The sequence below is a fragment of the Salvelinus namaycush genome, chromosome 31 (assembly GCF_016432855.1).
Source record: "Salvelinus namaycush isolate Seneca chromosome 31, SaNama_1.0, whole genome shotgun sequence".
Lineage (NCBI taxonomy): Eukaryota > Metazoa > Chordata > Actinopteri > Salmoniformes > Salmonidae > Salvelinus > Salvelinus namaycush.
Window position 1 is genome coordinate 45,825,118 of NC_052337.1, and position 129,391 is coordinate 45,954,508.

At 46.9% G+C, this 129,391-nt stretch overlaps 10 non-coding genes and 5 pseudogenes across 10 annotated transcripts; all 15 read left to right on the forward strand.

Annotated features, from left to right (window-relative positions):
* Nucleotides 1–18,375: 18,375 nt before the first annotated feature.
* LOC120026515 lies at nt 18,376–18,551 on the forward strand (annotated as a pseudogene).
* A 317-nt stretch (nt 18,552–18,868) lies between these two features.
* Nucleotides 18,869–18,985, forward strand: LOC120026572. The gene has a single exon (XR_005473145.1). It is a non-coding gene; the product is annotated as a U5 spliceosomal RNA (small nuclear RNA).
* A 7,271-nt stretch (nt 18,986–26,256) lies between these two features.
* Nucleotides 26,257–26,426, forward strand: LOC120026517 (annotated as a pseudogene).
* Nucleotides 26,427–26,733: 307 nt separating this feature from the next.
* On the forward strand, nt 26,734–26,850 carry LOC120026577. Its single transcript, XR_005473150.1, has one exon. It is a non-coding gene; the product is annotated as a U5 spliceosomal RNA (small nuclear RNA).
* A 5,948-nt stretch (nt 26,851–32,798) lies between these two features.
* On the forward strand, nt 32,799–32,990 carry LOC120026518. The gene has a single exon (XR_005473096.1). It is a non-coding gene; the product is annotated as a U2 spliceosomal RNA (small nuclear RNA).
* Nucleotides 32,991–48,483: 15,493 nt separating this feature from the next.
* Nucleotides 48,484–48,664, forward strand: LOC120026654 (annotated as a pseudogene).
* Nucleotides 48,665–48,978: 314 nt separating this feature from the next.
* On the forward strand, nt 48,979–49,096 carry LOC120026575. The gene has a single exon (XR_005473148.1). It is a non-coding gene; the product is annotated as a U5 spliceosomal RNA (small nuclear RNA).
* A 7,315-nt stretch (nt 49,097–56,411) lies between these two features.
* Nucleotides 56,412–56,591, forward strand: LOC120026522 (annotated as a pseudogene).
* A 320-nt stretch (nt 56,592–56,911) lies between these two features.
* On the forward strand, nt 56,912–57,029 carry LOC120026525. Its single transcript, XR_005473101.1, has one exon. It is a non-coding gene; the product is annotated as a U5 spliceosomal RNA (small nuclear RNA).
* An 11,673-nt stretch (nt 57,030–68,702) lies between these two features.
* On the forward strand, nt 68,703–68,819 carry LOC120026581. The gene has a single exon (XR_005473154.1). It is a non-coding gene; the product is annotated as a U5 spliceosomal RNA (small nuclear RNA).
* Nucleotides 68,820–81,203: 12,384 nt separating this feature from the next.
* Nucleotides 81,204–81,387, forward strand: LOC120026640. The gene has a single exon (XR_005473209.1). It is a non-coding gene; the product is annotated as a U2 spliceosomal RNA (small nuclear RNA).
* Nucleotides 81,388–81,693: 306 nt separating this feature from the next.
* Nucleotides 81,694–81,810, forward strand: LOC120026573. The gene has a single exon (XR_005473146.1). It is a non-coding gene; the product is annotated as a U5 spliceosomal RNA (small nuclear RNA).
* A 12,400-nt stretch (nt 81,811–94,210) lies between these two features.
* On the forward strand, nt 94,211–94,362 carry LOC120026523 (annotated as a pseudogene).
* Nucleotides 94,363–94,653: 291 nt separating this feature from the next.
* On the forward strand, nt 94,654–94,770 carry LOC120026584. Its single transcript, XR_005473156.1, has one exon. It is a non-coding gene; the product is annotated as a U5 spliceosomal RNA (small nuclear RNA).
* A 6,183-nt stretch (nt 94,771–100,953) lies between these two features.
* On the forward strand, nt 100,954–101,139 carry LOC120026520. Its single transcript, XR_005473098.1, has one exon. It is a non-coding gene; the product is annotated as a U2 spliceosomal RNA (small nuclear RNA).
* Nucleotides 101,140–129,391: the final 28,252 nt, after the last annotated feature.

A 129,391-nucleotide genomic window follows, 5' to 3' on the forward strand; every position in this document is an offset into this window, starting at 1 on the left:
GTGAAGACTGTATATTATCAAATCAATTCTCCATGTGTAATTTAATTACGCAATTAAACTAATCATGTAACTTTAACGAGGAAGTTGGGGCACCACGGAAAAATGTTGTTTATAGAGTGTCAATTTCCCAAATATAACTCCCCAGATATTTTCATATCTTATCAAAACAGTCTCTTATTAAGGAATTTTATTACCTCTTCAGTGTCATTACTGAATGTTGCAAACTCTTGGATATCTGCACCAACCCTAGCATAGAATCATGAATCAGCAAAATATAAATTGGCTTAATTATTTATTTACCAACTAACTTAATCAATCAGAGAATTACATAAAACACACTCACAATTAGTTCATACATGGGTTACTTAACATGTTGTTGTCTCTCTCTGTTGTCGCCGGTTTATATGCTGGAGGGAGTCGACAGAAAAGTCTCTGGTTGCGTCCCTAGTGGATACGTCAGGCATACCCATGTCGTCACATAGAATAGATGTTTCGGCGGTTGTCGGTATTCTTTGTCCTAGGCTACATACATTTCCAGCTGCAGACTGAAAAGGCCTCGTATAAGATCTGCTCCTTCTGTGGCAATGTTTTAGAGTTTAACCATTTCTAGCCGTGTAACCAATGCTACACGTTGTATGGTCTTAGAAATTCAACCATTTGCAACCTTAGCTTACACCGTGGTCTGGTGTGAATTGCATCACGGGGGATTTTATACTTGGGTAGAAAAGGGGCTGTCTCATCATGTTTGTGCTCAACTGGAGGTGGCTATTGACTGTGCATAAGTTACCATAAAACAACCAATTCTGATTTAGAAGACTAAATCTCATTGTTAGCTTTTCAAAAGTATTTTTATACTTATTCATTCATCTTATACAACAGTCAGATGTAAAACTGACAGCTGGGAAATGTACACTTTAAGAGATACAGTTATGTGTGTTTCCTGTCCTTCATGAGATCACCAAATGAAACACACTCGACATGACTGTCCCTTAAGTGTCCACGGACCATTCCCATATTCTCAAAAAGATAAATATTGTTTAATTCTCCCATTTTGGGGATTAGGAGTTTTTTTAATTTACATTTGTTTCTACTTAAACTTGTATGTTGAATTCCCCATATTAATGTTGTTTTTAAGTTTTGGCTGACTTTGCTTAGCGGATCACCATCGCAAATTGAATTATGGGGCTAATTGTACACTCGCAAACTCGAAAGTACTATTGTAAGTGAAACTAGGCAAAAACAGAGGTGATTATGAAATTAAATATTTCGTCAGGACATGTATCATGCTGTGAATATCCCCAGAAGATGGTTTTTCTTGTATATTAACTAATTTCAAATGTAAGGCATTGATAGCATTCTATATTGGAAGTCTATAAATGTACAGTCGTGGCCAAAAGTTTTGAGAATGACACAAATATTAATTTCCACAAAGTTTGCTGCTTCACTGTCTTTAGATATTTTTGTCAGATGTTACTATGGAATACTGAAGTATAATTCAAGCATTTAACAAGCATTTCATAAGTGTCAAAGGCTTTTTTTGACAATTACATGAAGTTGATGCAGAGTCAATATTTTCAGTGTTGACCCTTCTTTTTCAAGACCTCTGCAATCCGCCCTGGCATGCTGTCAATTAACTTCTGGGCCACATCCTGACTGATGGCAGCCCATTCTTGCATAATCAATGCTTGGAGTTTGTCAGAAATTGTGGGGTTTTGTTTGTCCACCCGCATCTTGAGGATTGACCACAAGTTCTCAATGGGATTAAGGTCTGGGGAGTTTCCTGGCCATGGACCCAAAATATCGATGTTTTGTTCCCAGAGCCACTCAGTCATCACTTTTTCCTCATGGCAAGGTGCTCCATCATGCTGGAAAAGGCATTGTTCGTCACCAAACTGTTCCTGGGTGGTTGGGAGAAGTTGCTCTCGGAGGATGTGTTGGTACCATTCTTTATTCATGGCTGTGTTCTAAGGCAAAATTGTGAGTGAGCCCACTAGCTTGGCTGAGAAGCAACCCCACATGAATAGTCTCAGGATGCTTTACTGTTGGCATGACACAGGACTGATGGTAGCGCTCACCTTGTCTTCTCCGGACAAGCTTTTTTCCGGATGCCCCAAACAATCTGGAAGAGGATTCATCAGAGAAAATGACTTTACCCCCGTCCTCAGCAGTCCAATCCCTGTACCTTTTGCAGAATATCAGTCTGTCCCTGATGTTTTTCCTGGAGAGAAGTGGCTTCTTTGCTGCCCTTCTTGACAACAGGCCATCCTCCAAAAGTCTTCTCCTCACTGTGCGTGCAGATGCACTCACACCTGCCTGCTGCCATTCCTGAGCAAGCTCTAGATTGGTGGTGCCCCGATCCCGCAGCTGAATCAACTTTAGGAGACGGTCCTGCCGCTTGCTGGACTTTCTTGGGCGCCCTGAAGCCTTCTCCATAACAATTGAACCACTCTCCTTGAAGTTCTTGATGATCCGATAAATGGTTGATTTAGGTGCAATCTTACTGGCAGCAATATCCTTGCCTGTGAAGCCCTTTTTGTGCAAAGCAATGATGACGGCACGTGTTTCCTTGCAGGTAACCATGGCTGACAGAGGAAGAACAATGATTCCAAGCACCACCCTCCTTATGAAGCTTCCAGTCTGTTATTCGAACTCAATCAGCATGACAGAGTGATCTCCAGCCTTGTCCTCGTCAACACTCACACCTGTGTTAACGAGAGAATCACTGACATGATGTCAGCTGGTCCTTTTGTGGATTCAGTTCATTTGCATGGCAAAGAGGGACTTTATTTCATCTGATCACTCTTCATAACATTCTGGAGTATATGCAAATTGCCATCATACAAACTGAGGCAGCAGACTTTGTGAAAATTAATATTTGTGTCATTCACAAAACTTTTGGCCATGACTGTATTTACAAAAGTCAACATGGCTGCCTATTCAGATGCCCTAGAAAGGTTTTGTAAATACATAGAAGAGTAAGATTAGAGTAAAATATACATACTTGTAGCACATTCATATTGTACCATGTATTGTTAAATTCGTACATTTAAATTGCAGTAACTATTTAATAATTGAGCCTTGTTCTTCATCGGTTCATTAAAGAATAGGTCTTAGATTAAGTGGTGATCAACTGTAAAAGTGTCCTGGTGTTTTTCTTCTCACGCTCTCTGACTTTAAGGCTTAGTGCCAACTAGTTACGTTTAAATGGACACTACCACAGCATATAGGCAATGCAATATGTGTTGGTTGTATGTCCACTTTCAGTACAACATGAATACGTCTATTAACTGTCATTTATGTGTGTTCTGATAATCACTACCTCTGGTGTGTAGTATACAAAACATTAGGAACACCTCCCCAATATTAAGAACAGCCTCAATTCGTCAGGTATGGACTCTACAAGGTGTTGAAAGCGTTCCACAGAGATGTTGTCTCAAATGCTTCCCACAGTAGTCAAGTTATCTGGATGTCCTTTGGGTGGTGGACCATTTTTGATACACACGGGAAACTGTTGAGCGTTAAAAACCCAGTAGCGTTGCAGTTCTTGACACAATGACCCAGATGCACCTGGCTCCTACTACTTTCTATGCTGATGGTTGGAGGTCCAATACAAAATATTTACTTCAACTTGAGGTTCTGCTGAACATTAACTGTATGAAATGGAATGAAGTGGATGATATAAGGGTGATGTTCAGCAGTCCTTTTGGTGTTTCTTTTAATAGAGAAACCCTTAAACTATTGTAGTGATATGGCAGGGTTCATGTTTTCATTTGTGTGCCTTTGAACTTTTTCTCTTACATTACTGATATCGAATAACGTGTTCCATCATGACCTGTTACATGACTTTTACCACTTGATCCAGTTGTTTATGCAAAATAGCTATTTGTATATAAACAGTGTAACTTGAAAACATGCATTAGTAAAGAAATAATAATTGATTCGCTATACTTAGTCTAGGTAGTAATTAATGGCGTCTCTTTACTGTGCACAACGACCAATTATTATAAAAATGGTTTGATACGAAAAATGAATAAAAGTAATATCCAATTGGTAGTTAGTCTTTTCCCATCGCTGCAACTCCCCTACGAACTTGGAAAAGGCAAAGGTCGAGAGCCATGCGTCCTCTAAAACACAACCCTGCCAAGCCACACTGCTTCTTCACACAGAAGCCAGCCGCACCAATGTGTTGGAGGAAACTGGCAACCGCACAGTGCATCAGTTATCTGGAGTAAGGATTAGAGTAAGGATACAGATCCTGCCCTGTGATGATGAAGTTGCAGAGTAAGACAGTGTGTGGGACCAAAAATGTTATGATGAGCAGAAACAGCCAGGGCAGGGCTAACATGGGTACGCTGACCCCAAAAAGGAAACTCTTAACCATAAGTAAGTACACTGTGGCCATACACATAAGGGAGAGGGATACAGGAACTAACCCCTCCACTTTATTCTGGGCAGATGCACCAAACAGTACCAGCCCCAGGATTGTGTACAACACCCCTGTGCTGATCGGGAGCAGCTGAAACATGAGGAAGCAAACAGTGGCCACACTCTTCTCAAATTAACGGGTTGACAGACATCAGCGGCATTGATGTGTTGTGCTCTAACTTGCTGCTGTAGCCTACTGGCACCATCTGTTACGTCATTAACATTAGCTACAAGTTGTAGCAAGCCAGATAACGTTACAACAGTCACTCGTTAGGAGTAAAACTCTTGAACCTCTGAACCACAGTTGTGGAAAAAACGATTCAAAGATTAAGGCAGAGACTATTTACTTACTGACTTTATTGTCCCCATGGGGAAATGTTGTTGCAGTGTCATGTACACGTTTAAAGTGGCGTTTAAATACAAAACAAAATTTACAACACAACTTTCATACCAATTAAACATTAATAAAAAAATGATTAGCCTGCTGGCCTTACTGATTCAATAGGAACATCAGCCCGAGCTATTTAGGAGGGATATCACACCTGGCACAAATGATTGTCTAGTTCTGTTTTTCTTGCTGAGGGGTGCCCTATACCTGTGCCCAGAGGGGAGTAGTTCAAAGTCCGGGTACATTGGGTTGCTTGGGTCTAAAATGATTTTGTGAGACTTGCGGACATTTGTGGCCTGCTGGAGGTCATTTTGCAGGGCTCTGGCAGTGCTCCTCCTTGCACAAAGGCGGAGGTAGCGGTCCTGCTGCTGGGTTGTTGCCCTCCTACGGCCTCCTCCACGTCTCCTGATGTACTGGCCTGTCTCCTGGTAGCGCCTCCATGCTCTGGACACTAACGCTGACAGACACAGCAAACCTTCTTGCCACAGCTCGCATTGATGTGCCATCCTGGATGAGCTGCACTACCTGAGACACTTGTGTGGGTTGTAGACTCCGTCTCATGCTACCACTAGAGTGAAAGCACCGCCAGCATTCAAAAGTGACCAAAACTTCAGCCAGGAAGCATAGGAACTGAGAAGTGGTCTGTGGTCACCACCTGCAGAACCACTCCTTTTTTGGGGGTGTCTTGCTAATTGCCTATAATTTCCACCTTTTGTCTATTCCATTTGCACAACAGCATGTGAAATTTATTGTCAATCAGTGTTGCTTCCTAAGTGGACAGTTTGATTTCACAGAAGTGTGATTGACTTGGAGTTACATTGTGTTGTTTAAGTGTTCCCTTTATTTTTTTGAGCAGTGTACCTTATTTACATAATGATTCTTCCCCTTTGCAATGAGTCTCAAATTGAGCTCAGGTGCATCCTGTTTCCATTGATCATCCTAGAGCTGTTTCTACAACTTCATTGGAGTACAGCTATGGTAAATTCAATTGATTTGACATGATTTGGAAAGGCACACACCTGTCTATATAAGGTCCCACAGTTGACAGTGCATGCCAGAGCAAAAACCAAGCCAAATCAAATCAAATTTTATTTCTCACATGCCCCGAATACAACAGCTGTGGACCTTACCGTGAAGGTCTTACTTACAAGCCCTTAACCAACAATGCAGGTCAAGAAATAGAGTTAAGAAAAGTTTTAATAAACTAAAGTCAATTTTTTTTATTAAATCCATAAGTAACACAAGACAATTACATAACAATAACGAGGCTATATACATGGGGTACCGGTACCGAGTCAATGTGCAGGGGTACAGGTTAGTTGAGGTCATTTGTAAAGTGACTTAGCATTTATAATTAACAGTGAATAGCAGCAGTGTAAAAACACTGGGGGGGTGGGGGCTCTTTGACTATTTTTTGGCCCTTCCTGTGACAACGCTTAGTATATAGGTCCTTGATGTCAGGAAGCTTTGCCCCAGTAATGTACTGGGCCGTACGCACTACCCTCTGTAGCGCCTTATGGCCAGATGCCCAGCAGTTGCCGTACCAGGCGGTTATACAACCTCTCAGGATGCTCTCGATGGTGCAGCTGTAGAACTTTTTGAGGATCTGGGGATCCATGCTAAATATTGTCAGTCTCCTGAGGGGGAAAGGTTTTGTCGTGCCCTCTTCACAACTGTGTTGGTGTGTTTCGACCATGATAGTTTGTTGGTGATGTGGACACCAAGGAACTTGGAACTCTCGACTCGCTCCACTTCAGCCTTGTCGATGTTAATGGGGGCCTGTTCGGCCCTCCTTTTCCTAAAGTCCATGATCAGCCGCTTTGTCTTGCTCACATTGAGGGAGAGGTTGTTGTCATCAGGCCAGGAAGTCCTGAGGCATGGTTCCAGGGCTCAGGTCCTCTGGGAGGGGAGGGAGAGGGAGAGAGAGAGAGAGAATTACAGGGTGCATGAGACAGGAGAAATACTCCAGATATAATAGATTGACCCTAGCCCTCTGACACAAACTTTTGCAGCATAAATACTGGAGGCTGAGATACGAGGGGTAGGGAGACACTGTGGCCATGTCCTATGATTCCCCCGGACAGGGCCTATGATTCCCCCGGACAGGGCCTATGATGTAGTGGACCCTACCAGAAAACATTTAGTTACTTTTTGCATTTATTATGCTTTAAGTCTTACATATACACAAGAACAACACATTTCTAAATGTTGGTGAAAGTTGGCCATTAGCTAACCACAACTTTCCTGTCAAAGACATTCATGAACTACAACTTGACGATCTGACAGTGTGGGGTAGAGAAATTCCAACTAACGGGTGAAAAATTCACCAGGTTCTTTCTGTGTATATGCAGAACAGTATACAAATACACTAATAATACATCCAGTCTCTGGTTATTGGTGATACTTTCCATTCTGCCCTATTGTGACCTTTGACCCCTTGCAAAGGGCCTTAAATTTCCACATTCTGGATGACATCCTGCTGAACTTTCATTGTTTGATCTAGCGTGTGAAAAAAAATGTCCCTCTCACTTGTCCCATGTGGGCTGACCTACGGTGCAGTTAGATGGAAAGGTGCTACTTGATGTAGACATGACATGTGATTTGGGATGAGGGGAAATGACAATTGAAATTGCTAATTTATTCTGCACATTGCTATATTTGTTCATGTAGACATTGAATATGTTTCGTTTCATATGTGGGTGATGCATTTCATTTGTAGTCTTTCTTAATTTGTCCTTTTGAAATATATTTAACATAATTTGGTGGGATGTGTAACGGCTTTCATAATCTTCCTCCTCCTCGGTCGAGGAGAAGGAGTAGGGATCGGACCAAAACGCAGCGTTGTATGCAGACATAATGAATTTATTTAAACAAGACGAAAACACGAAGAACACTTGAATAGATTACAAAACGACGTAGACAGACCTGAACATGAGAACTTACAATATAACACGAAGAACGCACGAACAGGAACAGACTAACCAAACGAACGAAAACGAAACAGTCCCGTGTGGTGCGACAGACACAGACACAGGAACAACCACCCACAAACAAACAGTGAAAACAGCCTACCTTAATATGGTTCTCAATCAGAGGAAACGTAAAACACCTGTCCCTGATTGAGAACCATATCAGGCCAATAGACAATGAACCTAAACATAGAAACACATAACATAGAATGCCCACCCCAACTCACGCCCTGACCAACTAAACACATACAAAACCAAGGAAAACAGGTCAGGGACGTGACAGGATGTCTGTAAGAAATCACTTATGATGATCAATATTTCAATTTAGTGTAATGACATCAAACACTCACTTCTCCTGAAGGGCGTACATAATATGATTCACTATTCGCCATAAATTTAAAAGCATTAGATTGGCGTATGCATGGCCCAAAAGGAGTTTCCACCATATTTCCTGTTCATGCAGAGAATTGAAAGGGGGCACTTTGGGAGAACTGAGATGTTTGATACAAATTACTGAGCTCCTTCCTCCCTCCTTCCTCCCTCCTTCAAGTAATCATTGCTTAGACAGGAATGGGCAGGTGAAACCAAGGGCTCCACTACATGGCATTAACCTGTCTAGTCATTTCTAATCAGTGATTACTCCTTAGGAGGACAAAAGGAGGGATATATGTAAAGATTGAGCGAGCCACTACTGTCAGCTACACAACCCAATCCTGTTATTTGCATATAATATACTTTTGACCTCTCACCTGTATATTGTCTGTAACCATTCCACAGATATCTTGTACAGTGGAAACACTTGAGCCTCTGCCTCGTCCACATCAGCAATAACTCATCACTCCTACTCCAGATAAATTCATTAGCATGAAGTTTGATACCCATATGACCCCACTCAACCCCAGGGGCCAAGTGTTAACATTCCATCTAACCTGGGGCCTTACGTATCAACTGTCTCAGAGTAGGAGTGTTCCTCTCGGATCAGTTTTGCAGTTTACAACAAGAATAAGATTATAAACACATCCTAGATCAACAATTACTGTGAGATGATTTGTGGATGAAGTCCCAGGTCCCCCTCTGTCCATGTTATGTTGTTCATTTGGATCTTAACATGGCTTTTGGGGGCCCTAACCAATATTTGGTTTGGGGGCTGCCCACCTCGCTGGCAAAACGTTGTAGTGCCCTCCCCCCTCTTGATGGTGGAGAGAAATTGAAATTGTTGAATTATTTACATTGTGGCCATTTTGCCATTGTGCAGGGAAAGGTTTAGCAATTTTGAATACATTTCATGCAATTAGACTCATTTTGCCATGGAGCAGAGAAAAAGTGCAGTATTACAGTGAATTTGCTGCAATTCTACACATTTTGCCAAGATTTATGCAATGTTAACCATGTCTGAGTGAGAGTGACTAACACAATCATTGGGGGCCTCCTGGAGGTCAGGGCCCTTGGGCACATGCCCCTGCGTGCCCAGTCGGTATCGTGCCATTATTACAAGAAGTTTAGATAACTGGCTAGACTAACTTACCAACCTACATTTTTGTAGCTGACATGGCTAATTGTGACTCGGTGACTGGCAATATTTGTTATGATATTTACTATATACATTTTTAGGATTGTGTGTTTTGTATTGTTAGGTATTACTGCATTGTTGGAGCTAGAAACCAACATTTTGCTGCCCGTACGATAACATATGTGTATGTGACAAACTTTTATTTGCTAACCAACTGCTGATGCACAACCAAATCTCTAAATTTCACCTTGTGTATTTTACTATTGTAGCACAACAGTAAGTGACCGCTGTTAAAAAATAAATAATAATGATAATAATGGTCGGTGGCCTCCTAGCTACTGCTTATGTGGATTATGCCTGCAGCCCACTGTGGTTATGCGTCATAGCGCAATTCCATCCTCACTGGAAGTAATCATTGCTTAGACATGATTGGGCAAGTCATGTATTTAGAAATGATCATTGATTACAGGGGGGATATGGTTAAAAAAAATACTATTGTAATTCACTTTCAATCCATGTTCATTACATTCAATGTCAAATTCTGTATACTGATTATTTCCATTTAAAAAGAAGTAACTGATGTAGAATGTAGCAGGTCTCAATTTAATTCTGAATGGACCCCAATCTAGCTTGGAAAACTATTTGAAGCACTAGGGGACATTTCTCCATATAGTTAGCCTGTAACTGTCTGGAAAACTTGTCCTATGTGTCATCTCCATACTAATCAGAATGCCAAAAAGAAAGAGGGCGCCAACTTTTGATGACATTGCCTCAGTTGTTAAAAGGCTAGGCCTCTCACCAGACGAAGTTAGAGCAGCGTGCTACCATCAGGAAAATGATTATTTTCTGTGCTGGTCATTGAACTGGAAAGGTCTAACACCCTCAGCTATTATCAGAATTAAAGCAAATGCAGATATCCCTATCTGTAACGGCAGTCCTCCTCCTCTTCAACCGAAGAGGAGGAGTAGTGATTGAACCAAGGCGCAGCTTTGTGAAATGACATGATTTAATAAAGACACGACGAAACAACTAAGACATAAACCGAACTAGACTTGAATTAACTAACAAATAACAAAACGAATGTGTAGACAAACCTAGACATACGAACTTACAATAAAACACGAAGAACGCACGAACAGGGAAAAATAGACTACACAAAAATGACGATGTACAAACATACCGAACAGTCCCGTATGGTGCGACAAACACTGACACAGGAGACAACCACCCACAACGAACACTGTGAAACAACCTACCTAAATATGACTCTCAATTAGAGGACAACGCAAAACACCTGCCTCTAATTAAGAGCCATACCAGGCAACCCTTAAACCAACATAGAAACAGAAAACATAGAATGCCCACCCAAACTCACGTCCTGACCAACTAACACATACAACAAACTAACAGAAATAGGTCAGGAACGTGACATAACCCCCCCCTTAAGGTGCGAACTCCGGGCGCACCAGCACCAAGTTTAGGGGAGGGTCTGGGTGGGCATCTGACCACGGTGGTGGCTCAGGCTCTGGGCGAGGTCCCCACCCCACCATAGTCAATCCCAGCTCGCTAATCCCCCTCAGAATGACCACCCCTCTATTCCACCCACCTAATATATGCAACACAAAATAAAGGGACAGCTCCGGGACAAGGTAGCTCAGGACATAGAGGTAGGTGAGAATAGAGAGGTAGCTCAGGATAGAGGGGCAACTCCGGACTGAAAGGCAGCTCCGGACAGAGAGACAGCTCTGGACTGAGGGGCAGTTCTGGATTACTGGCAGCTCCGGACTGGCTGACGGCTCTGGACGCTCATGGCTGGCTGACGGCTCTGGACGCTCATGACTGGAGGGCAGCTCATGACTGGAGGGCAGCTCATGACTGGAGGGCAGCTCATGACTGGAGGGCAGCTCATGACTGGAAGGCAGCTCATGACTGGAAGGCAGCTCATGACTGGCTGACGGCTCTGGCAGATCCTGTCTGGTTGGCGGCTCTGGCAGATCCTGTCTGGTTGGCGGCTCTGGCAGATCCTGTCTGGTTGGCGGCTCTGGCAGATCCTGTCTGGTTGGCGGCTCTGGCAGATCCTGTCTGGTTGGCGGCTCTGGCAGATCCTGTCTGGTTGGCGGCTCTGGCAGATCCTGTCTGGTTGGCGGCTCTGGCAGATCCTGTCTGGTTGGCGGCTCTGGCAGATCCTGTCTGGTTGGCGGCTCTGGCAGATCCTGTCTGGTTGGCGGCTCTGGCAGATCCTGACTGACGACTGGCTCTAGCGGCTCCTGACTGACTATCGGCTCTGACGGCTCGGGACAGACGGGCGGCTCTAATGGCTCGGGACAGACGGATGGCTCAGACGGCGCTGGGGAGACGGATGGCTCAGACGGCGCTTGGGAGACGGATGGCTCAGACGGCGCTGGGGAGACGGATGGCTCAGACGGCGCTGGGGAGACGGATGGCTCAGACGGCGCTGAGGAGACGGATGGCTCAGAGGAGACGGATGGCTCAGACTGATCCTGTCTAGCGGAAGGCTTTGGCTGCTCCTGTCTGGTGGAAGGCTCTAGCGGCTCCTGTCTGGCGGAAGGCTCTGTAGGCTCATGGCAGACGGGCGGCTTTGCAGGCTCAATACAGACGAGCAGTTCATGCGGCGCTTGGCAGACGGACAGTTCAGGCGCCATTGGGCAGACGGCAGACTCTGGCCGGCTGAGACGCACTGTAGGCCTGGTGCGTGGTGCCGGAACTGGAGGCACCGGACTGGAGACACGCACTTCAAGCCTAGTGCGGGGAGCAGGGACAGGGCACACTGAATTCTCAAAGCGCACTATAGGCCTAGTGCGTGGTACCGGCACTGGTGGTACCAGGCTAAGGGCACGCACCTCAGGACGAGTACGGGGAGAAGGAACAGTGTGTACAGGGCTCTGGAGACGCACAGGTGGCTTAGTGCGTGGTGCCGGAACTGGAGGCACCGGACTGGAGACACGCACCATAGGGAGAGTGCGTGGAGGAGGAACAGGTGGTACTGGGCTGGGGCGGGGAGGTAGCGCCGGAAATACCGGACCGTGCAGGCGTACTGGCTCCCTTGAGCACCGAGCCTGCCCAACCTTACCTGGTTGAATGCTCCCCGTCGCCCGCCCAGTGCGAGGAGGTGGAATAACCCGCACCGGGCTATGTAGGCGAACCGGGGACACCATGCGTAAGGCTGGTACCATGTAAGCCGGCCCAAGGAGACGTACTGGTGGCCAGATATGTAGAGCCGGCTTCATGGCACTTGGCTCAATGCTCAATCTAGCCCTACCAGTGCGGGGAGGTGGAATAACCCGCACTGGGCTATGCACACGTACAGGAGACACCGTGCGCTCTACTGCGTAACACGGTGTCTGCCCGTACTCCCGCTCTCCACGGTTAGCCTGGTAAGTGGGCGCAGGTCTCCTACCTGCCCTTGGCCCACTACCTCTTAGCCCCCCCCCCAATAAATTTTTGGGTAGTACTCACGGGCTTTTCGGGCTTCCGTGCTAGACGTGTCCCCTCATATCTGCAGTTTTGGGCTTGATTCTCCGGTCTCCAGCCTTGCTTCCTAGCTGCCTCCTCATATCGCCGCCTCTCTGCTTTCGCTGCCTCCAGCTCAGCTTTGGGGCGGCGATATTCTCCTGGCTGCGCCCAGGGTCCTTTGCCTTCTAGGTCTTCCTCCCATGTCCATTTCTCCAAATAATTAAGCCTCTCCTGTTGCGTGTTCCACTGCTCGAACTTATGCTGCTTGGTTCTAGATTGGTGGGTGGTTCTGTAACGGCAGTCCTCCTCCTCTTCAACCGAAGAGGAGGAGTAGTGATTGAACCAAGGCGCAGCTTTGTGAAATGACATGATTTAATAAAGACACGACGAAACAACTAAGACAGAAACCGAACTAGACTTGAATTAACTAACAAAATAACAAAACGAATGTGTAGACAAACCTAGACATACGAACTTACAATAAAACACGAAGAACGCACGAACAGGGAAAAATAGACTACACAAAAATGACGATGTACAAACATACCGAACAGTCCCGTATGGTGCGACAAACACTGACACAGGAGACAACCACCCACAACGAACACTGTGAAACAACCTACCTAAATATGACTCTCAATTAGAGGACAACGCAAAACACCTGCCTCTAATTAAGAGCCATACCAGGCAACCCTTAAACCAACATAGAAACAGAAAACATAGAATGCCCACCCAAACTCACGTCCTGACCAACTAACACATACAACAAACTAACAGAAATAGGTCAGGAACGTGACACTATCTATCCTCATTGAATTCTGTCTTGACAGTCTACTTCAGTGCAGACCCCTCAGATCCACAAAAGGCCTGTAAGTTACATTCAAATTCAACCACATAACAGTACTTATATTATTTATTGATACACAATTCAAGGCCAAAATGACCAAAGCAGTGTTGAATTCATTCTTTACTGTTAACAGCCAATCATTGTGAGCTATGGGCAGGACCAAACATCTGGGGATGGATGGAGCGTCAATCCAGAGCCTCTCAGCCAGGTCAGACATCTCTGCTGTTCCCATATAGAAAGTTATTCAAAAGCAGGTGTAGTGAATCAAGCATCTTGGGGTTACCTGAAATAGGTCAAAGTATATATTTTAAATGTTCTAATTTATTTAATCTTTATTTAACTAGGCAAGATGAACTCAACAACATCGACAGACACAAGTTACCTGCTATATTTGGGAAACAGGATTAACACAGAGAGAACTTGGCAAAATGCATGTTTCTGTAATAAGAGTAGGTATATACAGTATCATCGGTAACAATTGTGTACAAGCCACCTAGCTAAAAAAAATACTGGGGCTAGCGGTCATTAGTTACATTTCAACCACAGCGATTCCCTAATTGAGGCGCAACAGAGTTCACCGGCAAATGCAGGAACACCGGAAATAATAACTAAACCAACGAACGAGAAATGGTGGAGGCTACCAGAACGAAGAGAGACATTTTTCCGAATAAACGTGGTGAGTGAAAAACGTAATTACATAGCTTACATAGCTCACTCCCTACCCGGTATGTCATTCTACTGTTATACGACTGTATGCGTTGTTTGTTGGCAACCTTGATATTTACGAAGTTTTTGGAACGGATTCCTGTTGAAACGTTCCTAAAATTATACCCACCCGGACAAGTTCCCCAAATAGACTCTGGCTTTGGATCAGGTTTGAATTCCCCCCGCTAATGGTCCTTGCTAGGTTTGGGGGGGGGGGGAAGCTGATCCTAGATCTGTATCTAGGGGAAACTTCGCCCCAGCACATGCAAAGAGAGATGGGTGAAGGGGAGGAGAGAGAGCGTCGCTCTCAGGATTGACAGATCATGTACAAAATCTACCAGTAAGATTTTCAGAATATATTATATTACCTTTAGCAGATCTAATGTCTTCATTGGCTCCATTTCATTAGTCTTGTTGATTGATTGCTGATATCTAGTTTCACAGAAAAGATGGTGTTGATGAAGAGCATCCATCCCCGTTTGTAAAACATTCATAGACATATAGTTCATACTGGTGGTCCTACCCATCACCCACTTCACTCCATTAACCCTAAACTTGCTGCTCACATGGTGGTTTGTCTAAATGTATTTGACTTTAGGTTAGGTAAGGTTAAGAAGGTAAAGATTGTGTTTGGCTGTGTCGGGAGCACTAGTGGCAATGCTGCCTCACCCAGATCACACATTGCCCTATATAAGTATATATTGTAGCAAGCTTAACCCAACACTTACCACCTTCTGATCTCTTGGGGTAATGGATAAGGTGTTGGCTTGCTCGTCACTGGACCGGGGTTTGAGTCCCAGTTGGAGCTACCCCCAAATTTGTTACATTGGTATCAGAAGTGGGATAGTGCCTGTGAAGCCATCAAAGATGTGTGTACACGTGAGAGACTTGCTATAAAGAAGTGTGGGGGCATGCTCTCCCCAAGGAAGGAGGTAATGTAGCAACCTTAATCCAACACCGAGCGACCTCATTGAAAGGTTTGGACATCTTGGCGTAGCACTTAAGGTGTTGGCTTGACAGTTGATGGACCCAGGTTCAAAACCTGTTTGGGGCGACCGCCTGAATTCACTAAAATATATTTGTTTGCCTACGGGCAGGGAGACCTGGGTTTGAGACAAAAGGGGCAAAAACACTACATTGGTGGTAGTAGAATTGTGCTTTGGGAGAGGTGTGCATATTTCATCGGCAGGATCTGTACCCGGGCCTCCCATGGGAATAACCAGTGTCTTGACCATTAGACCAAGATGTAATGCCCTCTTGAGCTGAGGGTGACACTGATTTTAAACTTACAGGCAGGACTACCTCATTACCAGGTCATGAGACACGCACATGGGATAGTGTAAAGGGAACTTTGCCTAGGACGCCCATGCCAGGTCGCAGTTATAAATGAGAACTTGTTGTCAACCAGCCTACCTGGTTAAATAAAGGTGAAATAAAATAAAAAAGTGTTAGAAGGTGGAGAATTAGTCCAGTAACTGAAAGGTCACTGGTTTGAGTCCTGAGTCAGGCAACAAAACGTGGGATTTGATCTGAACTGGCAGATCTGTGACCAAACCCTTCAGAAAAACAGATTCCCTTTGTTCCCCGTAACATGGACTTATAAAGTTGTACTGGCGCCAGAGAAGGATGGCTGACGTTTTATTGGCTCTTAACCAAACATGCTATTTTGTTAGTTTTTTTTCGCATTGTTTGAAACTTATTCTGTACATAATGTTGCTGCTACCGTCTCTTATGACCGAAAAGAGCTTCTGGACATCAGAACAGCGATTACCCACCTTGAATTGGACAAAGATTTTTTCTGTAATGAGTCAGACGAGAGGGATTTACTCCAGACACCTGAACAGGCCCTCATCCTTGTCATTCGTAGGAAAAAAATATGTACATTTCGCAGAAGGAGATCGGGGTGCCTTGTGAGGATCAGGCGACGAGTGGATAATCTGCCTTTGCCATCCGTACTGTTAGCCAACGTACAATAGCTGGAAAATAAATGGGACGAACTAAAAGCACATATATCCTACCAACGGGACCTTAAAAACTGTAATATCTTATGCTTCACAGTCGTGGCTGAACGACGTCATTAATAACATACAGCTGGCGAGTTATACACTATCGGCAGGATAGAACAGCAGCTGGTGCACTATATCCAAGGAAGTCTCAAGGTTTTGCTTGCCTGAGCTAGAGTATCTCATGATAAGCTGCAGACCACACTATCTACCTAGAAAGTTTTCATCTATATTTTTCATAGCTGTCTACACACCACCACAGACCGATGCTGGCACTAAGACCGCACTCAATGAGCTGTATACCGCCATAAGCAAACAGGAAAACGCTCATCCAGAGGCGGCGCTCCTAGTGGCCGGGACAGTAATGGAGGGAAACTTAAATCAGTTTGACCTAATTTCAACCAGCATGTTAAATGTGCAACCAGAGGGGGAAAAAAAATGAACTCTAGACCACCTTTACTCCACACACAGAGATGCGTACAAAGCTCTCCCTTGCCCTCCATTTGGCAAATCTGACCATAATTCTATCCTCCTGATTCCTGCTTACAAGAAAGAATTCAAGCAGGAAGCATCAGTGACTCAGTCTATAAAAAAAGTGGTCAGATGAAGCAGATGCTAAACTACAGAACTGTTTTGCTTGCACAGACTGGAATATGTTCCTGGGATTCTTCCGATGGCATTGAGAAGTACCCCACATCAATCACTGGCTTCATCAATATGTGGATCAATGACGTCGTCCCCACAGTGACTATACGTATATACCCCAACCAGAAGCCATGGATTACAGGCAACATCCGCACAGAGCTAAAGGGTAGAGCTTCCGCTTTCAAGGAGCGGGACTCTAACACGGAAGCTTATAAGAAATCCCGCTATGCCCTCTGACGAACCATCAAACAGGCAAAGTGTCAATACAGGACTAAGATCGAATCGTACTACACCGGCTCCTTCGCTCGTCGGATGTGGCAGGGCTTGCAAACTATTACAGACTACAAAAGGGAAGCACAGCCGAGAGCTGCCCAGTGACACGAGCCTACCAGGCATGCTAAATAACTTTTATGCTCGCTTCAAGGCAAGTAACACTGAAACATGCATGAGAGCATCAGCTGTTCCGGATGACTGTGTGATCATGCTCTCTGCAGCCGATGTAAGACCTTTAAACAGGTCAACATTCATAAGGCCGCAGGGCCAGATAGATTACCAGGCCGTGGACTCCGAGCATGCTCTGACCAACCGGCAATCGTCTTCACTGACATTTTCAACCTCTCCCTGTCAGAGTCTGTAATACCAACATGTTTCAAGCAGACCACCATAGTTCCTGTGCCCAAGAACACTAAGGTAACCTGCCTAAATGACTACCGACCCGTAGCACTCACATCTGTAGCCATGAAGTGCTTTGAAAGGCTGGCCATGGCTCACATCAACACCATTATCCCAGAAACCCTAGACCCACTCAATATGCATACCGCCCCAACAGATCCACAGATGATGCAATCTCTATTGCACTCCACACTGCCCTTTCACACATGGACAAAAGAAGCACCTATGTGAGAATGCTATTCATTGACTACATCTCAGCGTTTAACACCATAGTGCCCTCAAAGCTCATCACTAAGCTAAGGACCCTGGGACTAAACACCTCCCTCTGCAACTGGATCCTGGACCTCCTGACGGGCCGCCCCCAGGTGGTAAGGGTAGGTAACAACACATCCGCCACGCTGATCCTCACACGGGGGCACCTCTAGGGTGCATGCTCAGTCCCCTCCTGTACCCCCTGTTCACTCATGACTGCACGGCAAGGCACGGCTCCAGGCACGGACAGGTGGAAGGGAGGTTTAGGGCTGGGGTAAAGAATATGAGTTAAGGGAAAAGATTAGGGACGGGGAGACAGGGAAAGGTAGGGTAGTAGAAAGGTATTTTGTAGAGATGAAGGGGAGGGAAGATGCTCCCCTGAGTTTTTGGTTTTGGGTTTTTCATTTGTTTTGAATTGAAAAATGCCTAGTTTTGAGTTTGTTGATATTGTAAGTTGTTTATTTGGAATGGCATTGAAAATAATAAAAACATTTATAATAAAAAAAAATCTGTTCTTATCAGTTTAATATCTGATACGTCCCCCATCGGGGGACTACATATTAAATGGATTTTTCAAACAGGGAGCCGGAAATGAGGCTTGCTCCGTCCGCTCCACGCATCGACCCGGTATTGCAGTACCTCCGGGAACGGTGCAACACATTTCTCCCATTGTCAAGGAAAAAAATACACAAAGCTATGTAAACAGCTAGCAGCAGCAGAAGGAAAGAAAAAAGAAGAAACATCCAAAGTGAAAGTAGGGCGAAGCACTCTTCATGGGTTCCCCCGTTTCCTGCCATTTTACTTAAAAAACAAAAAAACGTTGGACAGGATAGTGAGTGAGTGAGTGTCTGTCTGTCTGTGTGTGACTTTTTACCCACAGCCCTCGAAAAGTTGGCAGAGTGGGTTCGGTGACCACCCGCGAGATCCCGGCCTAGAGTGCACAGAGTGTGTCTCGGGCCCCGACCTCTGACTTCCATACGACTCTGGTTTCTCTTCATTACGCACAAGCCTTTCGCCTTTTACTAAAGACTTCCGTGGAGAGGAACACTCACGAGTTCAACGTATTTTTGGAAGGGCTTTGCTTCTGGCAGAGCCTGGTATATCTTGTTTCAAGAGAAATTGACAGAGATGACGCTGCCGAGACTTTTTGCTCAGGCGTTTGACTTCAATCGGACCGACCGGTGTATTTTTCCACTCAAAGTAGTCGCTCTGGCAATTTAGTTCAAGCCCGACGACGACTGGTGTATTTGCCGGGCTTTGAACAAATAGTTGTCGCACTAGGCGTAAAGAGCTGGCGACTTAAAAAAAAAAACACCCGCCTGTCGCCAGGGAAACGTTGGGTGGGGTGGAGCCAACTTTTGCCAAACCGCTGAGATCTGCCGAGACCCCCGGGTGCCCGGCGGGTGCAGGGGTCCATTTGTGGGTTATCGCTTCTCGGCCTTTTGGCTCAGATCAAGCTTGGTACCGAGGTGCCCCAGAGCTCGCTGAGTCAGAAGGTCGTTGAGAGTTTTTTGGAATTTTTCTGAAAATTTCTTAAAACAAATTTAAACTACAGCCATACAGATATGGCGGGTAGTGGGAACACAGGGTCTGTTCCGAGGGCCGGACTAAAGAACACCATACGTTTTGCATGGAAGTAGGAAGGAGAAGTAAGGATGCCGAGGGACACCTTTGCGAGGACCGTGTTGATGGGGGCGCTATCTCTGAAGGTCCCAGATGTGATGTGCCTGCAGGGGAACTCAATGGAGGAGGCATACGATGTAACTTTCTACACGGAAAGTAAGAGAGATGGGATAATGGAGAAGGTAAAGGAGGCAAAGGGGGAAAGACCTTTGTCCTCTTTCAACATCGTGTGCCTGGCAAGAAGGAATTTCAGAACAATAAATATACATATGTATAATCCACACGTGACGGATATGGCTGTGGCGGCATTTTTGGGTTGCTACTGCGATGTAACATCGGAAGCCAGGTAGGTAAAGGGCTCGCTGGGCTTCTGGAATGGCCGCCGCCAGTTCCAGTTGCTCCTAAGGGAAGATCCGGGTGGTTTTGAGGGCTTTTTGCATCCCCCTGCAGTGTTTTCTTTAGGGTCGGATAGAGGCATGCTGTTCTATGCACGTCAGCCACCTTTCTGCAGGAAATGCAGGGAGTACGGGCATGGAACAGCCTCATGTGGGCTGGTAAAATGCAGGGTTTGCATGTCGGAGGAACATGAGGCCAAACATTATACGGCACCAAAAGAATGTCATGGGTGTGGCAGTAAGCAGCATCTGTTTCGCGAGTGCCCGGCGAGGCAACAAACGTATGCGGCAGCGGCTGCTGGGGGAAGGATGGCAGGAGGAAAGGGTGTGGAGGAGAAGAGAAGGCCAGGAGAAGGGGACCTAGGTCACAGGCCGGAAGATGGTGAGTGGGGAACCGGAGAAGCATCCCGGTCCTTGCCAGATCCAAACGTCGGGGGTAAGGTCGTTTTGGAGGAGAGGGCCTCGGTGGAGTTGGTGGTCCCGGAGACCCAGATGTCAACAGGAGAGGTGGGTAGAGCAACGGGAGAGTTGGGCTCATCCCTCGACGAAGTCTACATAGATGAAGAGGCCTTCGGGGCCCTCGTGGGGGAGATGAGGGAGGAGCTCCAGGTCTCACAAACGAGGACGGCGGAATGGGGGTCCATCTCGCCCTTGCCTGCCACTCCAAGAACAAAGAGGCATGCCTCCACAGCCCATCAGGCCCTGCAGGAGTCAGGGTTGTTTTTGGACTCGGGTGAGGCCCGGAGGAAGAAAAAGAAGAAGAGGCTTTCCCTCGAGACGGGAGAGGGCCAGAGTGGGCTGGGAGGGGAGGGGATGGGTGGGGGCGTGAGAGCGATTGGGGACAGAGCCACAGAGATGGCCCCCCTGTTAACGAAGGTCTCATCTCTCCCACTCATCCCAATGGACATAGACCTGGTGACCCCTGCGCTGTGTATGCCCGATGGAGATGGGGTGTCTCAGGCTTTTTCTGGGACGCCGGGACCCCCCATCCACAACCCCAACCCCTTCCCTGCATCTTGGGTTTCTCAGAAGGGGGATGCAGTGGATGGGGAGGCCCCAGAGGTAGCGGGTCAAGAGCCCTTGTCCGTGGATATACGAGGGGCTGGGGAGCTGGTCAGTACTGCCGAGGTGTCTCCCCTGTCCTCGCAGGGTCCATCTCTCCCGCTCTTACAGATGGACAAGAACCTGTCGTCCCCGGTCGTCCCCGGGGCTGTTTTTGCCAGATGGGGATGGGGTGTCTCAGGCTAGTTCTGGGACGCCGGGACCCCCCATCCCCAACCCCTTCCCAGTGTCTTGGGCTTCTCAGGAGGGCAGTATGGAGGGTGGGAAGGTTGGGGGGGCCTCGGAGGCTGCTGGTCCAGCGTCCAAGTTCGATGAGGACCTTTACCCACCGGACGGAGTGACTTGTTGACTTTTCTTTTTAAGTGTGCAACCATGGCAAACATTCAAATAATGACTATGAATGTTAGGGGTCTAAGGAACACTGTAAAGAGAACTGCTGTTTTTAGTTGTTTATCAAACATATGTTTTACCTTTTGTTTCTTGCAGGAGGTACATTTAAGGGATGGGGGGATGTAGAGCAGTTTAAAAAAGAGTGGGTAAAAGGGAAGTCGGTGTGGAGTGTGGGGGGTGTCCACTCATCAGGGGTTGGGATTTTGTTTGGGACATGGGAGGTGAGGGTGGAAGGTACGTACGTTGCGATGCAGGGGAGGGTTTTGGGGGTGGACATAGCGTTAGGGGATTTTAGACTTAGGATCAGAGGGGATACGGGCCACAGACGGGGCCAGAGAGAAGGGATATGGTGGAGAGTCTGGCACCTCTGTGTGCCACAAACAGAGTTTTGATAGTGGGAGGTGGTTTTAACGTAGATTTAGGAGGGGTGGGGGATAGTAGCGTGGGGGCCATCACCGGACTTATGGCAAGCCATGGTCTGGTGGATGGAGGCCTTAACACTACCCCGGCGCTGGCGTAACTCCCGGGGGGGTCGAGCAGAGGCTGGACTATGTATTTCTACCCAAATCCTTGGGGCTTTTGTCTGGGCGTCTGCTGCCTGTGTTTTTCTCGGATCACGACGGGGTTCTCCTTCGGGTCAAGGCGCCTGTCTGCCTTTTCGGTAGGGGGTACTGGAAGCTCGACCAGGATATCCTGGAGGAGCGGGCTTTTGTCAATGCTTTCTCTGTTTTTTTTCGGGGGCTTGAAGGTCTCCGGCCAATGTGCGGAGGGGTTTTGGAATGGTGGGAGGTAGTTAAGGTAAGAATTAGGGTATTTATTATTGGTATTTGTAAGAGGAAGGGGAGAGAGGGGAGGTGGAGCAGCTCCAACGTTTACTCGATCTCGAGTACGAGGCTGGTAACCTCGGTACTTCGATGGACGTTGAGCGCGCTACCAGCCTCAAGGCTCAGCTCAGGGAGGTGCACGAGTGGAAGGCCCGTGCTTTCCTGCAGCGTGCACACTGAGTTTATAGAGCAGAATGAGACCTGCTCTGCAGTGTTCTTCAAATCAGTTAGGGAAAAGCAGGTAAGACAGTTTTTTTATGGGGTGAGAGATGGACAGGGTAGGGTAGTTAGGGAGCCGGAGCAGATGGTCAGGGTGGCAACTGACCATTTCCGGGGGGTTTTCCAGGAGAGGGTAGTAGAAGAAGAGCAGGGTACCGTGTTCTTAGAACACTTGTCCTGGCGTGTGCCAGAGGACATTAGTAAGGCGATGGAAGCCCCGATAACACTAGAGGAGGTGGAGAGCGCCCTCAAGAGGATGGGGAAAGGGAAGGTGCATGGGATGGATGGGCTGCCGATTGAGTTTTACCTCAAATTTTGGGGTATGCTTGGACCGGTGGTCCTCGAAGTCCTGACGGCCGTTCTCGAGACTGGAGTCCCGGGCAGGTCAATGGCCATTGGCGTGCTGTCCCTCCGTTACAAGAAAGGAGACGCCACCGACCTTAGCAACTGGGGGCCGTTGACCATGCTGTGCGTAGATTATAAGATACTAGCTAAGGTCATGGCAGACCGTTTGCGCACAGCCCTTCCCTACGTTGTCCATGAGGATCAAACGTGTGGGGTGGAAGGCCGTTCCATTAGGTGGAACCGCCAACTGATCAGGGACTCCATCGCCTGGGTTGAGGATAGAAGTCTACCTCTGATGGTAGCGGCGCTTGATCAGGCCAAGGCTTTTGATCGCGTCAGCAGGGTTTTTCTTTTCAGTGTTAACTTCTTGTCAATATGGGGGCGCTGTTTTCACTTTGTAAAAATTCGTTCCCAAATTAAACTGCCTCGTACTCAATTCTTGCTCGTACAATATGCATATTATTATTACTATTGGATAGAAAACACTCTCTAGTTTCTAAAACCGTTTGAATTATATCTGTGAGTAAAACAGAACTCAAGTTGCAGCAAACTTCCTGTGAGGAAGTGAGAAATCTGAAATCGGGCACTCTGTTCCAGGGTCAGTGTATTAATTTGCATGTAATCTGTGGGTCGACATGCACTGCATACGATTTCCCCTAGATGTCAGTAAGCAGTGAGAATTGGAATGGGGTTGCTTTGTAGATCTGAGGCCGTATGAACGGGGGGTGCAGTCTTTTCAACGTTCGTCATGACGCGAGACAGACCTCAGGATGGCATTCTGAAAAGCTCTCGTTATAGGCGTTAGATATATCCGGCTCTGATTTTATTCGATATAGGTGTTAAAAACATCATAATGTAGTTATTTTAAACCGAGTTATATCAGTTTATATCAGTATATTGCGATTTTCAGAATTTTCTTTGTGCTGCGTTATGAAGAGTTGGACACGTCTGCGCCACATAGCTAATGTTTGCTGCTAATTCCAAAGTTGAAGACGACAATCTACAACCGAGCAACGATGATTCTGGACAAAGGACAACTTGCACAAGATTCTGATGGAAGCTCATCAAATAGTAAGAACTATTTATGCTGTTAATTCGTATTTCTGTTGAAAAATGTTAAACTATAATTCCGCCATTAATTTCGGCACGGTCTCGCTGTAACGCACGCTGTATGTCGTAGTAACGTTAATTTTAAAAATCTAACAGCGGTTGCATTAAGAACTAATGTATCTTTAATTTGCTGTCCAACCTGTATTTTTTAGTCAAGTTTATGATTAGTTATTGATTAGATTAGGTGCCTCTTCCAAGATTTCTCCCGACATTTTGTTTGTCTACCATTCACATTGTATAACCACGATTTGTGCCGCTAAATATGCACATTTTCGAACAAACTCTATATGTATTGTGTAATATGATGTTATAGGACTGTCATCTGAAGAAGTTTGAGAAGGTTAGTGAAAAAATTAATATCTTTTGCTGGTTTATTCGCTAACGCTAACGTTATGTTGAATGAATGGGGCTGTGTGGTAGGCTATTGTAGTAAGCTAATATAATGCTATATTGTGTTTTCGCTGTAAAACACTTAAAATTTTTTATTATATGATATCCCTGTCGCTTTAGGCTAGGCTATGCTAGTCAGCTTTTTTGATGGGGGGATCCCGGATCCGGGGTTGTGACTCGTTAGAGGTTGGTTAGGGTTTAGTGATCGCTTTACAAAGTGGATCAAGATTTTGTATGTGGGAGCGGGGTGCCGGGTGAGCATAAACAGCCATCTGGGTGACGTGTTTGACCTCTCCTCAGGGGTCAGGCAGGGATGCCCGCTCTCGGCACTCCTTTTCGTGCTCTATATGGAGCCCCTGGCGGCTGCTATTAGGGCTGACGCAGGGGTGGAGGGCTTGCTGGTCCCTGGGAGCGGCGGTTTGCGTGTTAAGGTGACACAGTACGCCGATGACACCACCTTGCTTTTGTGCAAGGACTCGTGCCTAATAAGGTCTCTGGGCATAATTGGAGACTTTACCCGCGCGTCGGGACCGGTCCTTAACCTCGCCAAGTCATCTGTTAAGTATTTCGGCAGATGGTGGGGTAGGACGGACGTGCCCGGAGGACTATCTCTCTGTAATGGGGCCCTGAGGATTCTTGGGGTCCATTTTGAGACCTCCGGCTCCGCGACACTGAACTGGAACACGAGAGTTGCTGTGGTACAGAGGAAGCTGGCAATGTGGAAGGCCAGATCCTTGTCTTTCTTGGGCAAGGTCCTGGTCCTGAAGGTGGATGTACTGCCTTCCCTTCTGTACTTGGCATACATCTATCCATTGCCAGCGAGCATGAGGAGGGGGCTAGTAAGGCTCGTGTTTCAGTTCATGTGGGGGGGGGCAGGTATGAGTATGTCGCCAGGGCATGCTCTCAACCATCGGGGAGGGGAGGGGAGGGGAGTTCCACACTTCCCACTCAAGCTGGACTCGATTTTTGTTTCGTTTTTGTTGAATGAGCTCGCAAATCCAGTGATTCATTCCTGCGGGTGTTCTTCTCGTACCAGGCGAGAAGCATAATGGTGTGGTCCAACACGGGTCCTCGGGCTGAACAGCTGCCGTGGCACTTCAGCCATGCGGCGAAGTGGCTGCGCGCGCATCCCGAGGTTGAAGTCGCCCGAGTAGGTTTGGACCACAGACACCTGTACGAGGAGGTCAGATGGACCGTTTGTGCGCCCCCTGTGGTGGGTACCCCTGCTGTGGTCTGGGAGAACATACAGGCGAGGGGCCTAGACAATCGTCTTAAGGATCTAAATTGGTTAAGCCTCCACAAGTGCTTGCCGGTACGATCCATCATGTACCGGCATAGCTTGGCACGGTCCCCCCAGTGCCCGAGACCAACTTGTGGTGGGGAGGAGACAATACACCACATGTACTGGGACTGTGCTTTCGCATGAGTAGTGTGGGGCCGGGGCTCAGGGGTTGCTAGGGAGAGTGAAGGGGGGTTTTGATTTGACATGGGCGAGGGTGGAGAGAGGGGTAGGGAGAGCAGAGGGGTTTAGGTAGGGACCGTTTTCTGTCGTGGCTGATTATCAGTCAGTTTTTAAGAAAGGGTTGTGGGATGCCAGGCAGGGGCTGGTTAAGTCGGGGGCAGACTGGGGGGTGGAGGGAATAGTGAGGAGAGTGGAGGGAGATTTGAGGGGGAGGACAAGGAGGGAGGAGAGGAAGTGGGGCCAACATGCCGCCTTAGAGCGGTGGAAAGGGGGGTTGGGGCTGGTCAGGTAGATAAGGTTTAGAAGGTAGGTTCGTAGGTTTTATGGGTTGTGGAATGCTTATGTTTATTGAGTGTTTGTGTTTTATGTTTGTTTGCTGCAGCACCCTGAAAAATTGGGGGCGGGCGTTGGTTGCCCATCTCTAACCAGAGAGAAAGGGTTTCAGGGTTTTTTGAAAACCGATGGGTGGTTTTTTGTTGCAAGTTTTGTTTGGATATGGGCATCTAATATGTTAAAAGAAGTGTGAATTGTTGAAAAGTTAGAATAAAAGCTTTGAATCATCATCTGTTCTTATCAGTTTAATATCTGATACGTCCCCAATCGGGGGACTACATACTAAATTGATTTTTCGAACAGGGAGTCGGAAATGGGGCTTGCTCCGTCCGCTCCACGCATCGACCCGGTATTGCAATACCTCCGGGAACGGTGCAACACATTTCTCCCGTTGTCAAGGAAAAAAATACACAAGCTATGTAAACAGCTAGCAGCATCAGAAGGAAAGAAAAAAGAAGAAACATCCAAAGTGAAAGTAGGGCGAAGCGCTCTTCATGGGTTCCCCCGTTTCCCGCCATTTTACTAAAAAAAACGTTGGCCAGGATAGTGAGTGAGTGAGTGAGTGTGTGTCTGTCTGTCTGTCTGTGACTTTTTACCCACAGCCCTCGAAAAGTTGGCAGACTGGGTTCGGCGAGATCCCGGCCTAGAGTGCACAGAGTGTGTCTCGGGCCCCGACCTCTGACTTCCATACGATTCTGGTTTCTCTTCATTACGCACAAGCCTTTCGCCTTTTACTAAAGACTTCCGTGGAGAGGAACACTCACGAGTTCAACGTATTTTTGGAAGGGCTTTGCTTCTGGCAGAGCCCGGTATATCTTGTTTCAAGAGAAATTGACAGAGATGACGCCGCCGAGACTTTTTGCTCATGCGTTTGACTTCAATCGGGCCGGTGTATTTTTCCACTCAAAGTAGTCGCTCGGGCAATTGAGTTCAAGCCCGACGACGACTGGTGTATTTGCCGGGCTTTGATCAAATAGTCGTCGCACTAGGCGTAAAGAGCTGGCGACTTTTTAAAAAAACCGCCAGGGAAACGTTGGGTGGGGAGGAGCCAACTTTTGCCAAACCGCTGAAGTCTGCCGAGACCCCCGGGTGCCCGGCGGGTGCAGGGGTCCATTTGTGGGTTATCGCTTCTCGGCCTTTTGGCTCAGATCAAGCTCGGTACTGTGGTGCCTCAAAGCTCGCTGGGTCAAGGGTCGAAGGCCGGAGGGCGTAAAGGGCAGTTTTCTTTCTTTTTTTAGGAAAAGTTTGGAATCTGCAGGTTCTCTCAGTGAGGATTTGGCCAACACTAACGGTGGAGCTGGGTCGGTCCCTAGGACTGGACTTAAAAATACGATTCATTTTGCTTGGAAGGAGGATGAGGGCCGGATGCCGAGGGACACCTTCGCAAGAACCGTGCTGATGGGGGCCCTAAAACTTCGAGTACAAGAGGTGATGTGTCTACAGGGAAATGCAATGGAGGAAGCGTACGATGTGACCTTCCACACTGAATTAATGTGCTATTCGACGATTGACCGAGCTAAGGCTGTGGCTGGGGAGAGGCCGCTGTCTTTCTTCAACGTGACGTGCCTAGCGAAGACGAACTTCAGGGTAATCAACGTACATATGTACAACCCCCATGTGGCAGATATCGCCATAAGGGATTACCTGAGTCGTTTCTGTGAAGTAACATCAGGGGCAAGGTATGTAAAGGATTCCCTGGGGTTCTGGAATGGCCGACGTCAATACCAGGTGCTCCTTAGGCCGGATAAGGGAGGTTTTGATGGTTTCCTCCAACCCCCGGCAAGTTTCTCGCTGGGTTCGGATAGAGGGATGCTGTTTTACACCCGCCAAGCTCCGTACTGCAAAAAATGCAGAGAATATGGGCATGTTACAGCTGCCTGCAGTGCACATAAGTGCTGTTTTTGCCAATCCGTGGACCACGAGGGCAAGAATTGCACAGCGCCAAAAGAGTGCCATGGGTGTGGTAGCAGACAACACCTGTACAGGGAGTGCCCGGGGAGGCAAGGCTCGTACGCGGCAGCAGCAGCCGGGGGAAGGATGACAGGAGGAAAAGGCATGGAGGAGAAGGGAAGGGCAGGAGAAGGTGGCCTAGGCCACAGTCGAGAAGAGGAAGCGAGGAGGAGGGCGAGGGGAGAAAAGGATGAGCCACCCTTGTCCTTGCCAGCGCCATAAGTCGGGGGTCAGCCTGATGTGGAAGAGAGGGCCTCGGCGGTTTGGGGTGGTCCCGGAGTCCCAGATGGCAGAGGGTACATCACCCAACAGCCAGCTGCAGGTAGAGGATGGGGGAGCGACGGGTGAGATGGGCCCGTCCCTTGATGCAGTCTTCATAGACAAGGAGGCATTCGGGGCCCTCGTGGGGGAGATGAGGGAGATGGTGGACGAGCTCCAGATCTCGCAGACAAGGACGGAGGAATGGAGGTCCGTCTCGCCCTTACCGGCCACCCCAAGACAAAAGAGGGTAGCCTCTACAGCTAAGAAGACCCTGGAGGAAACAGGGGAGCCTTCTGACTTCGGGGAAGCACGGCGGAGGAAGAAGAAGAAGAGGATCTCCATCGAGCTGGGAGAGGGGAAGAGCGGGATGGAAGAAAGTGCCACTGAGGTGGTCCCACCGTCGTCGACAGGCTCATCCATCCAACTCATCCAGAAGGATGTAGACCTGGAGACCAATGTGCTGGTGAAGCCTGCTGGAGATGGGGTGTCTCAGGAAATTTCTGGGACTCCGGGACCCCCCATCCCCAACCCTTTCCCCTTGTCTTGGGTTTCCCAGGGGGGAGGGGTGTGGGTGGGGCGACCTCGGAGAGTGAGGGTCAAGAGCCCTCGTACATGGGTGTACAAGTGTTAGGGGGGATGATCAGTGACGCCAAGGGGGATCCCCTGTCGTCACAGGACTCAGTTCTCCCGCTTCTCACTATGGAGGTGATCCAGTCGTCCCCTGCACTGTTTCTGCCATCAGGGGATGGGGTGTCTCAGGCTATTTCTGGGACGCCGGGACCCCCCATCCCCAACCCCTTCCCCGTGTCTTGGGGTTCTCAGGGTGGGGATACGGGGAGTGGGAGAGTTGGGGGAGCCTCCGAAGCTGCTGGAGTAGGATCCCTGTCCGATGAGGACCTGTACACACCGGACAGAGTAAGTGCATGATTTCTGTATAAGGATGTTTTTTTTTTCTTTTAGTTTGGGTAAATGGCGAACATTAAAATAATGACAATGAATGTTCGCGGTCTAAGGGACCCTATAAAAAGAAGGGCCGTTTTTAGTTGTTTGTCCAACATAGGTTTTACTTTTTGTTTTTTGCAGGAGGTGCATTTGAGAGATGGGGGGGATGTGGAGCGTTTAAAAAAAGGGAAGTCAGTGTGGAGTGTGGGGGGAGTCCACTCAGCAGGGGTTGGGATTTTGTTTGGCCCAAGGGAGGTGAAGGTAGAGGGAACACACGTAGCGATGCAGGGGAGGGTTTTGGGGGTAGACGTAGTATTAGGGGATTTTAGACTAAGGGTTATAGGGGTATACGGGCCACAGACAGTGCCAGAGAGAAGGGAGATGGTGGAGCTTCTGGCACCTCTGTGTACCACAAACAGGGTTTTGGTAGTGGGAGGGGATTTTAATGTAGATTGACGGGTAGCAGATGGTAGTGTAGGGGCCATCACCGGACTTATGGCAAGCCATGGTCTGGTGGATGGCGGCCTTAACACTGCTCCGGCGCTGGCGGGCCCCACGTGGCGTAACTCCTGGGGGGTTGTGCGGAGGCTGGACTACGTTTTTCTACCCAAATCCCTGGGGCTTTTGTCTGGGCGTTTGCTGCCTGTGTTTTTCTCAGATCACGACGGGGGTCAAAGCGCCTGTCTGCCTTTTCGGTAGGGGGTACTGGAACCTCGACCGGGATATCCTGGAGGAGCGAGTTTGTCAACACTTTCTGTTTTTTTTTCGGGGGCTTAAGGGTCTCCGACCTATGTGGGGAGGGGTGTTATAGTGGTGGGAGATAGCCAAAGTCAGGATTAGGGTTTTTATTAGTGGTTTTTGTAACAGGAAGGTGAGAGAAGGGAGGTGGAGCAGCTCCAACGTTTACTTGAGCTCGAGTACGAGGCTGGCAACCTCGGAAGCTCGATGGACGTTGAGCGTACCACCAGCCTCAAGGCTCAACTCAGGGAGGTGCATGAGAGGAAGGTCTGTGCTTTCCTGCAGCGTGCACACTGAGTTCATAGAGCAGAATGAGACCTGCTCTGCAGTGTTTTTTAAATTAGTTAGTGAAAAGCAGGCAAGACAGTTTTTTTATGGGGTGAGGGATAGACAGGGTAGGATAGTCAGGGAGCCGGCGCAGATGGTCAGGGTGGCAACTGACCATTTCCGGGGGGGTTTCCAGGATAGGGTAGTAGAGGAAGAGCAGGGTACCATGTTCTTAGAACACTTGTCCCGGCGTGTGCCAGAGGACATTAGAAAGGCGATGGAGGCCCCGATAACACTAGAGGAGGTGGAGAACGCCCTCAAGAGGATGGGGAAAGGGAAGGTGCCTGGAATGGATGGTCCTGACGGCCGTTCTCGAGACTGGAGTCCCGGGCAGGTCAATGGCTGTAGGCGTGCTGTCCCTCCTCTACAAGAAGGGAGACACCGCCGACCTTAGCAACTGGCGGCCTTTGACCATGCTGTGCGTAGATTATAAGATAGTAGATAAGGTCATGGCAGACCGTTTGCGCACAGCCCTTCCCTACGTTGTCCATGAGGATCAAACGTGTGGGGTGGAAGGCCGTTTCATTAGGTGGAACCTCCAACTGATCAGGGACCATCGCCTGGGTTGAGGATAGAAGACTACCTTTAATGGTAGCGGCGCTTGACTAGGCAAAGGCTTTTGATCGCGTCAGTAGGGCTTTTCTTTTCAGAGTGTTAGGTAGGTTAGGGTTTAGCGATCGCTTTATAAAGTGGATCGAGATTTTGTATGTGGGAGCGGGGTGGGCATTAACAGCCATCTGGGTGACGTGTTTGGCCTCTCTTCAGGGGTCAGGCAGGGATGCCCGCTCTCGGCACTCCTTTTCGTGCTCTATATGGAGCCCCTGGCGGCTGCCATTAGGGCTGACGTAGGGGTGGAGGGTTTGCTGGTCCCTGGGAGCGACGGTTTGCGTGTTAAGGTGACACAGTACGCCGATGACACCACCTTGCTTTTGTGCAAGGACTCGTGCCTGCTAAGGTCTCTGGCCATAATTGGAGACTTTACCCGCGCGTCGGGAGCAGTCCTTAACAGATGACTTGGCGAGGTTAAGTATTTCGGCAGATGGCAGGACGGACGTGCCCGGAGGGCTATCTCTCTGTAATGGGGCCCTGAGGATTCTTGGGGTCCACTTTGAGACCTTCGGCTGCGCGACACTGAACTGGAACATGAGGGTTGCTGTGGTTCAGAGGAAGCTGGCAATGTGGAATGCCAGATCCTTGTCTTTCTTGGGCAAGGTCCTGGTCCTGAAGGTGGATGTACTGCCATCCCTTCTGTACTTGGCATACATCTATCCATTGCCAGCGAGCATGAGGAGGGGGCTAGTAAGGCTCGTGTTTCAGGTATGAGTATGTCGCCAGGGCTCGCATGCTCTCAACCATCGGGGAGGGTGGGAGGGGAGTTCCACACTTCCCACTCAAGCTGGACTCGATTTTTGTTTTGTTTTTGTTGAATGAGCTCGCTAATCTGGTGATTCATCCCTCCGGTTACTTCCGGCGGGTGTTTTTCTCGTACCAGGCGATGAGCGTAATGGTGTGGTCCAACACGGGTCCTCGGGCTGAACAGCTGCCGTGGCACTTCAGCCATGCGGCGAAGTGGCTGCGCGCGCATCCCGAGGTTGAAGTCGCCCGAGTAGGTTTGGATCACGGACACCTGTACGAGGAGGTTAGACGGAGCGTTTGTGCGGCCCCTGTGGTGGGGACCCCTGCTGTGGTCTGGGAAAACATACAGGTGCGGGGCTTGGACAATCGCCTCAAGGATCTAAACTGGTTAAGCCTCCACAAGTACTTGCCGGTAAGATCCATCATGTACCGGCATAGCTTGGCTCGATCCCCTCAGTGTCCGAGACCAACTTGCGTTGGGGAGGAGACGACACGTCACATGTACTGGTACTGTGCCTTCACTGGAGTAATGTGGGCCAGGGCACAGTGTTTACTAGGTAGAGTTAAGGGGGATTTTGTTTTAACATGGGCTAGGGTGGAGAGAGGAATAGGGAGAGCAGGAGGGGTAAGTAGGGACCGTTTATTGTTGTGGCTGATCATCAGCCTTTTTAAACAAGGGCTGTAGGATGCCAGGCAAGTCGGGGGCAAACTGTGGGGTGGAGGGAATAGTGAGGAGAGTGGAGGGAGATTTGAGAGGGAGGATAAGGAGGGAGGAGAGGAAGTGGGGCCACCATGCCGCCCTAGAGCGGTGGAAAGGGGGGCTAGGGCGGGTCAGATAGGTGAGTCCTAGAAGTTAGGTTTGGTAGGCTGTTGTGGGATTTTGATGTTTTATGTTTATTGATGTATTGTGGTTTTTGTTCGCTGCGGTCCCCTGCAAAAGAATGACGGTCATGCGCATGTTGAACACCAATACCCTGTGTTTATGAGCCATAAAAAATGATGTTTCCATGTACCATAAACTGTCAGTCGGTTGGAAAAATGTTTTTGACGTGCTGATTTTTCAACTGTGAAATAGATTATGGTGTATGTGATGATGTGGTGTGTACAACGTTTTGAAAACCAGTGGCTTGTTTGTTATGAAAATGGTTTGTATGGGTATGTTATAAATGTGTGAATTGTTCACCGTTTGAATGTATGAAAGGAAGAATAAAAACTTTGAATCTGTTCTTATCAGTTTAATATCTGATACGTCCCCCATCGGGGGACTACATATTAAATTGATTTTTCGAACAGGGAGTCGGAAATGGGGCTTGCTCCGTCCGCTCCACGCGTCGACCCGGTATTGCAGTACCTCCGGGAACAGTGCAACACATGTCTCCCGTTGTCAAGGAAATAAAATACACAAAGCTATGTAAACAGCTGGCGGCAGAAGAAAAGGAAAGAAAAAAGAAGAAACATCCAAAGTGAAAGTAGGGCGAAGCGCTCTTCATGGGTTCCCCCGTTTCCCGCCATTTTACAAAAAACATTTGTGGCCTGCTGGAGGTCATTTTGCAGGGCTCTGGCAGTGCTACTCCTTGCACAAAGGCGGAGGTAGCGGTCCTGCTGCTGGGTTGTTGCCCTCCTACGGCCTCCTCCACGTCTCCTGATGTACTGGCCTGTCTCCTGGTAGCGCCTCCATGCTCTGGACACTACGCTGACAGACACAGCAAACCTTTTTGCCACAGCTCGCATTGATGTGCCCTCCTGGATGAGCTGCACTACCTGAGCCACTTGTGTGGGTTGTAGACTCCGTCTCATGCTACCACTAGAGTGAAAGCACCGCCAGCATTCAAAAGTGACCAAAACATCAGCCAGGAAGCATAGGAACTGAGAAGTGGTGTGTGGTCACCACCTGCAGAACCATTCCTTTTTTGGGGGTGTCTTACTAATTGCCTATAATTTCCACCTTTTGTCTATTCCATTTGCACAACAGCATGTGAAATTGATTGTCAATCAGTGTTGCTTCCTAAGTGGACAGTTTGATTTCACAGAAGTGTGATTGACTTGGAGTTACATTGTGTTGTTTAAGTGTTCCCTTTATTTTTTTGAGCAGTGTATTTAATGTGTATAGCCCTGAAAGCCTATGCAAGTACCAGTGCATATCTATGGGCCTTTTGGCATTTGGGAAATTACGACCTTGTTTAGGGATAGGTCGTTTGGCATTTGTGGAAGTGCCATTCTGGCATGTGTCATCTGAGCCTGTGGCCTCCAAGGGCAGTGCACTATGAATTGAAACCCAGTCATAGTGCCTCTTTTCAGGCATAACAAGTAATGTCTAAAGCCCTAAAAGGAATATGAAAGTAGCAGGGCAAACCTCTGTTTTGAGTGGATTTTGGTCCCTGTCATGTCAACATATGTGCCTCTGTATGAGAGGCCTTTTTTGCTCCAAAGGGCATAAAATTACTAACTGTATCCCATTCAGAGTGACTATTTTCAGGCATAACAAGTCATGTCTATAGCCCTAAAAAGAATATGAAAGTAGCAGGGCAGAGCTATGGGCCTTGGGCATGGCTGGTTAACAGGCCTGGGGGGAAAAAAATCCGAGCACCCCACAGGGGTCTCGAACTCCGATGGCACGTCTAGCGCTCTACACTCTGGGCCAACCACACTTATGTGAGTATAGAGGCAACGAGGTGAGCTTTATCTTTCAATTTCCCTCCAGTCCAATTAACTATGACACAGCCCCGCCCATGCCACGCCTGTATCCACACCTGGTGATAATTAGGACCTTGTTTAGGGGAAGGTTAATTTGGTGGAAGCAAACAAACATACATGCAGGAAGGCAGGAGAGAGAAGCAAGCTATGAACAGCAAACGGAAACGACATGACTGTGGACTTTGTACCAAGACGCATATCACGCGGATAGACAAACATTTAAAGACTGTCCATTGACTTAAGCCCAAAACTTTAGAATGGAATCATGCTGTGCAATGTAGCCGGATTTCGACTGAGATACAGCAGCCCTACTCAGGGAAGTGTATGGAGCCTAACAACAGCGTTGGAAGTGAGTTGTCCGCAGAGCAGCAGCTGAGTGGCGAGAGTGAGCAGGCGGCGGTGCAGTCAACCAGTCATATCGGTGGTGAACTATGCTCGGAACCGAGGGAGCAATGCTGCGTCGTGTCGCCTTCCACCGAGAGCGATAAGGACGGCGGTGTGTCGTCCAGAATTGAAGGTTGAAGCAATGCCATTTTGAATGAATATGATACCTATATTAAGGGTATTAACCCTTCAGTTAAAAGAATTGACAATAGTCGCACCAGTCTGTCCCGAGTACGGGAATTCCTCCGCATTATGTCAGAGGGAAAATCCGATGAAGGACTGTGTTTTCTGGACAACTACATGCGTGTGTATGAGTGGTATCGGACATGTGAAGGCCGTGGTTTGGCACCATCCACGTTAAAAATATATACGATCAGATGTTCGAAGTTTCCTGAATTATCTTATTCAGTTCCGGCCGAATAGTCTGCAAGCTAAAGTCAGTGTAATTCGAAAATTGTTACTCTGCTTAGCAAAGAGACAGGGATTCTAGGCAGAGCCAGGCAACGCACATGGCACAATTTCGCAGACTTGCGGAGTTAAAACGATTTGTGGAGCTAAGTAATGAATCTATTCCTTCTGTTCTCAGTAGGCTGGAAGTCCGAGCCACCTCCTCTGACAGACGTAGGTTTGCGGCTCTCATGTCCAGCCGGTTGGCAATTTTTAATGGCACTCGACGATCCCCAGTCACCATGTTCAGTGAGAGTGATTTCACTGAAATAACCCCGGAAAGTGGGGTTTCAGATGTGCGTTGCAAGCCACAAAACTAACTACAGCTTCGGGGAGTGCAGAATTGTTCTGAGGAGGAATACACTTGGCTTCAACGATTCCATCAGATCAGGCCTCATCTGAGTGGAATGACCCCAGATACAACACTCTTCTTTTTCACATCCTGCGGTAAACCATACGGTAATCTCTGTGATTATGTGGGTCAGATATTTGCAGAGTTTGGCATTGGAAGGAAAGTGACATTTGGTACAATTCGACGAAGCATTGCAACATTAAACTTTAATCATGGGTCGCTTACAGACCGTGGAACTGTGGCTGACCATATGTGTCACTCTCTGGAAACGCAGGCACGTTACTACCGTTACCATAATTTGCCTCGTAACGCCAGCCAGGCTTGGATACTAATTGAGGGACAAATAAATCCATGATTCACTGTTAAATAAATAACATTTATTTGAAATTCACCCTTGTCTTTGTGTATCAATTTTTTTATGAGAAGTTTGTACTTAGAATAATTTAAAACATATGCATCTGGTAACCCAAAAATAAAACCAGGTGCACGGAGTGGGCACTGTCACTTTTTCGACCAATTTCTGAAATATTAAAATAATGATTAAAAATACTTCCCGAGGGGCTAGAGGTCCCTCTCTCGTGAGAGAGTAAAAAAGTAAAAAAAGTTTGCATCCATAGGAATCTATTGGACTGGCAATTCCCACTTTCTTCCCAAAATTTAAAACGTTTTATTGAAAAACGGTTTTAATGAGAAATGCTCATATGTGTGCCCTTTCGTGCAAAAAAAAACCTAATCCAGATTGGAATTGTACTTTTTGAGTTATTAATGGTTTAATATATTTAGTGTCCATAAACCTTTGTCCTCAAATTCGGAGCGCATTGAAATCTAGCGATTGACACGACTTTTGTCGATAATTCAGCCTGTCCAGGGATGACACACTCCCTGGTGGGTGGACCAGACATGTACCGGCGCGATATCAGAAACCTGGTTTTTGACAACAAGAGTTCCATGTCCTAGAGAGACGGGGGTGGTGCCAAACTGCTCTGCCCGATTATAAAATGAGAAACGGACACTTTTGAGGGATATGAGCTCCTCGGAACCATGGACCTTTTCCCGCAAGCGACCGATTTAGGGTGTTTTCCCAACCCTTTGGTGCCCGATTTGTCCTAACTTTTGATCCAAGTGTCCCAGCTTGGTGGTGGGAGGATATTGAGCTCTGTCCTAGCTATCACCTTGTGGGTTTGGGTCATCAATGACCATGGTTTCCTGTCCTATGAAGGTGTCCAACCCTTCGGCGACCTATTGGTGGTTGTTTAGCCCCGGTAAGGGCTGACTCTCCAGTCCTGTCTCTATCTTAGTTCACGTTGGGTCTCCATGGTTCTCTGTTGTCCAGCGAGTTAAAGTTCTTCTGACCGATTTGCATTCGTCTTCCACCTGGGAGGGCCCCTGTCGGCCGGCCTCTGGCCGGTGTTCAGACGGTGTGTTCCTCCTGCCCCATGTGGATTTGCCTCTATCGGGGGAGCCCCTTTCGGAGACGGTTTACCCCCTATTTCGATCCGCTCCAGCCGCGCCCTGTCCGTGCGAGATCCAGCCGACCTGTCTGACCTAGTGGCCCTACATTGGTGTTCCGGTGCGGGGAGTGACACACCCAGGCAGTGATGCATAAGGTGATGGTCATCCCGCAACGCACCTGCGCCAGAGACACAATTTCTCAAACCCTGTCTTCACAAATACCTTCCCATACTGACCCAAGTGGTCTGGTTATGGTTGTGGTTCCGCTGGTTCAGTTGGTGGCGTTCCGAATTAACCCTCCGGCTAGACAAGAGACCTCTCGAGCGGCGCCCCGGCACCTGTGGCTCCGGCCATGGGCAGTTCAGGGCCTCCCGCTGGGCGCACGGTGGATTGCACCAGGGCCTCCTCCCTGGTTGTTCTTTGCTTAGTGCGCCCAGGTACAACATCTAAGTTGTGAGTGGCTACCTGGTTGATCCTGCCAGTAGCATATGCTTCTCTCAAAGATTAAGCCATGCAAGTCTAAGTACACACGGCCGGTACAGTGAAACTGCAATTGGCTCAATAAATCAGTTATCTGCCCTATCGTAGTCGGGTTTGGATGGTTTAGTTATTGTTCAGATATTCGAATCAACTAGCCCTGAAAATGGATGGCGCTGGAGCGTCGGGCCCATACCCGGCAATGAGAGCCTCGAGGGCTATGCCGCGACGAGTAGGAGGGCCGCCGCGGTGAGCACGGAAGCCTAGGGCGCGGGCCTAAGTGGAGAAGGGTTCCATGTGAACAGCAGTTGAACATGGGTCAGTCGGTCCTAAGAGATGGGCGAACGCCGTTCGGAAGGGAGGGGCGATGGCCTCCGTCGCCCCCGGCCGATCGAAAGGGAGTCGGGTTCAGATCCCCGAATGGCGGAGATGGGCGCCGAGAGGCGTCCAGTGCGGTAACGTGACCGATCCCGGAGAAGCTGGCGGGAGACCCGGGGAGAGTTCTCTTTTCTTTGTGAAGGGCAGGGCGCCCTGGAATGGGTTCGCCCCGAGAGGGGCCCAAGCCCTGGCAAGCGTTGCGGTTCCGGCGGCGTCCAGGGAGCTCTCGCTGGCCCTTGAAAATCCGGGGGAGAGGGTGTAAATCTCGCGCCGGGCCGTACCCATATCCGCAGCAGGTCTCCAAGGTGAACAGCCTTTGGCATGTTAGAACAATGTATGAAAGGGAAGAGGAAGGGGCACTCGACAGACAGCGAGAGGGGGGAGGGGGTGGACAAGCGAGCGATGGGGGTGGGAGAAACCTCGGTGTCCTCGCTGGTTTCCCCAGCCTCTCAACAACTGGTGGATTATGATGCACCAAACAAGGGTGAGGAGGGGTCGCAGTTCCTGATTGGGGACAGATTCCCCTGTTCTCTACCCAACCAGCTACGGGGCTGGGGAAGTGGAGGAGTGTGGGGGTCAACCCAGGATGCAGGGCACTCCGGTGCCAAACACCATTCCTGCATCCTGGATTGGCGAGATGGAGGAAGACGGGGGACGTCGGGAGAAGAGATGGCGTCCCCGCCCGTGGAGATGGAGCAGGGGAGCATCAGGTGAGCCTCCTGTTTTTGTTTTCAGTTGGGCTTAGTATTTGAGTGATGGTATTTCGTTTGGTTTTATTTAAAAAAAATTCAAGATGTCTGATTACTTTTGTTAGTTTAAATGTAAGAGGGTTAAGGAATTTTGTTAAGAGGAGGGCGGTTTTTAGTTATTTAGAAGGAGTGATTTTTGTTTTTTTACAAGAGGTTCACCTGAGGGATGGTGGGGATATTTGTAAGTTTAAGAGGGAGTGGGACAAGGGAGAATCTTTTTGGGGTATAGGAGGGGTGCACTCAACAGGGGTAGGGATCTTGTTTGGGAATAGGGAGGTTAAAGTAGAGAGCACTTTTGTTGTAATACAGGGGAGAGTTTTGGGGGTAGGTGTCACATATAGGGATATTAGATATAGGTTATTTGGGGTGTATGGGCCACAGGTGGCGGCAGACAGGAGGGAGATGGTGGACTGTCTGGCGCCCCTGTGTGTAACAAATAGGCACTTGGTGATAGGAGGGGATTTTAATATAGATTTAGGGGTAGGAGGGGATAGTAGTGTAAGCGCCATCACCGGGCTAATGGCTTACCATGGTCGGGTTGATGGTGGCCTGCACACTACTCCGACAATGGCCGGTCCTACATGGCGCAACTCCAGGGGGGTTGCGCGGAGGCTCGACTACATTTTTGTATCCAGGTCTTTGGGTCAGTTGACTGGACGGCTGTTGCCTGTTTTCTTTTCAGATCACGACGGGGTGCTCCTGCAGGTGGGGTCGCCAGTCTGCCCCTTCGGTAGGGGTACTGGAAATTAGATTGGGATCTACTAGATGAGCAAGTTTTTGTCAATGGCGTTACAGGGGTGTTTCGGGGGCTTGAAGGCCTCCGGCCCATGTGTGAGGGGGTGTTAGAGTGGTGGGATATAGTAAAGGTAAGGATTAGGGCCTTTATTATAGGATATAATAAGAGGGAAAAAAGGGAGGAAAGGAGGGAGGTGGATCATATCCAAAGGTTGCTCGAACTCGAGTACGAGGCAGGCAACCTCGGCGGGTCGATTGACTGGGAGAGATCCACAGCCCTGAAGGCGCAGCTCAGGGAGCTGCAGGAGCAGAAGGCTCGAGCTTTCCTGGAGCGTGCACATAGTGGCTTTTTAAAACACAACGAGACTTGTTCCGCCATGTTCTTTAAGTCGGTTAGGAGCAGACAGAGTAGGAAGGTAATGTATGGGGTTAGGGAAGAAAATGAGAGTAGTGAGTAAACCAGAGGATATGGTCAGGGGGACAACTGACCATTTCCGAGGGTTATTTAAGGAAAGGGATGAAGATTTAGAGCAGGGAAATGTGTTTTTAGAACACCTGTCCCGGAGATTGCCGGAGGACGTTAGAGAAGCGATGGAGGCTCAGATCTCCCTCGAAGAGGTTGAGAGCGCCCTCAGGAGGATCGGAAAAGGGAAGGTGCCTGGGATGGATGGGCTACCGGCCGAGTTTTACCTCAAGTTTTGGGGTATACTTGGACCGGTGGTACTAGAAGTCTTGAAGGCCATCCTCGAGACAGGTCACACACTAAGTCTTCCGTCAAGTTGAGGATTCTCGGGGTCCATTTTGAGACCTCCGGCTCAGCGACACTGAACTGGAATATGGGTATCGCAGAGGTACAGAGGAAGCTAGCGATGTGGAGGGCTAGGTCTTTGTCCTTTATAGGCAAGGTCCTGGTTCTCAAGGTGGATGTATTGCCGTCTCTTTTGTATTTGGCGTACATCTACCCATTGCCGGCTTGTCTGAGGAGGCCTCTAGTGAGGCTTGTGTTTCAGTTCATGTGGGGTGGCAGGTACGAGTGGGTCGCCAGGGCACGCATGCTCTGTCCCATCGGGAAGGGAGGTACCACATCTCCCCCTCAAGCTGGACGCAATTTTTGTTTCTTTCTTGTTGGCGGAGCTTGCTCATCCAGTGATACACCCGTCCGGGTACCTCCTGCGGGTGTTCTTCTCGTACCAGGCGAGAAGCGTAATGGTGTGGTCTAACACGGGTCCTCGGACGGAACAGCTGCCGTGGCACTTTGGCCATGCGGCCAAGTGGCTGCGTGCGCACCCCGAGGTTGAAGTTGCCCGAGTAGGTTTAGATCACAGGCACCTGTACGAGGAGGTTAGTAGGGCAGGGAGTCCGGCGCCTGTAGTGGGTATCTCGGCAGTGGTCTGGGAGGGAGTGCAGGCGCGGGGCCTGGACAACAGGCTCAAGGACCTGAATTGGTTGAGCCTTCACAAGTGCTTGCCGGTACGTTCCATCATGTACCGGCCTAGTTTGGCGCAATCCCCCACCTGTCCAAGATCCTCTTGTGGCAGGGAGGAGACTGTGCGCCATGCCTTTTGGGACTGTGCCTTTGCCGGAGTAGTATGGGCTAGGGCATGGGTGCTGATAGGAATGGTAAGAGGGGATTTTGTGTTAACGTGGGCAAGGTTAGAGAGAGGTGTCGGGAGAGCGAGGGGAACGGATAGGGATAGGTTTCTGCTCTGGCTTCTCATGAGTCTCTTTAAACAGGCGGGTGCAGGGGTCAATTTGTGGGTTATCGCTTCTCGGCCTTTTGGCTAAGATCAGGTTGGGTACCGAGATGCCATAACACTCTTAATTAAAAGCCGATGGCCGGAGGGCAGGATCAACAGTCAGCCAGAGGGGCTGGACTGCGCAATACGTTGCAGTTCGTTTGGAAGAACAAGGGCAAGCAAATTGGGAATAGAGAATGGTACATCAGGATGGTGATCATTGAAGGGTTAAAGGTGGACCCAGGGCACGTTTACTGCTTGCAGCGGAACATGGCGGCGGAGGGCTACGACCTGTCTCTAAATAGTGAGAACTTGTACAGGCGGTGTATGGACACCTGCAAAGAGAAGGCAGCCAGTGAGCCGTTCTCAAACTTCCAGGTCCTCCCCTTGTGCCGGTTGGATTTAAAGATCATCACCGTGCACATTTACAACCCCTACGTGGGGGATGACAGCATCGGCGCTTTCCTAGGCCGGTTTGGGAAAGTGAGTCCCAGGGTGCGGTACCTACGGGACGGGTATGGAATCTGGTCAGGGAGGAGACAGTACCGTGTCGCGCTCTACAGGGATCCGGAAGGAGTCGATAAGTTGGTTCACCGACCAGCCTATTTCTCCATTGGAGCAGACCGGGGGTACCTGTTTTATTCAGGCCAACCAAGTTTTTGTAGACACTGCCGTAGCTTCGGTCATTTGGCCACGGGGTGCAACCTGCTGAAGTGCAGAAACCAGGTCACGGGGCAGCCAACTGCAGGGAGGCTCGAATCTGCAGTGACTGCGGGAAGCAGGGCCACTTGTTTAAAGACTGTCCAAATAGACAACGGACCTATGCAGAGGCAGCCGGCGATGGCCCCGAGGAAGGTGCTGCGGGATCTCCCCTCCGGCCAATAGAGGTTCTTGAGGAAATTCGAGCGGCGGCAGCGGAGGTGGCGAAAGCCCCAGGGGAAAGTGCAGGAAAGGAGGTCCGTCCGAAGGGGACTGAGGAGGAGCTGCTGACGGGAGCTTGGGAGGATAGTCTGCTGAGTGAGATGTCAGACGATTTGGCTACCCGAACCCCTATGCGGAAGATGAGGTCGTCTTTGGCTGGCGGGTCGACTGGATCGGCATCTTCAGACAATGGAGAGTCCAGGAAGGTGTACAAGGGGAAAAGAAAGAAGAGGAGGAGGGTCACTGACCGGGTGGTGGTGGAAAAGCAACCTCCAACCGGTTTACAGTGCTGAACCCTGATACCGGGGATGAAGGGTCAGATGTGGGGGCTGAGAACCAGGATCCAGTTGTTTTGAAGGTTCCTGCATCGGCGGCCTCTGAAGCCTCGTGGGGGGGTCTGAGGAGCAGGTCCATGGGCCCTGTTTGGTTCCTGCGCTTCCTGGAACAGGCACCTCGGAGATGGACACCAATCCTGAGGAGGCTTCAATGGACTGTGCACAGGTACTGTCCGGGGGAGACCACTCTTCCAGTCCTGGGGAAGCATCGCACCCCATCGCACTCCTCTGGGGTGGGGATTTTGTTTGGGGATAGGGACTTTTGTGTGGTGGGTTCCTTTTCTGTCATAGAGGGGAGAATTTTAGTGGTTGATGCAGACTGAAGTTTCGTTTTATTAACATTTATGCACCTGCTGAACCTCGAGGTAGCAAATATATTTTTTGGGCTCTGCCAGATGTTTGCGTTACTAACTGAACTGTGGTTTTGGGCGGGGATTTCAATGTCTCTTTTGAAGGCACTGGGGACTTTAGCCTACCCTATTTGGTTTCTGTGGTTAAAGATTTTTCTTTTAGGGACTCTTTCAGAGTCTGTGACCCCAATGGGGAGGGTATGACATGGGCAAACTCAAGCGGTTCCCGTAGTCGTATAGATTTTATCTTTTTACCTGTATCTGTGCCAATCTCGCAAGTCACTGTGTCTCCGGTCTGGTTTTCTGACCATTGCCAAGTCCAGGTAGTGTTCTCGGTAGACGTGCCGATATTTGGCAGAGGTTTTTGGAAATTAAACTCCAGAATTTTGGCGGATCTTTCTTTTAGGGAGGCTTTTAATTCACATTATGAGATATGGGGGGACCTCAAGCCTTTTTTTGGTTCCCTAGTTGAATGGTGGGAGTGCGTAAAAGCGCAATGTGCGCACCCTGACCATTTCACACTGTGTCGCTAAGGCCCGAGCAGATAGGGAGGGTTTTCAGCAGCTTCAGGGGGAGCTGACTGTCTTGGTTTCAGCTGAGAATAAGGGTGAGGGGAGGGATGTGGAGGGGATGGAGGTTTTAACAAGTAAGTTGGGGCTGTATTTTCAGGGGAAGGCCAGGGACTTTCTCTTTAGGTGTCAAAGAGACAAGTTCGAGTTTGGTGAGGCTAGCAGCTCATATTTTTTAAACAGGTTAAAGCTGCCCGTGCCAAAGCAGTTATTGCTCAGCTGCGAACAGAAGCGGGAGGGATGGTTTCTGACCCAAAGGGGATGGTGGAAGCAGCGTCCTCTTTCTACCAAGAATCATTCAGGGAGAAGGACATAGATGGTTCGAAAGAGCGTGTTTTTGGAGGGATTTTGAGGAAAAAGGTTCCCCCAGAGGCAGCCTCTGATCTCGACCACCCTTTCGAGCTTGCGGAGGTTGAGGCTGCTTTGCGGGGTTTACCAAGCAACAAGGTGCCAGGTTACGATGGGCTTCCTCGGGAGTTTTATGTTACCTTTTGGGAGATTTTGGGCAAAGATTTTCTTTCGGTAATTAAAGCGGTGTATGATTCAGGGCTCCTGGGGTCTTCAATGAGGGAGGGGGTCTTGACGCTGCTCTTCAAGAAAGGGGAAAGGGATAACCTGGGGAATTACAGGCCCATTACGCTATTGTGTGCAGACTATAAGGTGGTAGCCCGGTGTCCTAGCGGGCCGCCTAAGGAAGGTTCTGCCCCATGTCATACATGAGGACCAGACCTGTGGGGTGGAGGGGAGGTCCATACATTGGAACCTGAGTTGGGTGAGAGACTGTATTGCTTGGGCCCAGGACAGAGGGGTGCACCTCATGTTGGTGGGCTTAGACATGGAAAAAGCTTTTGATAAGGTGCACCATGGGTTCCTTGTTTCAGTTTTGGAAAGGATGGGTTTTGGGGCTGGGTTCTTGAGGTGGGTGGGGTTTCTATATACTGCAGTGGGAAGTAGGGTTTTAGTAAATGGGCATGTAGGGGAGGTGGTTACTCAGCAGACTGGGGTACGTCAAGGCTGCCCTTTGTCTCCACTGCTCTTTGTGTTGTACATGGAGCCTCTGGCAGCAGCTTTCCGGGCAGACGCAAGTATTGTGGGCCTCCGGCCCCCTGGCGGGGGCTCTTCAGAGATCAAGATCTCCCAGTATACGGATGACATGACTCTGTTTCTGACATCCGAGGGGAGTGTCGCAAGGGCGGTGGAGGTCCTGGGGGAGTTCGGACAGGCATCCGGGGCTAGGGTCAACCTGGGGAAATCCTCAGTTAAGTTTTTTGGACCGTGGGCTGGGAGAGAGGGAGGCCTCAGTGGCCTCCCGCTCTGCTCGGGGCCTATGAGGGTCCTGGGAGTGGATTTTGAAGTGACAGGTAGCGAGGGCATCAACTGGAGACAGAGGATCGCGTAAGTACGCACCAGGGTGGGCCTGTGGACAGCTCGTAGGCTCTCTATGAGTGGACGGGTTCTGGTCATTAAAGCAGACATTCTTCCGTCCTTGGTTAATTTGGCCTATGTTTTTCCTTTGCCTCCTCGTTACAGGAAGGATTTAGTGCGAACCATTTTTTATTTTGTTTGGGAGGGCTATGAGTATGTAAAAAGGGACTGGATGGTGCAATCAGTGGAGGAGGGAGGAAGGGGAGTTCCTGACCTCCCTCTGAAGGACACTATTTTCTTTTTTTCAATATGTAAAAGTCTGGTTAACCCTTGCAACCATGGTTTCAAGGCTTTTGGTTTGTTTTGGCTATCTTTCCCTCTGCGAAAGTTGGTAGCCTGGGACAACTCCCGACCTAAGGCGGAAACCCTCCCGTCTCATTTCCAACATGCAGTGAAGTGGAGCAGAAGGCACACAGTGCCAGGAGGGTCTGCTCTGCATGGACCACAGAGCTTTATACAGAACCTTGGTGGCTAAGCGGGGTCCTGTCGGTGTCTATGGGGTGGGGCCGGTGGTGTGGCAGGCGATTCAGCAGAAGGGTCTCTCTAACAGGTTGAAGGATCTAAATTGGTTGTGTTTACATGGGCGTCTGCCAGTTAGGGAGGTCCTTTACAGGCACGGCCTGTCAAAGGTCAAGGTATGCCCAAGGGAGGGGTGTGAAGGCGAGGAGACGCTCCGTCACACTTTTTGGGAGTGCTCCTTTGCCAAGAGGGTTTGAGGGGGATTTGTGCTCTTTCTTCCAGGTGCTGGGGATTCTATCTTTTGATGCAGTTATGTTGGGGCGGGGTTTGGGGATCAGGAGCGGGAGGTGATGCTTTTTAATTTGGCTCCTGATTTCCTTGGGGAAGTCGGCTCTGTGGAATTCAAGGGTGGTTTTGGTTAAATCCAATGTGGACTGGGGAGTGGGTGGAGTGGTTAGTAGGGTTAGAGCTGATCTGAGAAAAAGGTTTGATTTCGATGTGGACAAATACGGCTTCCATGCCTCTAAGGAACGCTGGAAGTACCTTTATGAGTAAGAGGCCTTGTTGCAGTGGTTGGGCCAAAGTGTAATTTCTGTTTGTTTGTGTTGTTATTTCCATGTCTCGGTTTTTGTTAGCCGGGTCTTGAAATGTCCAGTATTTTGGAAAATGTGAAGTGTTTAAAAGGAATGGTTTGGTTTAATTATTATTATTTATTTTTTTTAATTAAAAAAATCTGGATGGCTGTGCGCTTTACAGTTTTTTTGGATTGCTTACACACTAAAATTAAAAGTAGTACACTATTAGCAAAACCTTTCACTCAAGAAGCAAAACATCAGCCCATATTTGCACAACTATAAGCACATTGTCAACTTCACACTTGTTGCAAAACACTAAACACACTTAACATACATTACACACAAAAATCTATCATGAAGTCACGTCCTTGCAATACCAAAGCACTGACTGTCAAATTACCACACCGTCCATCCAATTGGTTCAACACAGTCATCAGGTGTGCAAACACTCGTTTGCTTAATTGTAGACACACCAATCAGGTGTATAAGCACTATAAAAAGCAGCAGGTGAGTTCATCGGTCTTCAAGCACAATGGAAAGAGTCAGAGAAAGAGTAAGACGAGGACGAGGAGAACGAGGAGAACGAGGAGGAGGACGAAGACAAGAAGGTGCTCAAAGAGGACCGAATCTGACAAATGAGATCCGCGCAACACTGGTTGACCACGTTGTCAACCACGGCCTGACGCTGAGGGAGGCTGGACTGCGAGTACAGCCAAATCTAAGCCAATATACAGTGGCAAGTGTGATGAGAACATTGACTGGAAAATAGGTATTGTAAAAATATCATCATATCAAAAACATCTGCACGGTTTCAGTAACTGCTTACAGGACTGTATTCTATGCACTTCTGTTACCTTTTCCTGTGAAATTACTGTACTATTGTATACTGTTTTTTTTTTCTACATAGGATTGAAGGTCAGGGACGACAAGGGGGAAGGCCTCCGATGCTCACAGAACAGCAAGAGAGGGAGATAGCATTGTTGGCCAAAACCATGTTTACTATAACACTCAAGCAGCTCCAAGCTAACATTGTCAATAACCACGCCATTTTCAACATCAACACTGGCACGCATCCTAAAAAAAAAACATGTTCAAATGAAGCAAATTTATCGAGTGCCTTTCGAGCGCAATTCCAAAAGGGTGAAACGACTGCGGCAGAGGTATGTATTCACTTTAGCAGTGTGATCTTGCATACTGTCTCAATCTTTTACTGTACTGTAATATGTATACTAGATCTACACTGAACTACACAACTTTGCCTGACACTGTTTTTCAGAGAGTTTTACGAATGGATGGAGAGGAGATCCAGCATGAGTTCATTTACGTAGATGAGGCTGGGTTCAACCTGACGAGAACACGAAGAAACATCATTGGCCACAGGGCTATAGTCAATGTCCCAGGGCAACGTGGGGGTAATCTAACACTCTGTGCAGCCATTACACAGAATGGGGTCCTCCACCGCCATGCCCATATGGGCCCTTACAACACAGCACTCATACTTACATTCTTGGACCAATTTCACAACATAACAGCAGCAAATCAAATCGATCATATGCAATACATTGTTGTCTGGGACAATGTGTCTTTCCACCGCTCTGCTCTGGTTCAGAACTGGTTTCAGCAACATCCACATTTCACCGTCCTATATCTTCCACCATACTCTCCATTCCTCAACCCTATAGAAGAGTTTTTCTCGGCATGGCGGTGGAAGGTATATGATCTCCGTCTCCAGGCTGAGGTACCCCTCATCCAAGCCATGGAAGAGGCCTGTGACCAGATGGAGGTAGCAGCAATGCAAGGATGGATTCGTCATTCAAGACGTTTCTTTCCAAGGTGTCTTGCTAATGACAACATTGCCTGCGATGTTGATGAAATTCTCTGGCCAGATCCAGCGAGGCAAAGAAACAATGTCTAGTTATTTTTTTTAATGTCAAGTGACGTTTGGTTACAGTATTATGAATCTCCATGTTAACATTTTGGGCGTGTTGAGAAATAAATGAGTTTCTTCAGTCTGCAACATTGGTCTTGTGTAGTGTTTGGTGAATTTACATTATATTTGTACTTTGTTGATAGTAGCCTACTCTAATCATAGGGAAGTAGAAGTGCTAAAAGTGTTTTAGGTTTATCACAGCAGAGTGTAACTCGTGCAAACAGAGTATAGTAATGTGAAACGTGTGTGTTTCATATGGTAACAAAGTGTGGTTTTTAAAAAGAAGTGTATAGTTTTTACAAGTGTTTAATTTTGCAAAGGATCTGTAGTGTTTTGCTAATTGGGTGTGGTTGTGCTAATTGTGTGTAGTGTTTTGAAAACACGGGCCCTGTTTTGAAAATCGTGCTTAAGCAATCAAAAAAAACTGTAAATAGGTTGGCCGTAAAGGAGAGGATGTATAGGCACAACTGTGCAGTGAACGCAGAGTGCCCCAGGTGCAAAAAAAGTGAAACAGTAATGCATGTATTCTGGGAGTGTGGTTTTGCAAGAGTTTTCTGGGGAAAGTGCGCACCCGTTATTAACATGGTCTGCAACAAGATTGTTTTGAATGGTAAGAATATAGTGTATGGAGAGGAGATCCGAACAGTTTAGAGCCGTGTGGCATATTATTAGTTTGGGGAAGCTGGTACTGTGGGAAAAAAGGAATGTTTGTATTAAAAAGGAGAAAGACAAAACGGTACCAGCAGATGCCTTCTATTTGTTTGTATGGAAGTTAAGAAATGTGATTGAAATGGACAAATACGTGCACGGGGAAGACGTTTGTAAGGGAATTTGGGGAAGTGTAAAACTTGTATAAAAATGGAAAAGTGTTGATGGAAAAAGAATGTCACAGTAAATTGTAAATTTTTGTAATAATACAAAATAAATCTGTTCTTATCAGTTTAATATCTGATACGTCCCCCATCGGGGGACTACATATTAAATGGATTTTTCGAACAGGGAGTCGGAAATGGGGCTTGCTCTGTCCGCTCCACGCATCGACCCGGTATTGCAGTACCTCCGGGAACGGTGCAACACATTTCTCCCGTTGTCAAGGAAAAAAAGACAAAGCTATCTAAACAGCTAGCTAGCAGCAGAAGGAAAGGAAAAAGAAGAAACATCCAAAGTGAAAGTAGGGCGAGGCGCTCTTCGTGGGTTCCCCCGTTTCCCGCCATTTTACTTAAAAAAAAATTGTTGGCCAGGATAGTGAGTGAGTGAGTAAATGAGTGTCTGTCTGACTTTTTACCCACACACAGCCCTCGAGAAGTTGGCAGAGTGGGTTGGGTGACCACCCGCGAGATCCCGGCCTAGAGTGCACAGAGTGTGTCTCGGGCCCCGACCTCTGACTTCCATACGACTCTGGTTTCTATTCATTACGCACAAGCCTTTCGCCTTTTACTAAAGACTTCCGTGGAGAGGAACACTCACGAGTTCAAAAGTATTTTTGGAAGGGCTTTGCTTCTGGCAGAGCCCGGTATATCTTGTTTCAAGAGAAAGTGACAGATGATGACGCCGCCGCCGCAGAGACTTTTTGCTCATGCGTTTGACTTAGAATCGGACCGGTGTATTTTTCCACTCAAAGTAGTCGTTAAGGGCAATTGAGTTCAAGCCCGACGACTGGCGTATTTGCCGGGCTTTGAACAAATAGTCGTCGCACTAGGCGTAAAGAGCTAGTGACTTAAAGACGCATTGGCGACTTTAAAAAAAAAACACCCACCTGCCTGTCTGTCTGTCGCCAGGGAAAGGTTGGGTGGGTGGGGAGGAGGAGCCACCTTTTTGCCAAACCGCCAAGGTCTGCCGAGACCCCCGGGTGCCCGGCGGGTGCAGGGGTCCATTTGTGGGTTATCGCTTCTCGGCCTTTTGGCTCAGATCAAGCTTGGTACCAAGGTGCCCCAGAGCTCGCTAAGTCGAAAGGTCGGAGATAGGAGGGCGATAAAGTATTTTTTTTCTGGAAAACGTTTTTTCCTTAAATCCGGTTTACACTTTTCTTTGGCTTCTGCAAGAAGAGAGCTTTTTTGGACAAGATGACACAGAACAATACAAGCAGATCGGTTCCTGGGATGGGATTAGCGAATACCATCAGATTTGCATGGACGGACAAGGAGGTGGAGCCATGGGGGAGAGAGACGTTTGGTAGGACCATCCTGATGGGGACCCTAAGGTTAGGAGTGAAGGATGTCCTATGCTTACAGGGTAATCCGATGGAGAGGGCCTATGATGTCACGTTTCACACGGAGGCCAAGCATGATGAGATGATTAAAAAGGCGAGGGAAGCTGAAGGAGTAAAACCCCTCTGCAACTATGAGGTAACAAGCCTGGCGAGAAATAACTTTAGGGTGGTGACTGTCAACATTTATAATCCTCATGTCAAGGATGAGGAGGTGAGGGCATTTCTTGGGAGGTATATGGACATGGTATCCTCGGCCAGGCTCCTCAGGGACTCCCTGGGGTTCTGGAATGGGAGGAGAGGATTCCAGGCCCTTCTCAGGGAGGACCCAAAGGGGCAGGGTGGTTACCTCCATCCTCCTGCAATGTTCTCCCTGGGGGCTGACAGGGGGACGTTGTTTTACGCACGTCAGCCCCGATTTGCAGGCGATGTATGGCCTATGGCCACATCCTCGCCTCGTGCAGCACAAGAAAGTGCAGATTTTGTGGATCTACAGAGCACGAGGCGAAGGATTGTGACGAGCCTAAGGCGTGCCACGGGTGTGGCTCGTCAGCACACCTGTGGCGGGAGTGCCCGGCTCGTCAGGGTTCACACGCGTCTGCAGCTGGGGGGGGAGCAAGAGCGGGGGATGGGGGAAGAAGAGGAGGGGAAGGAAGGCCGTCCCATTACCCAAGCACGGGGCCCGAGGGGAAGGCCGCAAGGAAGGAGGAGGAGAAAGGAGCGGCAGCAGGAGGAGAGGCTGAAACGGAAGGCACGGGAGTAGGAGAACCGGGAAGAAAGGAGGGAAAAGTGGCGGAAGAAGGCAAGAGAGTGGAGGACCATGAGAGAAAAGCAAGCGAAGGAGGTGTGGAGGAGAAGGTGGAAGGGCCAGTGGAAGGGCCAGTGGAGGGGGGGGGGAGTGGGGGAAAGTGCTCTGGTGGAAGAGATGAGGGGTATGGTGGAGGAGCTGGCGGGGAGGGAGGGTGGTATATCTCCCCTGCCGCCATCGCCAAAGAAGAGAGGGAAGAGGAAGGTGCGAGTGGTCGACAGTGAGACGGAGGGGGTGGCCAAGAGACCGATGGCGGAGGGAGAAACCTCTGGGTTGCCGCTGGTTTCCCCAGGCCCTCAACTACTGGTGGGTGGGGAACCACCTAACAAGGCCCAGGACTGGGTCGAGGAGGAGGAGGTGGGGAGTTTTTTGTTTGGGGACTCACCCTCCCCGATTCTCTTCCAAACCAGCTACAGCGCTGGGGAGGGGGAGGAGGGTGGGGGTAGACCCAGGATGCAGGGCACCCCGTGCCAAACACTATTCCTGCATCCTGGGTTGCTGAGATGGGAGGAAGAGGGGACATGGAGCAGGGGAGCATCGGGTGAGTCTCCTGTTTTGTTTTTCTGTTTTGTGTTTAGTAGTTGTGTGAAGGTTTGTTTTTTGTGTTAGTTTTAATTCTATAATGGGGTCTAATTTTACTTTTGTTAGTTTAAATGTAAGGGGTTTAAGGGATTTTGTTAAGAGGAGGGCGGTATTTCGTTTTTTGGAGGGTGTGGGGGTTGATTTTTGTTTTTTTTACAGGAGGTTCACCTGAGGGATGGAGGGGATGTGTGTAGATTTAGGAGGGAGTGGGATAAGGGAGAATCATTTTGGGGTATAGGAGGGGTGTACGTCACGATAAGGGATTGTAAGTTTAGATTAGTGGTGGTGTACGGGCCACAGGTGGCGGCAGACAGGAGGGAGATGGTGGACTGTCTGGCGCCCCTGTGTGTCACAAATAGGCAATTAGTGATAGGTGGGGATTTTAATATAGATTTAGGGGTAGGGGGGGGATAGTAGTGCAGGCGCTATCACCGGGCTAATGGCTTGCCATGGTCTGGTTGATGGTGGCCTACACACTGCTCCGACAATGGCCGGTCCTACATGGCGCAACTCCAGGGGGATTGCGCGGAGGCTCAACTATATTTTTGTATCCAGGTCTTTGGGTCAGTTGTCTGGGCGGCTGGTGCCTGTTTTCTTTACAGATCACGACGGGGTGCTCATGCAGTTAGATCGGGATGTGCTGGAGGAGCAAGCTTTCGTTGACGCCTTTTTTGGTTTATTTTGGGGGCTTGAAGGCCTCCGGTCCATGTGCGAGGGGGTGTTGGAGTGGTGGGATTTAGTCAAGGTAAGGATTAGGGTATTGTAGGAGGAAAAAAAGGGAGGAAAGGAGGGAGGTGGATCGTATCCAAAGGTTAATAGAACTCGAGTACGAGGCAGGCAACCTCGGCGGGTCGATCGACTGGGAGAGATCCGCAGCCCTGAAGGCGCAGCTCAGGGAGCTGCAGGAGCGGAAGGCTCGTGCTTTCCTGGAGCGTGCGCATAATGGCTTTCTAGAACATAATGAGACTTGTTCCGCTATGTTCTTTAAGTCAGTTAGGACCAGACAGAGTAGGAAGGTAATGCACGGTGTTAGGGAAGAGAATGGGAGTATAATTAGAAAACCGGAGGAAATGGTCAGGGTGACAACTGACCATTTTCGAGGTTTATTTAAGGAAAAGGAAATAGATGTAGAGCAAGGAAATGTGTTTTTAGAACACTTGTCCCGGCGATTGCCGGAGGACATTAGACGTGATGGAGGCTCAGATCTCCCTAGAAGAGGTTGAGTGTGCTCTTAGGAGGATGGGAAAAGGGAAGGGGCCTGGGATGGATGGGCTGACGGCTGAGTTTTACCTCACGTTTTGGGGTATACTTGGACCGGTGGTCCTCGAAGTCTTGAAGGCCATCCTTGAGACGGGGGTCCCTGGGGGATCAATGGCGGTTGGTGTGCTGTCACTTCTTTATAAGAAGGGGGAAGCAACTGACCTTGGCAACTGGCGGCCGTTGACCATGCTGTGCGTAGATTACAAGCTACTTGCAAAGGTTTTAGCAGACCGGTTGCGCACAGCCCTTCCCTACGTCGTCCATGAGGATCAGACGTGCGGGGTAGAGGGACGCTCTATTAGATGGAACCTACAGTTGATCAGGGACTCCATCGCGTGGGTAGAAGATAGAGGTCTGCCATTAATGGTAGCAGTGCTAAATCAGGCGAAAGCCTTTGATCGCGTGAATAGATCTTTTCTATTCAGGGTGTTAGGTAGATTAGGATTTGGGGAGAAGTTTATAGGATGGATCCGTACTTTATATGTCGGAGCGGGGTGCCGAGTTAGCGTAAACAGTCACATGGGTGACGTTTTTGACCTCTCGTCAGGGGTCAGGCAGGGGTGCCAGCTCTCGGCTCTCCTCTTCGTACTGTACATGGAGCCTCTGGGGGATACCATTAGGGCAGACACAGGGGTGGAGGGCTTGTTGATCCCTGGAAGCGGTGGTTTGCGCGTCAAGATGACATAGTACGCTGATGACACTTCCTTGCTGCTTTGCAAGGACTCGTGCCTGACGAGGTCCCTTGCCATTATTGGGGACTTCACCCGAGCGTCGGGAGCGGTTCTGAATCACGCAAAGTCTTCCGTCAGGTGACCGGAAACATGACTGAATACAAACAGTGTAGCTATTCTCTCCGCAAGGCAATCAAACTAGCTAAGTCCCAGTACAGAGACAAAGTAGAGTCGCAATTCAACAGCTCAGACACAAGAGGTATGTGGCAGGGTCTACAGTCAATCACGGATTACAAAAAGAAAACCAGCCCCGTCGCGGACCAGGATGTCTTGCTCCCAGACAGGCTTAATAACTTTTTTGCTCGCTTTGAGGACAATACAGTGCCACTGACACGGCCCGCTACCAAAACCTGCGGGCTCTCCTTCACTGCAGCCGAGGTGAGTCAAACATTTAAACGTGTTAACCCTCGCAAGGCTGCAGGCCCAGACGGCATTCCCAGCCGCATCCTCAGAGCATGCGCAGACCAGCTGGCTGGTGTGTTTACGGACATATTCAATCAATCCTTATCCCAGTCTGCTGTTCCCACATGCTTCAAGAGGGCAACCATTGTTCCTGTTCCCAAGAAAGCTAAGGTAACTGAGCTAAACGACTACCGCCCCGTAGCACTCACTTCCGTCATCATGAAGTGCTTTGAGAGACTAGTCAAGGACCATATCACCTCCACCCTACCGGACACCCTAGACCCACTCCAATTTGCTTACCGACCCAATAGGTCCACAGACGACGCAATCGCAACCACACTGCACACTGCCCTAACCCATCTGGACAAGAGGAATACCTATGTGAGAATGCTGTTCATCGACTACAGCTCAGCATTTAACACCATAGTACCCTCCAAACTCGTCATCAAGCTCGAGACCCTGGGTCTCGACCCCGCCCTGTGCAACTGGGTCCTGGACTTCCTGACGGGCCGCCCCCAGGTGGTGAGGGTAGGTAACATCTCCACCCCGCTGATCCTCAACACTGGGGCCCCACAAGGGTGCGTTCTGAGCCCTCTCCTGTACTCCCTGTTCACCCACGACTGCGTGGCCATGCACGCCTCCAACTCAATCATCAAGTTTGCGGATGACACTACAGTGGTAGGCTTGATTACCAACAACGACGAGACGGCCTACAGGGAGGAGGTGAGGGCCCTCGGAGTGTGGTGTCAGGAAAATAACCTCACACTCAACGTCAACAAAACAAAGGAGATGATTGTGGACTTCAGGAAACAGCAGAGGGAGCACCCCCCTATCCACATCGACGGGTCAGTAGTGGAGAAGGTGCAAAGTTAAGTTCCTCGGTGTACACATCACGGACAAACTGAATTGGTCCACCCACACAGACAGCGTTGTGAAGAAGGCGCAGCAGCGACTCTTCAACCTCAGGAGAAAATGTGGGGTCCATTTGTGGGTTATCGCTTCTCGGCCTTTTGGCTCAGATCAAGCTTGGTACCGAGGTGCCCCAGAGCTCGCTGAGTCGAAAGGTCGAAGTAGGAAGGCGATAAGGTGTAGGTTGGTTTTGTTGCAAATTGATTATTTAAAAGATAAATTGGGGAATTTAATTTTGAAAAAGAGCTAATTGAGAGTGCCTCTTTCCTAGAAGAGATGGCTAGGAATGCAACAACTAAGTCGGTCCCGGCGGCCGGACTTGCCAATACGATACGGTTTGCATGGAAGGAGAAGGAGTTGGAGCCGTTGACAAGGGAGCAGTTTGGAAGGAAGATATTGTTGGGAGAGTTGAAGTTGGTGGTGGAGGAGGTGTTTTGCCTACAGGAGAACCCCTTGGAAGGGGCTTTTGATGTGACATTGCATACAGAGGAGAAATATGAAGGAGTAATGAGAAGGGTGAGAGAATTGGAGAAGGTGAGGCCTATGGGTTACTATGAAGTAACAGGTCTGGGGAAGAGTAATTTCCGGGTGGTGACAATTATAATGTTTAACCCCCACGTTAAAGACGATGAGGTGAGGGGCTTTCTGGGGAGATATATGGACAATGTATCCTCAGCGAGGCTCCTCAGGGACTCAATGGGGTTCTGGACTGGGAAGAGAGGTTTTCAGGCCCTCCTCAGGGAGGACCCAAAGGGGCAGGGTGGATACCTCCATCCTCCGGCGATGTTCTCCCTGGGGGCTGACAGGGGGACGTTGTATTATGCACGTCAGCCCCCGTATTGCAGGCGTTGTATGGCCTACGGCCATACCTTAGCCTCGTGCAGCGAAAGGAAGTGCAGGTACTGTGGGTCGGGTGAGCACGAGGCGAGGGAGTGTGTCGAGCCGAGGGCTTGTCATGGGTGTGGATTGTTGACACACCTGTGGCGGGATTGCCCGGTTCGGCACAGGTCATACGCGTCTGCAGCTGGGGGGGGGGGAGCGAGAGCGGGGGATGGGGGAAGAAGAGGAAGAGAAGAACCGGGTGGCACAGGTGGGAAGAATGCACCAAAGGAAGGAGAGAGAGAAGAAGAGAAAGAGGAGGAGAGGTAGCCGGGACAGAAGGAGAGGTAGCCGGGACAGAAGGAGAGTTGATCGAGATGGAAGGAGAGGTGGCCGGGACAGAAGGAGAGGTGGTCGAGATGGAAGGAGAGGTGGTGGAGGAGGAGGTGAGAGTGGAGAGACCAGACAGGACAGCAGTGGAGAAGAAGGATATGGAGAAGGTTTTGGAGGTGGGACCAAGTAAAGACCTCCTCGAAAAGTTGGCAGCAAAGGTGAAGGAGCGAGGGCCGGTGAAGGACTGGGAGGCAAGTGATGAATGTGGTGAAGGATTTGGTAAAGGGGATGAGGGAGAAGGAGTTGTCCGGTGAGCAGGATAGTGGAGGGGAGAAAATTAACCCCTTGGTGCCTCTGTGCAAGAAGCCAAAGAAAAAGGCGGAACGTTTGGACAGCGGGAGGAGGAGAAGTGGTAGGAAGGGAGGGGGGCAGAGAGGGGGGAGGGGTAGCAGGGCCTTCGTGGGCTGCCTCTTCTTCTTTTACACCCCTGGAGGAGCTGGACCTCCCGGTCATGGCACTGGGTTGGGCGATGGAGGGAGGGACGGGCTATCTGTTTGGGGACGTGGGGTCACCGGTCAGTGGTCCGGATGAGGGCGGGGAAATGGATTTGAGTGTGGGGAAGGTGCAAGGAGATGGCCCTGGCCCTGAGTGACATTTTTTGATGTGTATGATGGGTAGTTGGGAGAGGAGAAGGGGAGGGAAGATGCTCCCCTGATTATTTTTGGTTTTGGCTATTGGTTACTAGTTTGTGAGATGGATTTCTGTTGGTTAGAATGATATATTTTGAATTTTTAAATTTATGTAAGTTTGGAAATATTGTGTTGGTTTTGAATGTAATAAATATATTTTATACAAAAATCTGGATTTTTCAAACAGGGAGTCGGAAATGGGGCTTGCTCCGTCCGCTCCACGCATCGACCCGGTATTGCAGTACCTCCGGGAACAGTGCAACACATTTCTCCCGTTGTCAAGGACAAAAAACAACACACAAAGCTATCTAAACAGCTAGCTAGCAGCAGAAAGAAAGAAAGGAAAAAGAAGAATCCTCCAAAGTGAAAGTAGGGCGAAGCGCTTTTCGTGGGTTCCCCCGTTTCCCGCCATTTTACTTAAAAAAAACAAACGTTGGCCAGGATAGTGATTGAGTGAGTGAGTGTCTGTGTGACTTTTTACCCACACACAGCCCTCAAAAAGTTGGCAGAGTGGGTTGGGTGACCACCCGCGAGATCCCGGCCTAGAGTGCACAGTGTGTCTCGGAACCCGACCTCTGACTTCCATACGACTCTGGTTTCTCTTCATTACGCACAAGCCTTTCGCCTTTTACTAAAGACTTCCGTGGAGAGGAACACTCACGAGTTCAAAAGTATTTTTGGAAGGGCTTTGCTTCTGGCAGAGCCCGGTATATCTTGTTTCAAGAGAAAGTGACAGATGATGACGCCGCCGCCGCAGAGACTTTTTGCTCATGCGTTTGACTTAGAATCGGACCGGTGTATTTTTCCACTCAAAGTAGTCGTTAAGGGCAATTGAGTTCAAGCCCGACGACTGGCGTATTTGCCGGGCTTTGAACAAATAGTCGTCGCACTAGGCGTAAAGAGCTAGTGACTTAAAGACGCATTGGCGACTTTAAAAAAACAACACCCGCCTGTCTGTCTGTCTGTCTGTCGCCAGGGAAAGGTTGGGTGGGTGGGGAGGAGGAGCCACCTTTTGCCAAACCGCCAAAGTCTGCCGAGACCCCCGGGTGCCCGGCGGGTGCAGGGGTCCATTTGTGGGTTATCGCTTCTCGGCCTTTTGGCTCAGTTCAAGCTTGGTACCGAGGTGCCCCAAAGTCCGCTGAGTCAGGAGGTCAAAGGCAGGCAGGAGGGACGAACTTTTAAAGGATTTGACGGTTTATTTAACTTCTTAGGGCTGCAAGCCCGATGCCGGTACAACATTCGGGGAAATTTCATAATGACTAACTAAAATACAACGTCGTAACATGAAACATTCTTGAAAATGCAAGTGTCTTACATGCTTCAAAAGATTAGAATCTTTTTTAATCAAACTACGTTTTCCGATTTAAAATAGCTATTACAGAGAACAAATGCCATGCTTTTGTTTGAGAAGAGCGATCAACAACAAACATTTTCCGCCATGACACGTGACAAATTCACATCTGAAGGTAAAATTATGACATACATTCTGATATCTTGTTCTTATTTCTCTTCCCGAGGGTCCCAGTGATCAAACAAAGTGCCGTTTTCTTTGATAAAATCCATTTTTGTAGTCTAAAACGAAACATTTAGGATAACGTTTGCCTCCCGATTTCCATCTCTATCAACTTTTTACGGCGCATTCGACGCAATTACATACAGTAAACAATCGTTTATCTAGTCATGGTTGGTTTCATTGTAATCCTCTGGATGTTTGCAACCCAGCCAGACGTAACTGTTTTTTTTGCGGTGAGTATTGACCGAAGTGAGCTGATTTGACGACAACAAGCAATGACATGTTTGCGCACCAGTAATACTGGCGAAGCGTCGTTGATTGACTATTTCTGCCCAATGACCACAGATCTTCTTGAAATCTATCTGGCTAGATAGCCAATGAGTTGAGGTAAATGCCAGTATGTGATGTTATGGGTTGGACCACCATCCCTTGTTTGTGAAGGCATGCGCAACACGCGTTCTTTCGCCATCGACCATCGGACTAGTTGTACCACAGTTCATTACGCACGGAATTGTTTGGAAAGTTTTGAAAGTAGTTTTTTGTAAAGTGTTATTTGTAAGATTTCATTGTAGACATCATGGCGAATAAATCTGGAAAAGCTAAATCGAAGTCTAAATATACAGATTTGCACCAGATTATAGACGAGATTGATAGAGAAAGTGAGACGGAATTTTTGTTTGATGAATCTGTGAGTGAATACAGTTATGATTCCAACATTGAGGAGCTTTTTCTGCAAGGACAGGACGCAATTCTCGACCGGTAAGTGCTAATGCCGTTGTTTGAAATATAAATATTATTATTTCGTTATTTTATTTTTTTTTGCAATTTGCAATGAAATGTGTGATGAAATGTGTAAAGTACACATTGGCTATACATAGTGTATGTATGTATGCATATATATATATATATTCCATGTCAGATATATATATTTTCCATTTTTTATTCAAATGGAATAAAAGAGACACACATGGGCACATAAGCCACGTGTGTGTGTGTGTTTGTATGTATGTGTGTGTATATGTATGTATGTGTGTATGTATATATATATATATATATGCCATGTCAGATATATATATTTTCCATTTTTTATTCAAATGGAATGGAATAAAACAGAAAACACATGGCCACTGCGCCTGCTACTCCTCTCCATTTCCATATGAAATAGCAATTGGGTGCTGTTGGGGGGAGGGCAGGCCCAAAACAATGGCCGCAGTTGAATGGAACAGCACTTCACCTTAGTGAAGTATTCTATACAATACATATCTGTTTATTTCATGTGATGATAAAAGGCTCATAACATTAAAAAAAATATTTGTATTGTTTCTTTCACAGTGATAGCGGCTCCGACTGGGAGCCTCCGGTGCCAAGGTGCCCATCCCCCACTGAAGCGGGTTCATCCAGCCGGACTCCTGCTGTCTCTGGCTCCACACCTACCCCCGCCCGGCCATCTAGAGGTGGGAAGAGGGTAACAAAGAAGCGGAGGAAGGGAAGTGTGGAACCTGCTGGTAGAGGGGCAATGGCACTCTGTGCTGGAGGAAGATGTGGAGCCCCGTGCTCCAATTTTCAGACCTAAAAGGCAACCGGGACCCCAACTGGATATAACATCGAAGTATAGCCCGATGCAACTTTTCCAACTGTTTTTCACCCCGGCAGTTGTTGATTCCCTTGTTTGCAATACTAACAAGTATGGGGCTAGGAAGCAAGCAGGAAAGAAACAGGCATGGAAGCCCATTTCCATGTCAGACATTTTCTGCTACCTTTCACTGGTAATTTACATGGGGCTGGTGAAATTCAAAACCCTAAAGGATTACTGGAAAACAACCGAACTCTATCAACTGCCTTTCCTTTAAATATCTCACGGGCGCTGCACATCAGTGACCCAGAAGTTGATGAGGAGAATGACAGGAGGAGAGGCACCGCACGGTTTGACAGGCTCTGCAAAGTCAAACCTCTCTACCACAGCATGGTTGAGGCTTGCAAGACCCATTTTCAGCCCGCACAGAACTTGTCCATAGATGAAAGGATGGTAGCCTCAAAGGCCAGAATTGGCCTAAAACAATACATGCGTAACAAGCCAACTAAGTGGGGTTACAAGCTGTTTGTTTTGGCTGATTCTGTGTGTGCATACACATGCACTTTTTTTGTCTATGAGGGGAAGAACACTTGTGCGACTGGTAAGGGACTTAGCTATGACTCTGTGATGGCATTATTGGATTTCCAACTGCTGGGGAAGGGTTACAAACTCTTTGTGGACAACTTTTACACAAGCCCTACCCTGTTTGCAGAACTGAGGAAGCTGGAGGTGTGGGCTTGTGGCACTATTCGGACCAACAGAGTGGGCTTTCCAAAGACAAAGGTAAATGACATGCCTAAGCAGGCTGAGCGGGGTACCATGCGATGGATCCGTGAAGATGGCCTGCTGTTTGTGAAGTGGATGGACACTAGATAAGTGGTGATGTGCTCCACTATTCACAAGTCCTTCAATGGCGACCATGTCATTAGGCGTGTAAAAGATGCTTTGGGTGCATGGACCAACAAAAATGTCCCCATTCCTACAGCCATCAAGGACTACAACAAGAGCATGGGAGGTGTAGACCTATCAGACGCACTGATAGGGTACTACAATGTTCTACACAAAACAAAGAAGTGGTACAAGACATTGTTTTACCACTTCATTGACATTGCTGTGGTGAATTCCTTCATCCTGCAGAAGGAAATGGCGAAGAGCTGTGGACAGCCCCCCATCACACAGCTAGCCTTCAGGGAGCTGCTCATCCGGGAGCTTGCTGCCTATCGCACAAAGTCCACTGCATCACGCTCTGCCCCCTCTACCTCTGCCCCCTCTACCTCTGCCCCCTCTACCCCTGCCTCCAGTGGTGTTCATATGCCACAGTTCATTACTGCAGGCATGACTGTGCCTCATGGCCAAAAGGCCACAGCATTTAGGCGTCGTTGTGTTCTGTGTCACATGAAGTCCCCCATCATCTGCACCACGTGTTCAGTTTGTCTCTGCTTTACCTCAGAAAGAGACTGCTATGGGACATTGCACAGGCAGCAAAATATTGTGTAGAGGACCTCTAAAGGCTCTACCCCTGTTTTTTTGTTTGTTTTTTTTCTAATATTTTTTTAAACATTTTAATAATTTTTTTTGTGTGTTAGAATTGCTTTTTGATATGTTGTATATAGTTATTTGCACTGTTGTATATAGTTAAAGGTCATTTCACCAATTCGGCCACTTGGGTACATTTGGGCAACTTGTGTGGGACACCTGGGTGACTTCATGCATCTCACCCATTCCTGAAGTTATCAGTCTAAAACTTTGCACAACTACAGTTGCCCTCTTGTGTTGTCCATCTAAATTGTCCCCAGCATCCTATCTGACTGTTTGGCTATTCCAGTACATGTGAAAGATGATGCTACAACAATAAAAAACAGAAAACGTATGTTTATTTCCTTGTATTTTCTTCTACCAGATCTATTGTGTTATATTCTCCTACATTCAATTAACATTTCCACAAACTTCAGAATGTTTCCTTTCAAATGATACCAAGAATATACATATCCTTGCTTCTGGAGCTGAGCTACAGGCAGTTAGATTAGTGTATGTCTTCAGGCGGAAATTGAGAACAAGGGTTGCAGCCATAAAAGGTTAACCTTTTTCCTTTTTTTCATTGGCTTCTGTCAAAGGGAGCTTTTTTTGGAAGAATGGAGCAGCAGAAAAACAGGGCAGTTCCTGCTATCGGTTTAGCGAATACCGTAAGGTTTTCGTGGAAGGACAAGGACAAGGAGCCGTGGGGGAGAGAGAATTTTGGAAGGAACATCCTGATGGGGTACCTAAAACTGCAGGTCAAGGATGTACTATGCCTACAAGGGAACCCATTGGAGAAGGCTTTCGACGTGACGTTCCACATGGAGGAGAGACACGATGGTATCATGAAGAAGGTGAGGGCAGAGAAAGGTGAAGGACCTCTGTGCCATTACGAGGTGACCAGTCTGGCAAGGAACAATTTCAGGGTGGTCACCGTCAACATGTACAATCCGCACGTTAAGGATGAGGAGGTGAGGGCCTTTCTGGGGAGATACGTGGACAACGTCTCCTCAGCGAGGTACCTCAGGGACTCCCTGGGTTTCTGGAACGGTAGGAGAGGGTTCCAGGTGCTACTCAGGGAGGACCCGAAGGGTTTGGGTGGCTACCTCCATCCTCCGGTGATGTTCTCCCTGGGGGCTGACAGGGGGACATTATTTTATGCCCGTCAGCCTCTGTTCTGTAGGCGTTGTATGGCCTACGGACATATACTGGCCTCGTGCAATACCCGAAAGTGCAGGTTCTGTGGGTCGGGAAAGCACGAGGCCAAGGATTGTGACGAGCCCAAGGCTTGCCATGGGTGTGGATTGTCAACACACCTGTGGCGTGATTGCCCGGCTCGTCAAGAGGATGGAAGGAAGAAGGCTACGAAAGGAGAGAGGAGAAGAGAAGAGAAGGTGAAGGAGGTGGAAGGTGCGGAGGCGGAAGGAGGTGACGGAGCGAAGAAGAAGGAGGCGGGGACAGTGGAGAAAGAGGAGGTGGAGGGCGGAACGGTGAAGGAGTGGGGGAGCGCCCTGGTGGAAGAGATGAGGGAGATGGTGGAGGGGCTGGTGGGGATGGGGGACGATGTCACCCCTTTCCCGCCATCTCCGAAGAGGAGAGCGAGCTTGGAGGACAGTGAGGGGAGGGAGGGGAAGGCTAAGCGAGGGATGGGGGAGAGAAGAGGATTTTCTATGGTCTCGCTGTTTTCCTCAGCCCCTAATAATTTGGTGGAGGGTATTTCACAGGGTGAGGATCGGGGTTGTCTATCTGAGGGGGGATCTCAACTCCTGTTTGGGGAGATGGGTCCCCTACTCTCAGCCCAGAGGCCTACAGGGAGGGAGGGTTGGAGGGTGTTGGTGGGGAACCCAGGATGCAGGGCACTCCAATGCCTAACACCATGCCTGCATCCTGGATTGGAGTGATGGAGGACGGGGGGACGTCAGGAGAGGAGAGGACGTCACTGCCGGATGAAATGGAGCAGGGGAGCATCGGGTGAGTCTCCTGTTTTTTGTTGGTTTGAGTTTATTTGTTGAGGGTTTGTTTTTTAATTATTATTAATGAATATTTCTGTTAAGTTGTTTAGTTTTGTCACGAATCCCGCTTCCTGAGTCTGGGTTTGCCTGTGTGTCTGTCCTGGAGTGTGTTTCAGGTGTCCTGGAACGCACCCTGTCTGGTTGCCGGGCGAATTAGCTCATTGGGAGATTGATTTCACCCGCACCTGTTTCCCGTCAGTAATCTGCACACCTGTCCTGATCATCATCTCTACCCTTCAAAAGCTCTGACCTGACTTCCATTCCCTGCCGGATCGTTAGCCATGAACAGTATGTTGTGCCTGAGTACCAGACTCCAGTTGGATAGAATTTGTTTTGTTGTTTTCATTTACGTATTGCTTGCCTTGAACTTACCTCCGTTTGTTTTGTCTTCAGTTACTCACCTGGATCATTCACTCCATTCCCGCCTGGTTGACAGAGGATTCTGCTACTACATTGGATTCACCTATTTCCTCTCATCTACTCACCACCGCTGCCCGCTACGCCATCTGGATATATCTACCTTTTCACATTTCACTGTAAATAAATACTCACCTTCTTCCTACGCTCCTTGTCCTGGTCTGCTTCTGGGTTCGATCTTGAAAGATCGTGACAGAACGATCCGGCCAGTAATGAACCCAGTGGACCTGGACTCCGTTTGCCATGCCATTACCCTGCAGGAGAAGAAATTGGGACAACACAATACGGCGCTACAGGAGATAGCGAGTTCGATCCAGAATTTATCTGCTAGCTTGACACAAGTCCAGGATCAGCTCAGTTTGCAGGTGATTCATTCACTACCGGTTTCACCCATCTCACCTGCCGTGTCTGAAGCGGTTCCATTTCGTGAACCCAAGGTACCGACGCCTGATAAATATGAAGGGGATTTGGGAAAATGCCGTTCGTTTCTTATGCAGTGTGGGTTAGTGTTTGATCTACAGCCCCATTCTTACGCCACTGACAAGGCTAGGATAGCCTTGGTTATTGAACTGTTGCGTGGAAGAGCTCTGGAATGGGCTTCAGCCGTTTGGGAACGACAGGGAACCTGCACGGCTTCATATCAGGAGTTCACGGGAGAGATGAGGAAGCTTTTTGATCATCCAGTCCGAGGTAAGGACGCAGCTAAACGTTTGTTCTCTCTTCGCCAAGGAGATCGCAGTGTGGCAGATTTTATGATTGAGTTCAGGACATTGGCTGTGGAGAGTGGTTGGAATGAGGAGTCACTACAAGCGGTTTTTTACAAGGGGTTGTCAGATGAACTTAAGGATGAGCTGATTTCTTATCCAGAGCCTAGTGACTTAGACAGCTTGGTCGCTTTATCTATTCGGGTTGATAATAGAGTCCGAGAGAGAAGGAGGGAGAAGCAGTGGGGTCTATCCAATCAATCTGTAACTCGGTTACCATTCGGTTCAGGAGGTGAACCAGGACGTATTGATCGTTATTCTCCACACGGGATTAGTGGAGGAGTCTTGCCACCAGATTCTGAACCAATGCAAGTGGGGCGACACGGGCTAACTAAGGAGGAGCGCCAACGTAGACGTGAGACCAATAGCTCTTTCTACTGTGGTAGATCGGGACATTACAACTCCGCTTGTCCACAGCGCCCGTTAAACTGCCCGGCTCGCTAAATTTGGGAGGAATTTTAGCGAGCCAGTTTCAATCTCTCAAGGATCTTGTCAGACCCCGTTTTCCTGCGACCCTTATGAATAAGGATCAGAGTTTTGACCTGAACGCTTTTATCGATTCAGGTGCCGATGGCAACTTTATGGATGCCGACTTGGTGGAACAGCTGGGGCTTTCCAAGGAGCAATTGCCGGAAGCCATTGAAGCAACCACTCTGAACGGCAGTAGTCTGGCACGGATCACTATGAGGACTGAACCGGTTAAGATGTTGGTGTCGGGAAATCATTCAGAGTTTCTCTTTCTTCATTTTGTCCTCGCCCCATGTTCCTCTGGTTCTTGGTTACCCCTGGCTGAAGGAACACAATCCCTCGTTTGATTGGGTGACAGGGAAGGTAACTAGTTGGAACATTGAGTGTCATGCTAACTGCCTTAGGACTGCCTGTTCTCCTGCTGTTTCCAGTCAGGTCAGTGACTCTGCTCCTCCTGATTTGTCCCTGGTTCCAGAAACATATCACGAGTTGGGTGAGGTATTCAGTAAACAGAAGGCTCTGTCTCTTCCTCCCCACCGACCTTATGATTGTGCGATTAATCTGTTTCCTGGATCTGCCTTTCCCAAGGGACGGTTATACAGTATCTCTCGACCGGAACGTGAGGCCTTGGAGACCTACATCAAGGAGTCTCTAGCTACAGGTCTCATTCGGCCATCGTCATCACCTTTGGGAGCAGGATTTTTTTTTGTGAGCAAGAAGGATGGTTCTCTTCGACCGTGTATTGATTATCGGGGTTTGAATGAGATTACGGTTAAGAACAAGTATCCCCTGCCCTTGATGAGCTCGGCTTTCGATTCCTTACAGGGTGCTACGGTTTTTACGAAGCTTGATTTACGTAATGCTTATCATTTGGTTCGGATCAAGGAGGGGGACGAGTGGTTGACTGGGTTCAATACTCCGATGGGACATTTTGAGTACCAGGTGATGCCGTTTGGACTGACCAACGCTCCGGCGGTGTTCCAAAGTATGGTGAATGACGTTTTGAGAGATATGATTGGTATTTTTGTGTTCGTTTACCTGGATGATATCCTCATCTTCTCAAAGGAGCTTTCTAGCCACGTTCTGCATGTCAAGCAGGTCCTGCAGCGGTTATTGGAGAACCGTCTGTTCGTGAAGGCGGAGAAGTGTGACTTTCACGCCCATACAACGTCCTTCCTCGGGTACATCATATCCAGGGGAGAGATCAAGATGGACCAAGAGAAGGTTCGGGCGGTTCGGGATTGGGTCCAGCCCGGTACAAGATTGCAGCTCCAGAGATTCCTGGGGTTTGCGAATTTTTATCGGAGGTTTATCCGTGACTACAGCCGGGTGGCTGCACCTTTAACTGCCCTGACGTCTTGCACCAGAAAGTTCTGTTGGACTCCTGAGGCAGACCGAGCATTTCTGGACTTGAAGAGCCGATTCACCAACGCCCCGATTCTCTCTCAACCTGACACTTCCCGTCAGTTCGTTGTGGAAGTGGATGCTTCTGATGTGGGTGTGGGCGCCATCCTGTCCCAGCGTAGCTCCACTGACGGTAAACTCCATCCCTGCGCTTTCTACTCTGGTCGTCTTTCTCCAGCTGAAAGAAACTACGATGTGGGTAACCGGGAGCTTCTCGCTGTGAAGCTTGCCTTGGAGGAGTGGCGGCACTGGTTGGAGGGAGCGGAGCAACCGTTTGTGGTCTGGACTGACCACAAGAATCTGGCTTACGTACAATCGGCTAAACGTCTCAACGCCCGTCAGGCTAGGTGGGCCTTGTTTTTTGGACGTTTCAATTTTTCCCTGACGTTCCGACCTGGGTCTAAGAACGGGAAGGCGGACGCCCTGTCCCGGATGTTCTCTAAGACGGAGGAGAGTGGGGTCAAGACTGAGACGATTCTTCCCCAGAATGTTGTCGTGGGAGCCGTTACATGGAGGATAGAGGAGGATGTGATGGCGGCCTTTCGGACGCAGCCCGGCCCCGGTAACGGTCCACCCGGTCGGTTGTTCGTACCCGAGTCGGTCCGTTCTGCTGTCCTTCAGTGGTCCCACGCCAGCAAGATAGCTTGTCACCCTGGCGTTGCTCGGACTATGGCACTACTGCGCAGACGTTTTTGGTGGCCTGCCATGGGAGAAGATACCCGGAGGTTTGTTGCCGCATGTCCTGTTTGTGCCCAGAACAAGAGTACCAATCGGCCCAGCTCTGGGCTTCTTCACCCCCTACCTATTCCTCGGTGACCTTGGTCGCATCTGGCCCTGGATTTTGTCACGGGATTGCCCCCTTCTGTTGGGAACACGGTCATTCTGACCATTGTGGACAGATTCAGCAAGTTTGCTCATTTTGTTCCTCTCTGCAAGCTTCCATCGGCTACGGAGACGTCCGAGATCCTGGTCAGGGAGGTTTTCAGGGTTCACGGATTGCCCAGTGACATTGTGTCTGACCGTGGTCCTCAGTTTACCTCTGCTGTCTGGAAATCCTTCTGTTTGGCCATTGGAGCTACAGTCAGTCTCACTTCTGGATTTCACCCACAATCTAATGGTCAAGCGGAGAGAGCCAACCAGAAGATGGAGTCCACGCTGCGTTGTCTTGTCTCCTCTGATCCCACCTCTTGGTCATCTCAATTACCCTGGGTTGAGTATGCCCATAATACCCTTCCTTCATCTGCCACTGGGATGTCCCCCTTCCAATGCCTTTACGGATACCAACCTCCTTTGTTTCCTTCTCAGGAGAGGGATCTCTCGGTTCCCTCTGTCCAGACCCATATTCGTCGTTGCCACCGGACCTGGCATCGGGCCAGGAAGGCTCTCCTTAGAGTTTCTGACCGGTATCAGATACAGGCGAACCGTCACCGTATTCCTGCCCCAGCTTATACGGTTGGAGATAAGGTTTGGTTGGCTACACGGGATCTTCCTCTACGGACGGAGTCAAGGAAGTTGTCACCTAAGTTCATTGGTCCGTTTGTAGTGGAGAGAATCATAAATCCTGTGGTGGTTCGACTCAAGTTGCCTGCAACACTTAGAGTGCATCCCACTTCTCCTGTCTCAAGCCGGTTCACCTCAGTCCTCTGTTGCCTCCTCCTCCTCGTCCTCCTCCTCCTCGGATGATCGGAGGTGGTCCTGTCTACACGGTGCGCCGCATCATGGACTCCAGACGGCGGGGTCGAGGGTACCAGTTTCTAGTGGACTGGGAAGGATATGGTCCAGAGGAGAGGAGTTGGATTCCTCGGCGACAGATTCTGGATGACGACCTGATTCGTGACTTCTACCGCCTCCATCCTGGCGCTCCAGGTAGTCCGCCCGGTGGCGTTCGTCGGAGGGGGGGTACTGTCACGAATCCCGCTTCCTGAGTCTGGGTTTGCCTGTGTGTCTGTCCTGGAGTGCGTTTCAGGTGTCCTGGAACGCACCCTGTCTGGTTGCCGGGCGAATTAGCTCATTGGGAGATTGATTTCACCCGCACCTGTTTCCCGTCAGTAATCTGCACACCTGTCCTGATCATCATCTCTACCCTTCAAAAGCTCTGACCTGACTTCCATTCCCTGCCGGATCGTTAGCCATGAACAGTATGTTGTGCCTGAGTACCAGACTCCAGTTGGATAGAATTTGTTTTGTTGTTTTCATTTACGTATTGCTTGCCTTGAACTTACCTCCGTTTGTTTTGTCTTCAGTTACTCACCTGGATCATTCACTCCATTCCCGCCTGGTTGACAGAGGATTCTGCTACTACATTGGATTCACCTATTTCCTCTCATCTACTCACCACCGCTGCCCGCTACGCCATCTGGATATATCTACCTTTTCACATTTCACTGTAAATAAATACTCACCTTCTTCCTACGCTCCTTGTCCTGGTCTGCTTCTGGGTTCGATCTTGAAAGATCGTGACAAGTTTAAATGTAAGGGGTTTGAGGGATTATGTTAAGAGGAGGGCGGTTTTTTGGAGGGAGTGGGTTTTGATGTTTGTTTTTTACAGGAGGTTCACCTGAGGGATGGTGGGGATGTGTGTAGATTTAACTTCTTCTGGCTGCAAGCCCGAAGCCGGGCACAATATGACAACAGCCACTTCAAGTGCAGGGCGCGAAATTCAAAATATATTTTTTAGAAATATATAACTTTCACACATTAACAAGTCGGGCCTGTCTCTGGTTTCTCTTCATTACGCACAAGCCTTTCGCCTTTTACTAAAAACGTCCGTGGAGAGGAACACTCACGAGTTCAACGTATTTTTGGAAGGGCTCTGCTTCTGGCAGAGCCCGCTTTATCTTGTTTCAAGAGAAAGTGACAGAGATGATGACGACGCCGCCGCCGCAGAGACTTTTTGCTCATGCGTTTGACTTAGAATCGGACCGGTGTATTTTTCCACTCAAAGTAGTCGCTAAGGGCAATTGAGTTCAAGCCCGACGACTGGCGTATTTGCCGGGCTTTGAACAAATAGTCGTCGCACTAGGCGTAAAGAGCTAGTGACTTAACCTGTTTGGCGTGCAAGCCCGACGTCGGTACACTTATGACAACAGCCAGCTCAAAGTGCAGGGCGCGGAATTCAAAATATATATTTTTTAAATATTTAACTTTCACACATTAACAAGTCCAATACAGCATATGAAAGGTACACATCTTGTGAATCAAGCCAACATGTCCGATTTTTAAAATGTTTTACAGGGAAGACACAATATGTAAATCTATTAGCTAACCACGTTAGCAAAAGACACCACTTTTCTTACTCCATCAGTAGCTATCACAAATTCGACCAAATAAAGATATAAATAGCCACTAACCAAGAAACAACTTCATCAGATGACAGTCTGATAGCATATGTTTTGTTAGAAAAATGTGCATATTTCAGGTATAAATCATAGTTTACATTGCAGCTACAATCAGAAATTGCACCGAAAGCAGCCATAATATTTACAGACACCAACGTCAAATACCTAATTACTCATCATAAAACATTTCTGAAAAATACATAGTGTACAGCAATTGAAAGATAGGCATCTTGTGATTCCAGACAATATTTCCGATTTATCAAGTGTTTTACAGCGAAAACACAATAGAGCGTTATATTAGCGTACCACAATAGCCAAAAACACAAGCAATTTCCCATTAGCAAAAGTTAGCGATCGTAACAAACAAGCAAAAGATATAATTTTTGACTAACCTTGATTTTCTTCATCAGATGACAGTCCTATAACATCAGGTTATACATACACTTATGTTTTGTTCGAAAATGTGCATATTTAGAGCTGAAATCAGTGGTTACACATTGTGCTAACGTAGCATCTTTTTCCCACAACGTCTAAACAGCAACGATATTTTTCTGACACGTTTTCTGACACACATATTCTGACCAAATAGCTATTCATAAACATAAGTAAAAAATACATGTTGTACAGGAAATGATAGATCCATTAGTTCTTAATGAAATCGCAGTGTTAGAATTCTAAAAAATAACTTCATTACGAAATCCAGCTTCGGTATAGCTGAGTACCCCAAAGTTGGGCGCCCACGACTAATTCACATGCACGACAGATATATGAATTAGCATCATAAAATGTTTCTTACTTTTGGTGATCTTCCGTCAGAATGTTGGACAAGGTGTCCTTTGTCAAGAACAGTCGTTGTTTGGATTCAGAACGTTAATTTTCCCTCTCGATTTAGCACGCACACTTGCCAAGTGGCACAAAGCTCTCCAAGTCAACAAACGGAAGAGAACGGAACACGGCAAAACTCCCGAAAAATTGTCAATAATCTGATGAAACTATATTGAAAAAAACATACTTTACGATGATATGGTCACATGTATCAAATAAAATCATAGCCGGAGATATTAGTCGTCCATAACGACAGCTAAACAGAAGGCAAATCCATGTCCCCTTTCGCGTGCTCCAGAAACAGGAAATGGACGGTCACGTCATACAAAGAGCTTTAATTCCACCTCAGACCAAGATAAACACGAAATTTCTTCTCTCACCGCCTCTTGACAACCAGGGGAAGGTGTATGAAGTGTACGTAGACTCTTACGTATCATGCCCATGTATAGGCAGGAAGTTGAACAGAGCATCGATTTCTGACATTCCACTTCCTGGTCAGGAAATGTGCTGCAGAATGAGTTCTGTTTCACTCAGAGAAATAATTCAAACGGTTTTAAAAACTAGAGTGTTTTCTATCCAATAGTAATAATAGTATGCATATTGTACGAGCAAGAATTGAGTACGAGGGCGTTTGAAATGGGCACCATTTAACTGGCTACTCAATACTGCCCCTTGCAGCCATAAGAAGTTAAAGACGCATTGGCGACTTTAAAAAAAAAACACCCACCTGTCTGTCTGTCTGTCGCCAGGGAAAGGTTGGGTGGGTGGGGAGGAGGGGGAGCCACCTTTTGCCAAACCGCCAAAGTCTGACGAGACCCCCGGGTGCCCGGCGGGTGCAGGGGTCCATTTGTGGGTTATCGCTTCTCGGCCTTTTGGCTAAAATCAAGTGTGTGGCATGACCGCAGTTTGATCAGCGAAAGGAAAGAGAAGGTGATGGCGATGGGAGACTTTACGTCGGCCCCTGCGGCGCGACTTTTGAACACAATCCGGTTTGTCGGGAAAGAAATGGACGGAATGCAGTTCGTTATGGGAAGAAGAAGTTTTGCAAAGGAAGTCATCTTTGAATTTCTGGGAGTGACGACGGAACGAGTCTACTGCTACAGGGATTTTCCTGCACGGAATGCTTTCGAGGTCACCTTCACGGGGGATTACCTGTGTCAAGAAGCTTGGAACAAGTGCCTGGAACACAAAGACGAAACACCGATCTCCAACTTCAATGTGGAGCCTCTGTTCGCAAGTCGGGTAAGGACCATAACAGTCTGCATGCAAAATCCGTATGTGAAAGAGCAGGATATTCGATCCTTCCTAGGTAAATACTGTGATGTATTGGGGGTTGGAACAAAATAAATGGCTTATGACGGTATGTGGAATGGGAATAGAAAATACGCTGTCCGATTTAGAACACGGGCGGGAGGAATTGAACATCCCCCAGCGTCCTTCTACATTGGCGTTGTAAAGGGGTACCTTTACTTCTATGGACAGCCCAAAACATGTAGAAGATGCGGAGAAGAGGGCCACATTGCAGCGCTGTGCCCGAACACATTCTGTAGAAACTGTTTGGAGACGGGTCATCTGGCAAGGGATTGTAAAAAACCCAAATCGTGTAATCTGTGTGATTCAATTGAGCACATGTTCAAAGACTGCCCTGACAGACACAAAACCTACGCGGAATCACTGCGAAACATCGAGGTGGTATTGGACGAGATCTCGAGAGACCTTCCCCCCCGCACCGGAGAACCTCCCGAGGCCTCTTCCGGAGGCTTCTCCGAGAATGGCCCCGGGTGATGTGGCGGAGCCCTACGTTTTGGAGAATCCGGTGGCAGGAACTTCAGCTCAACCAGAACAGGTGGCAACAGAGGAGTCGTCACAGGGGATAATAATATCAGATACCCCGGTGGAGAGGAGAGAACAGTGGGGTGAAACAGAAGAGGATAAAGAGATGGATTGGACCGAGGGGAAGAGAACAGCAAAAAGTTAAGTACCAGGGGAGAGGCCGGACAAAGAGGCAAAAAACAAATAATAGAGACATCCAACAGGTTCAACGTTCTGGAGAACAAGGAGCCGGGAGAGCAAGGAGCTCCAGGTTCTGAGTCGCCCTCAGCGGGAGAGCCTCCACCAGTGCCGTTGGTTGTACCATCAGAGGAGGATAGCGAGGGCTGCGGGGATTCCCAGCCAGAATTCGTGAGTGGCTCTATGGTGGAAAGCTTGAGGTCAACAACAATGTTTCTGACCAAGGGGCAAAGAGACGGAACATAAAAGAAAACGATGTTTAATGTCCTGTTAGTTAATGCCAGGGGATTGAGACACTGTCAAGAGGACATTTTAGTTTTTTTCCTTAAAGGCACTGGACTTCCAAGTGTGCTTCCTTCAGGAGTGTCACCTAAAGAACGCAGAGGACATCAAAAGGTTCAGCAAGGAATGGAAGGCAGGTGCTTCAGTATGGAGCATAGGCAACGTGCACTCAGACGGGGTAGGGATAATACACTGCTCAAAAAAATAAAGGGAACACTTAAACAACACAATGTAACTCCAAGTCAATCACACTTCTGTGAAATCAAACTGTCCACTTAGGAAGCAACACTGATTGACATTTAATTTCACATGCTGTTGTGCAAATGGAATAGACAACAGGTGGAAATTATAGGCAATTAGCAAGACACCCCCAATAATGAAGTGGTTCTGCAGGTGGTGACCACAGACCACTTCTCAGTTCCTATGCTTCCTGGCTGATGTTTTGGTCACTTTTGAATGCTGGCGGTGCTTTCACTCTAGTGGTAGCATGAGACGGAGTCTACAACCCACACAAGTGGCTCAGGTAGTGCAGCTCATCCAGGATGGCACATCAATGCGAGCTGTGGCAAGAAGGTTTGCTGTGTCTGTCCGCGTAGTGTCCAGAGCATGGAGGCGCTACCAGGAGACAGGCCAGTACATCAGGAGACGTGGAGGAGGCCGTAGGAGGGCAACAACCCAGCAGCAGGACCGCTACCTCCGCCTTTGTGCAAGGAGTAGCACTGCCAGAGCCCTGCAAAATGACCTCCAGCAGGCCACAAATGTGCATGTGTCTGCTCAAACAGTCAGAAACAGACTCCATGAGGGTGGTATGAGGGCCCGACGTCCACAGGTGGGGGTTGTGCTTACAGCCCAACACCGTGCAGGACGTTTGGCATTTGCCAGAGAACACCAAGATTGGCAAATTCGCCACTGGCGCCCTGTAACAGGCCTCCTTCATTCACAGATGAAAGCAGTTTCACACTGAGCACATGTGACAGACGTGACAGTCTGGACGCCGTGGAGAACGTTCTGCTGCCTGCAACATCCTCCAGCATGACCGGTTTGGCAGTGGGTCAGTCATGGTGTGGGGTGGCATTTCTTTGGGGGGCCGCACAGCCCTCCATGGGCTCGCCAGAGGTAGCCTGACTGCCATTAGGTACCGAGATGAGATCCTCAGACCCCTTGTGAGACCATATGCTGGTGCGGTTGGCCCTGGGTTCCTCCTAATGCAAGACAATGCTAGACCTCATGTGGCTGGAGTGTGTCAGCAGTTCCTGCAAGAGGAAGGCATTGATGCTATGGACTGGCCCGCCCGTTCCCCAGACCTGAATCCAATTGAGCACATCTGGGACATCATGTCTCGCTCCATCCACCAACGCCACGTTGCACCACAGACTGTCCAGGAGTTGGCGGATGCTTTAGTCCAGGTCTGGGAGGAGATCCCTCAAGAGACCATCCGCCACCTCATCAGGAGCATGCCCAGGCGTTGTAGGGAGGTCATACAGGCACGTGGAGGCCACACGCACTACTGCGCCTCATTTTGACTTGTTTTAAGGACATTACATCAAAGTTGGATCAGCCTGTAGTGTGGTTTTCCACTTTAATTTTGAGTGTGACTCCAAATCCAGACCTCCATGGGTTGATAAATTTGATTTCCATTGATAATTTTTGTGGGATTTTGTTGTCAGCACATTCAACTATGTAAAGAAAAAAGTATTTAATAAGAATAGTTAATTCATTCAGATCTAGGATGTGTTATTTTAGTGTTCCCTTTATTTTTTTGAGCAGTGTATTTAAGGATACTGGGTTTGTAATTGAGGAAATAATTATTATTCCAGGGAGGCTCGTATACGTAGATGGCAGGCTGAACAACAACAAGCTGCGCCTAGTAAACGTGTTATGCTCCTGCAGTAAAAGGGGAAAGGCGAGACTTCTTTAATTAAAAACACACCTGAATGGTGGGAGACGGTAAAAATCAAAATAAAGTATTTTTGTCAAATTTATAGCAAAAGGAAAAAACAGGAAGAAAGGCATCTTGAGAAAGAACTGCAAGACAAATTACAGGCCATACATTCTGAAATAAATGAGGGTAAGCAGGTGTGTGGGGAGGAATACAGAAACATCCAAAAGAAAATAGAACACAACATTGAAACAAAGGTCAAGAACTTTACGTTTTTGGCCAAAATAACAGAAAAAGAACAAGATGAAAAATGTTCAACGTTTTTTTTCCAGAGTATTAAAGAAAAACAAAGAAAGTCTGTAATTACCAAATTAGAAACAGGAGGGGGAAAGTTACAAAAAACGAAGATTTAATGACGCACGCTCAGGAATTCTACCAAGCTTTGTTTAAGAATGGAGGAATTATTAAATAGTATAAGCAAAAAACTAAACAATGAAGAAAGGACACATTTAGAAAGGGAGGTATCCAAAAAGGAAATAGAGGCAATGAAATCTCTGAAGGCCGATAAAACACCTGGGAGTGATGGATTACCAAAATAATTTTATTGTTGTTTCTGGGGTATCCTAGGTGAGGATTTACTGGAGGTGTACAAAGAGATCTTGGTCGAGGGGATGATGCCGGAATCTATGAGGTCCGGCGTAATAAGCTTAATTTACAAGAAGGGAGAAAAAGAGCTTTTAAAAAATTGGAGGCCCATTACCTTGCTAAATGTGGACAATAACATTTTTGGGAAATTAACAACAAATAGGCTGAAAGAGGTGATGCCTAGCCTGGTTAATGAGGACCAGACATGCGGGGTTATGAATGGGTCTGCAACATACAACCTACAGTTAACCAGAGATGTGATCGTTTGGGCCAAGGACAGAAACCTACCGTTGTGTGTGTTGAATGTCGATCAGGAGAAGGCGTTCGACAGGGTCAGTGATGACTTCCTGTTCTCAATTCTAGAAATAATTAATTGTGGTACGACTTTGATTAATTGGGTTAAGACAATGTACAATAAGGCATACAGTAGAGTACAAATCAACGGGTTTCTCAGCAAACCGGTACTACAAGAAGGTGGGGTGAGACAGGGGTGCCCATTGTCACCACTACTGTACGTGTTATTTGCTGAACCGCTAGCGAATTTGATGAGGAATGATACAGATATAGACTGGGTGCATATCCCAGGGAGTAATGGAGAAAGGGTTAAAATTGCCCAGTATGCAGACAACACCACTTTGTTTCTATGTTCTGACCGAGCGATAGATAGGGTGATCGTACTGTTGAAAACTTATGGAGAAGCAGTGGGGTCAAAAGTTAATTTGGGGAAGTCCTCTATGATGTACTGCGGTGCCTGGGAAGGGAGAACAGAGGGCAAGGGAGGCATAACTGTCTGTAAAGATGGGCTAAAAATATTAGGGGTGTATTTCTTTCAAGAGGACGGGATAAAGGAAAATTGGGAAGGAAAGATTGAAAAAGTAAAAGTAAAACTCAATATGTGGAAAAGCAGAAGGTTAACGAACAGGGGAAAGATTATGGTAATAAAAACAGATATATTACCAACCTTAATCTACCTGGCACTGGTGTTCCCAATCAACGCCAGGAGCAAAATCGTTGTGACAAGGTTGATATTTTCATTTATATGGGGCGGCTCATACGAAAGTGTAAAGAGAGAGATGATGTATGGGAAAGTATCAAAGGGAGGGAGGGACATCCCATGTCTGTCGGTGAAACTGGATTGTCTTTTCCTCAATCAGATGTGTAAAACCTTGTTGAAAAGAATACAACATAAATCATTTTTCTTTGTCAGGTTGTGGTTCGGGTCCACTTTAACCTGTCTGGCTCTGGCGTTCCGCTAGCGGAACTCCTCCCACATTCCACTGAAAAGGCAGAGCGCGAAATTCAAAAGATTTTTTAGAAATATTTAACTTTCACACATTAACAAGTCCAATACAGCAAATGAAAGATACACATCTTGTGAATCCAGTCAACATGTCCGATTTTTAAAATGTTTTACAGCGAAAACACCACATATTTATGTTAGCTCACCACCAAATACAAAAAAGGACAGACATTTTTCACAGCACAGGTAGCATGCACAAAGCCAACCTAACTAACCAAGAAACAACTTCATCAGATGACAGTCTTATAACATGTTATACAATAAATCTATGTTTTGTTCGAAAAATTTGCATATTTGAGGTATAAATCAGTTTTACATTGCAGCTACCATCACATCTACCGTCAGAAATAGAACCGAAGCAGCCAGAGTAATTACAGACACCAACGTCAAATACCTAAATACTCATCATAAAACATTTCTGAAAAATCGATGGTGTACAGCAAATTAAAGACAAACATCTTGTGAATCCAGCCAATATTTCCGATGTTTTAAGTGTTTTACAGCGAAAACACAATATAGCATTATATTAGCTTACTACAATAGCCTACCACACTACCGCATTCATTCATCAAGGCACGTTAGCAATAGCAATAGGCACGTTAGCGATAGCGAATAAACCAGCAAGATATATAATTTTTGACTAACCTTGATAAGCTTCATCAGATGACAGTCCTATAACATCAGGTTATACATACACTTATGTTTTGTTCGAAAATGTGCATATTTAGAGCTGAAATCAGTGGTTATACATTGTGCTAACGTAGCATCTTTTTCCCACAACGTCCGAATATTTTTCTGACACTTTTTCTGACACACATATTCTGACCAAATAACTATTTATAAACATAACTAAAAAATACATGTTGTATAGGAAATGATAGATACACTAGTTCTTAATGCAATCGCCGTGTTAGAATTCTAAAAATAACTTCATTACGATATGCAGTTTACGTTATGGCGAGAGAGTACCCAAAACCTGGCCGCAAACGACTAGTTCACATGTACGACAGATATATGAAATAACATCATAAAATGGGTCCTACTTTTGATGATCTTTCATCAGAATGTTGTACAAGGGGTCCTTTGTCGGGAACAATCGTTGTTTGGTTTTAGAACGGCCTTTTTCCCTCTCGATTTAGCAAGCACACTTGCCAAGTGGCGCGAATCTCTCCATCGTCAACAAACTCAGAGAATGGAACACGGCAAAACTCCCGAAAAAATTTCAATAATCTAATAAAACTATATTGAAAAAACATACTTTACGATGATATTGTCACATGTATCAAATAAAATCAAAGCCGGAGATATTAGTCGTCCATAACGACAGCTTATCACAAGGCAAATCCAGGTCCCTTCTCGCGCTCTCCAGAAAATAGGAAACTGGTGACACGTCATGCCAAGAGCTATTATTCGAGCCCAGATCAAGTTACACACTCAATTTCTTCTCTCACTGCTTGTCGACATCTAGTGGAAGACGTATAAAGTGCATCTAAACTAATAAATATCAAGGACTTTAATAGGCAGCCCCAAGAACAGTGCATCGATTTCAGATCTTCCACTTCCTGTCAGGAAGTTTGCTGCAAAAGGAGTTCTGTTTTACTCACAGATATAATTCAAACGGTTTTAGAAACTAGAGTGTTTTCTATCCAATAGTAATAATAATATGCATATTGTACGAGCAAAAATTGAGTACGAGGCCGTTTGAAATGGGCACCTTTTATCCGGCTACTCAATACTGCCCCTGCAGCCCAAACAGGTTAACATCATAAATACTTCTTACTTTTTGATGAGCTCCCATCAGAATCTTGGGCAAGTTGTCCTTTGTCCAGAGGAATCGTTGCTCGGTTGTAGATTGTCGCCTTCAACTTTGGATTTAGCAGTAAACATTAGCCATGTGGCGAAGACGTGCCCAACTCACTATAACGCAGCACTAAGAAATATCCGAAAATCGCAATATACTGGATATAACTCGGTTTAAAATAACAACATTATGACGTTCTTAACACCTATATCGAATAAAATCAGAGCCGGATATATCTAAGGCCTATAACGGCAGCTTTCCAGAACGCAATCCTGAGGTCTGTCTTGCGTCATGGCGAATGTTGAAAAGGCTGCACCCCCGGTTCCAAGCCCATTTATATAGCCTCAGATCTGCCTAGCAACTCCATTCCAATTCTCATTGCTTGCTGACATCCAGGGGAAGGCGTATGCAGTGCATGTCGACCAATAGAATACATGCAAATTAATAAACCGACCCTGGAACAGATTGCATGATTTCAGATTTCTCACTTGCTGACAGGAAAATTGCTCCAACTCGAGTTTTGTTTTACTCACAGATATAATTCAAACGGTTTTAGAAAGTAGAGTGTTTTCTATCCAATAGTAATAATAATATGCATATTGTACGAGCAAGAATTGAGTACGAGGCAGTTTAATTTGGGAACGAATTTTTTACAAAGTGAAAACAGCACCCCCTATTGAGAAAAGTTTAAAGGCCCTCTGGTCTTTTTCTTTCTTATTTAATTTAATTTAATTTTCCCCCTTGTTTGTCCTGTTTTGCATCTCTCCTCCCCCTTGTATCCTACCCTCCCCCCCTTTAGCTCTTCCTACTGTTTTGAGTTTTGTGTTGTCTGCTAGCTGGAGTGGCTTTCGGGCTTGTGGGCCTGCTAGCTTTAGCTTGGCTTGGCCTGCTAGCCTCCTGGCCCTTTTAGGCGTGGCAGGCTTTGTTTGTTTGACTGCAGTTTCTTTGTTCCCCTTGTCCCTATCCACCTTGTATCTTTAGTTTATCCCCCAAATTGCCTTGTGTTTTTGTGTTGTCAACTGGGGGACCTTTGCTGGCCGGCCTGCTAGCTAGTTAGCTTAGCCTGGTCTGCTGGTGATGCTTGCTAGCTTCCTCGTCCCTCAAGTTTGGCAGGTGTTGTTAGTCAGTGTGTTTTCATTTCCCTTTTACACCCTCATTCCCTTTTACCTCAAGTATTTTGTTTGTTCTTTAGTCTTACCCCCTAGTTTGTCTCCCCTTTTTGGTTTGTGTGCTTTGTTTGTTTTGTTGTAAGGCTTCTTGGCTCGTGGGCCTGCTAGCTGGTAAGCTTAGCCTGGCCTGCTGGCGTGGCCTGCTAGCCTTTGTCTAGTTCGTGTGGTTTATTTTTGTCTCTCCCTTTTGTGCCCTTCCCTTTGTGACAAATTTATTTAAAAAAAAATTCCCCTCCGTGTCCTTTCCCATTGTTGATAAGATTAGTTTGGTGCTGTGCTAGATAGGTTGTTGTGTGTCCCGTGGTACTGGTAGGCCCTGGTTAGCATTGCCTAGCTGTCGAACATGTGAACTAGTCGTTGACAATATCATCGTAAAGTATGTTTTTTCAATATAGTTTTATTAGATTATTGAAATTTATTCGGGACGTTAGGCGTGTTGCGTTGTGTGCCTTTGTTCAGGAAGGAGAGCTTCGCGCTACTTTGCTAGCTTTCCGTGCTAATTGACTGGAGAAGAGGACATTCTAAAACCAAACAACGATTGTTCTGGACAAAGGACCCCTTGTACAACATTCTGATGGAAGATCATCAAAAGTAGGACCCATTTTATGATGCTATTTCATATATCTGTCGAACATGTGAAATAGTCGTTTGCGCCCAGATTTTGGGTACTCTCTCGCTATAACTAAGCTGTATGTCGTAATGAAGTTATTTTTAGAATTCTAACACGGCGATTGCATTAAGAACTAGTGTATCTATCATTTCCTATACAACATGTATTTTCTAGTAACGTTTATGAATAGTTATTTGGTCAGAATAGTTGAGTGTCATAAAAATATCCGTACATTCTGGGAAAAAGATGCTACGTTAGCACAATGTATAACCACTGATTTCAGCTCTAAATATGCACATTTTCGAACAAAACATAAGTGTATGTATAACCTGATGTTATAGGACTGTCATCTGATGAAGGTTTATGAAGGTTAGTGAAAATTAATATATTTTGCTGGTTTATTCGCTATCGCTAACGTGCCTATTGCTATCGCTAACGTGCCTTGATGAATGAATGCGGTAGTGTGGTAGGCTATTGTAGTAAGCTAATATAATGCTATATTGTGTTTTCGCTGTAAAACACTTAAAAAATCGGAAATATTGGCTGGATTCACAAGATGTTTGTCTTTAATTTGCTGTACACCATCGATTTTTCAGAAATGTTTTATGATGAGTATTTAGGTATTTGACGTTGGTGTCTGTAATTACTCTGGCTGCTTCGGTTCTATTTCTGACGGTAGATGTGATGGTAGCTGCAATGTAAAACTGATTTATACCTCAAATATGCAAATTTTTCGAACAAAACATAGATTTATTGTATAACATGTTATAAGACTGTCATCTGATGAAGTTGGTTCTTGGTTAGTTAGGTTGGCTTTGTGCATGCTTCCTGTGCTGTGAAAAATGTCTGTCCTTTTTTGTATTTGGTGGTGAGCTAACATAAATGTGGTGTTTTCGCTGTAAAACATTTAAAAAAAATCGGACATGTTGACTGGATTCACAAGATGTGTATCTTTCATTTGCTGTATTGGACTTGTTAATGTGTGAAAGTTAAATATTTCTAAAAAATATCTTTTGAATTTCGCGCTCTGCCTTTTCAGTGGAATGTGGGAAAAGGCAGAGCGGTGCCAGACAGGTTAAGGAAGGGAAAGGGATAGTGAGGAGGGTGGAAGGAGATTTGAGGGGGAGGATGAAGAGGGAGGAGAGGAAGTGGGGGCAGCATGCTGCTCGGGAGAGGTGGAAAGGGGGTTTAGGGCTGGGATAAATTTAGGTTTGTAAGGGTATAGATTAGGGACGGGGAGGGAAGATGCTCCACTAAGTTTTTTGTTTGGGGTTTTGTTTTGTTTAGAATGGAAAATTGAGTTTTGAATGAAATTTATGAGTTTGTATTGTATGAATGGTATTGATGGTAATAAATAATTTTTTCTAAAAAAATAAAAAATAAAATCTGTTCTTATCAGTTTAATATCTGATACGTCCCCCATCGGGGGACTACATATTAAATGGATTTTTCGAACAGGGAGTCGGAAATGGGGCTTGCTCCAACCGCTCCACGCATCGACCCGGTATTGCAGTACCTCCGGGAACGGTGCAACACATTTCTCCCGTTGTCAAGGACAAAAAAAATACAAAGCTATGTAAACAGCTAGCTAGCAGCAGCAGAAGGAAAGGAAAAAGAAGAAACATCCAAAGTGAAAGTAGGGCGAAGCGCTCTTCATGGGTTCCCCCGTTTCCCGCCATTTTACTTAAAAAAGAAAAATGTTAGACATTGGCCAGGATAGTTAGTGAGTGAGTCTGTCTGACTTTTTACCCACAGCCCTCGAAAAGTTGACAGAGTGGGTTCAGTGACCACCCGCGAGATCCCGGCCTAGAGTGCGTCTCGGGCCCCGACCTCTGACTTCCATACGACTCTGGTTTCTCTTCATTACGCACAAGCCTTTCGCCTTTTACTAAAGACTTCCGTGGAGAGGAACACTCACGAGTTCAACGTATTTTTGGAAGGGCTTTGCTTCTGGCAGAGCCCGGTATATCTTGTTTCAAGAGAAATTGACAGAGATGATGATGACGCCGCCGCCGAGACTTTTTGCTCAGGCGTTTGACTTCAATCGGACCGACCGGTGTATTTTTCCACTCAAAGTAGTCGCTCGGGCAATTGAGTTCAAGCCTCACGACGACTGGCGTATTTGCCGGGCTTTGAACAAATAGTCGTCGCACCAGGCGTAAAGAGCTAGTGACTTAAAGACGCATTGGCGACTTAAAAAAAACCCACCAGCCTGTCTGTCTGTTGCCAGGGAAAGGTTGGGTGGGGATGAGGAGCCACTTTTTGCCAAACCGCCGAAATCTGCCGAGACCCCCGGGTGCCCGGCGGGTGCAGGGGTCCATTTGTGGGTTATCGCTTCTCGGCCTTTTGGCTCAGATCAAGCTCGGTACTACGGTGCCTCAAAGCTCGCTGGGTCAAAGGTCGAAGGCCGGTGGGCGTTGAGAGTTTTTTGGAATTTTGCGAGAGATTTCTTATAAACAAATTTAAACTACAGCCATACAGATATGGCGGGTAGTGGGAACACAGGGTCTGTTCCGAGGGCCGGACTAAAGAACACCATACGATTTGCATGGAAGCAAGAAGGAGAAGTAAGGATGCCGAGGGACACCTTTGCGAGGACCGTGTTGATGGGGGCGCTATCTCTGAAGGTCCCAGATGTGATGTGCCTGCAGGGGAACTCAATGGAGGAGGCATACGATGTAACTTTCTACACGGAAAGTAAGAGTGATGGGATAATGGAGAAGGTAAAGGAGGCAAAGGGGGAAAGACATTTGTCCTTTTTCAACATCGTGTGCCTGGCAAGAAGGAATTTCAGAACAATAAATACACACATGTATAATCCACACTTGCCGGATATGGCGGTGGCGGCTTTTTTGGGTCGCTACTGCGATGTAACATCGGGAGCCAGCTACGTAAAGGACTCGCTGGGCTTCTGGAATGGCCGCCGCCAGTTCCAGGTGCTCCTAAGGGAAGATCCGGGTGGATTTGAGTTTTTTTTGCATCCCCCTGCGGTGTTTTCTTTAGGGTCAGATAGAGGTATGCTGTTCTATGCACGTCAGCCACCTTTCTGCAGGAAATGCATGTCGGAGGAATATGAGGCCAAAAATTGTACGGCACCAAAAGAATGTCATGGGTGTGGCAGTAAGCAGCATCTGTTTCGCGAGTGCCCGTATGCAGCAGCGGCTGCTGGGGGAAGGATGGCAGGAGGAAAGGGTGTGGAGGAGAAGAGAAGGCCAGGAGAAGGGGACCTAGGTCACAGGCCAGAAGATGCAGCAAGGAGGATGGTGAGTGGGGAACCGGAGAAGCAAGCCCGATCCTTGCCAGATCCAAACGTCGGGGGTAAGGTCGTTTGAGGAGAGGGCCTCGATGGAGTTGGAGGTGGTCACGGAGACCCAGATGTCAACGGGTACTCAAGCCGTCAGTAGGCCATTGGGAGAGGTGGGTAGAGCAACGGGAGAGTTGGGCTCATCCCTCGATGGAGTTTTCATAGATGAAGAGGCCTTTGGGGCCCTCGTGGGGGAGATGGTGGAGGAGCTCCAGGTCTCACAAACGAGGACGGCGGAATGGGGGTCCATCTCGCCCTTGCCTGCCACTCCAAGAACAAAGAGGGACGCCACCACAGCCCATCAGACCCTGCAGGAGTCACGGTTGTTTTTGGACTCGGGTGAGGCCCGAAGGAAGAAAAAGAAGAAGAGGCTTTCCCTCAAGACGGGAGAGGGCCAGAGTGGGCTGGGAGGGGAGGGGTGATGGCGTGAGAGCGAATGGGGACAGTACCACAGAGGTGGCCCCCCTGTTACCGCAGGTCTCATCTCTCCCACTCACCCCGATGGACATAGACCTGGTGACCCCTGCGCTGTGTATGCCCGATGGAGATGGGGTGTCTCAGGCTTTTTCTGGGACGCCGGAACCCCCCATCCACAACCCCAACCCCTTCCCTGCATCTTGGGTTTCTCAGAAGGGGGATGCAGTGGATGGGGAGGTCTCAGAGGTAGTGGGTCAAGAGCCCCTGTCCGTGGATGTACGAGGGGTTGGGGAGCTGGTCAGTACTGCCGAGGTGTCTCCCCTGTCCTCGCAGGGTCCATCTCTCCCGCTTTTCCAGATGGATAAGAACCTGTCGTCCCCGGGGCTGTTTTTGCCAGATGGGGAGTCTCAGGCTCCCCCATCCCCAACCCCTTCCCAGTGTCTTGGGTTTCTCAGGAGGGCAGTTTGGGGGGTGGGAAGGTTGGGGGGGTTTCGGAGGCTGCTGGTCCAGCGTCCAATTTCGATGAGGACCTTTACCCACCGGACGGAGTGAGTACTTGAACCCTGCACCTGGTTGAATTTTCTTTTTAAGTGTGCAACCATGGCAAACATTCAAATAATGACTATGAATGTTTGGGGTCTAAGGAACACTGTAAAGAGAACTGGTGTTTTTAGTTGTTTATCAAACATATGTTTTACCTTTTGTTTCTTGCAGGAGGTACATTTAAGGGATGGGGGGGATGTAGTGCAGTTTAAGAAAGAGTGGGTAAAAGGGAAGTCGGTGTGGAGTGTGGGGGGTGTCCACTCATCAGGGGTTGGGATTTTGTTTGGGACACGGGAGGTGAGGGTGGAAGGCACGTATGTTGCGATGCAGGGCAAGGTTTTGGGGGTGGACATAGCGTTAGGGGATTTTAGACTTAGGATTATAGGGGTATACGGACCACAGACAGGGCCAGAGAGAAGGGAGATGGTGGATAGTATGGCACCTCTGTGTGCCGCAAACAGAGTTTTGATAGTGGGAGGGGATTTTAACGTAGATTTAGGAGGGATAGGGGATAGTAGTGTGACGGCCATCACAGGACTTATGGCAAGCCATGGTCTGGTGGATGGAGGCCTTAAAGCTACTCCTGCGATGGCAGGTCCCACGTGGCGTAACTCCCGGGGGGGGGGGGGGGGGGGGGGGGGTCGAGCGGAAGCTGGACTATGTATTTCTATCCAAATCCTTGGGGCTTTTGTCTGGGCGTCTGCTGCCTGTGTTTTTCTCGGATCACGACGGGGTTCTCCTTCGGGTCAAGGCGCCTGTCTGCCTTTTCGGTTGGGGGTACTGGAAGCTCGACCGGGATATCCTGGAGGAGCAGGCTTTTGTAAATGCTTTCAGTTTTTTTTTCGGGGGCTTGAGGGTCTCCGGCCAATGTGCGGAGGGGTTTTGGAATGGTGGGAGGTAGTTAAGGTAAGAATTAGGGTATTTATTATTGGTTTTTGTAAGAGGAAGGGGAGAGAGGGGAGGTGGAGCAGCTCCAACGTTTACTCGATCTCGAGTACGAGGCTGGTAACCTCGGTACTTCGATGGACGTTGAGCGCGCTACCAGCCTCAAGGCTCAGCTCAGGGAGGTGCACGAGCGGAAGGCCCGTGCTTTCCTGCAGCATGCACACTGAGTTTATAGAGCAGAATGAGACCTGCTCTGCAGTGTTCTTCAAATCAGTTAGGGGAAAGCAGGTAGGACAGGTTTTCTATCGGGTGAGAGATGGACAGGGTAGGGTAGTTAGGGAGCCGGAGCAGATGGTCAGGGTGGCAACTGACCATTTCCGGGGGGTTTTCCAGGAGAGGGTAGTAGAAGAAGAGCAGGGTACCGTGTTCTTAGAACACTTGTCCCGGCGTGTGCCGGAGGACATTAGAAAGGCGATGGAAGCCCCGATAACACTAGAGGAGGTGGAGAGTGCCCTCAAGAGGATGGGGAAAGGGAAGGTGCCTGGGATGGTTGGGCTGCCGGCTGAGTTTTACCTCCAGTTTTGGGGTATGCTTGGACCGGTGGTCCTCGAAGTCCTGACGGCCGTTCTCGAGACTGGAGTCCAGGACAGGTCAATGGCCGTAGGCGTGCTGTCCCTCCTCTACAAGAAAGGAAACGCCGCCGACCTTAGCAACTGGCGGCCGTTGACCATGCTGTGCGTAGATTATAAGATACTAGCTAAGGTCATGGCAGACCGTTTGCGCACAGCCCGTCCCTACGTTGTCCATGAGGATCAAACGTGTGGGGTGGAAGGCCGCTCCATTAGGTGGAACCTCCAACTGATTAGGGACTCCATCGCCTGGGTTGAGGATAGAAGTCTACCTCTGATGGTAGCGGCTTTTGATCGCGTCAGTAGGGCTTTTCTTTTCAGAGTGTTAGGTAGTTTAGGGTTTAGCGATCGCTTTATAAAGTGGATCAAGATTTTGTATGTGGGAGCGGGGTGCCGGGTGAGCATTAACAGCCATCTGGGTGACGTGTTTGGCCTCTCCTCAGGGGTCAGGCAGGGATGCCCGCTCTCGGCACTCCTTTTCGTGCTCTATATGGAGCCCCTGGCGGCTGCCATTAGGGCTGATGCAGGGGTGGAGGGCTTGCTGGTCCCTGGGAGCGGCGGTTTGAGTGTTAAGGTGACAGTACGCCGATGACACCACCTTGCTTTTGTGCAAGGACTCGTGCCTGCTAAGGTCTTTGGCCATAATTGGAGACTTTACCCGCGCGTCGGGAGCGGTCCTTAACCTCGCTAAGTCGTCTGTTAAGTATTTCGGCAGATGGCGGGGCAGGACGGACGTGCCCGGGGGACTATATCTCTGTAATGGGGCCCTGAGGATTCTTGGGGTCCATTTTGAGACCTCCGGCTCCGCGACACTGAACTGGAACACGAGAGTTGCTGTGGTACAGAGGAAGCTGGCAATGTGGAAGGCCAGATCCTTGTCTTTCTTGGGCAAGGTCCTGGTCCTGAAGGTGGATGTACTGCCTTCCCTTCTGTACTTGGCATACAAACAAAATCCCTATCCCTATCCCTATCATGTTTCAGTTCATGTGGGGAGGCAGGTATGAGTATGTCGCCAGGGCTCGCATGCTCTCAACCATCGGAGGAGTAAGGAGATGGAGCCGTTTGGGAGGGAAACTTTCGTCAGAACAATTTTTAAATCGGGATCCTGAAACTGGAGGTCAAGGATGTTTTGTGCCTCCAGGGGAACCCGATGGAGGTGGCTTTTGACGTGACTTTTCACAAGGAGGAGAAGCATAATGAGGTCATGAAGAGGGCGAAAGAGGTGGGGAAAGATAGGCCGACGTGCCATTATGACGTGACCAGCCTTGGGAAAAACAGTTTCAGGCTGGTCACAGTAAATATGTACATTCCCCATGTGAAGGACGAAGATGTGAGGGCCTTTCTGGGGAGGTACATGGACAATGGGAAAAGGGAAGGTGCCTGGGATGGATGGGCTGCCGGCCGAGTTTTACCTCAAGTTTTGGGGTATACTTGGACCGGTTGTCCTCGAAGTCTTGAAGGCCATCCTTGAGACGGGGGTCCCGTGGGGATCAATGGCGGTTGGTGTGCTGTCACTTCTTTATAAGAAGGGGGAAGCAACTGACCTTGGCAACTGGTGGCCGTTGACCATGCTGTGCGTAGATTACAAGCTACTTGCAAAGGTTTTAGCAGACCGTTTGCGCACAGCCCTTCCCTACGTCGTCCACGAGGATCAGACGTGCGGGGTAACCGTATGGTTAAAAATCTTTCCAAAACTTCATATTTGTGATTAGGCAACCCTCATGAACTGTAAATAAGTCAGTCATTCATCCCATCAGATTTAAAAAAAAAAAAAAAAAAACTTACATACCCACACAGAAATGATGGAGGGACACACTGAGGGGCTTAGAGGCAGACAGTGCCTGCAGTAGTTACTTTTATTCCAACTTTTAAAGAACCGTCAGACCTAGAGTTCTGAAACTTTACAAACCTGTTCTAGACCTCAGGTCAATTGTGCACGGTGAGTTATGTGGCTCTAGAAGGTTCTCGGACCGATAAAAAGCCTTGTGCATTTGCAATGTGTTCAATTCATTTTGAGCTTTACGAAAACGGCGACATTTAGAAAAGTCCCAGAGTCGCAAGACTAGGTGCATTGAAACCGGCTCGGCCCATAGAGACGGACCGCAGCGATTCTGTCCGATTGCTCATTCAAGCACCCCGTAGCAAGGCATGGAAAAAAGTGGATTTTCAGCACCAATCAGGGTTTTGCTCGGGCACCGAATGACCTCTCAAGCCGAAACTTGGGATTCGAGGTCGCCTCACATAGGGCTAAACATAATGTGAGAACTGGACCCGCAGCTAGAACATAACTACGTATTATTTGTTTTATTTTGGTTTAAATGGAAGTCGCTGTGATTTTTGGGCCTGCTCTGAAATATGTGATAGTTGGCTTCTAAAGGAGTTGGAAAAAGTGAGTTTGGAGTCAGATGGTATCAGTTTGGTGCCTGAAAATATCTAATTGACTGATGGACACTGACTTGCTAGTTGACTTTTGTGCATTTGCAATATGTTTCAACGGGGAGGTACCATCACCAAAATCGACATGATGAAATTTAACGCAACGAGCAATGGAGAGGGACCACTATCACTGCCCGGCCATCCTGAGGTCATCAGGCCGTTCAATTTTGCATTTCTGCAGTATTTAAGAGAATGCACGTTACATTTGCAATATGATGTGAGGTCTACCTGTGTTGATTCTAAGCTACCTGGACAAACCGGAAGTGGTTAAAATCACCCTAAAAGGTGTCCTGATATACATGACTTGCAATTTTGAAAATCACTGCATTCAACCCTATGTAGATCAGTCAATTCGTAACGTATAGACTTAAAACTCAGGATTCTGTAACAGCATACCCCAATCAAGACATGTGTTTACCTATAACTTCCTGTGCCAACCGGAAGTGCCTTAAAATGGTGTCATGGGTGCTGTTTCGAAGGGTTAAAAAGGTCAGAACTTTTCAAAACTTCATTTGTGTGATTAGACACCCCTCATGAAGTGTAAATCAGTCATTTCTCTAAACAGATGTCAAAGAAAAGTTCACACACACACACACAAAGCAAGGATGGAGTGAAAAAGTACGGTGCTTAAAGATACACAGAGCCGACAATGGCATTACCATTATCTCTAGGCCATGCTGAGTTCAACGAGACACCCCACTTGACCGTAGCTCACTCGGTCTGACCGCAGTGACCATGCAAAAAAAGTTGTCTCGTGTAGCTCACTCCAGGGACCATGCACAAAATGTAGTGTAATGTAGCTCATTCGGTCTGACCGGTGACCGCAGAAAAGTAATCTGATGTAGCTCACTGTGAGGATTCTTAAATGGAAAAACACAGGGTTTGATCATGTGCTGACAGCATGGGAGGAGTTTGGGGGGTGTTTAAAAGGAGAAGAGTGATTTTTTTCTAATAGACTGCATTTCACCTGGGGCTGACAATCAGAGGAGGAGTGCAGGTTGTTGTAAGAAGGATATTCTAGAGTGGTGAGGAGTGTTTATGAGTATCAATTAAGCAGCCTGAAACAGTGTACTTTCTGTATTGCTTAAGGGATTGTGTTAAGTTTTTTATTTACTGTTTTTTCACTTTTCAATAGCATAGAATAGTATAGATGGCTCCTGTGCGCTCATGTCCAATTTGCTATAAGGTTGTGATTGGCTTCAGTCAGCACCTTAGGTATGTACACCATGTGAGGAACAGTGAAGAAAGGGTACTCCTTTGTAATTGGCAGTCGGGCCGTGTCAATGTCAGGCAGGAGCAGTGTCCAGTGTTAGGATGCTCCACACATCTCAGCAGACTAGACCGGCATATGGACACCCACTCAGAGCTCAACAGAGGACAGAGGAGACAGGTTTAGACGACCTTAAGACGGCTGACGATGGAGAGGCTGGCGGCATTGAGGGCATCGATCCCTGCCATCCCACTGGCGACAGATTTGGATATTGTGGAGACTGTAAGGAAAGAAGAGGAGGCAATGTTATGTTCACCAACAGAAGCAGAGGAGGAAGTGGACTGCAAAGAGGATTCCTGCCACGCACCAATCCTGAAGAAAGAGAGGGATGATGCACTGACAATGAGAAGTGAGACCAACAAATCACTTAAAGAGGACAACCTGAAGTTGATCTCTGCACTACATAGTGAGGAAGAAGTACCAGCTGCTGAAAAGGCAGATGGGGATTGCCAGGGTGAGTCCGGCAAAGAAGGCCCTCAACTTTCAGGCAGACACAGACACAATAGAGGAGCTGCAGCAGGACCAAGCGACAGGTTCAGGGGACCAGAGAGAGGAGCCTACAGTGTCTGGATCTAGCTGCAAACTCATCTTCCCGGGCTCTGCTATGAGTAAGTACTGTTTCTTCAAATAGTGGCAAGAGTTTGTGTTTGAAAATAATAGGATAAACCACCTGACTGATTCATGTAGCCGCATGAGATTGTAATTCTAGTATAAAATGTTGTTTTTTTCATTAGGTGTGTTTATCGAAGGATTCAAGAAGACCTGTGAAGGCCCCAATCCAAACTATAAGCTAAGAGAAAATTGTACCTCAAAGGTCAAGAGGGTGACACAATTTCTTAACTACATGGCGAAGAATGAGACCTACCAGTCCTCTCTCATTTTCCTGACAGACCATGACAAAATAAGGAAGTAAGCAGAGTTCTTTTTTATCTCTAGTCTCATAAGCATTAATTAACAATACAGTATTTGATTGTATGTTTTGTGTGTGTGTGTGTGTGTGTGTGTGTGTGTTTAGATGGGTTCTTCTGGAGGAATTGAACAAGGCAATCACCACAGTCAACCACTACACCTTGACTATTGGTGCATTTCTAAAATATTCTGAGGAGACCCCTCCACCTGGCTGCCGGCTGACCGTGAACCAGTGGAGGGGGATCAACCGGTTGATGAAGGGCATTAGCAGGTCCATGAGACGGCCAGTTTCCCTTCACCAGGTAAAGGTGAAGGACAACAAGGCAAGGTGGTGTCCAAGAAGAGCCTGCTGGAGTGCCAGTCTCTTGCCAAGGCAAAAATCCCTCAAGTGCTGAGTAAGTTTTTCTCAATCTGTGATGTCACTGTTTTTAAACACTTATAGACGTCAGAGGTGTATAGAGTCCCCCCCAGAGTGGGAAGCTGCCTTTTTTTATTTTCATGTTCCCACAGAAACATTGGAAGAAACAAGAACACAGAGGAATCAGTACCGGTTTTATGGGTACCTGTGTGCCTATTTTACCTCCATATATGGCCACAGACCAGGCCTGTATAAAAACATGTTGGTGAAAGAGGTGGAGGAGGCTAAATGTGACCAGTCTGGGGTGTATCTGATCAATGTAAGTCTATAAAATACAGCTGGCTGTGTTTGCCTGGTTGTTTATCTTTGGAAACAACTGCAGTCGCCGGAGCGTAATGTGTATTTGTGTTTTTTTTGTGTTCAATTTCTATTAGGTGGGGGAACACAAAACGAACAGAGAGTATGGCATGGTTCAGATGTCGCTGACAAAGGAGGAGTACAGTTGGTTTTCGGACTTCCTGAAATTCAAACACTGTCTCGGTACTTCTTTTTCAATTCCACGAACACGCAGATGAAGAACCTGCCTGCCTACCTGAGGGAGGTGTGGAAGGAGATGGGTCTGCCCGAATGTCCTTCCTTCACTGACCTGCGGACCTCCATTGTCACTCATGTAGGTCAGATTAGATAGGAATCTAATTATTGTAAGATCCTATTCCACTGTTGTCCGAAGTAATATCATATATTTGTGTGTGTGTGTGTGTGTGTGTGTGTGTGTCTTACAGGTAAAAAACATGCTCCCGAAAATTGACAGGGAAAGGGTGGCCAACTTCATGTGCCACAACATCCAGACGGCAGACAAATATTATGCCATGAATTTAAATCCGTCCCAAGCCAATGAAACCAGGGCACTCTTTGAGGCTGCATTGAAGGGGGAAGATAACAGTCGCCGCAGAGAACCAGCCCTCCACCTCAGGAAAAATAACGCAGAAGGTGAGAGAGGACGCCTCCCTCTCCGAGGGGAGCACCACCTCTGAAGAGACAAAGGTGATGTACCAGGAGTCTGGCACGTCCACCGGCAACTCGGAGGAGGAGGAAAAGGATGAAGATGAGGAACAGATGGCCAGACAACCTCCAGTAAGATCAGCTATTCTGACAGGACACATTCGATTATCAAAATGTACTTGTAAACTATGTAACAGTCAAGTGTGCATTTTGAGATATATCTAATTTCTTGTGTTTGCTCTGTCACCCTCAGGTGGAGATGGAAAACACCCCAAAGAGGAAGAAGAGGATCACCAGGTGCTGCATGGTGGTCGCCATCAGCCCCATGCGACTCTCACCCCTCAAAATGAAGATCAAGTCGCCCCACCACTCCCCCATTGTCACATTGAAAGGTATGCACAAACTGAACTCGAACAAATCCCGACTAAAAAATGCCATTGCCTCAAGGAGGTTAAAGCTGCAGGAGAAGCGAGGGAAGCCCTGATGCAGCTCGAAGGAACGCGAGCCGACCAACAACAGGACTTCCTCTACCGAATATTCCTATAGATTGTTATAGACTGTCACATTTTACACTCTGTTCTGATTTTGTTTGGTGTGGTTTTCTATTTTGGTGTGCTTGTTAAAATTTTAGAAGTGTAAAATGTGTGTAATTTAGTCTGTCTGTTCAATTTTCTATTTTGGTGTGATTGTTTATAATGTAAATGCTTGTTCTGTTTTATTAAATAACTATTTGAGTAATTCTTTGTGTTGTGCTTTTTTCAAGGTTTGTATTTAGTTTGTCACTTAATTTGAAAGTGTTGAACATTCACTGTCTTGTGTTATTGTCTGTGAAGGTTGGGAAAAATAATTTGGCTTTATTGGCATGGGAATCATATGTTTACATTGCCAAAGCAAATGAAGTAGATAATAAACAAAGTCTAGCTGTAGACTGTATATATTCTCCCCATAGGAATACATTGCCACATTGACTGCTCCTCTAAATTCAACCTGAAGCCTATGTGGGTTATGAATGCCTTATGAATCTGTCTTCAATGACAATCCATCGGGCCACTATGAGGTCTACCTGTGTTGATTCTAAGCTACCTGGACAAACCGGAAGTGGTTAAAATCACCCTAAAAGGTGTCCTGATATACATGACCTGCAATTTTGAAAATCACTGCATTCAACCCTATGTAGATCAGTCAATTCTTAACAACATTCTAAAGATTGATTCAATACATCGATTGACATGTTTCTACTGACTGTTATGGAACCTTTGGACATTGTCACGTTATAGTGGATGCGCTTTGTGACTTTGGAATTGTTTACCAAAAGCGCTAACCAAAGTAGCTAATTGGACATAAATAACGGACATTATCGAACAAATCAAGCATTTATTGTGGACCTGGGATTCCTAGGACTGCATTCTGATGAAGTTCATCAAAGGTAAGGAAACATTTATCATGTACTGGCCTGTCTCCTGGTAGCGCCTCCATGCTCTGGACACTACGCTGACAGACACAGCAAACCTTCTTGCCACAGCTCGCATTGATGTGCCATCCTGGATGAGCTACACTACCTGAGCCACTTGTGTGGGTTGTAGACTCCGTCTCATGCTACCACTAGAGTGAGAGCACCGCCAGCATTCAAAAGTGACCAAAACATCAGCCAGGAAGCATAGGAACTGAGAAGTGGTCTGTGGTCACCAACTGCAGAACCATTCCTTTATTGGGGGTGTCTTGCTAATTGCCTATAATTTCCACCTTTTGTCTATTCCATTTGCACAACAGCATGTGAAATTTATTGTCAATCAGTGTTGCTTCCTAAGTGGACAGTTTGATTTCACAGAAGTGTGATTGACTTGGAGTTACATTGTGTTGTTTAAGTGTTCCCTTTATTTTTTTGAGCAGTGTACATTTATGATGAGTATTTCTGTTGAAACGATGTGGCTATGCACTATCACTGGATGTTTTTGGAACTAGTGAATGTAACGCGCCAATGTAAACTCAGATTTTTTTATATAAATATGAACTTTATCAAACAAAACATGCATGTATTGTGTAACATGATGTCCTATGAGTGTCATCTGATGAAGATAATCAAAGGTTAGTGATTCATTTTATCTCTATTTGTGCTTTTTGTGACTGCTATCTTTCCCTGGAAAAATGGCTGTGCTTATTGTGGTTTGGTGTGACCTAACAATCGTTTGTAGTGCTTTCGCTGAAAAGCATATTTGAAATCGGACACTTTGGTGGTGTTAACAACAAGATTACCTTTAAAATGGTATAAAACACATGTATGTTTGAGGAATTTTAATTATGAGATTTCTGATTTTTAAATTTGGCGCCCTGCACTTTCACTGGCTGTTGTCATATCATCCCGTTAGCGGGATTGCAGCCATAAGAAGTTTTAAGACAGGGAGAGATTGGGGGGTGGAAGGGATAGTGAGGAGGGTGGAAGGAGATGAGGGGGGAGGATGAAGAGGGAGGAGAGGAAGTGGGGGCAGCACCCTGCCCGGGAGAGGTGGAAGGAGGGTTTAGGGCTGGGATTGATTTAGATATTTTACGGGGATAGATTAGGGACGGGGCGATAGGGAAAGGTAGTGGTTAGGTATGATGGGGAGGGAAGATGGTCCCCTGATTTTTGTTTTGGGGTTTCCCCTTTGTGTTGTAATTAAAAAATGCCACATTTTTTGAACAGGGAGTCGGAAATGGGGCTCGCTCCGTCCGCTCCGCGCATCGACCCGGTATTGCAGTACCTCCGGGAACGGTGCAACACATTTCTCCCGTTGTCAAGGGAAAAAAAATAGACAAAGCTATGTAAACAGCTAGCAGCAGCAGAAGAAAAGGAGAAACATCCAAACTGAAAGAAGGGCGAAGCGCCCTTCATGGGTTCCCCCGTTTCCCGCCATTTTACCCCCCCCCCCCCAAAAAAAAAACCTTGGCCAGGATAGTGTGTGTGTGTGAGACTTTTTACACACAGCCCTCGAAAACTTGGCAGAGTGGGTTTGGTGACCACCCGCGAGATCCCGGCCTAGAGTGCGTCTCAGGCCCTGACCTCTGACTTCCATATGACTCTGGTTTCTCTTCATTACGCACAAGCCTTTCTCCATTTACTAAAGACTTCCGTGGAGAGGAATACTTACGAGTTCAACGTATTTTTGGAGGGGCTTTGCTTCTGGCAGAGCCCGGTATATCTTGTTTCAAGAGAAATCGACAGAAATGACGCCGAGACTTTTTGCTCAGGCGTTCCACTTCAATCGAGCTGACCGACCAGTGTATTTTTCCACTCAAAGTAGTCGCTCGGGCAATTGAGTTCAAGCCCGATAACGACGACTGGCGTATTTGCCCGTCTTTGAACAAATAGTCGTCGCACTAGGCGTAAAGAGCTAGTGATTTAAAGACGCATTGGCGACTTAAAAAAAAAACACACCTGCCTGTCGCAGGGAAACGTTGGGTGGGGAGGAGCCAACTTATGCCAAACCGCTGAGGTCTGCCGAGACCCCCGGGTGCCCGGCGGGTGCAGGGGTCAGTTTATCGCTTCTCGGCCTTTTGGCTCAGATCAAGCTTGGTACCGAGGTGCCCCAGAGCTCGCTGAGTCAAAAGGTCAATGGTAGGAGGGCAGTAAAATTTTTGTTGGAATCATTGTTAGTTTTTCCCAACCATTTTCTTTTGATCAAGCGCGCCATTCTCCAGGAGGAAATGGCGTTGTAATACACCTAGCAGGTCGGTTCCCGGGATTGGATAGGAGAATACCGTTCGATTTGCATGGAAAAATAAAGACATGGAGCCATTTGGGAGAAAATCGTTTGGGAGAACAATCCTGATGGAAGTGTCGGAAGTGCCTGCAGGGGAACCCAATGGAAGCAGCTTTTGACGTGGCCTTTTACACGGAGGAAAAGCACGACGAGATAATGAAGAAGGTGAGGGAAGTGGGACAAGCAAGGCCGATGTGCTTTAATGAAGTATCTAGTCTGGCAAAGAACAGTTTTCGGGTGGTGACTGTTAACATGTACAATCCGCATGTCACGGACGAGGAGGTGAGGGCCTTTCTCATGAGATATATGGACAATGTCTCATCAGCGAGGCACCTCCGGGACTACCTGGGGTTTTGGAATGGAAGGAGAGGTTTCCAGGCCCTCAGGGAGGATCCAAAGGGATTGGGAGGTTTCCTTCATCTTCCTGCAATGTTCTCCCTTGGGGCTGACAGGGGGACGTTATTTTATGCCCGTCAGCCTCCATTCTGTAGGCGTTGTATGGCCTACGGCCACATCCTTGCCTCGTGCAGCACAAAAAGGTGTAGATTCTGTGGATCAGAGAAGCAGGAGGCAAAGGACTGTGACGAGCCTAAGGCGTGCCATGGGTGTGGCTCGTCAGCACACCTGTGGCGGGACTGCCCGGCTCGTCAGAGGTCATACGCAGCTGGAGGGGGAGCGGGCGGGGGATGGGGGAAGAAGAGGAGGTCCAGACACAAGCACAGAGAGAACAGCTGCTCAGAAGGAGGAGGATCCAAAAGCAGCAGAAGGAGGAGAGGAGGATCAAGGCAAGGGAGTGGAGGAGTCGGAGACGGTAACAACAGAGGGAGAGGGGGCTGAGGAGGAAATGGCAGCAGGAGAAGGAGCGAAGGAGGAGTGGGGAGATGGAGCGAAGGAGGAGTGGGGAGATGGAGCGAAGGAGGAGTGGGGAGATGGAGCGAAGGAGGAGTGGGGAGATGGAGCGAAGGAGGAGTGGGGAGATGGAGCGAAGGAGTGGGGAGATGGAGCGAAGGAGTGGGGAGATGGAGCGAAGGAGGAGTGGGGAGATGGAGCGAAGGAGGAGTGGGGAGATGGAGCGAAGGAGGAGTGGGGAGATGGAGCGAAGGAGGAGTGGGGAGATGGAGCGAAGGAGGAGTGGGGAGATGGAGCGAAGGAGGAGTGGGGAGATGGAGCGAAGGAGTGGGGAGATGGAGCGAAGGAGTGGGGAGATGGAGCGAAGGAGTGGGGAGATGGAGCGAAGGAGTGGGGAGATGGAGCGAAGGAGTGGGGAGATGGAGCGAAGGAGTGGGGAGATGGAGCGAAGGAGTGGGGAGATGGAGCGAAGGAGTGGGGAGATGGGGCGAAGGAGTGGGGAGATGGAGCGAAGGAGTGGGGAGATGGGGAGATGGAGCGAAGGAGTGGGGAGATGGAGCGAAGGAGTGGGGAGATGGAGCGAAGGAGTGGGGAGATGGAGCGAAGGAGTGGGGAGATGGAGCGAAGGAGTGGGGAGATGGAGCGAAGGAGTGGGGAGATGGAGCGAAGGAGTGGGGAGATGGAGCGAAGGAGTGGGGAGATAGCCTTATGTCAAGCGCCTTGGTGGAAGAGATGAGGGGGATGGTGGAGGAGCTGGCGGGGAGGGGGGCGATGTCTCCCCATTGGCGCCTACACCGAAGAAGAGAGGAAAGAGGAGTTGGAGCTTCACGGACAGCAAGAGGAAGAGCGGTGGGGGGGGGGGGAGGCAAAGCGTATAATGGGTGAAAAGGGAGGTGAGGCGGGAGAAACATCTGTGTCCTCGCTGGCTTCCCCAGCTGCTGAACTGCTGGCGGAACTGGATCCCTCAGGCGTGGCTCAGGATTGGGCATCTGGGGGAGTTTCACAGTCCCTGTTTGGGGACACGGGGTCCCCTAATCTCTGCCCAGCCAGATGTGGGGCAGGAGAAATGGAGGAGTTGGGTGATCAGTCTTCCTCCATCTCTCCAATCCAGGATGCAGGAATGGTATTACGCACTCGAGTGGCCTGCATCCTGGATTGGAGAGATGGAGGAAGACAGGGGGACATCGGGAGAAGAGATGGCGACCTTGCCGGTGGAGATGAAGCAGGGGAGCATCGGGTGAGCCTCCTGTTTTTGTTTCTTTTGTGATACTGGATGGGTGATAGTAATTGATGGAGCCAACTATAATTTTTGTTCGTTTCAATGTGAGGGGTTTGAGGGATAATGTCAAGAGGGCGGTTTTTAGTTATTTAGAGGGAGTGGGTTTTGATGTTTGTTTTTTACAGGAGATTCACCTAAGGGATGGTGGGGATGTGTGTAGATTGAGGAGGGAGTGGGACAAGGGGGAGTCGTTTTGGAGTATAGGGGTTGGTGCACTCGATAGGGGTAGGGCTTTTGTTTGGGAATAGGGAGGTGAAGGTAGAGGGCACTTTTGGGGGTGGATATCATGTATAGGTTACTGGTGGTGTATGGGCCACAGGTGGCGGCAGACAGGAGGGAGATGGTGGACTGTCTGACGCCCCTGTGTGTTACAAATAGGCACTTGGTGATAGGAGGGGATTTTAATATAGACTTAGGGGTAGGGGGGGATAGTAGTGTGGGCACCATCACCGGGCTAATAGCTTGCCGTGGTCTGGTGGTGGCCTGCACACTACTCCGACAATGGCCGGTCCCACGGTCCCCCGGTCCCGGGGAGTTGCGGAGGCTCAACTACATTTTTGTATCCAGGTCTTTGGGTCAGTTGTCTGGTCGGCTGTTGCCTGTTTTCTTTTCGGACCACGACGGGGTGTTCCTGCAGGTGGGGTCGCCAGTCTGCCTCTTCGGTAGGGGGTACTGGAAGTTAGATCGGGATGTGCTGGAGGAGCAAGCTTTCGTTGACGCCTTTTCTGGTTTCTTTCGGGGGCTTGAAGGCCTCCGGTACATGTGCGAGGCGGTGTTAGAGTGGTGGGATTTAGTTAAGGTAAGGATTAGGGCATTTATAATAGGATATTGCAAGAGGAAAAAAAGGGAGGAAAGGAGGGAGGTGGATGGTATCCAAAGGTTAATCGAACTCGAGTACGAGGCAGGCAACCTCGGCGGGTCGATTGACTGGGAGAGATCCGCAGCCCTGAAGGCGCAGCTCAGGGAGCTGCAGGAGAGGAAGGCTCGAGCTTTCCTGGTGAGTGCGCATAATGGCTTTCTAGAACATAATGAGACTTGTTCCGCTATGTTCTTTAAGTCGGTTAGGGCCAGACAGAGTAGGAAGGTAATTCATGGGGTTAGGGAAGAAAATGGTAGTATAGTTAGAAAGCCGGAGGAAATGGTCAGGGTGACAACTGACCATTTCCGAGGTTTATTTAAGGAAAGGGAAATGGATGTAGAGCAGGGAAATGTGTTTTTAAAACACTTATCTCGGCGATTGCCAGAGGACATTAGAGAAGTGATGGAGGCTCAGATCTCCCTAGAAGAGGTTGAGAGCGCCCTTAGAAGGATGGGAAAAGGAAGGTGCCTGGGATGGATGGGCTGCCGGCTGAGTTTAACCTCAAGTTTTGGGGTATACTTGGACCGGTGGTCCTCGAAGTCTTGAAGGCCCTCCTTGAGATGGGGGTCCCGGGGGGATCCATGGCTGTTGGTGTGCTGTCACTTCTTTATTATAAGGGGGAAGTAACAGACCTTGGCAACTGGCGGCCGTTGACCATGCTGTGCGTAGATGACAAGCTACTAGCAAAGGTTTTAGCAGACCGGATGCGCACAGCCCTTCCCTACGTCGTCCATGAGGATCAGACGTGTGGGGTAGAGGGACGCTCTATTAGATGGAACCTACAGTTGATCAGGGACTCCATCGTTTGGGTTGAAGATAGAGGTCTGCCATTAATGGTAGCAGCGCTCGATCAGGCGAAAGCCTTTGATCGTGTGAATAGATCTTTTCTATTCAGGGTGTTAGGTAGATTAGGATTTGGGGAGAAGTTTATAGGATGGATCCGTACATTATATGTCGGAGCGGGGTGCCGGGTAAGCATAAACAGTCACATGGGTCATGTTTTTGACCTCTCTTCAGGGGTCAGGCAGGGGTGCCCGCTCTCGGCTCTCCTCTTCGTTCTGTAGATGGAGCCTCTGGGGGTTGCCATTAGGGCAGACACAGGGGTGGAGGGCTTGTTGATCCCTGGAAGCGGTGGATTGCTCGTCAAGTTGACGCAGTACGCTGATGACACTTCCTTGCTGCTTTGCAAGGACTCGTGCCTGACACGGTCCCTTGCCATTATTGGGGAGTTCACACGACCGGTTCTTCACCACGCAAAGTCTACCGTTAAGTTTTTCGGAAGATGGCTTGGTAGGACGGCTGTGCATGGGGGATTATCTCTCTGTAGATTCTCGGGGTTCATTTTGAGACCCCCGGCTCAGCGAACTGGAACATGGGCATCGCAGTGGTACAGAGGAAGCTAGCGATGTGGAGGGCTAGGTCGTTGTCCTTTATAGGCACGGTCCTGGTCCTCAAGGTGGATGTATTGCCGTCTCTTTTGTATTTGGCGTACATCTACCCGTTGCCGGCTTGTCTGAGGCCTCTAGTGAGGCTAGTGTTTCAATTGATGTGGGGTGGCAGGTACGAGTGGGTCGCCAGGGTGCGCATGCTCTGTCCCATCGGGGAGGGAGGTAGGGGGTACCACATCTCCCCCTCAAGCTGGACGTAATTTTTGTTTCTTTTCTGTTAACGGAGCTTGCTCATCCGGTGATACACCCGTCCGGTTACCTCCTGCGGGTGTTCTTCTCATATCAGGCGAGAAGCGTAATGGTGTGGTCTAACACGAGTCCTCGGGTGGAACAGCTACCGTGGCACTTTGGTCATGCGGCCAAGTGGCTGCATGCGCACCCCGAGGTTGAAGTTGCCCGAGTAAGTTTAGACCACAGGCACCTGTACGAGGAGGTCAGACAGGCAGGGAGTCTGGCGCCTGTAGTGGGCGTCCCGGCAGTGGTCTGGGAGGGTGTGCAGGCGCGGGGCCTGGACAACAGGCTCAAGGACCTGAATTGGTTGAGCCTCCACAAGTGCTTGCCGGTACGTTCCATCATGTACCGGCATAGCTTGGCGCGATCCCCCACCTGCCCAAGACCATCTTGTGGCAGGGTGGAGAGTGCGCCATGTCTTTTGGGACTGTGCCTTTGCCGGAGTAGTATGGGCGAGGTCACGGGTGTTGTTAGGAAGGGTAAGAATTTTGTTTTGACGTGGGCAAGGTTAGAGAGAGGTGTAGGGAGAGCGAGGGGGACGGATAGGGTTGTGTTTCTGCTCTCATGAGCCTCTTTAAACGGGGGGCTGTGGGAAGCCAGGCAAAATATGGTCAAGACAGGGAGAGATTGGGGGGTGGAAGGGATAGTGAGGAGGGTGGAAGGAGATTTGAGGGGGAGGATGAAGAGGGAGGAGAGGAAGTGGGGGCAGCATGCTGCCCGGGAGAGGTGGAAGGGGGGTTTAGGACTGGGGTTAATTTAGATTTGTAAGGGCATAGATTTGGGACGGGGAGATAGGGAAAGGTATTTTGTAGGAATGACGGGGAGGGAAGATGCTCCCCTGTTTTTGTTTGGGGTTTCCTTTTGTTTAAATTTTTTTTTAAATGCCTATATTTGAGTTTGAATGGAATTTATGATTTTGTATTGTATGGATGGCATTGAATGTAATAAATTATTTTTTCCACAAAAAATCTGTTCATATCAGTTTAATATCTGATACGTCCCCCATCGGGGGACTACATATTAAATGGATTTTTCGAACAGGGAGTCGGAAATGGGGCTTGCTCCGTCCGCTCCACGCATCTACAATACGCATCTACCCGGTATTGCAGTACCTCCGGGAACGGTGCAACACTTTTCTCCCATTGTCAAGGGAAAAAAAAGACACAAAGCTATGTAAACAGCTAGCAGAAGAAAAGGAAAGATAAAATAAGACACATCCAAAACTGAAAGAAGGGCGAAGCGCGGGGTCCCCCGTTTCCCTCCATTTTACTTTAAAAACATTTAAAATAAACATTGGCCAGGATAGTGTGTCTTTGACCCCCCCAAAAATACAAACACTTCACCAGGATCAAGTGTATGGCATTCACAAATCAAGTGTGTGGCATTGCCCGCAGTTTGATCAACGAAAGGAAAGAGAAGGTGATGGCGACGGGAGACTTTACGTCGGCACCTTCGGCGCGGCTTTTGAATACAATCCAGATTGTCGATAAATAAATAAACGGAATGCAGTTCATTATGGGAAGAAGGAGTTTTGCAAAGGAAGTCATCTTTGAATTTCTGGGAGTGACGACGGAACGAATCTACTGCTACAGAGATTTTCCTGCACGGAATGCTTTCGAGGTCACCATCACGGGGGATTATCTGTGTCAAGAAGCTTGGAACAAGTGCTTGGAACACAAGGACGAAACACCGATTTCCAACTTCAATGTGGAGCGTCTGTTCGCAAGTCGGGTAAGGACCATAACTGTCTGCATGCAAAATCCGTATGTGAAAGAGCAGGACATTCGATCCTTCCTAGTTAAATACTGTGATGTATTGGGGGTTGGAACAAAAGAAATGGATTACGATGGTATGTGGAATGGAAATAAAAAATACTCTGTCCGATTTAGAGCACGGACGGGAGGATTTGAATATCCCCCAGCGTCCTTCTACATTGGTGGTGTAAAGGAGTACCTTTACTTCTATGGACAGCCTAAAACATGTAGAAGATACGGAGGGCCACATTGCAGCACTGTGCCCGAACACATTCTGCAGAAACTGTTTGGAGGCGGGTCATCTGGCAAGAGATTGTAAAAAAAAAACACATTGTGTAATCTGTGTGATTCAACTGAGCACATGTTCAAAGACTGCCTAGACAGACACAAAACCTACGCGGAATCACTGTGAAACATCGAGGTGGTATTGGACGAGATCTCGAGAGACCATGCACCTGAGAACCTCTCGAGGCCTCTTCCGGAGGCTTCTCTAAGAAAGGCTCCGGGTGATGTGTGGGAGCCATACGCTTTAGGGAATCCAGTGGCAGGAACCTCAGCTCAACCAGAACAGGTGGCAACGGTGGAACTGTCTCAGGGGATAATAATATGGAGAACAAGGAGCCGGGAGAGTATGGAGCTCCAGGTCCTGAGCCGCCCTCAGCGGGAGAGCCTCCACCAGTGCCGTTGGTTGTACCATCAGAGGAGGATAGCGAGGGCAGCGGGGATTCCCAGACAGAGTTCGTGAGTGGCTCTATGGTGGACAGCTTGAAGTCAACAACAATGTTTCTGACCAAAGGGAAAAGAAACGGAACATTAAAGAAAATTAAGTTTGACGTCCTGTCAGTTAATGCCAGGGGATTGAGATACTGTCAAGAGAACATCTTTGTTTTTTTCCTTAAAGGCATTGGACTTCCAAGTGTGCTTCCTTCAGGAGTGTCACCTAAAGAACGCAGAGGACATCAAAAGGTTCAGCGAGGACTGGAAGGCAGGTGATTCAGTATGGAGCATAGGCAACGTGCACTCGGACAGGGTGGGGATAATATTTAAGGATACTGGGTTTGTAATTGAGTTAATTATTATTATTACTGGGAGGCTTGTAAATGTAGATGGCAGGCTAAACAACAAGCTCCGCCTAGTAAACGTGTACGCTCCTGAAATTAAAAGGAGAAAGGTTAGATTTCTTTAAGCCTTTACCCAATGTTCTGTGCACAAACCGCATAGTGATAATGTGGGGGGATTTCAACACATACTTAGAAGGGGAATATGATTTTACTGCACAATATTTAAAAAATGTTTTGGGTGACTACAACTTGACAGACATATATAGAAGACATAATAAAAAAGGTATAGGGCATACATGGAGAAACTCAAGAGGAGCAAGCAAAAGATTAGATTATCTGTTTGTTTCCAAGACCATCCAAAACTTGAGTTTCTTCATATATCCAAACTGGTTCAGACCACGACACAATTGGGGCTTCTTGTGAAATTAAAGGGGTGGAGATAGGAAGAGGATTTTGGAAGTTAAACACGAAGGAGCTGGAATGTGCGGAATTTAGAGCCGAGTTTACGACCTTTTATAATTCATGGAGGGATATGAAATGGGCATTTAAAAACACAGCTGAATGGTGGGAGGTGGTAAAAATCTAAATAAAAGGTATTTTTGTCAAATTTATAGCAAAAGGAAAAAAAAGGTAGAGAGGCATCTTGAGAAAGAACTGCAAGATGAATTACAGGCTATACATTCTGAAATAAATGAGGGTAAGCAGGTGTGCGGGGAGGAATACAGAAACATCCAAAAGAAAATAGAACACAACATTGAAACAAAGGTCAAGAACTTTACATTTTTGGCCAAAATAACAGAAAAAGAACAAAATGAAAAATTTTCCAAGTTTTTTTCTCTCCAAAGTATTAAAGAAAAACAAAGAAAGTCTGTAAATTTCCATATTATGAAAAGGTAGAGGTAAAGTTACCAAAAAATAAGATACTGACTCACGCTCAGGAATTCTATCAAGCTTTGTTTAAGCTTATTACACCAGACCTCGAAGATTCCGGCATCATCCCCTCGACCAAGATCTCTTTATACACCTCCAGTAAATCCTCACCTAGGATTCCCCAAAAACGACAATAAAATTATTTTGGTAAACCATCACTCCCAAGTGTTTTATCGGCTTTCAAAGATTAATGCCTCTATTTCCTTTTTGGATACCTCCCTTTCTAAATGTGTTCTTTCTTCGTTGTTTAGCATTTTGCTTATACTACTTAATAATTCCTCCATTCTTGCTTTATCCAATTCTCCCTTAACCAGGGAACTTACCTTTGTGTGTGTTGAATGTTGATCAGGAGAAGGTGTTCGACAGGGTCAGTCGTGACGTTACCCTACTTATTGTGGGAAAGCTCCCCAAGTTAAAGGCAATGCTACCAAATACTAATTTAGTGTAAGAAAGCGGTGGATGGATTTGCTTTATTTTAATAATGGTAGGGAGAGGACGTGTGGGGTTGCTATTTTAATTAAGCGGGATAGTGTGCAGAATATTAGGGAAGTGCACACAGGTGAGGGTAGGCTTTTAAGTGTTACATTTTTTGAATGTTTATGCACCTAATAATGAGATTGACCGAGCCGTGTTCTCAGTCACTTGAGCAACATTGTGCAGGTAACCGTATATAGGTTGGGGGATTTTAACATTCGTTTGACTAAACTGGACACGTCAAGGAGTACATTGTTGTGCTCTGATCTGTCTAGGCTAGTCTTGCTGGGGGTAATGAAGGATCATTGAGTGATGTATGTCGGGGTATGCATCCAGGTGAGAGCTTTCTCGAGGAGGCAGGTTGTTTTAAACGGTCTCAGGCAAAGCCGCATTGATTATTGTTTAGCGCCTGTAAATGTGGTGCAATATGTTCACAAGATTAGGTATGATTTACATTTTTTAAGTGATCATGCCTCTCTTGGGTTCCTGCTGGGTCATAGTGTGACTACTAGAGGGGGTGGTGTATGGTGTTTGAATGCTGAGCTACTAAAATGATCTCCGATTGTATTAAACAGAAATGTTGAGTGATTTTAAAATGTGTTTATATTGGATTGTGGTGGGAGGGTCTAAAAGAGAAGATTAGAGGGTTGAGTGTTGACTATGCAAGACGGATTAATTTTCTTTTAAAGAGACAGCGGATAGCTTTGAATAAACGACTTGACATTGAGCTGGAAAAAGTTAATACGGTGAAGGGTTATGATGTGGCAGGCTTTATGGAAGCTCAGGCTGCTGTAGAGAACTTTGAAAAGAGTGCATGTATGGGGGAAATGGGGGGGGGGGCGATCAAGGCTGTAGTGAGGAGGTTTTAGGTTTTATTGATGCTAAATTATCTGATGCTGAATGACAAAGATATGACGGTTCAGGAGATACGGGAGGCTATCTTGGCCAGTAATAGGGGGAAAAAAGTCAGGGATCAGATGGGTTGAAAAGTGAGTTTTATCATCAATTTGTGGATATTTTTGCATCTGTATTGTTGGACCTTTATGTGTACATGGAACGGGCACAGATAGTTCCAGAATCATTGTCCACAGGATTGTTAAATATTATAAAACAAATGGAGTAGGGAGAAGCTGGAAAATGTTAGGCCTTTAAATTTACGGAATACTGATATGATTTTGGCAAGGGTTTTCGCTAACCGTGTTAATAAAGTGATGGGAGTATCATATCTGAGTCGGACGTACAGTGTTCCTGGGAGGGATATTATGGATATTACTCGACATATGACTGTTGAGGGAGGCATAGTGCTTAGCCTAGATTTGAACAAGAAAACCGAAATCTGAAGGTAACATGTGTGTAAGTGTTAAAGGTGCACCTAATCAAAAACAATCAACCAGATCCCAAAACAAAATGGTGCTTGTGGAGAGAGAGAGAGAAAAAGGCAGGACTGGGCACCAGGACCTTTTATCACCTAGTTGATCCCAAACCCAGGTGCACCTTGTCACCTTAACGACCCAATCAGCTCCACCTGTCCCCAATCTGCAAATATAAACACAAACACAGAGAAGGAGGCAGGGAAACCGAGGGGGTGTAACACCCCCACTTGTGAAAATCAGGAACTTACAAAGACCTGAAAACAAAACCCACAACCACACAAATAAGCCAATACAACTGATCAAAAACCATACCTAATAAAGGTTCAGACACAAAATACTATACAAACCATAAAGGTAAGAGGCCCACCGGATGCCCATGATACCAGCCCAACCAAATCACCTGACCCCATCCAACCTCAGCAACCATGGTACCTGGAAGCAACAATTTAAGAGAAAGAAATGGAGACCAAGCGACAGGAGAGCAGAAGCCAGAGCAACAGGAAGGACAAAATAAACACTGTACAGACCACCAACCGAAAATAAAAACCAACAACGAAGGCGTCGGAAGATCGACTAACTTGGTGCACGGGAAAGCGCATCAGCCACCACATTATCCACACTTTTTACATGTCGTACATCCAAATGGAACGCCTGCAGGAACAAACACCAGCGCATAATCCTGCGATTTGGGCACAGCATGGTGTGCAGGAAAGTAAGGGGGTTGTGGTCAGTGTAAACCACAATAGGGACCACACATATACCTCAAAATGCTGCAACACCCAGAATAAAGCAAGGGCCTCTTTCTCCCCCACTGAATAATTTAACTTCTCTGCGCTACGGATCCCTTTAGCGGGATCACTTTCCTAAACAACCGCTAGAATTGCAGGGCGCCAAATGCAAAAAATATTACAAACAATATGTATAATCATGCAATCACAAGTGAAATATACCAAAACACAGCTTAGCTTGTTGTTAATCCACCTATCGTGTCAGATTTTGAAAATATACTTTACAGCGAAAGAAATCCAAGCTTTTGTGAGTGTAGCAATCAATGCTACAACAGCTAGCCCCAAATTAGCATGGTCACGAAAGTCAGAAAAGCAATAAAATTAATCGCTTACCTTTGATAATCTTCGGATGTTTGCACTCACGAGACTCCCAGTTACACAATAAATGTTATTTTTGTTCAATAAATATTACTTTTATAACAAAAAAACGCCATTTGGGTTGTGCGTTATGTTCAGAAAACCAAAGCCTCGTTCCGTTCGACGAAAATTCCAAAAAGTATCTGTAATGTTCGTAGAAACATGTCAAATGTTTTTTATAATCAATCCCCAGGTTGTTTTTAACAAACATAATCGATAATATTTCAACCGGACCATAACTTATTCAATAAAAGAGAGAAAGAAAATGGAGAGCTACCCCTCTCACGAGCAGGAACTAATCAAAGGACACATGACTAGTTTTGAAAAAACTCGCTAATTTTTCAAAATAAAAGCCTGAAACTATGTCTAAAGACTGGTCACAGCCTGAGAAAGCCATTGGAAAAGGAATATGGTTGATACCCCTTTAAATGGAAGGGCCAGGAAACACAGGTTAAAAAAAATACAAATAATCACTTCCGGGTTAGATTTCCTCAGGTTTTCGCCTGCAGAATCAGTTTTGTTAAACTCACAGACAATATTTTGACAGTTTTGGAAACTTTGGAGTGTTTTCTATCCTAATCTGTAAATTATATGCATATTCTACGATCTGGACCTGAGTAATAGTCACTAACAAACTAACTAACTGAGTAAAAAAATCTGACCCCTAGCGTCAAGAGGTTAATCTAAATGCACTGTCCGATTTACAGTAGGCTTTACAGCGAAAGCATGCCATGCGATTGTTTGAGAACGGCGCCCCACATCAACATATTTTTCCACCGTCACAGGTTTCATAAAATCACAAATAGCAATTCAATATTAACTTTTTGAAAATCTTCCTCTGATTTGTCATCCAAAGGGTCCCAGCTATAACATGTAGTATCATTCTGTTAGATAAAATCCTTCTTCATATCACAAAAAGTCGATTTAGTTGCCGCCATCGATTTGACTAATCCACTCGTTCAACATGCAGAGAAAGGAATCAGAAAATCTGCGCCTAAACTTTGTTACAACAAGTCAAAATACATTTATATTTATTCCTCAGGTACCCTAAAAAGTAATTAAACTATAATATTTCATACGGAAAGATTTTTCTTTGTATTTTCTCCTACCATATCTATGTGTCAGCAAAACAAACTGAAAATCAGTGATCAAATAAGTTAACTCTGCTTGACAATCAGACAGGTGACCCAACAAACTCTCCAAGTTTGCAAGGGACTCTGAATTCAACCTACCCTGCAAAATACCACCACCAGGGCCCGGCACCCCCTGTTAATCACACTGCATGTGAAGGTGACGTGGCTGACCTCAGATCAACGGATTCCACCAAAAGAACAGGACTAACCACGTCAGTTTTAGCACATAGTTCTGATTTAGCCAATTCAGAAGACAAACGAGCATAATAGGGCTTTAATCAATTGACATGGCAGAGCTGATTCGCCTTTCTGCGCTCAGGGGTAGCAATCACATCGGACAATTGACGAACCACGGTGTATGGGCCGCTGAATTTGGCCTGAAAAGGAGAACCAACAATGGGCAGCAGAGCCAGAACCTGGTCCCTTGGACTAAATTGTCGAGGCTCAGCTCGCCGGTCAAACAACCTTTTCATCCTCACCTGAGAGGAAGCTAGTTTTTCTTTAGCCATTTCACAAGCTACATACAACCGGTGTCAGAAACACTAACATATGACGACAAATTTGGGGGAGGCTCAACCACCTTCCAATCCTCCTTTAATACAGCAAGAGGACCATGCACAGTATGACCAAAAACAAGGTCATTAGGACTGAAACCAGTGCTCTCGTGATAATTCTTTAACAGCGAGTAGCAACCAGCGTAACATTTCTTCCCAGTCACGTTTTAATTCAGTGCAGTAAGAACGTAACAGTGACTTCAAAGTCTGATAAACGCTCAAGGGCCCCTTGAGTCTGCACATGATAAGCGCTGGCCTGATTATGTTTTAAACACAATTGTCACAAGAGTTGTAAAAATATGTGCGAAGTGAAGTTGGGACCCTGATGGCTCTGAATAAACTGAGGTATTCCAAAAATGTAGATGAACGGTGACAAAGCCTTCACAACAGATTTAGTCGTAATGTTGCGAAGTGGATAGGGTGCAGAATCTCGTAGCCTGACAAATCACAGTTATAATGTAGGTGCTACCAGCTTTAGAACGAGTAAGGGTCCAACACAATCAATAAGCAAATGCTCAAATGGCTGGCCTGTAACAGTAATAGGTTGTAGCGGGACGGGCCTTAACATCTGATTAGGCTTCCCAGTCAGCTGACAAACATGGCATGTTTTGATGTAAGTGGAAATGTCTTTAAACGAGTCCAATAAAAATTACGCACAATTCGATCATAGGTTTTACTAATGCCTAAGTGATCAGAAACGTCATGAGATGTTTTCAAAACTAGATCACAAAGCTTAGCAGGAACCGCGATCTGAACAATAGCATCACCCACAACTTTTGCTGTGAGGCGTCCATTTCCTCATCTTGAACGTTGTAACCCTGGGCAACACTCCTTACCTCAACCGGAAGTACTTGATCAAATAAACCTTAAGGTAGGATCAGCGGACTGCTCCATCACAAGATCACTACAGGACATAGGCAAAGGTAAATCATTTAATGGATTATCTAACTGTTCGGTTATGTGTTGTGTAAATTCCGTTTTAACCGTAGTGTCAACACGGCTCATAGTACGAGTCACAGTGCATGCAGAGAATACCTCCAGGAATCTCTGTACGTTTTCATCAATAATCCCTACAGGGGATGGGGTATGAGAAACCACCAGAGGAGGTACATCACGCCAGACACGACTAGAGGATAAGTTGTTACCAAAATCACATGAACACCATTAATGGGTAGAAAGGGACACACCCCAAGGTGTTTGACTTTGTGCAAGGGTACAGACAATGTATTCAAACCTATCCATTGAGTCAGGAAACTGGTTCCTGTGTCTGTCTATGAGGAGAAAGGCAGAACAGACTCCAAAACAAACAATTCAGAGGCACCAGTGTCTCACAGAATCTTTACTGGCACATCACTTCCCAATAGGGAAACAACCCTCTGTGACAAATTGCAAAGAATCAGTACTAAAAGGTTTGGACAATTCTTGAGCTTGCGCAACAGGATTAACATGAGGGACAGGCCCAGCTAACGCAACAGGTTTTACATTTGTGCTGGCCAATCTGCTGACCTTTTTACCAAGAACAGGACATTCATTCTTCCAGTGACCTTTACCTTGACAATAATTACAGATTTTACTTACATCATTCTCTCCACATGAACCATGTTCGGATCTAGATGGAAATGCGTCATTACACGAACCAAAGGAACTTGCTGACTGAAATCCACTTGAACTGTTACTCTGCCCCCAATCTCACATACGGGATCCTCCAAAACTGCCTTTGTGGGTCAGTACGTACAGTTGAAGTCAGAAGTTTACATACACTTATGTTGGAGTCATTAAAACTAGTTTTTCACCACTCCACAAATGTCTTGTTAACAAACTATAGTTTGGCAAGTTGGTTAGGACATCTACTTTGTGCATGACACAAGTAATTTGTCCAACAATTGTTTACAGACAGATTATTTCACTTATAATTCACTGTATCACAATTTCAGTGAGTCAGAAGTTTGCATACACTACGTTGACTGTTGCTATAAACGGCTTGGAAAATTCCAGAAAATTATGTCATGGCTTTAGAAGCTTCTGATAGGCTAATTGACATCATTTGAGTCAATTGGTGGTGTACCTGTGGAGGTATTTCAAGGCCTACCTTCAATCTCAGTGCCTCTTTGCTTGACATAATGGGAAAATCAAAAAAAATCAGCCAAGACCTCAGAAACAAAATTGTAGATCTCCACAAGTCTGGTTCATCCTTGGGAGCAATTTCCACGTTAATTGTTAATCGATAACCTACCACGTTAATCTGTATAAACACCATGGGACCACGCAGCCGTCATACCGCTCAGGAAGGAGACGCCTTCTGTCTCCTAGACATGAACGTACTTTGGTGCGAAAAGTGCAAATCAATCCCAGAACATCAGCAAAGGACCTTGTGAAGTTGCTGGAGGAAACGGGTACAAAATCATCTACATCCACAGTAAAACGAGTCCTATGTCGACATAACCTGAAAGGCCGCTCAGCAAGGAAGAAGCCACTGCTCCAAAACCGTCATAAAAAATCTAGAATACAGTTTGCAACTGCACATGGGGACAAAGATCGTACTTTTTGGAGAATTGTACTCTGGTTTGATGAAACAAAAAAAACCTGTTTGGCCATAATGACCATCGTTATGTTTGGAGTAAAAAGGGGGAGGCTTGCAAGCTGAAGGACACCATCCAACCGTGAAGCACGGGTGTGGCAGCATCATGTTGTGGGGGTGCTTTGCTGCTGGAGGGACTGGTGCACTTCACAAAATAGATGGCATCATGAGGCAGGAAAATGATGTGGATATATTGAAGCAAAATCTGAAAACATCAGTCAGGAAGTTAAGCTTGGTCACAAATGGGTCTTCCAAATGGACAATGACCCCAAGTAATACTTCCAAAGTTGTGGCAAAATGGCAAAATGAACAACTGTCCACAACTAGGTAAGTTAGTCTTGGAGCGGGGGTATTTTAAAATCCATACCCAAAACGCACACAGTCCACAACTCAGGGAATGTGGAGACATTCTGTACAGGATGCAGGGGTCCTTGGCGATAGGTGCCCAACACAATATATTAATGACAGTAGCAAAGGCACTCCAACGCAGAATAGAGTGAATAATGGCACATGTTACATCAGCGTGTTTCGATACACTCAGGTATTATGATACGAGAAAGGGGAATGACAGTAGCGATGACTCAGACGTTGAGTTTGTTAGTGGCAACACATGTAGAGAGCTGCAGCTCAACCCTGTTAGAGCTGCAGTTGCGCAGCTTCTTCTGTGCAAGAGGCTGAAGGTGCAGTGCAAGCAGCAGTCTGTAATTCTTACAGCTGCTGGTGAGTTAGGGGCTCCTTGTAAGAATGTAAAAATAAAAGGAGACGGAAATTGTTTCTTCAGAGCGGTCAGTGAAGCGGTGTGTGGTACAGATGAGTATCATGGAACAATTCGAAATGTCGTGGTGAAGCAGCTAGAAAGCAACGATGGTACATATAGGAGCATTTTGAGAATGGGTTACCGTTCAGTGTCAGAATATATTAGTAAATCCAAAATGAGCTCTCTAGGTAGTTGGTCGACCGAAGTGGAGATTCAAGCAGCAGCAAATTGTTTGGGTGTAAGCATATATACATACTACACCAACTGTTGGCTTGAATACAGTTGTAACGGTTTACAGGTGTCTAACAAGGGGATTTATTTGGAGAATCGTGGAAACCATTATGAGACAGTTGTTTGTGTCAAGAGGCCTCAGATGCAGTCTTGTTATGGTTACTGCAAAGTAGCTGCAAGTGGGAACAGTCTTACACCACAAACATTCAAGTCTTCAGCCTCCAACTCGCCCGATTCTGAGAGAGCTTGGCGAGCAACAAGGTCCAGTGAAAACAATGATTGAATGTGTGAGGATGATCCTGGATCCTGGCAAGAGGACGATGAGCATGAACACGAAACTCCGGGTGATGACTTGGAGGATACCAGGGACCACGAAGCCGAAACTCGTCACCAATACAATTCCAACAACAACCTTCTGGACGACGACAAGGTTTACGACAACGACAAGGTTTACGACAACGACGAGGTTGACGACACGGTTGGTGCTGAGGAAGATGCAAGACAAAAATAGCAGATGCAACGTAAGCTTAATTGGTCACTGTTGAACAGATCATGGCTTTCATTTTTAGAATGGCTGGGTGAGCGCTGGTGGGGCTCGGCTCGGTCTATTTAGTAGTGCAGTAGTATGGGGTTTTGTGGGGGAGAATAATTGGATAAAATTAGAACAACATGGAGTAACGGGCAGGGGGCACAGTGCAGCATCGGAGTTGGAGGGAACACTGTACATGTGTGAAGAGAGAGCAGATTAGCTCTTTCATGGATACACCTAAGATTCACGCTGGAGATATTGTCATCGCAGCACACTTTGGTGACACGCCCGGAGTAGTGTGTTCGGTGACGGTGAAATATTAAGAAATATTACATAGACATGGTATAACAGTGCATGAAACGTGATCGAAATAGTCATTCACAATCTATCTGTGTACCTACAGAACGGCTCAGGGTTATGGTAGACACCTGTGGAGTGGAGATTAGCGTCAGAACCGTACAAGATAAAAGATTACGATTAGCATGTTGTATAAACAAGGTGTGTGTAACGTAGGATATAATCATGTGTATCCTACCGGGCTGAGCTCGCTGTTGTCGGTTTCTATACCACTCTCCTCTGACATCATTACAAGTGTGAAATGAACAATGAGTTGAGTCAAAGAGATACAGGTCTACAATTGGCTGGTAGAATATGACACTTTCACTAGGTGTCACGATCAAACTCCTTCCCACGGTTAGTTTGGGTTAGGGTTAGGCACAGGGGGTGCGGGGCGTTTTTAAAATGAATACCCAAACGCTCATGGGGCACATTTCATTTGCTATTCTCTTCTCTCTCAAACTCTCTCTGTAACTACACTTTATGCCACTGAATCACTCTCGCAATTGTTAGATGTATTGCATTCATCACATATCCCCGGTTTCACAGAGTGAATTGGGAAAGTTGCTTGGCAAGACTGACTATTTAAAGTGTATCTGTCAAGGGAGACATATTCTATATTTCCCTCAAAGTGTAAACACTAACTTCAGCCTGTCACTACAACTTGGAAATTAATACAGATTGCTACTGCTCCTCTGTAACTCATGCGAGTGTAACAACTATCCTATGTGGTATATGAAACACTGCGCGGTATGCCTTGCATAGTAGTGATGGAGAGACAGATGTAGGGATAGATACACATACTCAATAAAATGAGAGACACCGCCGTGTTCAATAGACTGTTCAGTTATTTATTATGTATTCGTTTTCATTGTCATAGTACATGCTTTACAGGCACGGTGTCATGATTCAAGAGATGAGGCTCAGCTGTTGCTAGATCGCGGTCAAGTCATCTCGTGGGGTTGCTTTTTTCCAACGATAACAGCATGAAGGCTCACTGAACGTACCTATGGGTCCAAGGTCCAGGTCAAACATTTCCTTCCACTGGTGGATGTACTGTGATGACGATCATCTTCTTTACTTTTAGGCTTCTCTTGTCACGACGTCTCTTGGCTTGTCTTTTCTTTCCCTTACTCTTGTCCTCTCCTCCCTGCAATTGACAGCTGACTATGATGTGTGGACGACTCGCTGCGCTGCTGCAAATTGCACGTGTCTCACAGGATAGTCGTACAAGCTTTTCACTGTCGGGTAGACGTAGCACGCGATCATGGCTAATAGGGCGTCGAGATGGTGGTAGTGCGTCAACTCCACGTACATGTATCTGGTGAAGGGACTGTCCTTGGGTCCTATCATTACATCAACTCTGTTGTGGATGACGGATCTCACGTTGACACGGTCCAGGTTTTCCTTCTTGTGATCTGTCAGAGTCCTATTCTTCAGGAGGAGGCAGTTGTACCAAGTGGCCATTGCGTTAGTCGATTCGGTGGGATCCTGGGGTAGACGGCGGGTTACTAGGGAGGAGAGGATAGGAGGTCTGCTTCGGTTATCCGAGGGGTTTTGTGAGAACTGGGAGCGAGTTGTTGTCAGAGTGACTGACTGGGCAGAGATAATGTTTCCCCAGCATCACTTTCTTTACTACTTTTGCTGTGAGTATGACTTCTGGTACTAAACCATGAGACGGTTTGCTGAGGAAGCTGTTTGTAAATACTGGGATGTGACGGAGAGGAGCGCTCAGTGACACACGCTCTCGAGCTTAACCTCTCTTGTACAAGTGAGATGGTAGCGTCCCACCTCGACAACAGCCAGTGAAATTGCAGGGCGCCAAATTCAAAACAACAGAAATCCCATAATTAAAATTCCTCAAACATACAAGTATTATCCACCATTTTAAAGATAAACTTCTTGTAAATCCAACCACAGTGTCCGATTTCAAAAAGGCTTTACTGCGAAAGCACACCATGCGATTATGTTAGGTCAGCACCTAGTCACAGAACCATACAGCCATTTTTCCAGCCAAAGAGAGGAGTCACAAAAAGCAGAAATAGAGATAAAATTAATCTCTAACCTTTGATGATCTTCATCAGATGGCACTCATAGGACTTCATGTTACACAATACATGTATGTTTTGTTCGATAAAGTTCATATTTATATCCAAAAATCTCAGAGTACATTGGCGCGTTATGGTCAGAAATGCATTGTCTCAAACACACATCAGGTGAAAGTTCAGAGAGCCACATCAAATTACAGAAATAATCATCATAAACATTGATAAACGACACAAGTGTTATTCATGGAAATAAAGATAAACTTCTCCTTAATGCAACCGCTGTGTCAGATTTCAAAAATGCGAAAGCACACTTTGCGATTATGTTAGGTCTGCACCTAGCCACAGAAACCATTTTCCAGCCAAGGAGAGTGTCACAAAAGTCAGAAATAGCATTAAAATTAATAACTTACCTTTGATGATCTTCATCCGGTGGCACTCCCAGGTTTCCATGTTAGACAATAAATGTTCGTTTTGTGCGATAATGTCCCTCTTTATGACCAACTACCTCCTTTTTGTTCACGCGTTTTGTCCAGTAATCCAGTAATAAAAGGCGCGTGCACTAATTCCAGACGAAAAGTTTTTAAAAGTACAATAAAAGTTAGTAGAAACATGCCAAACAATGTTTAACCTTTCTAGTGCAGGCGTTCCGCTAGCGGAACCCCTAGACAACATTCCGCTGAAAAGGCAGCGCGGGAAATTATTATATATTTTTGAAATATGTAACTTTCACACATTAACAAGTCCAATACAGCAAATGAAAGATAAACATATTGTTAATCTACCCATCGTGTCCGATTTCAAAAAGGCTTTACTGCGAAAGCACAACATATGATTATGTTAGTTCAGAGCCAAGTCAAAAAAACACACAGCCATTTTTCCAGCCAAAGATAGGAGTCACAAAAAGCAGAAATATAGATAAAATGAATCACTAACCTTTGATGATCTTCATCAGATGACACTCATAGGACATCATGTTACACAATACATGTATGTTTTGTTCGATAATGTGCATATTTATATCCAAAAATCTCAGTTTACATTGGCGCGTTACGTGCAGTAATGTTTTGATTCCAAAACATCCGGTGATCTTGCAGATAGCCATAGAACTCCCAGAAATACTCATAATAAACATCGATAAAAGATACAAGTGTTATTCACAGAATTAAAGATAGACTTCTCCTTAAAGCAAACGCTGTGTCAGAATTCAAAAAAGCTTTACGGAAAAAGCATAATCTGAGTAGGGCGCTCAGAGCCAAATCCAGCCAAAGAAATTTCCGCCATGTTGGATTCAACAGAAGTTAGAAATAACATGATATACACTGCTCCAAAAAATAAAGGGAACATTAAAATAACACATCCTAGATCTGAATGAATGAAACATTCTTATGAAATACTTTTTTCTTTACATAGTTGAATGTGCTGACTACAAAATCACACAAAAATTATCAATGGAAATCAAATTTATCAACCCATGGAGGTCTGGATTTGGAGTCACACTCAAAATTAAAGTGGAAAACCACACTACAGGCTGATCCAACTTTGATGTAATGTCCTTAAAACAAGTCAAAATGAGGCTCAGTAGTGTGTGTGGCCTCCACGTGCCTGTATGACCTCCCTACAACGCCTGGGCATACTCCTGATGAGGTGGCGGATGGTCTCTTGAGGGATCTCCTCCCAGACCTGGACTAAAGCATCCGCCAACTCCTGGACAGTCTGTGGTGCAACGTGGCGTTGGTGGATGGAGCGAGACATGTTGTCCCAGATGTGCTCAATTGGATTCAGGTCTGGGGAACGGGCGGGCCAGTCCATAGCATCAATGCCTTCCTCTTGCAGGAACTGCTGACACACTCCAGCCACATGAGGTCTAGCATTGTCTTGCATTAGAAAGAACCCAGGGCCATCCGCAGCAGCATATGGTCTCACAAGGGGTCTGAGGATCTCATCTCGGTACCTAATGGCAGTCAGGCTACCTCTGGCGAGCCCATGGAGGGCTGTGCGGCCCCCCAAAGAAATGCCACCCCACACCATGACTGACCCACCGCCAAACCGGTCATGCTGGAGGATGTTGCAGGCAGCAGAACATTCTCCACGGTGTCTGTCACATGTGCGTGTGAACCTGCTTTCATCTGTGAAGAGCACAGGGCGCCAGTGGCAAATTTGCCAATCTTGGTGTTCTCTGGCAAATGCCAAACGTCCTGCACGGTGTTGGGCTGTAAGCACAACCCCCACCTGTGGACGTCGGGCCCTCATACCACCCTCATGGAGTCTGTTTCTGACCGTTTGAGCAGACACATGCACATTTGTGGCCTGCTGGAGGTCATTTTGCAGGGCTCTGGCAGTGCTCCAACTGCTCCTCCTTGCACAAAGGCGGAGGTAGCGGTCCTGCTGCTGGGTTGTTGCCCTCCTACGGCCTCCTCCACGTCTCCTGATGTACTGGCCTGTCTCCTGGTATCGCCTCCATGCTCTGGACACTACGCTGACAGACACAGCAAACCTTCTTGCCACAGCTCGCATTGATGTGCCATCCTGGATGAGCTGCACTACCTGAGCCACTTGTGTGGGTTGTAGACTCCGTCTCATGCTACCACTAGAGTGAAAGCACCGCCAGCATTCAAAAGTGACCAAAACATCAGCCAGGAAGCATAGGAACTGAGAAGTGGTCTGTGGTCACCACCTGCAGAATCACTCCTTTATTGGGGGTGTCTTGCTAATTGCCTATAATTTCCACCTTTTGTCTATTCCATTTGCACAACAGCATGTGAAATTTATTGTCAATCAGTGTTGCTTCCTAAGTGGACAGTTTGATTTCACAGAAGTGTGATTGACTTGGAGTTACATTGTGTTGTTTAAGTGTTCCCTTTATTTTTTTTAGCAGTGTATATTAATTTACCTTTGATGATCTTCACCAGAATGCACTCCCAGGAATCCCAGTTCGACAAATGACTGATTTGTTCCATAAAGTCTTTAGGGTGTTTTTAACATAAATCATCAATAATTTTAAAACCGGAGAATTCCATTGTCTGTAGCAAAGGACTGGAACGAGAGCTAACTCTGTCGGGAGCGTGCGTCACGAGCCCGAGACACTCTGCCAGACCACTGACTCAAACAGGTCTCATGAGCCCCTCCTTTATAGCAGAAGCCTGAAACAAGTTTCTAAAGACGGTTGAAATCTAGTGGAAGCCTTAGGAAGTGCAACTTAACCCCATAGACACTGTGTATTCGGTAGGCCAAGCTTTGAAAAACTACAAACCTCAGATATCCCACTTCCTGGTTGGATTTTTCTCAGGTTTTCGCCTGCTATGTGAGTTCTGTTATACTCACAGACATCATTCAAACAGTTTTAGAAACGTCAGTGTGTTTTTTTATCCAATACAACTAATAATATGCATATATTAGCATCTGGGACAGAGTAGCAGGCAGTTTACTCTGGGCACCTTTTTATCCAAGCTACTCAATACTGCCCCCCTGTCCCAAAGAATTTAATACTCCGGATAGTTATTGTGTTAAGAATTGATAGTTTAGTTTGATATCCAACTTAGCGAAATGTTTTATACCTGTGTGACTGATTGCTACCCAGCCTTGTACCCATCCTTGTATGAGATAATACAATTTAGTTAAACGCTGGTACATGTATCAAGATGTCTTTGCTTGTCTCTGTCTCTTTCTTCTATACCTGCATGTACTCATCATCCTTATATGAGCTAATAATGAGACTAAACAATGGTACATGTATCACGCCTTTATTACTTCAGACAGAAATATGATACACATGATGGTACACCAACAGTAGTATCACATTTGTACAGAGCTCGCTTAATTTCCACCTTTTGTCTATTCCATTTGCACAACAGCATGTGAAATTTATTGTCAATCAGTGTTGCTTCCTAAGTGGACAGTTTGATTTCACAGAAGTGTGATTGACTTGGAGTTACATTGTGTTGTTTAAGTGTTCCCTTTATTTTTTTGAGCAGTGTATATATCAAATCAAATTTATAAAGCCCTTCTTACATCGGCTGATATTACATCAGCTGATGTTTCAAAGTGGTGCGTAGAAACCCGGTGGCTAGGAAAACTCCCTAGAAAGGACAGAACCTAGGAAGAACCCTAGATATACTACCTCTGAATGGAACCAGTTGCTCATCCACTGTCACGTCAGGCCCTGGGTTGTAGAGGACCGGCAGCCGCTCGACCCACTTGTCCCAGACCTCTCTTATCGCTGCCAGTTTGTCCGTCGCACGTCTTGCGGGTCTCGACTCACGGTCATTAAATCGTAGCATTCTTGCACTCTCTGCATCCCATAGACTAGCTGCAGCCTAACCTCGGGACCTGTATACACCTACTAAGATTTGCAGCCATATGTAGGCATGCAGGTCAGTCTCATCCATCCCTTTCCAGCTGTCTTCATATTTTCGAAACCCTTCCAGATTTGTCATGTCCAGGATGATTGTCTCTATTGCTGGTGTGATGAACAGGTAGAATGTTGAGGCGATGTCATGGGCATGGGAAACGGCATATGTTGTGGGTCCTGGGGTCATCTCCATGACCTTATGCTCTGCCATCCTTCCCTGTTTGTGATATGCTACTGAGGACCATTTGACAGGTCATCGCATTACAAGTTGAATAATAACATAGAGGGGATTGGTTTCACTGATTGACGTGTCTGGACATGTACGGACGTATACCAATGACCCGAGAACAACGGGAGAATTGATCCCAGTGGCGGGTCAACATGACCCAAGGACAGCGGGAGGGTTAAACACAAGGGCGGGTCAACATGGCCCAAGGACCGCGGGAGGGTTTTAAACACCAGGGCGGGTAATTTTAACCCAGGGACAGCAGGAGGGTTGATTACAGTGGCGGGTCAACATCACCCGAGCGTTAAACTTAGACGAACGAAAACATCCAGGACCCATGACGGACGGTCATGTAGTGACACTCGGCCAACCAGCAGTGGAGGACAGCGCCGGTGGCAATTTCCTCTCTGGTGGCCAGTTTTCACCACTGTTGACACCTTGACCAATAGAAGGACTCCCCTAACCCTAACCCTAACCTCACTCTTACCCTAACCCCCACCTTAACCCTATCCCCTACCTGGACTTAAAATGGATGAAAGACCAAGGATGAAGACATCTAAAACCAACTTACTCCAAAACCAACTCTACTAAAATAGACAACTATAGGGTTCTACAACTGTAACGGCTGTCTAATGCCTCCTCCTCGGATGAGGAGGAGGAGTAAGGGTCGGACCAAAACGCAGCGTTGAATGAAGACATAATGAATTTATTTACAGACAGACGAAGACGGTAAAACTCTTAAACAAACTACAAAACAACAAACGACGTAGACAGACCTGAACTTGAGAACTTACATATACACGAAGAACGCACGAACAGGTACAGACTACACAAACGAACGAAAACACGAAACAGTCCCGTGTGGTGCATACAGACACAGACACAGGAACAATCACCCACAAACAAACAGTGAGAACAGCCTACCTTAATATGGTTCTCAATCAGAGGAAACGTCAAACACCTGCCTCTAATTGAGAACCATATCAGGCAACACATTTAACCCAACATAGAAACACATAACATAGAATGCCCACCCCAACTCACGCCCTGACCAACTAAACACATACAAAAACAATGGAAAACAGGTCAGGAACGTGACAACAACCTGGGCGAATCTGGACCCCTCGACTCACCCTTTCGGCAAGCGGAGTGCAACCCTCCCCCCACAGGCTCTGCATTGGCTTCTATTTTGCGCCAAACATCGCCTACAACTCAATTCTAAGTGCAGCATATTGGACGACTCCACAGTCATTGATCAGTCGCGACTTTAAGTCATTCCTGTTATCTCTAGAGCGTCCCGTATATCTATAGCGCTGCATTTCTTCCCCATCTTACCATGGATAGGATTTGGTGCGTTCCGGAGTTCACTTATGGTCCCACAAAGGTAATCTTAGGAAAAATTCATTTTAGCATACTGTAAATGCCTGTGCATAACAAAGCATAATTATTTTCATTATCTTCATAGGAATTCTGTAGAAGCAGCATTTATTTTCAGACCTGCAGGAAGGAAACATATTTCAATAAACAGGTAAGATTCATCCCGCAAAACCATAAACAACAGAAAGAGAGTTGTATTTCAAGACAGTTTAGAAAAGTTGGTCATAAGAGTTAATAATATCACTTGCAAATTGTCAGGTGCAGGTGTGAAAGGTTGCGAGAGGCCCTTCTGAAAGCACATGATATGGTATTTCGTGGCACGGTCTCACACCTTACCTCATCTTGCAGAAGAAGCTCATGGTCCACTATCTGCTGCTCCAGAGTCAAGGCCAGGTCCCGCCCCATGTCACCACGGAGCACATGAGCAACTGGCTGGTGTCTCAGGGCAAAGAATCCCTTAGGGAGAGGCGAGTACCACGTCAGCACTCACCTTCACTGCCTTTTCCTGCCACCAGCAGCACTCCAGGAGGTGTGGGTAAAATAAACAGAAAAATCAGAAGCCAGGAAAGTTGAATTGCTCTGTGTTTTATTTGAAGGATGTGGAAGGAAACCCTGGAGGAGGGAAACGACCTCGCTCAGCTGGTAAGAGAATGAGAGTTAGAGACATACTACAAGTTAGTGAGCTCTTTACTAGCTATTCAACAACGAGATAGCACAGCAGAATAGATCTGTTGTGGAATTACACTAATGGGACTTCCTGTTTCATACTGCAGGCCTGGGAAGTAAACACTTGCCTAAAAATGATGGACATAGAGCACAAGGCTTTTTGCAAGCTCCGCCGCTCCATGCACTCCACCTCGCCAGCTGACATGTGAGTTCCATGTACTGCCCTGCATATGACTTGATCCATTTATCTGGAACTACGCAGAAACAGACTAAGACAGTGTTCTCTGTGAGCACATTGTTTAGCTTTGTCTTCTCCTTTATGTTGATTTCAGCGATCCTAAAGTCCACAGCATCGTGGAGAGAGCTGTGAGGAGCATTCTGGGCGAGCAGTCCAATGAGCCCCGTAGCAACCTGCTCAGCCCATCTCAGGTGGTGGTGGAGGTGGTTCCCAGGCTCCACCTGGCCCTGTGGCTTCAGCCAGAGGAAGGCCATTCAGAGCACCCAATCCTAATAAGCGGGATGGCCGTGGGCATGGTGCTTCTCCGTAGTGGAGAAGCTCTCCTGCATTTTAAAGTACCCTTCCCCTCACATCCCTTTCTCCCGGGCTGCTGCTTTTGACTCTGTGCGGTCGATCCTCGGGAGAATCAGTCAGTCCTTCTCCACGGATGACCTCCAGAGCCCTTTTTATATGAACTCTGTCTGTGCCTTTGTGGTTGGAGTGGTAATTTATCCACTGTTACAGGTGCTGTTCTCTTGTACCTGTTTTCATTTCGAGGACCTGTGTCCTTTATTACACATACAGACTTCCCAGAGCTGAGATTTAGAATTGTGCAGCTACATTATAATAGTCTAACAGGTGTTTTTCATTTTGTTTCGCACATTAAACAGACATTTGAGAACAGAATTGCTTACAGTTGTACCTATGAGGCACAGACACACTAAAGCTTACAGTGTAGTTTGAATAGTCAGTTTCACTTATTTGCAGATGTATTCCCTATTATTTACAGATCAAAAGATGTAACATTTGAAATGAATGTGGCAGAACAGTTTAGCATAGACTGGAGTCTTCTCCTTCAGTCTTTTTGCCTCCTAGGCCTCGTTTCTCATTACATGGGATTTCCCCAGTGCCAACTTCACATGAGATGGCCGCTGTCTACTGTCATGTGGGGCTGGATGACAGATATCGCTATGCCGATATCGCTGCTGTCCATGATCCTGAAATATACAATTTCGGCTATTTGCATATGTAAGACCGTCCAAACTTGACCCAACACACATACACACACATTAATGCTAATATAACGGATGTGAAATGGCTAGCTAGTTAGCGGTGGTGCGCGCTAATAGCCTTTCAATCAGTGACGTCACTTGCTCTGAGACCTTGAAGTAGTGGTTCCCCTTGCTCTGCAAGGGCCGCGGCTTTTGTGGAGCGATGGGTAACAATGCTTCCTCGATGACTGTTGTTGATGTGTGCAGGGTCCCTGGTTCGCCCCCGGATCGGGGCGAGGGGACGGACTAAAGTTATACTGTTGCACTAATCTCTCACACACTTTTGAACATTGCACAACCTGCAACAAGACACTGAAAGAGCATTTTATTCCAAGTGTGTTTGTGTTTGAATAAAGACCCGAAGAATGAAATCAATGTGTGGATATTGATTGGACAATGTATATGTGCTTTGCAGAAGCCATTTTTTTTTGCATTCCCTGTAGCGTGTATTTTACTATTTTATCAGATTGCTTTGCTTAAACCGGAATGAAGATTTGGTCTGAGAAACTTTGCAGATTATAGCATGATAGCTATTTTTTTTCAATAAGGCAATGTATATGTGACCCCCTTTCAAAGAGTCACTCATTTATCACTTTCTTGCAGATATACAGTGTGTTCATACCCTTTAGCTTATTCCTCATTTTGTTTTCTTACAGCCTGAATTCCAAATGGATAAAATGATAGTTTTTTTATCATCTCACCCAGCTACAGACAATACCCCATAATGACAAAGTGAAAACATGTTTAAAAATGTTTTTCCAAATGTATTGAAAATGAAATACAGATATCTAATTTACGTATTTTAGTAATTTAGTATTCACAATACATGTTAGAATCACCTTTAGCAGCGATTAAAGCTGTGAGTCTTTCTGGGTAAGTCTCCAAGAGCTTTGCACCCTTGGATTGTACCATATTTGCAATATCACATATATACAGTACCAGTCGAAAGTCTGGACACACCTACTCATTTAAGGGTTTTTCTTTACTTTTTTTTTTTTTTTTTTTTTACAATTTAGAATAATAGTGAAGACATAAAAACTATGAAATAGCACAATTGGAATCATGTAGTAAGCAAAAAAGTGTTAAACAAATCAAAATATTTTATATTTGAGATTCTTCGAAGTAGCCATCCTTTTCCTTGATGATCGCTTTGCATTCTCTCAAACATTTTCATGAGGTAGTCACCTGGAATGCATTTAAATTAACCTTTCTAGCTCAGGGGTTCCGCTAGCTGAACACCCACAACATTCCACTGAAAAGGCAGCTCGCGAAATTCCAAAATATTTTGGGGGAAATATTTAACTTTCACACAGTCTAATACAGCAAATGAAAGATAAACATCTTGTTAATCTACCCATGGTGTCCGATTTCAAAAATTATTTACAGTGAAAGCACAACATATGATTATGTTAGGTCAGAGCCAAGTCAGAATCATAAAACACAGGACGAGATGTTAAAACTGTCCATTGTGCCAATAGATGGTATGCACTCACATGAGATTTGCCGTGATGTTGACAGAGTGGCATGGGAGGTTTATTTCTTAGACTGGGTTAAGATGTCAATTTTGGGACACATCCTCAGTAGTGTGCCTTCGAATCAGTGGGTGTTTCAGCCTTTAATCACTAAACACCCTCATCAAAGGTGGCCAGCTAAAGGGTGATCAAGCCTTAGCTTGTGTCCCATGCCCAATTAAGATTTCCCACGGGACTATGCAAGGCAGGGGCGTCCTCTTCCCTGAGCCAGCCCTACAGCTGACCGCATACCTCACATGCCCTCCTCAAGTTGGAGGGATCTGAATTGGGTTCTCAGGTGGGGGTGGGGGGTCATGAAATTATAGCCCAGCAAGGGTCCTTCCGTTTGATCCAGATCCACTGGCTGCCTCTTTCAGCTGCTTGAGAAACTGCTCTGACGGTCTGCCGCAGAGCCTGTCCATGGATTCCAAGTTCTTTCAGCAACCTGATGGTGGAAGAAGCCACGAATCCTCTGCATCCCACTTCAACTGGCCAGACTTTTGCATTCCAGCCACGCTGAGTTGCGTCTGCTGCCAACTCTGTGTAACGCAGTTTCTTACGCTCGTAGGCCTCTTCAACAGAGTTTTCCCACGGGACTGTGAGCTCTATGATGTACACAGCCTTTCGTGAAGGGGACCAGAGTACCATGTCTGGCCTAAGGTTGGTAGAAGCAATCTCAGGTGGAAAAATGAGTTGCTGGCCAATATCGACAAGCATCTTCCAGTCCCGGGCCATGCCTAGGTGTCCAGTTTCTGGCTTTGTAGGAGGATGCTTGGGCCTTTTCTGTCCCTCCCGGGTGAATGTTGTTGTTTTGACGGGATTGCTTGTTTTTGGAGGTAATGAATTGGTTGCACTCCTCTTGGTCTCAAGTGCTGCAGCCAGGCTCTTGAGGACCTGATTGTGCCTCCAGGTGTAGCGGCCTTGTGAGAGGCTGGTCTTGCAACCTGTCATTATATGCCTGAGAGTCGCTGGAGCTGGGCAGAGGGGGCAGGTCGGGTCCTCGCCATACCATTGATGTAGGTTTTTTGGTGATGGAAGCACATCATAAACAGCTCTTATGATGAAGCTGATGTTGCTTGCCTCCATTTGCCAAAGCTCACTCCAGTTGATCTTTCTCCTCTCCAGGCCTTCCCACCGCGTCCATTGCCCTTGTTTAGCAAGAGAGACAGCCTTTGCACTTCTTGCAGTCTCCTCCTGTCTGCGCACCTCCTCGACCACCAGCTTCCTGCGTTCAGATGTTGTTGCCTTATGGAACGTTGGTTTGCTTGCTGCCAGGCCAAAGCCTCCTCTTCCATGCTGGATATTCCCCACAATGTCTTGGTGTCTCAGGGCTGATGTTGCTTGCTGCACAGCCTTGGATGATGTCCATTTCCGTCCAGTTTGTAGGGGAGGTGCAGCCTTGCTAATGGTCTGGTCTTTGGAGTCCTTCAATGTCATCTGAAGTCTTACTTTAGAGCACTTGTACTCCTCCGTTAGACTTGTAAGAGGTAGTTCAAGGACCCCTTTGCCATAGAGGCCGATGTTACTCAGGCATCGTGGGACACCCAGCCATTTCTTCACGTATGAGGTGAACGCACACAGCCATTTTTTCAGCCAACAATAGGAGTTAGAAAAAGCAGAAATATAGTTAAAATGAATCCCTAACCTTTGATTATCTTCATCAGATGACAGTCATAGGACATCATGTTATACATGTATTGTGTGTTTTGTTCGATAATGTGCATATATATAGTAAAACAAATCTCAGTTTACATTGGCGCGTTACGTGCAGTAATGTTTTGATTCCAAAACATCCGGTGATTTTGCAGAAATACTCATAATAAACATTGATAAAAGAATAAGTGTTATTCACAGAATTAAAGATAAACTTATGCAACCGCTGTGTCAGATTTTTTTTTTTTAATTACGGAAAAAGAATAATCTGAGAATGGCGCTCAGAGCACAATCCAACCAAAGAAATAGCCGCCATTTTGGTGTCAACAGAAGCTACAAAAACACTATAAATATTCACTTACCTTCGAATAACTTCATCAGAAGGCACTCCCAGGATTCCCAGTTCGACAATAAATGACTGATTTGTTCCATAAAGCCCATCATTTAGCCACTTGTTGTTAGCATGTTCAGCCCAGTAATCCATTTTCATGACGCACGAGCAATCCCTCCAGACAAAAACTCAAAAAGTTCCGTTACAGGTCGTAGAAACAAGTCAAATGATGTATGCAATCCATATTTAGGATCTTTTTAACATTAATCATCAATAAGGATCCAACCGGAGAATTTCATTGTCTGAAGAAAGGGCATTGGAACGAGAGCACTCTCTCTCGTGAGCGCGGTTAACCTGTCTAGGACTGGGGTTCCGCTAGCGGAACTCCTCCCACATTCCACTGAAAAGGCAGAGTGCGAAATTCAAAAAATATTTTTGAGAAATATTTAACTTTCACACATTAACAAGTCCAATACAGCAAATGAAAGATAAACATCTTGTGAATCCAGTCAACATGTCCGATTTTTAAAATGTTTTACAGCGAAAACACCACATATATTTATGTTAGCTCACCACCAAATACAAAAATGCACAGACATTTCTTTCACAGCACAGGTAGCATGCACAAAACCAACCTAACTAACCAAGAACCAACCAAACTAACCAAGAAACAACTTCATCAGATGACAGTCTTATAACATGTTACACAATAAATCTATGTTTTGTTCGAAAAATGTGCATATTTGAGCTATAAATCAGTTTTACATTGCAGCTACCATCACAGCTACCGTCAAAAATAGCACCGAAGCAGCCAGAGTAATTATAGAGACCAACGTGGAATACCTAAATACTCATCATAAAACATTTCTGAAAAATGCATGGTGTACAGCAAATGAAAGACAAGCATCTTGTGAATCCAGCCAATATTTCAGATTTTTTAAGTGTTTTACAGCGAAAACACAATATAGCATTATATTAGCTTACCACAATAGCCAGAAACACAAGCCATTTACCAGCAGCAAAAGTTAGCGATCGTAACAAACCAGCAAAAGATATATAATTTTTGACTAACCTTGATAAGCTTCATCAGATGACAGTCCTATAACATCAGGTTATACATACACTTATGTTTTGTTCGAAAATGTGCATATTTAGAGCTGAAATCAGTGGTTATACATTGTGCTAACGTAGCATCTTTTTCCCAGAATGTGCGGATATTTTTCTAAAACTCACCTATTCTGACCAAATAACTATTCATAAACATGACAAAAAAATACATGTTGTATAGGAAATGATAGATACACTAGTTCTTAATGCAATCGCCGTGTTAGAATTCTAAAAATAACTTCATTACGACATCCAGCTTACGTTATAGCGAGAGCGTGCCCAAAATCTGGGCGCTAACTACTAGTACACATTTTCGACAGATATATGAAATAGCATCATAAAATGGGTCCTACTTTTGATGATCTTCCATCAGAATGTTGTACAAGGGGTCCTTTGTCGGGAACAATCGTTGTTTGGTTTTAGAATGGCCTTTTTCCCTCGCGAATTAGCAAGCAAAACTAGCCAAGTGGCGCTAAGCTGTCCATCTTCACCAAACGCAAAGAACGCAACACGTCTAAACTCCCGAAAAAAATTCAATAATCTAATAAAACTATATTGAAAAAACATACTTTACGATGATATCTTCACATTTATCAAATAAAATCAAAGCCGGAGATATAAGACGTCTATAACGATTGCTTTTCAGAAGCCAATACTGGTGACCTTTATGCGCTTCCTGAACAAACAAATTCTGGGGTCATGTCATTCCAAGCTGTCTCTTTTGACCATAGAAAGAGATTGAGACCCCATTTCACCTCTCACAGCCTATTGACATCTAGTGGAAGGCGTATGAAGTGCATGTATAGTCATAAATCTCAAGCAAAATGATCTGGAGGCCCTGGAACAGAGCCTCGATTTGAGATTTTTCACTTTCTGACAGGAAGTTTGCTGCAAAATGAGTTCTGTTTTACTCACAGATATAATTCAAACGGTTTTAGAAACTTGAGAGTGTTTTCTATCCAATAGTAATAATAATATGCATATTGTACGAGCAAGAATAGAGTACGAGGCCGTTTGAATTGGGCACGATTTTCCCCCAAAGTGTAAATAGCGCCCTCTATCCTCAACAGGTTTTAATGAGACCTAGGCTTTCTGCAGACCACTCAGTAAAATAGCTCCTATGAGCCCCTCCTTTATAGTAGAATCATATAACCAGAATCTAAAGACGGTGACATCTAGTGGAAGCCCTAGGAAGTGTTTGCTCATTCATAACTAAAAGGGATATCATTTGGCACTGTTTTGAAAATCGAGTTCTCACTTCCTGTTTGGATTTCTTCTCAGGTTTTTGTCTACCATATGAGTTCTGTTATACTTACAGACATAATTCAAACAGTTTTAGAAACTTCAGAGTATTTTCTATACAATAGTAATAATAATATGCATGTATTACCTTCTCGGACAGAGTAGGAGGAAATTCAGTTTGGGCACGCAATTCGTCCAAAGTGAATATGCTGCCCCCTGTCCCGAACAGGTTTTAACAGGTGTACCTTCATAAACGTTAATTTGTGGAATTTCTTTCCTTCTTAAAGCGTTTGAGCCAATAGGTTGTGTTGTGACAAGGTAGGGATGGTTTACAGAAGATAGCCCTATTTGGTAAAAGACCAAGTCCATATTATGCCAAGAACAGCTCAAATAAGCAAAGAGAAACAACAGTCCATCGTCACTTAAGACATGAAGGTCAGTCAATAGGGAAAATTTCAAGAACTTTGAAAGTTTCTTCTAGTGCAGTCGCAAAAACCATGAAGCGCTATGATGAAACTGGCTCTCATGAGGAAGACCCAGAGTTACCTCTGCTGCAGAGGATAAGTTCAGTAGAGTTAACTGCACCTCAGATTGGAGCCCAAATAAATGCTTCACAGAGTTCAAGAAACACACACATCTCAACATGCACTGTTCAGAGGAGACTGCGTGAAACAGGCCTTCATGGTCGAATTGCTCCATTGAAAACACTACTAAAGGACGGACACCAATAATAATAAGAGACTTGCTTGGGCC